General features: G+C 34.4%; 3 protein-coding genes and 1 long non-coding RNA gene across 10 annotated transcripts in view; 2 read left to right on the top strand and 2 right to left on the bottom strand.

The window, feature by feature from the left end:
• Positions 1–2,216: 2,216 nt before the first annotated feature.
• Positions 2,217–2,978, bottom strand: LOC143254921 (C-reactive protein 1.4-like). Its single transcript, XM_076509832.1, has one exon. The coding sequence runs from the start codon at positions 2,976–2,978 to the stop codon at positions 2,217–2,219; it is 762 nt and encodes a 253-aa protein (XP_076365947.1).
• A 10,868-nt stretch (positions 2,979–13,846) lies between these two features.
• On the top strand, positions 13,847–52,382 carry LOC143255015 (uncharacterized). Of its 2 annotated transcripts, XM_076510011.1 has the most exons (11): positions 13,849–13,872; positions 14,141–14,261; positions 34,959–35,164; positions 38,384–38,491; positions 41,622–41,710; positions 45,508–45,578; positions 46,020–46,097; positions 47,613–47,726; positions 48,236–48,274; positions 49,082–49,186; positions 51,506–52,382. In XM_076510011.1, exons 2-11 carry the CDS (start codon positions 14,154–14,156, stop codon positions 51,551–51,553), a joined length of 966 nt encoding a protein of 321 aa, XP_076366126.1. In that variant the 5' UTR covers positions 13,849–13,872; positions 14,141–14,153; the 3' UTR covers positions 51,554–52,382. The 2 variants fall into 2 exon arrangements, with proteins under 2 accessions (XP_076366125.1, XP_076366126.1); XM_076510010.1 differs by having other exon boundaries at positions 13,847–14,261.
• Positions 52,383–59,068: 6,686 nt separating this feature from the next.
• Positions 59,069–103,801, top strand: LOC143255014 (small G protein signaling modulator 3 homolog). 4 transcript variants are annotated; one of them, XM_076510006.1, is made up of 20 exons: positions 59,069–59,264; positions 60,299–60,343; positions 61,681–61,865; positions 64,273–64,339; positions 65,286–65,416; positions 66,589–66,783; positions 67,920–68,054; positions 69,292–69,487; positions 71,367–71,512; positions 73,849–74,076; positions 75,743–75,928; positions 76,996–77,151; positions 80,696–80,800; positions 86,922–86,980; positions 88,320–88,413; positions 89,849–89,919; positions 91,461–91,509; positions 92,224–92,309; positions 93,290–93,412; positions 94,604–103,801. In XM_076510006.1, the coding sequence occupies exons 1-20, from the start codon at positions 59,201–59,203 to the stop codon at positions 94,734–94,736; spliced, it is 2,454 nt and encodes an 817-aa protein (XP_076366121.1). In that variant the 5' UTR covers positions 59,069–59,200; the 3' UTR covers positions 94,737–103,801. The 4 variants fall into 4 exon arrangements, with proteins under 4 accessions (XP_076366121.1, XP_076366122.1, XP_076366123.1 ...); XM_076510008.1 differs by lacking the exon at positions 60,299–60,343 and adding an exon at positions 60,445–60,590 and having other exon boundaries at positions 59,084–59,264; XM_076510007.1 differs by lacking the exon at positions 60,299–60,343.
• A 13,326-nt stretch (positions 103,802–117,127) lies between these two features.
• LOC143255013 (uncharacterized) overlaps positions 117,128–133,585 on the bottom strand; it is a 22,947-nt gene continuing 6,489 nt past the window's right edge. For 2 of the 3 annotated variants that reach the window (XR_013030411.1, XR_013030413.1), the window contains 2 exons: positions 131,454–131,640; positions 127,405–131,142 (listed from right to left, as the gene is read on the bottom strand). This is a non-coding gene — a long non-coding RNA (uncharacterized LOC143255013). Of the gene's footprint in view, positions 117,425–127,404; positions 131,143–131,453; positions 131,641–133,585 lie in introns of those variants that run through there. The other variant, XR_013030412.1, reaches the window with a different exon arrangement.

The raw sequence follows: 133,585 nt of genomic DNA, 5'->3' as shown, positions 1-133,585 counted from the left end.
CCAGAAGTTACTAATCTGATTTTTGCAAATAATTATTCTCTGAATACGCCACGAACACATTTCATGAATGATCTTAATTTTGATTGGCCCACTAAAGACATTGCTGTGTGACTGGCTGGACTGCACTTTTCTGCCTCTTTGTAAATCAAGCTCGATTTCAAATAACTTATTTATTTCAGTTGGCTGTGAAATGTGTTGTTAGGGTATACTATGGGGAGGTAATAATTTCTGAGTAATTTTTGTAGGGCTGTCTGTACGCTAGTCCACGTCATAAAGGAGTTATTATTTAGACAGATAAGAAAAACCAAACTGGTTAACTTCAGGTCAAAAATTCGTTGTATGTCACGTTTTTAATCTTGCTTGTTACTCTTATATCTGAAATATTTAAATATGTGCGAAGGTAGTCTTCGTGGTTATTCATGGAATTCTTGCGATATACTTTTAATTATATATACATGTCCTAGCAATCTGTGGGTTGCGAGTTCGAATCCCTGTCACACCAAACATGCTTTCTCTTTCAGCCTTGGAAACGTTATGATGTGACGGTCAGTCCTATTTTTCGATAGTAAAAGAGTTGGCAGTAGTTGTGTCGTCTGACTGCCCTTCCTCTAGTTTATCAATCAAAGCTACACGAGGGCTATCTGCGCTAGCCGTCCCTAATTTAGCAGTATAAGACTTGAGGGAAAGCAGCTAGTCATCACCACCCACCGCCAACTCTTGGGCTACTCTTTTAACAACGAATAGTGGGATTGACCGTCACATTATAACGCCCCCACGGCTGAAAGAGCGAACATGTTTGGCGCGACGGGGATGCGAACCCGCGATCCTCGGATTACGAGTCGAGTGCCTTAACCGCTAGGCCATGTCGTGCTGTTTTCTTCTGTCCTTATTAACAGTTTTGTAAGTACGATTCTAAGAAAGAGTTAAACTATTAAAGATTCATTATAAACAAATACATTTTTATGATAATAGAATTAGTGTTAATAACGTGAACTTAATGACGCAGAATTGTTGTGTTTTTATTTTTGTAGAGGTACTACATAATCATATCTTACCATTATAATGAACTTAATAGTTTCAAGAGTGGATTGCGAACTTTTTGCAGCAACAGGATGCAAACCATGCATCTTCTGATTGACAGTCCGGTACGCTTATTACTAGGCCATCACTATTATTAAGATGAAGGAGTTGAATTAAGTATGTGCAAGAAGTTCATGATGCAGAATCGAATTGAGTTTTACGAAAAAAAATTGACATTTGTATCCACGGTGAGGCAGCGGTAAGTTTATAGACTTACAATACTAAAATCCGGAGTTCGATTTCCGTCGTAGACAGAGTTCAAATAGCCCATTGTATCGTTTTGCCAGTTTTACAAACTTGTTCTTTTTTTTCTCTCTCTCTAAAGTGTCTCTTGTGCTGTTTGGAAATGTATTCGTGACATTAATTATATTTCCAAAAGAAAAAAATTCTTACGTCTGCTGACTATGTTATCGAGTAGTGTTCAAAATAAAATATATCTGTTATACAAAACAGGAGTCGAGCCAGGCAACAAGTTTAAGAATTATAGCCCGATATTTGTCTTGCATGAAATACACACACATTTTCGTTAAGACGTTATATGAAATCTAATCTTTGTAATAATACAGATGTCCTACAAATTTAAGATTTTCATAACTTAGCTTGCGCAACAAGAGGTAATGAATATCAGGTGGTTAAAGCACTCGACTCGTAATTTGAGAGTCGCGGGTTCGAATCCCCGTCATACCAAACATGCTCGCCCTCTCAGCTGTGGATGCGTTTTATAGTGTATCGGTCAATCCCAATGTTTGTTAGTAAAAGAGTAGTCCAAGAGTTGACGGTGGATGGTGATGACTAACTGCCTTCCCTCTAGTCTTACACTACTAAATTAGAGACAGCTAGCGCAGATAGCCCTCGTGTAGTTTTGCGCGAAATTTAAAAACAAACAATCAACGTGTTTGTGCATATGGTAAACAACAACATTCTTTATTGATCATTCCAAACGAGAACAAACGTAAAGGTAGAATAAATTTTAGATTATACGTGAATATAAAACATTTACAATAAACTGCTTTTATAAGACCCATCTTTTATAAAATTAAAGATTCAAACATATTTTAAATTTTGGCGAATGTTTGTTGGTAACATGTTTACAGAAAATCTGTAAAACGTCTTAGAGAAACTTCATAACTTTCACATCACACAAAGGGGTTGGTGAGTTTACATACGTTTGTCTCAGAGAAAACGACACCATGTGCCACCATGGGGCTCTTCATCCAGCTGAATACTGATCCTTCGGCTTGGTGGCTTTTACACCTTATGATCTGAATCTGAGCTTGACTTAGGGGCTCATCCCAGAGCTGCAGATCAGCTATTTCTCCATTCCAAGCCTGTTCCCCTGAGAATCCTCCGCCAACTGAATCTTGTTCCTGTCCAATGATTGCAGTACCACCGGTGCGGATCTCGAGGCCTGGTGCTACTTCTCCCTTAATGTCGGAACACTTTTGTCCATCCACAAACATTTCGCTTCGTCCATCTACTCCAGTCCAGACGTAGCACAAATGGTGCCAATGTCCAACGGTGAATTTTGGACATACAGCACGAGCATTCTTTCCTCTAACATGAATGGACAGTTCAGGAGTTATTTCAGATTTTTTGTAAAGTCCTACCAGAAATTCGTTGTCCCCTCCCTTTTCTGGATAACAGTAAGAGAAGATGAATCTGCCAGTTGAATTAAGGTTCCAGGTTTTAGCCCATGTACACAGTGTGGCATGACGCAACGGTGGTAAAGAGCCCTCCAACTGTAGGTAAGGAAATGAGGAACCAGATGATGATGGAAAGAAGGCCTGAACATTGTGCTTCTGTCCACAATTTTCAGAAGGTGCTACGAGTTCTACTACATAAGCGTCTAATGCTATTAGAGCAAACATGTAAAGTAGTTTGGTTAACAAGGAAGCCATATCTTCGAAAACAGCACTGACTTGTCTTCCACAACGATACCAGGACCAGAATACACATATATATATACTTAGAAAATAATATATTTATACAACCTAGAGACGAGCTGTGCCATAGGGAAAATTCTGTTGTCCAATAAGAAATCTCGAAGAACATTACGGAGGTTATCACTCCCTGGATGTCCTTGAAGAGTTGCACAAATAGTGCAGGTAACAAAAAGATGATTTGCAACAAATATAAACTGCGAGACTGCTACGTCTTTGGTATGCAGACATGTTTTATTTTTAGGTGCTCATGACATTGAACAGCGAAAGGAGGCATATCCTAAATTGGATAAAGCATTTTGTGTCTATTTATTAAAACGCTCGTTGCAACTACAAGAACAATAACCAGAAAAAAAAAATAAATTAGAAAACTGGTATTTATAACGATCGCCCACTGGCGGCATAACAGTAATGCTTCCGAACTCACACCGCCCGTCGAGTAGTGTTGTGCTTAATTCCAAAACTACAAACAAAGAAATTATAAGCGTCAATTACTTCTAGTTCGTTTAAATTTTAAACGAAGTATTAGAAAATCAGTAATGTTAAAATAGAACAGTTTGTGTATAGTCTCTGTTTTTTGACAGAGAAAATTTCAGTTGCTGCACTATTTTATGTAAGAAACAAAAACAAAATAATTTCCAGAAAACTCGACTTAGCATTCAGGTTTCTTTATTTATAGACTTTTTGCTTACAAAACAGTTTCTGTAATCGAATTAGATACAACTTTTGTTTAAAGTCAGTTGACTAATTGTAGAGTGTAATGGTTACTTTGTAAGTGACGATTTCCCCTTACGTAAAATCAATATAATATTTTTTTTATTTTAATAAGTAACTTACTGGGATTTTTAATATCAATGGTTTTAACTATTTTCTTCTGTTGTTCTAGTCGATAAAGTTTGGTTTGAGCTTTAGAGAAACATTTAATGAACATACTTATGTATCCAGTGAATATGGGCCCTCCAGTGGCACGGTGGTACGTCTGCGGACACACACCGCTAAAAACTTGGTTTCGATATCCGTGGTGGGCAAAGTACAGATAACTCATGATATAGCTTTGTGCTTAATTCTAAACTAAAATAAAGCCAATTGATATGAAATGTTCGTTTGTTTAGTGTTTTTTTACCATAAGTTACAAAAGGGAAGGTGATTAGTAAAACGGTACCAACCACCTACATTTGTATCTGACCAAGTAATATGATTTGATTTTAACGCCCCCCCCACGCTAGTTCAGCGGTAAGTCTACGGATTTACAACGCTAAAATCAGGGGTTCAATTCCCCTCGGTGAGCTCATAATAAGGGCCCGGCATGGCCAAGCGTGTTAAGGCGTGCGACTCGTAATCTGAGGGTCGCGGGTTCGCATCTCCGTCGCGCCAAACATGCTCGCCCTTTCAACCGTGGGGGCGTTATAATGTGACAGTCAATCCCACTATTCGTTGATAAAAGAGTAGCCCAAGAGTTGGCGGTGGGTGGTGATGAGTAGCTGCCTTCCCTGTAGTATTACACTGCTTATTTAGGGACGGCTAGTGAAGATAGCCCTTGAGTAGTTTTGTGCGAAATTCAAAAACAAAGACAGAAAACAAATTGATTTTAACTGCATCGTGCACCGATGGCCTCAAAGAGTGGAGTATGTTTCAGTGTAAACGGGACGCAAACGGAAACCATCAGACTTGTTATCTGAATACACTAAATACAGAGATAATTGTGAAATACGTTGATTCGTAATAACATTGTATTGACATTATAATTATTAATACATAGGAACTTATTATTATTTGTTATTACCACATATTTTTCATTTATTAACTTTTTAAAAATTAAATCAAAGCTGCCACCCGATGGCTAAAAATCGGATTTTGTTACCCGCACTGGGCATAGCACAGATCGCCCATTGTGAAGCTTTCAGCTTGACAACAAATAAAATACCAAGCTGCTTTTTCATTTTTGAAACGTGACTGAATATTTCATCGCAGACTCTGACTCAAGCTGTAGAAAACGTTTTACTTACCTACAGCTGAGCCACCGGAGGGCGCTGAGAGAGAGAGACGCTCACGATACACGTTTTTCTGAGGTGCAGTATTTACTTACCGCTAACAAATCAAGTCAGTTTTATTTAAATATCCATTGTAATGACCTGATAAATATAGTCAATATTCTTTAAAAGATTGTTTAGGCAGAGTATCCATGATGAAATTTTGTAGAATGGAGTTCTACCTGCCTGAGTTACATCATAGTCAATATTATTTATCAAATATCCAGTGTAATGACCTAATACATTGGGTCAGTTTCATTTACTAAATATCCACTGTCATGATCTGATAAACAAAGTCAATCTTATTTATCGAATATCCACTGTAATGACCTGATAACCCGAGTCAGAATTTTTTATCAAATATTCAGTGTATTGACCTGAAGAACAAAGTCAGTCTTATTTATCAAATATACACTGTAATGACCTGATAACCCGAGTCAGTATTTTTTATCAAATATTCAGTGTATTGACCTGATAAACAAAGTAAAAATTGTTTTCAGCATTCACCCATGAGAAATTAATTTCAGCGTCACCTGCATTTTATACGTGTTTTATATGTCCTTGATAGCAGCTAGATAAAGATATAAATAAACACTGATAATCTATTATTTATTGGTTAGGTTTGTTTGTTGTTTTTTCGTATAGTAAAGCTACATTAGGACATCTGCTGTGTCCACCGCTGGAGAGGTCATTTAACTACTATACTGTGTTGTGTGTTAGTCAATCAGTAATACTAAAATGACGTCACATAAGGGATGCTTAACGTTGCAATTTGTACTCTCTTGAAGTCAATAAGACGTGTTCATACCATGAATCACGAGAAGAATTAAGCATTCTGGAGGCTCAACACAGCAAGATATATGAACTTCAAAAACAAGAAATAAAACTATTTGTTACTGCAGCAATATCTGCTAGGTAAAAAAGTGGACACCAATAATTATCTAGATCTAGGTTCTAACTATGATATAATCTTAGAAAGCGAGGGTTTTGTGTCAAATAAAGTAATTCATCATAGCAATGGATACCCAAGACGTGAGTCTAGTACGTTAGGACGAACGCTTCCATTGCTGAAGTCTACACAGCTTTACTCGAGCGCTCTGAATTGATAGGCCCGGCATGGCCAGGTGGTTAAGGTACTCGGCTCGTAATCCGAGGGTCGCGGGTTCGAATCCCCGTCGTACCAAACACACTCGACCTTTCAGCCGTGAGGGCGTTATAATGTGACGATCAATCCCACTATTGGGTGGTGATGAGTAGCTGCCTTCCTTCTAGTCTTACACTGCTAAATTAGAGACGCCTAGCGCAGATAGCCCTCGTGCAGTTTTGCGCGAAATTCCAAAACCAAACTGAACTGACAACGAGGACGGTAAGTTGTATAATTTACCTTTGCACTGTTTTCAAACCAAATGTGACCTACTGTTATCAAAGGTCGTACCTGAAACAGTGCGATTTTTAAAATATGCCTTTCAGGGGATATGAGATAAAATCTTATGTTGATAATCTTGAAAGGCCTTTATTTCAAGAGTATATATAATGTTAGAAATAGTAACTTTGAATATGCGAAAAAGCCTTAGCCAGTAATCCAGCCAAAAAGAAAAAACAGGGTTGCCACTCTAGCTAGATAGAAGAAAAACTATAGAATATATTCAACAAAAGCCAAGAAACGTTGAGAGATAGCTCTAACAGAAGCTATGCCCTCCACTAGTACAGCGGTAAGTCTAAGGATTTACAACACTAAAATCAGGGGGTTAGATTCCCCTCGGTGGGCTCAGTAGATAGATAGCCCGATGTGACTTTGCTATAAGAAAAAACACACAATACACACAACAGAAGCTATGAGAAGGATAGGCTTAGAACTCATTTTCTCTCGAGACTTATTACCACGTGTGTGTGTGTGTGTGTGTTTTTCGTATAGCAAAGCCACAAAGGGCTATCTGCTCAGCCCACCGAGGGGAATCGAACCCCTGATTTTAGCGTTGTAAATCCGGAGACATACTGCTGTACTAGCGGGGGGCCTCTTATTACCACATATGAAACACATGTAAACAAAAATTTATGAACTAAAAATGAGAGCACCAAAAAGTAAGGAAACAAGGAAGGAATGGATGGGTTAACAATACAATACTTCGTGATTTTTGACACGGTGAAATCTCAAAGTGGGTGTGGTCAATGTACTGCTTATTCGTACTCTTTGTTTTATTTTGAACTAATTAAAGAGTTGACTTCAGAGGTTCTTAAATTTTTTTAGTTCACAGACCTCTTCAACAGGATAAAAGACCCGCAAACCACCTAGCAGTTCTACCCCACCTACTTTCGCTTACCGTCACTGCTTAAGTATTTGTTCACTGACCTCTTCTGAGAAGAGCTATTTTTTCGAGTTCGTCCACACTTTTTCTCTTTTAAGTTACAAAAGAACGTTCAAAAATATAAAGAGATGCTGACGATAGATATTATATATATTTTAAGATATTGACTTATGACAGGAACAAAAAAAAAATCGCCAAGATGTTTTTCAAAAGCACAGAAAGAGTGCCAAAGAAAATTCCTTCCGCATTATACAGAACTTTCGTTCTTAGAAGAGGTCGTTCACTCGCAAAATGACAACTTGTACGTGCGATTATTAGAATGTAGTCTTGTAAAGAAGGAAAGATCAACAGTGGAGTAAGTACATCTTTATGTGCCAGGGACTTCCGCTTCGGTATAAAGGGTATCCAGTAAATATATTTTTTTCTAAAGGCATCCCAACTATCCAGTCAGTCCATTGGTTTAACACTACAAAATATATTCTTTCTTCGTAACGGAAATCATACATCATAAACTTTTTACTAAAGTATTTGACGCAGTTAGTTTATTGTACATTTTTTAAACAAGCAGAAACTATGAAAGAAATTACCCTGATGTTTTTCAAAGGAGAGCATATCAGTATAGCTGATTATATAGTGAAGAGAAATCACGGTTTTATTACAACTCACTATAAAGTTTAATTTAAAATAACCTTATCTCTAAATTAAAACTTGTCTCTAAAGTAAAACCTATAATTATGCTCCTAACTCTAAAATGACATTTGTCACGGTGCTACTACGTATAGAGTAAAAAATTTGATGGTGTTATTATCTCTCAAGTAAAATTTGTCATGTTGTTCTTATGTTTAAAGTAAAACTTATAATGGTACTTTTATCTCTAAGGTAAAACCTATAATTATGGTCTTGTGTCTAAAGTGACACCTGTCATGGTACTATTATGTATACAGTAAAATTTTTCATGGTTCTTTTATCTCTAAAATAAAACTAGGTAACAAGTAATGATTGTGAACAAATTAATACTTATGTATTTCAATAATAATTCCAAAGTATTAGGCAAATAGTAAAACTTCTTAATTTAAAAATGTTGAGCTTTCGGTTTATTTTATCTTTTTTTATTTCTAGGTAAGTTTTTTTTTCTACTGGAAGACAGTAGAGAAATTTATTTTGTTCCTTATAAAATATCTAAACTTAATAACACTGATAAAAAACATATCCCAACATATAAAAAAACGTTCATGTCTCTAATTTGTTTTGTTTTGGAATTTCGCACAAAGCTACTCGAGGGCTATCTGTGCTAGCCGTCCCTAATTTAGCAGTGTAAAACCAGAGGAAAGGCAGCTAGTCATCACCACCACCGCCAACTCTTGGGCTACTGTTTTACCAACGAAAAGTGGGATTGACCGTATTATTATAACGCCCCCACGGCTGGGAGAGCGAGCATGTTTGGCACGACGCGGGCGCGAACCCGCGAATTACGATTCGCGCGCCTTACGCGCTTGGCCATGCCGGGCCTCATGTCTCTAAATCAGTTTCTTTTATTTAGCCACCTTAATATTATCCCAGAATTTTAAGAAACTACTTTTCAGCTATTCTTGTCGTATGGAAGAGTAGAATTTCATTTCCATTTCTATAGTGCACCAACTAACATAAAATACACAGTTTTTGTTTTGGCAGTAACGGGACGCGAGCCATATAATCTGCACTCCATATCAAAACGCTAATCCCTAGGCTTTGATTGGCTATGATTGTTTTATTAGGAGCCCTTTAACTAACGAAGTCTTCAACTGAATATTCCCCAGAATTAATGTTTAGATGTTTATTGCATTTTTGAAGTTTGTTGGGTTTTTTTTTCTAACTGCTACATGCGACATTAGGCTCTTTTATTACTATTTTAAGAAGCTTGTTTGCTTGTTTTTGAATTTCGCGCAGAGTTAAACGAGGGCTGCCCGCGCTAATCGTCCCTAATTTAGCAGCGTAAGACTAGAGGGAAGGCATCTAGTCATCGCCACCCACCACCATTCTCTTACCAACGAATAGTGGGATTGACCGTCATGTTGTAACGTTCCCACGGCTGAAAATGCGACCATGTTTGGTGAGACGGAGATTCTAAACCGCGACCCTCAGGTTACGAGTCAAGGGCCATATTTTAAGAAACAAGAAAAACTAAATAAAGGTAAATTAGTAAGTCAAACGTTGCTTGGTTATTTCCGACTGAATAAATACCAAACGCGCCTTACTAGTATTAATTCAATACGAATATTAAATACTACAACATATTAAAAATTTATATTTCTGTACAGTTTAAATGAGTGGCAAAAAAACAACAAAAGGGTAACCACAAACCAAGATCGCTGTTCAATAGATCTTCGTTCAATAACAATAACGTTTGATAAGCTACCTACTTAGAGAAAAAAACAATAAAAATCAACCTTCCCATCAGCATAATCAGTTAAATATACTTTTCTTATGTTTCTACTTATAAACATGATAATATGAATGTATTGTTTCCTAAGAGGAGTGCTCTCGATGTTAACGATATTTTCGGCCATAATCCCAATAATATTTCATAAAGTTCGGCTATCTTAAGAGATTTAGGCTAGTCCTAACTACGTATTTAAAGTGAACAGTACAAAATACAGTTTACGCAAAGAAGATAATAATAAACTAAAATAAAAAACAATACCTTTAATGAGAGTAATGTTAGTTTGATTCGTGATTTATCAAAACAACGAATATAAGTCCCTAATTAGTTTTGATTTTATATTTCTACATTAATTTTCATACGGAGATCGAAACAACTTTAAAAGTATTACTTAAGTTATCGTTGCTAAGAATTTCTTTAAATGATAAATTTCTTTGTGCAGGTGATTTTTTTCTACACAGAAAGTACCTTTATATTTATAAATTAAAGTGAAAAACAATGTCTAGAATTAGGATTATTAGAAAAATTTTAACATAAAATGTTTTTCAAAACATAACATTTCCATAGACCTTATTATAATATTGAGAACCAAAAATATGTCTGTTTGAAGCTAAGCACAAAGCAACACGGCTATTGAAACACGGTTTCTATCAGTGTAAGTCCGCAGACATATCGCTGTGCCATTGAGAGGGCCTGAAAATATGAACATAAAAGGAAAATCTTTAAAAATACGGAAACAAAATACAACACTGCTTTCAAATCATAGAAACTATTGAACTAGAAGCTTTTGAAGAAGATAAAAGTCGTTATGTAGCAGCAGAAAGATTCAATTACGTCGCTAACATTGTGTTTCTGTATGATGTAACAACGTCATTATGTAGCAACAGACAGGCTCCACTATGTAGCTAACATTATTTCTGTCTGATGTAACAACGTCATTATGTAGCAACAGACAGACTCCACTATGTAGCTAACATTATTTCTGTCTGATGTAACAACGTCGTCATGTAGCAACAATTTACTAGTAGAATAATAAAAACGCAATGTAGCAAAGTATTTCGGTAAGACACATAGTATTTATTTTTGTTGTTACTGTGATGGAAGAAGAAAAGAGAGGAACTTATATAAGAAGCCTATTATTTATAGTAGACTCAAGGAATACATTTCTCCTCATATTATTTAGCTGTGAATATCAGAGGATGTTTTCCACAAATAATTTCTGAGAGCTCAGAGTCATATCCTGTAATAAAGACATAGTTTTGTATGTTTTTACTATGAACGTAAGTAAGTCTTACCATAATGACATTTTCAACTTTTTCATACAAAACACTATTACAGAACTAACGTGCAATGTTCTAGGTCGCAAATATGGTTCACATATAAAAGGATTTTAATGGCTGCTCTCTAACTGCAATTCTTTAACGTCAGTTTCTTCGCTCTAATATGTTCACAGTTGAGTAACATATGACTCGGCATGGTCAGGTGAGTTAAGGCGTTCGACTCGTAATCCGAGAGTTGCGGGTTTGAATCCCCATCACACCAAACATGCTCACCCTTTCAGCCGTGGGGGCGTTATTATGTATGGTCAATCCCACTATTCGTTGGTAAAACAGTAGCCCAAGAATTATCGGTGGGTGGTGGTGACTAGCTTCTTCATCTCTAGTCTTACACTACTAAATTACGGACGGCTAGTGCAGATAGTCCTCGTGTAGCTTTGTGCGAAATTCAAAACAAACAAACGGGACATATAATAATATATCCCAACACTTGACGCTACAAACAAATTATTACAATTCAATAAAATTGCCTTCAAAAACTTCAGACAAGCAAAACTATAAACAGAAGAAAAAATAAATCCTGAACACGTTAAAATGAACGAATTTCTAATCATTTAAACTTAATCAAAGGTAACTGTTAACAATATAAAACTAATACAAAATAATAACATCGTTTAATAAAATAATAGAAGACTTCGGCCTTAATGTCATCGATGTAAACTTTCTAAACTTCGGACTTTAGAGTTGGATTGTTTGGTTTGAATTTCGCGCAAAGCTGCACGAGGGCTATCTGTACTAGTCGTCCTTAATTTATTAGTGTAAGGGTAGAGGGAAGGTAGCTAGTCTTCATCATCCGCCGTCAAATCTTGGTTTATTCCTTTGCCAACAAATAGTGAGATTGACTATAACATTATAAGGCCACCACGGCTGAAAGGTCAAGTATATTTGGTGTGACGGGAATTCGAACTCGCGACCCTCACGTCCTAACCACCGGGCCATATCGGGCCTAGTATTATGGATGAAAACTTTGTAATAGCATAAAAACGTTTTAAATTCAACATTACGAACGTATGTTATAACCATAAATAAATTGTTTGTTTGTTTGTTTGGGAATTTCGCACAAAGCTACTCGAGGGCTATCTGTGCTAGCCGTCCCTAATTTAGTAGTGTAAGAGAAGGCAGCTAGTCATCACCACCCACCGCCAACTCTTGGGCTACTTTACCAACGAATAGTGGATTGACCGTCACATTATACACCCCACGGCTGGGAGGGCGAGCATGTTTAGCGCGACGCGGGCGCGAACCCGCGACCCTCGGATTACGAGTAGCACGCCTTACGCGATAGGCCATGCCGGGCCCCATAAATAAATCAACCCAACGAAAACCAGTGACCTTTGTTTTAGTTTACATGATAAAATGGCCCGGCATGGCCGGGTGGGTTAAGGCGTGCGACTCGTAATCTGAGGGTCGCAGGTCCGCATACCCGTCGCACCAAACATGCTCGCCTTTTCAGCCGTGGGAGTGTTATAATGTGACGTTCAATCCCACTATTCGTTGGTAAAAGAGTAGCCCAAGAGTTTGCGGTGGGTGGTGACGACTAGCTGCCTTCTCTCTAGTCTTATACTGCTAAATTAGGGACGGCTAGCGCAGATAGCCCTCGTGCAGCTTTGCGCGAAATTCAAAAACAAACATAATAAAATTAATTTTGAATAGTTCAGAGACGTCTTTGAAATTTATTTAAGAGGAATAATAAAACTATAGTTTAGTGTTAGTTAAATAAAATGGGGGAAAACACTACAATATATCGTAAATATTTCTTTATTGTTATTCCACGACATGAACAATCGTGTCACACAGAAGTCTCAAAAATATTCAATTTTTATCTATAGAGGGAGCTATAAATTGTGTTGTGAACACGAACCGGGCAACGAAATGCTATTGTTGAAACATGTGGCATTTGCCAGAGGTTTTAACCGAGATATTACTGACAGAGTAGTTAAGAAACTGAAATAGATGTGTGATAACAATCTGAGGAATCTTTGAGTGTCTATTGATCTCATTTTAATGTTAGTAAAACTTGTAAATGTGATGGGTTGATGATAGTGTCCTTTGGATTAGCGGGCTAAATTGTGGATCCGAGGGCGTCCAATTCCTGCATGAATGATAATCGTGCTCTGCGTGCGTTATATACAATATTACAGTAATCCCAGTGTTGGCATTTGGTGCTCCTGACTAGTTGCTTTGCTATTACTGGTTTGGCAGTTCTAAATTAAATGCACTTATGGCAAATGACCCTTGCGTAGCTTTTGCAAATGTCTGAAAATAAACAAAATGAAATATATAGAGAATTTATTGTTTTGGAATTAAGCACAAAGCTACACAGTGGGCTACCTGTGCTCTGCTCGCCACGGGTATCGAAACCCAGTTTCTAGCGGCGTGAGTCCACAGACATACCACTCTGTCACTGGGGGTTATATATGGAGAAGAGAATTGCAATATACTTCAGAGGCACAAACGTTTCATTTATTTTTTATTGAAAACAAAAACAGGAAATATACTGTAAGTTACAAGTTTTAATTATTCGCCCCAATAAAGCTCATACTTCAAAATATCATCCATTTATCATATATGAAACGCCCCAAATCCGCTTCCCAACTGTTTAGATTTTAGAGCCAACCACTAAACGTGGTCAATCGTTCCTTCCAAGAGGTAACCGTTGCCAGGCAACCTCCACGTGACAGAGGAATATAAGGTTCGTCAGCGAGTTGTTTTCTTCAACCATCCTAGCCAGCGAGTCTTTCTCTCTACTTCGAGAATAAGGTTTTTCTACTTGAATATTAGTTCTACAGAAATAACGACAATTATGATGTGAAGTTTTAGTAGTTTGTTAGAGTTAATGTGATTTTAAGGCATATCTTGAAATATATTCTATTTCTTACTTGAAAAAAAAAATGTTTTTGATATAACGGATCATATTGCATGTCTCCCAAATTAAATCATTAAGAGAAGACGATTAGTACGTTGTTGTTTTTCAAACAACGAAGGATTTAACCAAAACAGTTTTAAATTATCGGTTTTTCGAATTTAGAACTTTTACCCGTATGCCTCGCTCGGTGCTGATGTCGAGTGGAATGAATTTTCGCAACGACCTGAACGTCGATAAAATTGTTGAGCAGCTACTGTTGGTGAAGAAATCTCCAGGGAAACAGGTGGGTGTCCGATGTTGTTAAAAAATGTCTACAAAAAATATAACAAAACGAGAGAAAGTCAAACCTTTGTCAATACTTCGATTTCGTTTGTGTAACAAATCAACAAAACTATGTGATTTTAAAATTAAAAAAGATATATATATATATATCCCAAACGTCAAAAGTTTTGATGCATAACAAAGGAAAAGGTTCTATCGAAAACTTTGGTTTTTTTTTAGTACTTTTATGTTATTTATTACTATCATCTTTTCATTACTAATAAGGAAATTAAGCTCGGCATAACCAGGTAGTGAAGGCATTCGAGTCGTAATCTGAGGATCGCAGGTTTGAATCCCCGTCGCACCAAAGCTCGTCCTTTCAGCCATGCAGGTGTTGTAATGTCACAGTCAGTCCCATTATTTGTTGGTAAAGTAGTAAACCAAGAGTTGGCGGTTGGTAGTGATGACTAGCTGCCTTCCCTCTACCCTCTAGTCTTACACTGCTAAATTAGGGACGGCTAACGCAGATAGCCCTAGTGTAGCTTTGCGCGAAATTCAAAAATAAACAAACAAAAACAATAAGGAAATTATTTCTACAGGTAACGTGTTTTAATAAAATTATTTAAAAATACTTATTGAAGCTGGTTATGTACCATATGTTTGTAATGTTTCTGTGTAGTTCTATTGCTGGTTAGACTTAGTCGAAGCGCACTCTACTTAACATTTTAAAGTAAAATATACAGGAAACATCTTACAAGAGAGTTAAACATCTTTCTACTATTTCATTCGAATGAAAGCTCGTGCTTTTTCTTAGATGGGGAACATTGCAGAACACAACAATATATTTTTAACCATTTCAAAAATGGAATTATTATTTCCTATTCTATTTATTAAGACTATTTTTAAAGTTTATCTGTGTAAGACTTAAAAGAAAGCAGTTAGTCATCACCACCCATCTCCAACTTTTGAACTACTCTTTTACCAACGAATAGTGAAATTGACTGTAACGTTTAACGTCCCCGCGGCTGAAAGGGAGAGCATGTTTGGTGTGACGAGGATTCGAACCCGCGATCATCAGATTGCGATTCCAGCGCCCTTACCACCTGGCCTTGCTGAGCCTTTAAGAGAATGAGTAGGCTTTTCTTTGTTAACGTCAAGACATCAAAGTAAAACTGAAAATTCATGGGTTTATGAAATCATGGCCATTACCCCTGATTCAATAAAACATTAATATTTTAACATTCTATTTTCGTGAATTAATATGTGATTTCAACATCTAAACAACCAATAAAAAACGGAAAGGTTTGTTTGTAATTAAGCACAAAGCTACACAATAGGCTATCTGTGTTATACTCACCACAGGTATCGAAACTAGGTTTCTAGCGTTGTAAGCCCGAAGACATAACGCTGTATCACTGGGGGAAAAAAACAGAAAGAAATCATTGAATTGGTTTCGTTTCAGACGTTAAAATTTATCATTTAAATCGCTCAAGAATGCCTTTTCTTTAAACTTTAACCTTTGTTTTCGGTTATGCACGAAGTTTGTTTTTTCAGATTTTAATTCTAAATGACTCGGTGGTTGGAATGTTAGGCTGCAGTCGAGACGTGGTGTCATCGAACACGTTACAAACTTTCTATGCGTTTATTGTAGAACTAACTGCGGCCATCATTAAAATTCATTTTGTTGCGTGTCATGGTGGTTGGATGACTTCTTCACTAACAAGTAGTTCAAAATTACAGACAACTATAGCTAAAACCTGGGATTTCTAGAGCCTAACTATTAAACACGCATGCCCATATGGTGCTGTTTACCTAGAAAATTCTACCCTAGATATTGTGACAATAAAATGTAAGTGTAAGACATTTTCCCGTATTTAATACATACAACATTCCGGACATTGATTTTAAAAACTAAATAAACATTTGTTATTTGTGAGTGGTAAAAACAGAACTAATTCAGAACGCAAATGGAAATTAAACAACGTTTGGTTATCAAAAGAGCATTATTACACGAGACGGTGAAAGGTTACAACAGACTAAATACGAGTTGCTATGTCGAAACGGTTCAGTCATGTGTAAATTAAACTGATTTGGGTAGAACGCTTATTTTTAGGGTTACCTTGTTTTCTTTGCCTTATTAAAAATTTATATAAGTTAATCTACACTAATATAAAAATATACAAATTAAAATTCTGATATGCTAATTTTTTTATGGAAGTTTAATCCAGTTTTCTAAACGAAAGTATTAATTGTTCGGATAAGAATAACAAATCGCTCTAAGTAGATTGATTACATGGGATTAAAGGATTTCTGTTACTGAAATTTTATCCATTATGGATTTGAACAAAAACATTTAAGTAGAAGTTGTTGTTGTTTTTGGAATTTCGCACAAAGCTACTCGAGGGCTATCTGTGCTAGCCGTCCCTAATTTAGCAGTGTAAGACTAGAGGGTAGAGGGAAGGCAGCTAGTCATCACCACCCACCGCCAACTCTTGGGCTACTCTTTTTACCAACGAATAGTGGGATTGACCGTCACATTATACGACCCCACGGCTGGGAGGGCGAGCATGTTTAGCGCGACGCGGGCGCGAACCCGCGACCCTCGGATTACGAGTCGCACGTCTTACGCGCTTGGCCATGCCAGGCCTTAAGTAGAAGAGAGAGTCACTTGAAAAAAGTAATAGACAATGAAAGTTTTATTATAGGTCTGTTCAAAGAAATTTCATATTCGTCGAATACTTTAACCTCACAAGATTATATAAAAATAATTACGTTAGAAAGCTAGCAGTGAAACGTAAGAATCAATGCAAAGAAAACGTCACGTTCGAGTGAGTAAAATTCTTTGTACTTCGAATCACTTCACGTTATGGAGATATTAGGAATCTATCTGTCTGTTTCAGAATTTTGTGCAGAGTCACACAAGGGCCACACGTCTTTAATTTTGAGATGCTAGCCTAGCCGGAAGGCAGCCAGTTAACAGCACACATCGATAAATCTTGGGCTACTCTCCTCTGACAAAATAATTGGGTTTGACTGTCACACTTTTTGTGTTGCAGCGGCAACTTGTCGAGAGCCAAGAAACCTCACCTTCATAATTGGGGCATTCCAACCATTAGGCCACACCTGACCCCAAGTTTCTAGTGAGAATAGCAGCACGAGATGCCGTATTTTGGACAGAATGACTATTAAGTTAAGTTTGGTTTGTTTTGAAATTTGCGCAAAGCTACACGAAGACTATCTACGCTTGCCGTCCCTAATTTAGCAGTGTAAGACTAGAAGGAAGGCAGCTAGTCATCACCATCCACCGCCAACCATTGAGCTCTTATTTTACCAACGAATAGCGGGATTGATCGTCACATTATAACGCTTCCAAGGCTGAAAGGACGAGCATGTTTGGTGTGACTAAGATTCGAACCTGCAAACCTCAGATTATGCGTCGAGCGCCCTAACCACTTGGCCATGCCGAGCCCATCTGGGTTCAGACTTACCTCAATGATTACTTATGAATTATGTAAAATTAAAGCCCTAAATGCAAATTACTACGGAGTAAATAGTCTCAGAAAACGTCCTATTTAACAACAACAATGTAATGTAGTTGACAGGGTTTAATTCTTGTTTTTGGCAGCACAACTGAATTGACAAATACCATGCACAACACTTCTGTTTAGTATGTTGGCTTAGTTTATATGCTTTTCTAAGTCAACTAAGCTGGATCACTAGAGCCGTGTAAAAGTTCCAACTAAACAATAATTAAGAACATTTGTGGTACGTATTAACTTTTAAAATTTGAACTCCTGGCCACAAGCGAGTTCAACACTGCAATTTACTATTTAAAATACAACAACAATAACAAAAAGTACACTTGTACCCGTGCGTAGTATATACACCAACATAAAATTTAGGGTTAAAAGAGATAACCGTTAAAACTCTGAATTTAAAATATATATCAAATAATAGTATCCATATTTTCAAAGAAAGATCCAAATTTAGGCTAACGAGTACATTGTCTTTGTTATTAAGCACAAAACTAAACAATGGGCTATTTGTGCTCTGCTCGCCACATGTATCGAAACCCGTATTTCAGCTTTGGAAGTCCGCAGACATACCGCTGTGCCACTGGAGGCCGAGTGCATTAAAAAAAAAAGTGTTAGAACTTACCATATTATTATTTTTTCAGTTAACACTTAATAAAATAATAAAAGCTTATTCAGTTGGGACAAATCAAACACGAAATATTAATATTTTATTAAACAATAAGGTCTTAGTAAAAGTTATAAAAATACGAAGTGTGGACGATAATACCTATTATGTGGTTTCTAAAATTAGTTTTTAATGTCATAGGAAAGCTTAAGTTAGGATACAATGTGATTATAATACCGCTTTTAAGTTCATAACTACAGACACAATATAACTTAAAAGACAAAAACAAACAAACAACAAAGTAACAATGAAAATCTAGGGATTTCAACAAATGGACCTGTCTTCAAAACGAGACAATATTTTTATTTCACTTATCCAATCAATTCGTATTATCAGGTATGTTTCCGTTTATGTTATTGTCTTCCGTATCGGGAATCATCCTGTGATCTCAGTATCAAATGTTCCATATTAGGAGCCATTCTGTTACGTCACTATCACGTATCCCATATTAGGAAGTATTCTTTACCCTGTTACTACAAGATATGTAATCTGACATCAGGTTTCTTGGAAGCTGTTTGCAGACGTGTTGTTAAAACACTTTCGATCACTTTCAGTACAAAGGTTAAAAAAACCAACAAATTCTAAAAGGTCACCAAACTAATACATTTGAAGTTTCACAGTCTAATGACGCATATAATACGTTTTAATTATTAATATATATTATTATCACCGACTGCAATAAGTAGTTTAACTTGACCATAGATGTACAAAAGCACAAATGTACGGGTAGAGCCTATAACAACTAAATACGATAGGCAGTAGCTTTGATGTCACATCACTTGAGAGAGATTGTAAATTCTACCACGTTGTCTGTTATTGGAGCAATAAAAATGATGTAATTAATTTTCATATCAATTTTACTAACCTTCGAGGTGTCGTACGTCGTCAGATCAGGCTTACGTATGGTTGTGTTTGAGTATAGGAAGATAGCAAGAAAATATCTCACTATCAGATGACGTATACCAGTTTGGATCATTGCTGCTAGTTGGTTATTTTGCAATAACGACTACAGTTGAATTTTATCTTTCAATACATTGTCAAAGAGTATATATGATTTTTGTTTCTGCAGCCAGCTTTGTTTAAAGGCTGGAAACAATGCAGGAAAAGCTCTAACAATGAATATAACACTTTCAGTTTTATTGTACAGTGTATTTTGATATTGTCTATGTAATATTTTTGATATTATTAAGTTGTCGGTTTCGGATTCATTCAGTCCCTTGGTGACGCTATGAAGACAATAATAAGCTATATTGTGTGAAAAAATCGATTTGAATAAACGTTTTATCACAAAAAAGTCATTCCGATTGATTGAAAACGATAGGTTACACGAACCTTTGAGGTTACGAACCAATAAAAAAAAACGTCGTTTAAAGTTATTAAGTTGCTCATCAGTTAACGGAATTAGAAATTTCAGGGAAGTAGTGATATAGAAATACTAAATAGGAAGCATCAACCACATAGAATAATCTAGTGACGTACTAGATCACATAGCATGGCTCATGATTGTTTTTCAAAATAATACAAAAACGTGTCCTTACGTCTGTTGTTATCAAAGAAAATGAAACATTTTTGGAAGTACAACGAGGAATAATATGTTATATATGTTTACCACATTTCATAAAAATCCGATACTTTTTTATTGATTTACATAGCAAAAATAAGTGTGAAAAACTGGTACCCATATTAACAAACACATTTTTTATGTGTTTCGAAGTTTAATTTTTGGTGAGTATAGGTCAAAGGTTTAAGTCACGGCATTTCAAGTATCGTCAGAAATCATTTCGCCATTTTCGAAAGACCTTGCTAACAAACAGTTGAACAAATACACACGAATACAGATGTTAAAAGCATAGCCTCTGTCTATTTGTGGTGATGGTGGGATAATAAAAACAAAAAAACACGTATTTAACTCACATGTGTTTATTTATTTCAGTTTGTTCCTCTTTTCCTAACTAGTAACTTCTAATTGGAATTTTAAAAAATATTCGGTTTATTCCTTCCGAAAAGTTCCAGAATAATCCGTGGTCATTTAAAAAGAGTATTTTAACATGTTCATTCCGTTCTATAAACCAAAACTGTGTTTTACGTAAGGCATGTAAAACTGTCGAAGCGTGTTTAAAGATCTAAAAGTTTATTAAGAAATATAAAGTGGTAAAAATATTTTGTGGTTATTCCAACACTGTTTGTTGGTAAAATAGTAGCCCAAGAATTGTCGATGGGTGGAGTTGACTGTCCACCTTCTCTCTCGTCCATCACTGCTAAATTAGGAACGGAGAAGAGATGGAGCCACTGATTAATTCTGTCCCAGAATCGTCAGAATTGCATCTCTAAAAACTGGGTTTCGACACCCATTGTCAATACCACTAGTGGCATAGTGGTATGTCTGGGGACTTATACTTCTGGAAACCAGGTTTCAGTACCCATGGTGGGCAGACTACAGATAGTCCTTTGTGCAGTTTTGTACTGAATAATAAACAACAATAGCGCCAGAATCCAAGGCGATTCAACGATCGTAACAGCCTTAGGACTAAAACAACAAAAACTGCATTTTTACTTTGCATGAATGAGTAAAAGCAACCCTCCGTTTATTCTGTAGTATACTTACTGGGTTAAACTAGTCAAAGCAAGTTGACAGAAAAGTTGCCTTTGATGAAAGACTCGAGAAGGCCCGGCATGACCAAGTGGTTAAGGCATTCGATTCGTAATCTGAGGGTCGTGAGTTCGAATCCCCGTCGCACAAAAAATTCTCGCCCTTTCCACCGTGGGAGCGTTATAATGTTACGGTAAATCTCACTATTCATTGGTAAAAGAGTAGCCCAAGAGTTGGCGGTGGGTGGTGATGACTAGCTGCTTTCTCTCAAATCTTACACTGCTAAATTAGAGACGGTTAGTGCAGGTAGCTCTCGTGTAGCTTTGCGCGAAATTCAAAAACAAACACACGAAAGACTCAACAAATCATTTATAGGAAACGAGTGAAATTTTGCGCATTTATTTAAACACTGGAAAATCGAATTCATTTACCAATTCAGTGATCTGTGAAAATTCATCTCAGACCAGACAAAACCTATAAGAACATGGTCTGTTTATTGACAGACTCAGTATGTAATTCGAAACAACGTCGAAGATCAAAGTCAGGAGCCTATAGAAACTATATATGACCTAATGAAGGGTACGGACTTACAACGCTAAAATCAGAAGTTCGATTCTCCTTGGTGGACTTAGCAGATAGCTCGATGTGGCTTTACTATAAGAAAGCACACACACATACACTTAACGAAGGATTCAGCATTGGCTTCGACACGTCGTTCCAGTCCAAACAAAGTCCATATAAACATAACTAATCTATTGATTGGGTTCCAAATTGACTTCAAAAACAAATTAACAAATTTCTTAAAAGATACGTGATTTACAAATGAAATCGACGCAGATCTTAAATTGGCATTCAAGAATAAAATAACGCCCATTTAGAGATGTGACCTAAAGAAGGAGTGTGCCAAAAAACACACAAAAAACTGGACAATTCAACCCGCCAGCATGCCAAATAAACTGCGTAAACAACTTTCGAAGATAAAAAGCATTTACAATTAATATTAATAAACTAAAACACTTCGTGATCGCATTTTAGTTTATCAAATCTTCCATATTAGGAAGCATCCTATTACGTCAGTGTCAAGTCTTTCATATTAGGAATCATTCTGTTACGTCAATATCACAAATTCCTTATTAGGAAGCATTCTATTACCTTAGTTTTATGATTTTCATACTATAAAGCATCCCTTATTTCATTGAATTACTACAAAACATGTTATCTAGTCGATTGGAATTAGTTCACAGATGTGTTATTAAAACATTTCTGGTCAGAAATTACCGTTAATAAGCCTTCGGCACAAAAGTTCAAAGAACAAAGTTTATTTTAATAATATATTTTCAGTTTCACAGTTTAATGATGCATCACTATTCTGGGCACAGCCCAGATAGCCCATTGTGTAGCTATGCGCTAAACAACAAACACAACACATAAAATGATAATCCTGCTATTTATCGTAATGTCTTTATACGTAAGCACTTTTAACAATCTCAGGAGTTTAGGTATCTCCAACAATATATAAGGAAATAGAATATAAAGAAATAATGTTATTTATATATTCTGTAAAAGTGCAATACGGGCTGACTTCCATACCTTTCATTTCTCTTCACACGTTTACTGATCCGCTGTTATTACCAACAAAAAATGTCATCATATTATTACTTCACTTTGATATACCCAACCCACTTTAAATATGAATTGTGTATATGTAAGAACAACTTTACGTGCCTGAAACTGTTAGAACCTAGCGACCTAATTCGTTTATGTACCATTTCAGCACAACATTAGCATACACATTAAACAGATGGGAATATTTTTATGTAAAGTGTCTAGTTTCATAATCTTAGATGACGTATGAGAGCGTGTGTGTGTATTCAACTGTTCAACTTGAAATGATGTATGTGAGCTGAGAAACTAGGTCAGTGGGATTAAGTTGACGTTTCTTAAGATTCATCACCGTAAGGAAAAAACTGCTATACTTACACGAACGTTACGAAATTATGGTGGTTAGTTTTAACTTATTATTAATATTTTGTTTTCCAGCCACCATAAGTTTATCGTGATGAAATCGAAGCGTACGAAGCTTGCGCATAAATTAGTGCTTCATTAATGTTACAATGTAACCTATTATTCAGTCTTGTAAAGTACGTTTCATTCCTGGGGTTGGAGTACGGAATGACGTCACTGGATATTATAGAACTGTGGCAATACCTTGAAGTATGGAATGACGTAACTGGATATTCTACAAATGAGACAATACCTTGAAATATAGAATTACATCACTGGATATTATAGAACTGTGGTAATACCTTGAAGTACGGAATTATGTCAGTGTATATTATAGAACTGTGGCAATATCTTGAAATATGTAATTTCGTCGATGTATATTCTAGAACTGTGGCATCATCTTGATGTACGGAATAACATCACTGGATATTCCCCACTACGTATTTAGTTTGTAATTTGTTTTCTTAGAACAAAAACCACACAATTGTAAAACTATATTCTGATCACCGAGGGGAATCAAATCCTGGATTTTAGTATTAAGTCCGTTAATTTATCGCTGGTCCACCAGGGGACGTTAATCTGTAGGTTGTTGTTTTGAATTAAGCACAAAGCTGCACAATGGGCTATCTGTGCTCTGCCCACCACGTTTATTGAAACCCGGTTTTTAGCGTTGTAAGACCGCAGACATACCGCTGAGCTACTGGGGGCTAATCTGTAGGATATTTAACAATTGGTACTTTTATTCAGGCTCAAAAGGGTGGTTTATTCTAAATATAACTACAGTTGAACCCCTCTAAGCGGCCACCCCTCAGATTTGGTCACCCCTTGAAAGCGGTCATTCAATCACAGTCCCTTTTTTGTTTACATAATTCCTAATTATGTACATTGGACCTCTCAAATCAGGCGACATCTCTAATCAGGCCAGTTTGTCTCAGTACCGAAAGTGACTGCTTTAGAGGGGTTCCACTGTATATATGTGTTTTCCCTAGCTTTAAACATGTTTCTACGTTTAATTTTCATTGTTCATTTTTCTGCCAAAATTACAAGGTTTAATAGAAAATACAGTTTATAAATGGTCACACAATTTTCTCAGGGAAGCGTATTTTGTTACATGAAAAACTTCGCGAATCGCACGCGATACACTGATCAACTTGCATAAAATACATCAAACTGTTTGTTTGTTTGGTTTTTTAATTTCGCGCAAAGCTACTCAAGGGCTATCTGCACTAGTAGTCCCTAATTTAGCAGTGTAAGACTAGAGGGAAGGCAGCTAGTCATCACCACCCACCGCAAACTCTTGGGCTACTCTTTTACCAACGAATAGTGGGATTGACCGTCACATTATAACGCCCCCATGGTTGAAAAGGCGAGCATGTTTGGTGCGACGGGGATGCGGACCCGCGACTTTCAGATTACGAGGCGAATTCATTAACCCACCTGGCCATGCCGGGCCCTACATCAAACTGTCAACCAGAGAGTACGCATATAACACAGCGTAAAATACATGGTTAGTTATTCTTGTCATATGGGTTAAATAACTTTGAGACTACTCGTAAATGAAAACTAAAATCGACATTAATTCCTATAATATTACGTAAGCTGGATTAATTAATCGACAGAAACATATGTTGGACTTATCTTCGTACCCTAGAATACTAGAAGCAATAGATCTAGTTTTCAGCGAATCATTAAGTCTTTATTCATTTCGTTATAAGTTAGAAACAGTATGTCTATTATCATATGTTTCATAATTATGTTATCAATTTTAGGAATGTTTCTTAGATGCAATGTAACACCAGTCGAATATTTGTTTTATTTACTTATATAAATCCCTAAAAGTATCAGAGTCAACTTTCGACGTTTATGTTATTGCAACAGAATAAGACAAAGAAAATAAAAAGTTTTCTTTTCGCTTTTGACACCAAAGTTATTTCAGTAAATAGTAATACTTCTGTTCCTTTGTTTGACTGAACGGATTCGTAAACTGAAACGATAGTTAGTATTACTAACAAATAGTTCTCTTTGAGAAATGGCTTATTTTGATAGGATCTGACAAGACCTATTGAAAAATCCTTCTAGCGTGTCTTATTGGAAATATTTTCTTTCTTTCTGTTCCCGAAAGAATTTACGATCTACACTAAAATTATCCGGTTTCGGTCGACTATTCTACCTACATTAGTCCCTAGTAGGTTAGCGGAAAGACCCATACCATTAGTTCCATTTCCCCTGGTCGTTTAAAACAAGAACAAATAAAACCCTCCATGGATGTAGGATTTTCCTGTACTAAAGCTATGGCGACATTGTTTTTTGAGATGATTGCGAGTTAAAATAGGTTTGTTTGTTTGTGTGTTTTGAATTTCGCGCAAAGCTACTTTCGCGCAAAAAAAAAGGTTTTATTAAGTTGATATGTCGAAGGTAAATTTTCAGGCTGGTTGAACTTGGTTTGATTTCTTTTGAATTTCGCGCGAAGCTACACGAGAGCTATTTGCGCTAGCCGTCCCTAATTTTGCAGTGTAAGACTAGAGGGAAGGCAGCTAGTCACCACCACCCACCGCCGACCCTTGGACTACTTTTTTACCAAGGAATAGTAGGATCGATCGTCACATTTTAACACCCCCACGGCTGAAAGGGCCAGCATATTTGGTGCGACGGGGATTCGAACCCGCGGCCCTTGGATTACGAGTCGAACGCCTTTACCCACCTGGCCATGTCGGGCGTAAAAATAAGACAATAACAATTAGAACATTAAGAAACAACATTTAATAAAGACTTAAAAAGTAAGGTTATAACTACTGGAAGAACAGAGTGATTACAATAAGTTGGTTGTAATGGCCCAAAGAAGAATATCCTTCAGTGAACAGTGCACTGTCTACACAGATGATAGTACTGGACCTTCTAGTATTTATTTGTAACTTTGATGACTAACAAGTCTTTGTTTCGTAACCATTATTTCTTCGAATTTAACAAAGTATTTGTATACTTTATTATATATCTGCCTAACAGTTTATTGGGTAATGTACTTAGCCTATTTTGTCCAATTTTATAAAAGTGTTACTAACTTTATTTAATTTTTGATGGCGATAACTGTGACAGAGATACAGAAGACAAACCAATAGTACAGGCAATGTTCACTTGAAACATGGGAAATGTGGAACACCCAATACGGTGGGTGTCCAGGGCTCGCTTTAAGGCTCTGGAAGTTCTTGGGTTGTGGATTACACTTTATGTATTTTCTTGCTTTTCTTGAGAGTAATTTTTACTGGGGCAAATTAAAAGATGGGCAGATTGAAACTTTCTACGTTACAGTAGGATAGGCCCGGCTTGGCGAGGTGGTTAGGGCGGTCGACTCGTAATCTGAAGGTCGCCGATTCGAATCCTCGTCACACCAAACATGCTTGCCCTTTCAGCCGTGAAGGCGTTATAGAGTGACAGTTAATCCCACAATTTATTAGTAAAAGAGAAGTTCAAGAGTTGACGGTGGGTGGTGGTGACCAGCTGCTTTCCCTCTGGTATTACAATACTAAATTAGGGACGGCTAGCACAGGTGATTCTCGAGTAGCTTTGTGCGAAATTCAAAATCAAACAATAAGTGTGGTAAGTCACACTATCTCGATTATTGAGATTCACGTAACATTTAGTTTCTTTATGCCTCTGCTTCTTGCATAGTACAAACATTATGGAAATAGTAAAAAACGTTTACAGTAATTATAAATTGTAGAAATAACACAAAGAGTAACACTTCTGGATTCTATATTGTGCAGGAATAAATTATTCACACACACATACACTTTTAAGGTTTTGAATTATGACTAAACCGCATTTCATCCACGTGAGTCAACAAGTTAAACCTAACAGTAAACTTTATCAAAATGGTAATATTAAATTGTATATAACATATCTTGTCATAATGGCAGTCTATGTCGTATACCACGTACTTTTTAACGCATTGCCAGTTTATATTTTACGTATATTGCTGGTTTTCTAATAGATTTCCAAAGTTGTGGTTAATTACTTTGGTGCACGAAAAAAAAAGAAGTTAAAATCTATCAATATTATAGGGCAAGTTATTTTTAAACCTACTTCATTGTTGTACTGATTTCCATTGTTGAGCGAGTTATTTTTAGACCTACTTCATTGTTGTACTGATTTCTACTGTTAACTGAGTTATTTTTAGACTTACGTTATTGTTGTAATGGTTTCTACTGTTGAGTGACTTATTTTTAGACTTACGTTACCGTTGTAGTGGTTTCTACTGTTGAGTGAGTTATTTTGAGACTTGCGTTATTGTTGTAATTGTTTCTATTGTTGTGCGAATTATTTGAAACCAGTAAGTAAAATGGAAAGGTAAAGAGCTTTATCCTCTAAATGATAACGAAAACTTTTTAATTTTTCTTTAACTACAAGTTCTTCGTGTTCCACGGTTATACGAAACTAACGTTAACCGATAGGCCTAACTCCGTACATAAACTACATATAAAATGGGAATTTTATTTACTTGTTAATTTACTGGTACATTTAGTACTTCTCGTATCTCCATTTCTTCATCAAACACAAACTCGATATTCGTAGCACTAATGCCTCCCAGTTGCACTGTAGTATGTCTGCAAACTTACAACGCTAGAAACCAGGTTTCGATATTTGTGATGGGCAGAGCACAGATAGCCCATTGTATAACTTTGTGCTTAATTGCAAAGAAGCAAACACAGCACTAAAATAAATAAATGGATAACTTGTTGACAAACTGATTAAATTATGCATTGATTACTCACTAACTATGAAACAGATTAAAAAAATTAATCTAGCCTAACTCGGTATATGTACATATATATATATATATAACTCAGTGTTCTTTAAACTTGAAAGAACATTCTAGTAATTAAGACCATACCTATCACATACCGTTAAACTTCCTTCAGTACAAACAACACATTTCTAAAAACCTCTAGATTACATGATAACTTTGTTGATCGTGTTAATAAGGTCTTCAATTATCATGTAAAACCTGTAGTGAACTTTCATAATAATGCTAATAAGGCCTACATTATGATGTAAAGCCTGTAGTGAACTTTCATAATAATGCTAACAAGGCCTTCATTATAATATAAAACGTGTAGTGAACTTTCTTGATATCATAATAAAATCCTATATTATAATATAAAACGTATAGTGAACTTTCTTGATATGCTAATAAAACCTATATTATAATGTAAAACTTGTAGTAAACTTTCGCAGTAATGCTATTGAGTCCTACAATACAATGTAAAATCTGTAGTAAAACGTAGCCATAAAATAAGAAAGATATCGAGAAATTTCCCATTTATTTCAGAACACCAATAATCTTAGAGTTCCTCTCGTCAAGAAAACAGTGAAGTTAGGATAGTTTTATCCGATTATCTTGCATCACCATCTTCTGGCTCTCATCATCTCTCGAGATTACTCTCAAGAGTATTCAATTCACATGCGTCTGGAAACTAACCAATCAACACTCACTCGGAATTCAGGCACTCATCTGTTATGGCTGTTTAATTAATTGGAAAAAGTCGCTTTTAGTAGCCTCACAGAACGCATCAATTTTGTCGGAACTTTTTGTGGTGACTCTAACAAACTTCGTAATCCTGATACGGTGTAGAAAATAAATGAAAAACGAACTAAAACTGTTTACATGTACGTTTGGTTGATGAAGTGTGCATCACGTGTGCCAGACTGTAAACTATGGATGATTTTTGGAGAGCAAAATCGAAAATTTCTATTTTTGCAAAAGATTTGTGCTATGTCAAGCAATACTGCACATTGAATCAAAATGTAACTAAAGCCATCAACCAATACTACACACTGAATCAACACGTGACAGACAGAAGAAAATTTATTAACTGGTGGGGAACATTAGTATGGATTTATTGACCGACATGATGTCTATTGACGAAAGTTGGAGATGTGTCTATTGAACACATGATGTGTTTATTGTGTTGGCGATAGTGGATTTATTGACCAACATGATACGTGTTTATTGTGTCGGTGAAAAAATTGAAATGTATATCTATTAAGACACGTGACCCAAAACTCTTCTCTATTTGATAAATGACGTATCTAATTATAAGAACCAAAAAACGAAGACACCATGAAGAAATTGGAGACACGCTGTTACCAAATACACTGTAAAACGGACTGTGATTGGACATGCAAAAATATTTGGACATGAAAGTAACCAGTCGTTTACCATTAATCATTCTGAAAAAAAGATCTTACGTTAAAGTTCTTTATGTTAAGATTGTTTTGTAGTATTTTCCAAGAGATTCCAGATGTTATGTCTCGACATATATGTAAATAGCTATTTATTTATCTTGTGATATTTTATTTACTATTCATTGCTTCTGTTCCGTTCAAGCGTAAAGTTCACACCACAGTGGGCTCTTTGTGCTGTGCTCACTGCAGGTACCGAACCCCATATTTTAACCTCATAAGCCCTCTATTCATGTTGAGCCACTGGGTGTAGGGGGGACAACGGTGTAGATAATTAGATTTCTGTGTTGACAGGTGTGTATATGAATGTGTACATATTTACTTTACAGTTAATGAAAGGTAAAACCATCATATCAAGTAGTCTCTTCCTGGTCCAGCACGGTCAGGGAGTTAGGGTGCTCGACTTGTAATTTGATGGTCCTGGGTTCGAATCCTTGTTACACTAAACACGCTCGCCTTTTCAGGATTGGGGCATTATTATGTGACTGTCAATCCCACCATTCGTTGGTAAAACAGTAGCCCAGGAATTGGCGAGGAGTGGTGATGACTATCTGCCTTACCTCTAGTTTGTCACCGCTGACCCGGCATGGCCAGGTGGTTAAGGCACTCGATTCATAATCTGAGGGTTGCGTCACACCAAACATGCTTGTCCTTTCTGCCGTGGGGGCGTTATAATGTGACGGTCAATCCCACTATTCGTTGGTAAAGGAGTAACCCAAGAGCTGGCGGTGGCTGGTGATGACTAGTTGCCTTCCTCTCTAGTCTAACACTGCTAAATTAGGGACGGCTAGTGCAGATATCCCTCATGTAGCTTTGCGCGAAATTCAAAAACAAACATCTATTCATAATACTGTCTTATGAAGTTTTGGGTTCTTAATGTTACCAAATCGATACCTAACATGCTATACTGTAAACAGTGACGTCACCACCCATACATTTTACTTGACCGAATTGTATAATGAACTTTGCCTTACAGACGAGTGATATATTTAAATTATGGTGACAGTGCAAAGTTTCTCCAACGGAATTTGACAGAATTTTATTTTTTTCTCTTAAGTTTAGCGTTTGTTTAACAATTTTTGCTGTAAGTTCGACCAATCTCCGAATTATACAATTAAGTCATTGTCAACCGAAAACGTAAGAATGAATATTAATTTAAAAGTCTTTTCATAGGCTTTAATAAAAATAATTTAACATTTATCTCGCTATTGTGAAGGGAACTATGAAATAATTTAACCTAATAAAGTTCGTCTTTCATTTTACCATTGTATAATAGATTGATCAAATGTTTCTCTGCGAACTGTTGTTAAATGTTTAAAACAGTGGTTTCAAACTGTGTTCCGTTGAACTTCGGGGGTTCTCCACGAAGATAATACATAATGGCATTAGTTGTTTTTCAGTTATTAAGTGCTAATGCGTCAGTGACCAAATATGTAATAAAAAGTAGTACGTAGTAAACCCGCCTCTGTGATATGAAAGGAAAGAAACACTTCTAACAAGCCTTTAAAGGTGGGTTAGGGGTTAAAGTCCCGCGACCAAAGTAATGAAATAAAAGGACTCCATGCTTCATAAAGTTTGAAAATCGCTGGTCTAAATCAATTTAAGAGTAACTTAGAGTAACTACAGTACATTATCAGAGTAACTATAGTACGTTTTTATTAATTATGTCAGAATGTCACATTAGAGTAACTATAATTTTTATTCACTTTCAGCAAATTCTGTAGATTAAAACAAGCTTCTCTCCCCGGTAAACTGGAGAGAATAAAATACTACAATGCGAGACTTGAGCCATTATCGACAAAAAAACAAGTTTTAAACCAAAGAATGTTAATCGATTAGCTTAAAAATGAAAACACTGTGTGAATTTACTTTTTTCAACATTCACCGATTTTGTTTCAGAGTATATGACATATCTTGCGACATTAATGCTATAACAATAATAATAAATCACTTAATACTATTTCGAAGAAAACTCTAAAATTCTATTGCTGACTTAGGAGTTTATTTTATTCTGAATTTTTCTGCAAAACAATGCAAAGGGTTTGCTGCACACACCTGTTACTAACTTTCAAGTACAATCCAGAAGAAACGAGTGTGCGTGTTTTCTTATAGTAAAGCCATATCGGGCTATTTGCCGAGTCCACCGAGGGGAATTGAACCCCTGATTTTAGCATTGTAAATCCATAGACTAACTGCTGTACCAGCGGGGGACTCCAAACGAAAGGAAGCTAGTTAACAAGATCAATTAATCAATCAAGATCTCTGTGACAACTCTTGTTTAGCTGAATAGTACGATTTCACTATCGCCCCAAGACCACATTCGGCTCCTATCACTTTTTTTTTATGTCTTTATCACAGATACCTTACCACAGATAGATTCTGGTACCTCAACAAGGTGTTGCTTATGTGGAGGGAAACCGAAATGTCAGATCAGTAACAAAACGCTAAAATTTTCAATTCGAATATTTTTTTCTTTTGCTGTCACACAATCTCCAATAACGTTTTAAATCATTTTAAAGGTTTTAGGTTCTAGAGACGTTTATTTAAATAAACAAAAATATAACAGTCACATCTTAGTGCATTAATCGAAGAGTTTCTTTGACTATTATCCCTCTATCTCCCCTCCCCCCAAATTGCAATAAAAATCAGCAAGTGTCTTGATTTGGTTATAAATCAGATATTTGAATTTATTTTTGATCATAGTATTTTTAGTGTTTCACTACATAGTGTAATCTTTAGTGTGAACATTGCGTTAATAGATCATACTGTAATGGAACTCTTGCTTATATGATACTAGAAAAACTTTTTTAACACGCGATGTGCAACCACTAACTTCGCGAATTTTTTATCCTATGTGCAATAAGGGGTCACGATTTTCCTGTTCTTCCGTTTCCCGTCACAGAGAACTTTATTTTTCTCATTTTTCATGTTTTCATTTATTTCCACAATTTACTCGAATAAATTGTTTCTAATAAAAAATTAGCAAGCCCATTTTTTCAAACACTCAGTAATAAGTGATAATTCTTCTCTTACAACAAATTTCAGCAAGATGACTTTCTTGTGTGTCCCAACAAAGGGCGTCGTAGTTGAAGGTCAAGTGACTTTTATAATCAGACAGGAAATAGTAACTGCAAGTCACGCCACTAGTGAGTCGCAGTATGAAATGGTAGTTAAATGGGGTGGAGCAAGTATGAATGAATATACATTTAATATTGCTCACCAGTTTTTTAGCAGTTCTATACACAGTGTTCTAGGTGTCAAAAATATCAAATATTTCTACATGATTCAGTTAAGTCAACAAAATAAACTGATCTGGTGATTAGCGTGTGTGAACCATGGTTTAAATTTAGTATTTTAGAGTCAAGAGCTCACAGTTAGAGGTATTATTCCATCTCCTTCTCTATTCGGTCAAAGAAACGGAACATATGGGTTGGCAGTGGGTTGTGTTGACAAGCTTCCTTCTTTATAGTCTTATCTATTATCGGCTCAAAATTAGGCTTTGCTATGTTTAGGTAGACTGCTACTTGGGTACAACACGTTTATAGCTTTGCACGAACATTTCCAACACAAACGAACATGTATTTGTTTGTTTTCTGTTAAGCACGAAGCTACATAATGAGCTATTTCCACTGTGCCCTCCATGGGTTTCGAAACCAGGTTTTTAGCGTTATAAGCCTACAGCAGTGGTTCTTAAATTTTTTGTTCCCGTACCACTTCGGAGAAGTAAAATACCCCATGGATAATCTACCAGTCCTACCCGACCCACTTCTTGTCACCGGGAAACAACAACAAAACAAGCTCAACAGAATTAATAGGAAAAATAGAACTGTGGTCCACCAATGTGTCGCGAAACAGTTTTACAAACTTAAAGCCGTGTCACAGCGGGATGGGGTGGTGGTAAGCAAATAAAACACAAATTAGTAACTCTGAGGTCAACATTAATTGAAATCCAGGTTAATAAAATATTCAGTTAATGAATGTGGGTTTGTGAAGCGTGATAGAAATATGTTTTTTATCTTAATGGAGCAGTTCTTTGGAACTAACAACTTTGGACTGGATCTTCCCGTGCAATATTTTTTGCGCAAAATGGCAAACAAAACCCTCTTTAAGAGTTATCTTACAACATTATAGCAACAAATCAAGGTACGACCTGCAACAAAACCTTCTTTAAGAATTCTCTTCAGTATCATTGTAGCAGCACGTTTAAAATGTTGTAAATTCTCATTAAGAGCTTACTTCAATAACACTATAGCAACACATGTTCGATAAAGTGTAACGTATAACACTCAAGTTATACGAAACTTACTATAGTGTCACGTTATGAATATGTACATATTCTATTGATGATGGCAATAAATTAATGAAAAATAAATCGCTTTTCTTCAATAACTGCACGCAAACCACTTACTCAACATACGATGTTGCTTTCGATTCTTTCTTTTTTTACATTATTACTAATTAGAAAACCAATTAAACTAACTTGCAAGTGTTTACAGCATAATGAACGATTATTATAGAGGGGAGGGGAATCCGCACACGCCGCTGTCATTGCGAGAAACCAGATTCTTGTGTAAACATTTGATATTTTATCACAGTAACCAGATGAGGACACAGGTGGTCATTACTACTCAATTCTGATATGAAGACATGTAACCACGCCCATGACCGTACCTGGTCTCCGCCTGCGTTACGTCGCTATTTAGGGTTACGCAAGTAAAGGTCACAGCGCAAGATGGTCGATATCGAGAATCGATCGCTTTGTGTTTGAGATTATTAGACGTCGCCTATGTTATTAAATAGATTAGAATGAGAATAGTTCTGAAATACCACAAAAGTTACATAGTAGAGCATAGTTGTTGTTTACCTCTATTCTGTAATAAAATGTACTTCAACTGAGGACATCACCTCTGTTGAGCTAATAGTTTATTATTATATTTTTTCATTAAGTTTGATGGAATATGCTATTTAACGGTTTGTACATCGCTGTTTTTGTTTGTTTGGTCTTCCTTACGACATCTTTACACTAAGTAACTTAGTGATGAGTTGCCCGGATCGGGCGTAGCCCAGCGGTTGTAACCATGCTGTTTACTGGAACGTTCAAGGTTCGGACCGCCATATACCGCAGAACATACTCCGCAATTGCAGCTGTGATAGTCAGTTAAGTAAAGAATAGCCACAAACGCTGTGGTCCTGATTGGCTGCTGCCCACATGGGCTGCAGAACTAAATTAAAGGTCCTGAAATTTAGGGGTCTTTGACCAGACCATTTAGACCATAGTTCACATATCGTGCCTTACCGGTTGACAATATCAGAATCATTATTGATATGCTAGGAATACACTCAACAGTTTAGTTTCTTATAATAATATCCACTTAACGTTTTCTTGTTTCTTATAATAAAAAACAAATTGGTGATATACTATTTGATAATACGTGCAACACCATTTGGTTTGTTAAAATACTATCTCTACAATAAGTTGGTGATATGTTAGATAACATTATGTGTACGCTTTCTGGCTCCTTACCTTGGTAAATACATGTGGTCATAAACATACTACTATGAAGCAAAGTTATGTTTACAAGGTCAATACGAACAAAAATATGTACGAGTATATTATTTACAGTTCCTGTACGCATTACTATTGTTCAAATGATGTAAGTTGTTAACTGGATTTCTCATCGTTAGGCTCAACTGCCAGAAAACCAAATTCGACAACTGTGTCAGGCATCTCGAGAAATTTTTCTAAATCAGCCCATGTTGGTAGAGCTAGAAGCCCCAGTGAACATCGTGGGAGACATACACGGACAGTACGAGGACCTCTTGCGGCACTTTGATAAACTCGGCTACCCTCCCCTAACAAACTACTTGTTTCTCGGAGATTATGTGGACAGGTAGGACTAGTCCATTATTTATTTGTTAATGTACTCATGAAGTAGCTGTCAATTTGTTCAGAACAAGACGATAATCAAGTTACTAACAATAGGGCGCCAGAAAAGATATAGTTATTACGTAACAATATTTTATAGGAAATCGGATAGGACATAAACATACTGGGTATTAATGAGCACAATACGATTTTTGTTTTCCACTTTTAGGTATTGTATCAGATAACTGTCAAGAACTAGTCCATAGCCGCGTGAACGTTATCTTGTTACACTAGTAACATTACTAAAGTATTAGGGTTATAAACGAATATTTTAGTCCACTTCAGAAACAGAATACTTTTTTAAAAAAAATAAGGGTGCTTGTATTTCCAGGAAAGTCTGCGGTTCATATCATAATTTATAAAAACAAAACAAAGAAAAACAATCCTGGATAGTTGGAACAGTAAAGCTGATCCAACGTTTCCTAGACAAGCGACACTGTGTTGGACGACTGAATGGAATTTAACGTAATGCATTCTCGCTTTTTTGTCCATCATATTTTCTACACTTAATTATAATAGTTCAGCGTTTTGTTTTTTTATTTTTTACTTGCTCACTGAACAACATCTAAAGTCAGCTTGATATCATGTTTAATAGTTGAGGTTAGATTTAAAGGATATAAACCTGTAGGTAATCATAGTCTTCAGCGACCTCACAAGACGAAATTAGGCAATAAGTGATAAGATACCAGGAAGTTGATATGTTACGAAACAATTAAATGACGTGTAACCAACACGTTCTTTCAAACAGCAATTAACCAAAAATTTCTTATCTTAGACAACAGTTAACCGATAATTAACCAATAAGTTCTTTTCTTATACAACAATAAAGCGACAATTAACCAATAAGTTCTTTTCTTATCCAACAATTAAGCGACAATTAACCAATGAGTTCTTCTCTTACACGACATTGTTATCAACTCTAGCGTTTCCAGCGGAAAGCTTGATATGGGCTTGTTATTACTTTAATTCATTGATTGTTATTCGTATTTACTGGAATTATTATAGTTATTACCTATTTACTGGAATTATTATTCATTATAAGTAACTTAAGTGTTTTCTTAATACTTTTATCTTATCTTCCTTTTAGTGTTATTTCCAGTGAGTGTTTACAGTACAATGGGAGAGCTAACTAAGAAAATGTTCTAGCCTTTCAGTACTGTTGGAATCCACAAATTCCATAAACTTATATCTTTTATATAGAACTCCTTTGAGTGAATCCTAATCCACTTACATGAACTTGCATCTCTTCTCTTCTAAGAGTGCAAAAGTCGTACTAAAACGGTTAAAGTTACACATACCTAAACTTTCGTCTGTCAGGGCCTGATAGTTAGGATTACTGAAACGGTTAAAGTTACACATACCTAAACTTTAGTCTGTCAAGGCCTGATAGTTAGGATTACTGAAACGGTTAAAGTTACATATACCTAAACTTTAGCCTGTCAAGGCCTGATAATTAGGATTACTGAAACGGTTAAAGTTACATATACCTAAACTTTCGTCTGTCAGGGCCTGATAGTTAGGATTACTGAAACGGTTAAAATTACATATACCTAAACTTTAGCCTGTCAAGGCCTGGTTGTTAGGATTACTGAAACGGTTAAAGTCACATATACCTAAACTTTAGTCTGTCAAGGCCTGATAGTTAGGATTACTGAAACGGTTAAAGTTACATATACCTAAACTTTAGCCTGTCAAGGCCTGATAATTAGGATTACTGAAACGGTTAAAGTTACATATACCTAAACTTTGGCCTGTCATAGCCTGGTTGTTAGGATTACTGAAACGGTTAAAGTTACATATACCTAAACTTTGGCCTGTCATGGCCTCGTTGTTGGGATTACTGAAACGGTTAAAGTTACATATACCTGAACTTTCACCTGCCATGGCCTGGTTGTTAGAGTACTCGACTCGAAATATACAAGTTGCGAGTTCTAATCCCTTTACCGAACGTGCTCGCCCTTTCAGAGATGGAAGCGTTATAAATACCATCATTAATTGGGAAGAGGTAAGCCAATGAATTAGCGGTGGCTGGCGTGTTGACTAGCTGCTTTTCCTCTAGTCTCTCTATTCAGAATTAGAGGCAGCTAAAACAGATAGTTCTCGAGCAGCTTAGTATGAAATTAAAACAAAACAACAACTTTGGAATATTTGTTAATGTTTCTATGTAGAAAAAAACTAATTTTCAGATAGAATCTTGGCCTTAAAAAAAGACCCATTTTCTCCAATAAATGTTAAGACATGTTCTTCAATAAATCAAAATTTAAAAATTCGGACTTATTTTTCAGCACATCTTGACGTGTGCGTGTGTCTGCTAAGACTTCAAATCTCAACATTATGAAGAACATAAATAGTATTCCGTGTTGTAAGACTCGATGTTCCAGAAGACGGAAGGATGATTAGACAATATCGCTCATCCGTTTATTAGGCCAAATTCGTGTTGACTATCCACTGCAACCAGTACTTCATTTCTTCCGGATTTCTCTTCACTTGGGTTCCTGAACCTGTTCCAGGTTATCGTTGTTGATATAAAAGCGGAACCATAACCGTAAACCTGCTTCAACTGAAGTGTAAACTGATATGTCATTGGCTACACTGCTACACTCTAGCTCCTGATTAAAATAGAAATTTTTATATTCCAAAACTGGAAGTATCTCCACCTCACCCGCCAACAAGCACACATTAATGGCAAATATGGAGACTTGTAACTCCAAAAACCGGGATTTTACATTTTTGGCAGGCATTGCATAGATAGCCCATTGTGTGGATCTATGTTTAACAAAATATCAGACAAACAAACAAGTCCTTTTATCCAGACATTAAGCACTGATTGGCATATGCTACTTCTAAAATGTATGTACGAAACTGTCACACAATTGTATGTCAAAATAATCGTAGATCTAAAGGAAAACAAATTGCAAGGCTCCAGGGGTGAATACCCTCTGGTGTGATGTTGTATGTCAATGACGATAGTTAAGAATTTCTTCTTTGATAAACTAAACTTAAAACCCACAGAAAAACTCTCGAACATGGTTAAGATGTTTTCATTTTATAGAGAACGCTTTAAACGTTTCAATACTATTTAAATTCACAGCAGTTATCTGGTTAAGCTATATCCTAAAATTATTATATTTTCCGTGCATAATTAAAATTAATTTATTATTTTCATTTTTACTTATTTTTCTAGGGGTCACCAGTCACTGGAGACAATTTGTCTCGTGCTAGCCTACAAGATCAAATTCCCCAATAATTTTTTTCTGTTGCGGGGAAACCATGAATGCGCTGGTATAAACAGGTGAGTGAATGAAACAACCTAATAACGTTCATAAACAGGGCCAGAAATTTGAAACGTGCCCATTTTTAAAAGTGCTTCAATTAATATTTTGAATTTTTGGAGCATGTGTTTTTTTTCTTACCGGTAAAAAGTTAAACAATTTTTGTTCTTCTAGGAAATGGAAACATTTTTTTGTAATAAAACGTATCACTCACTGTCTTGTACTGCCTAACAAGTCGGTGTAAATTTGTAGAAAACTATGCTTCAAAACATTTAGGGACGTTGGGTAAGAAGACGAAAACAACAACAATAACAAAAAACAAAACGATTTTGCATCCCTGTATTGTTCACATGAGTAAGTTAAGTAAATCAGAGCAGACATTTCTCTTTATATAGGCAGCGGAAGGAGATATTGTAAAGTTTTTGTTATTATGTGTCGGACAGTGAGTGTTACAACTAGTAGAGAGGATATAACTCTTCTGTTACAACTACAGTGTAGAGAGAGATAAGAAACCTTTCTGTTGCAACTACAGCGTAGAGAGAGATAAGTAACCCTTCTGTTACAACTACAGTGTAGAGAGAGATAAGTAACACTTCTGTTACAACTACAGTGTAGAGAGAGATAAGTAACACTTCTGTTACAACTACAGTGTAGAGAGAGATAAGTAACCCTTCTGTTACAACTACAGTGTAGAGAGAGATAAGTAACCCTTCTGTTACAACTACAGTGTAGAGAGAGATAAGTAACCCTTCTGTTACAACTACAGTGTAGAGAGAGATAAGTAACCCTTCTGTTACAACTACAGTGTAGAGAGAGATAAGTAACCCTTCTGTTACAACTACAGTGTAGAGAGAGATAAGTAACCCTTCTGTTACAACTACAGTGTAGAGAGAGATAAGTAACTCTTCTGCTACAACTACAATGTAGAGATAAATATACACGTTATACCTTTATATTTCATGCTCAATAAATTAAAGATCTTAAACGATAAGTTTTGTAATGAAAATAGGACCGGGAGTGACCTAGGTGTCACGACGTCGGTTTCAGGATCAATGGGTTAATGGCTTGGGTCACACTGCCAGAAAAAAAATCAAAAAGAAAATTGTGCCAGGAACTTTCAGAGCCGTGAGTGTAAGAGTTCTGCTCAAACCAACACTGTTGGATTAGAATAACCCATGGGTCGTCGGCGGGTGCTGTTGACTAGCTTTCTTCTCTTTAATCTACCAGTTCGAAACTAGTGACTGAATACACTGCACAACAATTTTTTTGAAAAGTTTTGCTTCCTGAAAAGCTTTTGCTGATTGTGACAGGTACCTGGTAGGTATGCATAAATATAGTTTTGGTTCTGCTTCATTACGTATGAACTCTGAGAAATAGACAGTTAACTCTTTACCGGCAATGACGTATTTAATAGCGTTTTTGTTTCTAATACGCTATTAAGTTCAACATAATTAAAAGTGTTTTGCTTTTGATTTTCGTTTGCATTCAATGTCCGGTGCATCACGTTGCAGTGTCCAGTGGTCAGCAAGCATTGACAGATTCCAGTTGCCCTGAAATCGTTTTTCCATTTTAGCAAAACTGAAGATTTCGATGAAACGGTACGTGATAAGCAAATTTGGATGTGATTTTCGTGATCAGCAGCCAAAAATCTATAAGGAACACCCAACAGTATTCAAGAAGCAAAACCTTTGTTGTGCAGTGATATCCGTAATAAATCATAACGAAAATGTATCTTTAATATCAAATTATCCTAGGTTGGAATCTCGTAGCCTTTTGAAAAAAACAACTGGTTCTCGAAAGAAAAAGGAAAATATTATTAATACCAGAGAACTCGGACATACAGAGACATAAATTGGTTTCGTTTCTCAGTATTTGTAGTTCAGATTGTAAATTTGCTTGTTAATTTAAATATTTTATTATTGTGTTAACTAAATACAACATCCCTGGTGGTGAAACAGTAATTTTGAGAGTTTATAGTTCTAACATTCCGGGATAGATCTCTGCGGCAGCCACATGACAGAGAGCCCATTGTGCTTAACCAAAAACCTAAATATATACACTAACAATACAAACGTTCATGCCTTGGTGATGAAGAGACTCTTGACTCGTAATCGCGGGTTCGAGTCCCCATCACATCAAACATGCTCGTTCTTTCAGCCGTGTGGGTGTTATATGTGACAGCCAATCTCACTATTGGTTGGTAAAAGAGTAGCCTAAGAGGTGGCGGTGTGTTGTGATGCCTAGCTGCTTTCCCTCTAGTCTTTCACTGCTAAATTATGGACGGCTAGGACAGATAGTCCTAATTTTGCGCGAAATTCGAAACAGTCCACAAAGCTAAAGCATTATTGGCATGTTATTTTCAAAGTTACTTCTTTATCACAACGTGAAACTTTTGTTATTTGGCCTGGCATGGCCTAGTGGTTAGGTTGCTCTTCTCGTAAGTCAGGCGCTGCGAGATCGAAACCCTTTGCTGAACATGCATGCGTCTTTAGCGTGAGGGTGTTATAACGTGAAGGTTAATCCCATTTTTACGTTGATGAAAAGTAGACCGAGCGTTGGCGGTGGGTGTTCTTGACTAGCTGCTTTTCCTCTAGTGTACCTCTTCTAAATGAGGAACAACTATAACTGATAGCCTTCGAGTAGCTTTGTGAGGAATTTAAGAAACAAAACAATCCATAACTATTCATTTTACGTAGTGTGAATGATTTTCAGCAATTGATTAACCCGACAGGGCCAGCGTTAAATTTACAAACTTACATCGCTCAAATTCGGGATTCGATTCTCTTTAGCAGACCGAACGCAGATGGCTTCCTATTGTGTTCACTTTCATTAAAACAATCAATCAATGATTACTTCAGAAAATCACCGCCAGAGGTTATTAAAAATCTAATGTGATTTCTAAGTTGTAGTTATATTAAATATTTTAATAGACTCTTTCATACATTCAGATCAACTTAACTCTGAGTTTTAATTCAAGTTTGCCAAGTTAATAGACAACAAACCCAAAGTTAAGCAGAACGATCCGTTTTATTGTAGTCTTAAATATCGATTTAGTCTTTTTTGAAACCACTCTATTATAGTATATCATTAGAAAGGTGTTTTATGTTTTGAAAACTGGCTGTGTGATTTACTTCTTGTTCAAACCTGCAGAATCTACGGATTTTATGACGAGTGTAAAAGAAGGTATAGCATCAAACTGTGGAAAACATTTACGGATTGTTTCAACTGCCTACCTGTAGGTATGTGGCGCTGATTTACATAAATGATTTCAATCCTGTTTTACATATAAATGCTCACAAATTATATATCAAAAAATCTTAAATCATCTGTTTCCTCTATTGAAGAGACAACTGTTTGTTGACAAGTACATATGAGTTTGCAAGGTGTAAAAGAATGGTGTAAAAAACAAACAAACGTGAATCCAGCTACTAAAGTATAAAACCACCACGTTATCGTGTATAGAACCATCACAATATCGCGTATATAACTACAAAATTAACATGTACAGAACTAGTACATTTAGTACAATATGGACTCCTTAAGCAAGTTATTTCGTTATCACGGTGTTAAACACCGTAAGGTAGCGATACAACGAAACTGATAAACCTAATATTCTAGTAAAACAGCACCGAAGTACAAATTGTTTGCTGTTGTTTTTATGTTCTTCTTAATCAGCACGTAACGGTCTGGCAACTTGTGATGGACTTACTAAGAGTAGTGTGAAAATAAAATTAGGCTTATATAGTCAAGCATAGGTAAACGAGTCGTACAGGATGACTGAAGAGAAAACCTTCAATGCCTTCTGCAGGATATTCTCTTGGTAGTGTTAATAGAATTTTAAGAACCTATGCACTTAACACTGGATGCAACGCTGGGGCTGAAACAGAATTAGTTGTATCCTTAGGGAGTAAAAACATGGATCTCAGGGCAGCAAGCAAATGGATCTAAGGGCGGTAAGCACGATTCTTGTCATCAACTGTACATGGCCCCAGGTTAATAATCACACAGCACCCATGGCAGTAAGCGCATGTCCTCCAGTGTAATAAAAACCACGGATTCCTAGGCGATAAGCACATTGTCTCCCCGGGCGGTAAGTACGTATACCCCAGGGCAGTAAGTAGATAGTCCTCAGAGAGAAAGCACTGTCCCCCTCAAGGGCAGTAAAACACGGTATCACTTTGTAGATTTTTTTAGAAACAAAACGATACCCCCTTCTGTAAAATGATTAAGACACAAACATAGCGAACACTGGATATTGAGACGCAATAGTTGGTTTTGAACCTAATCACTTTTGTATACTACTTCTGAATAACAAAATGTATATATGCTTAGTAAAGCTGGAAGTTCAGCTTACTGCGTTCTTTGTCCGTACTTTTGACAATCGTAAGTTGTATAAAATAAACTAATTTATGATTTTGTTGTAAGTTCTTTGTCGTTGATACAGGGTAGTCCAACGACTGATACCCCTGATTGGTTATGAGAGCAATATAATAATACATTAACAATATAAATGTTCTACACTGAAACTAAACACTTCACTTGTTACAATGTCGGTTAGAACACTTGGTTTGTAACAACGTCAGATATGATAATGTAATATGTTCTTCTTATAAGAAATCAAAATAATAACTCACCGGATCACCCTGTATAATATTCATAATATCAAAGCAAGATATATTTTAAATTATAAATACATGTACAGGCGTGTGTTTATATGTATATTAATGTGAATAAAAGAGAACCTATATATTTCTTTCAAAGGCAGGGATGGGGGGGGGTCTCACCGGGGTTAAAGGTGTGACAAGTTGCTTAATAAACTCTGCGCAGAGTTATGGTTAAGCTAAACTGATGGATCCATATTTTATCCGATATGTTTATTTCTCTGTTGCCTATCCAGTTTAAAATAGCCTAGTATTATTACTTGTATTGGTTTTTAAAAACTCGAAATATTTTACAGTAAAACGCACTACATAATAAAATGTCACATGAGTAACTAACATACAGGATAAAACTTTTAAATAACGATGTCAAACGTTGCTACGCCGACAAGGGTATATCATCTTGTACAGGTTATGTTAGCCACTCTTCTATGAAGACGATAATATGTGATTGGTCTTACGAATCATTATACAATAGTCTGATTGGATTACCGTGAGTGAAAACTGTTTTTAAAATTGCACACGTTAATCAAGTAACTCGTGAAGGAGAAACTAAAACAGTTTGTGGCTGTTAAGGCATACACATTCAATTATCAAGATAGAACGAAATTCAGGCACTGATGAAAAAACAAAACAATTTACTTTTTAATTAACTGTTAACTTTAATTTTTAAGTACTTACTATATTATATGTACTGATACTTGTAAAGTTATTAGAATGTTTTTCTTTTTCTTTTGTCACATTTGGTTTCCATAATTTTGTTTCGCACTTTTTGTTATAAAAGAGTTTTCGAATTCACACGTGAAATAAGACAAGCTCTTTTTTGTTTTGTTTTGTTTTCTCGGAAAAAGTATTTTCACGTTTGACAGTTAGCTGTGAAACTATGCGTAGGTTAATAATAGAAACTAGGAGGTTCTGTTTATGAGTGATTCTTTCGAAAACACAAAAATCAAATTAATTTAAAAATAGTTATGTAATGAGTTGAGAACGGATAGGCGCTTTGCGCATGCTCCTTGCGACTTATTGTAGGTGTGTTTTATAATAATTAATGTGGAGTTCCTGCGCTTTGCTGCGGAGATAAAAGGCTCCGTTGTTATTCACAGAGGCTCCAATGTAACGACTGAGGTCCTCTACCAGTCTCAGTTACTACAGCAGCATCAAAAGAGAATCGAAGAAAAAAACACAACAAACATCCTTAGAGTACCCACTCCTGATATTTTAGTGCGTGTACTATATTTAGTTCAGCTAGCTGAAGAGAGGAGAGAAGAACATTGTTTCAAACCTGTCGCCTCCGCTTCTGAGTAGAGAGAACATTGTTTCAAACAATGTCACGCCTCGTGACCTCAAGAGGATTAGGAATACAAAATCTGATACCAGATTAAGGTTCAACAAACCGTGAAAACATACCCATAGTTGGGAGGGGGGTTTAGACAAGGACTCATCTCGGATTCGCGTGCCAGGTTTGTTTTTGCTTGCTCCAAAACTGTGAGCGGAGTTCGCGTACAAACAAACAACGTGCATTAATATAAGCACCACCTAGTGTGCGTGTGGGATGGGCGGTAAGAGAGAGGCCCTCTAAGATTTAGATGTAGGTACCCTCTGATGTTGAACCGATGATTAGAGAGGAGTGAAGCAGCCAGCAACAGTCGTCGACATAAGGTCTCTAGTCTAGCTCTTTGAACGAAATATTAGGATTGATTTTCACATTTATAATTCACCCATAGCTGAAACAGCGGATATATATATATCGTATCAAACCTTGGACCCTTTGACACACGAACCAGTACCTTTCTAAAATTTATATCTTGTGTTTTACTTTGCTCTATATGACAGACTATCTTAGCTTTTAATCTTTTTCTCTCAAATGAAAGAAAACTTCAGAACTATTGACAACTACATAGTAAGTGTGTGTGTGTGTGTGCTTCTATACTGAATATGTACACAAACATTACGATATTATACGTCATGTCACGTGTTTTCAGTTTACCAGCCTCTTTTTCCACTGAAAACAAAAACTAACTATTTTGCTATTGTAACTCAAAAAATCATTTTGACCGTACACTGATTGTATACGCATGCTCATGAAATTATCAACATATTATTCCAACAAAGGAAAACATCAGTTGTTAATATAAATTTTCAATCGTTATTTTCATTCGTTAGTAAGAGAAAAATTAGTTAAGAGACCTACATTTAAACGTTTGTTCTCACTTGAGCGTTTTCTATTTTCTTTTTGAAAGGCTATTTTCGTTTTTCTCTATCGTAAAAATAATTTTAACAAGACCAGTCTAGAATTAACGTTGTCCAATTACAGAGTGAGGTTGTAATATTAAAATTAGTCGATTTAACACTGCATATATTTTTCTTTAATTCTATAGCTGCTCTAGTAGAGGGAACGATATTCTGTATGCATGGTGGCCTCTCACCGGATTTATTTAATCTAAAACAGGTTTGTGCTGCTATCTTTCAGTGACATTGAAAATTACATTTTCGTTTTCTTTTGCGTGTTTTTTTAAGGTAATAAAGAATAAGAGAGATTTGTTATTTCATACTGTAAACTGTAGCAGCAATATTACAATAAGGCTGACTTCTATTACGTAATTACTATAGGAAAGATCAGACAACTCTTACCAGCCATTGTTATGAGAGTTTCAGCACGGAAAGGCTAACGTTTGTTCCAACTATGTTTATGGAGACGTGGATGCTTTTCTTTAGTGTTGTTGAAATTACAATAAAGTCGTTCGTTGAAACTGTTTTAAGATAGTACGTGAACTTTAGTTTGTGGTATTTGTTTCATTACTATTAAGTTGATTTAATTAATTAATTTTTATTTATAGTTATACGAGTTAGTTTCATCAGATAATTATGGTCTATTATCATTATTTTGTAGCTTCAACAAATACCCCGTCCTATTGATGTCCTTGACCACGGCCTTGTCTGCGATCTATTGTGGTCAGACCCGGACGAGGTAGGTCACCACAAGGTTGAACACGTTATATTAAAAAGATTTAAAATATGTAAATCAGCAAATCATGCCATAGTCACTACTAATATAAAGTTGTGGTGTAACGGAATGTATCAGAACTACATCTTAATAGCGTGATGACAGTGAAAATTGATAACTTTCAGGAAGAGTATTTAATAGCTCTATTCGACGCAAAATATTCTACACTTAGATCATAAAAAAGTGTTTAGATCAAGGGTTTAGAATTTTCAAGACGGGAATATCCCTTGTACTTATTGGCATTGACGAACGAAAGAATATGGATGAGCTTTGGATGCCAGGATCATCCAGAAAGAGACATGTATAAAGTTAGCCTTGACAAAAAGAGTACGGCATCTTGTGAAATGTAAGAATCTGGGGCATAAAGGTCAGGGACAAACGTTGTTCACTTGTTATCCCGGTTAAGATTACACGATATAACCTAGGATGATCTCTATCTATTAAAAAAGAAAAAAACAGAAGTCGCACGCACACATGTTGTTTCCATGTTATAGGAAGACATACCGTCCAAGATGGATTTCTGTTCATTCAAGGTGTTGAAACAACTGCTAAAATTCCCTCGTTCCCGTACATTAGATAGATTATAGAAAGTATCAAACGAGTAGTGATGTAAAGCATTTGCAATAGTAACTGCAGGGCTACTGTCAGTGTGCACAGTCATCAGATAGAATACGACTGAACGCGACAATATAGAATAACAGCGCGGTGTGTCTTTAAAATCGTTTAAATATAATGTTCTCCTCCTCTGTATAAAGGAAGGAAATTTTAAAAAAATTGTGTGTGTGAGGGTGAGGAAAATCAGTTAACCCTAAAAGGAGGACAAATGTTGAAAATTTAGAAATATATTTTTAGAAAATGTCACAAACTATAAATATTCCATAAATGCTTAAAACAGTTTAAATTTCTACCTCTTCCTTTCAACGAGAGCCCTGACATGGCCTGGTAGTTAAGGCACTCGACTCGTAATCCGAGGGTCGCGGGTTCGAATCCCTGTCACACCAAACAGGCTAGCCCTTTCAGCCATGGGGGCGTTACAATGTTACGATCAATCCCACTATTCGTTGGTAATAAAGCATCCCAAGAGTTGGCGGTGGGTGGTGATGACTAGCTGCCTTCTTTCTAGTCTTACACTGCTAAAACAGGGATGGCTAGCGCAGATAGCTCTCGTGTAGTTTTGTGCGAAATTCAAAACAAACCAACTTTTCAAAGAGTAAATATCAACTAATGTTTTACCAATTACTACAGAGAGAGAGATAAATAGAATGTTGAGAATTTGATAACAAACTATAATCAGTGTAAGTTTGTAAGCTAATGAAACAAGCTACACATAACAAGGACAAGCTACAAACACAATATTTCTGGTTTTAGAATATAATGAGAAGGGAAGAATAAAACCTAATTACAAATATTATATTTCTGGTTCTAAGATAGAATGAACAGAAATAAACGTAACTATAAACTTTATACTTCTGGTTCTAGGATATAACAGGCTGGGGAGAAAACGACAGAGGGGTATCCTACACTTTTGGTGGGGATGTAGTTCGAACCTTTCTACAGAAACATGATCTTAGTTTGATAGTCAGGGGACATCAGGTATGGTTTAATTCATTTCTTTGCTTTAATTATCCATGTAAAAAAAACAAACGGATTTTGTAATTAGTCTCATGCTAAATTCATGTTTTAACATTTGATACAAGTTGTTCTATTGGAAGATGTCTCTTATTTCTTACATTTAATCTACTGAAGGCTGAGAAATGTTTTGTTTTATTTGAGGTGTCATTGGAAATGTTTTGAGATCATCAGAAGTTTCGTGCAAACTTTTCAAGTCATCGATCGTTACAGTGATAAGTTTCAGATGTTGGATAGTGGAAGATGTTAGAGAGATTGGTAATCGTCCAAGAACAGTAGCTTTCCCCAATAATCTTTAATTGTTTAAGAGACAGTGTTGGATTTACTTGATTGAGATTACAACATGAATTATTTTTGTCTTATTTTAAGAATTTCTTAAGTGTTAAGTATGACATACGAGAAAAAAAAAGCAAACTAAATATTTGTTCGCAATATTTTTTTATCTTTTAAACTGATAGTCTATATTATTCTAGGTTGTAGAAGACGGCTACCAGTTCTTTCAGAAAAGACAGGTGAGATAACCAATAACGCAGTATAATTTCTATGTTAATGTTTCAACATTGGTTAACCTGAAACAGTCAAATTGCTCAGTGTCGCCCCCCAGTGGCACAGCAGTATGTCTACGAACTCGCACTGCTAGAAACCGGTTTCGATACCCGTGGTAGGCAAGGTACAAATAGTACATTGTGTAGCTTTGTGCTTGATTCCAAACAAACGAAGTGTTTTCTGAATAATCTAACAGCGCACAAAAGTAAAAACTTTACGTGCTTTTGCTTCTGATGCTGACAAAAATCTTTTGAGCACTTTTATATCAATTATCAAAAGCAGTTCGAATATCGCGTATTTAAATTAACACTAATCAGAATGAATTATTAGAATAAATAATATGTTGAAGTTTAGAAAAGAGGACAGTAAATAATAATAAATATCTTGTATTTTCGCGCCCTTTCGTTTAAATGTCAGTTTTTTACACCTGAAACCAAACAACTGTTTGAATTTTGATTAGTTCAGACGTTGATATGACTTGTTGGATGCAGTCACACCTAAAAAACGATATTGTTGTACATTTGTTTGTTTGCAGTTAAGCACAAAGCAACACAATGGATTGTGTTCTGTCCACCACGGGTATCGAACCAAGATCCTATTGTTGTAATTTTGCAGACATATCGCTGTGCCACTGAGAGGGCATTGTTATAAAACATTGATTCTAGCTCAAAAGTTTGATCTACGCTATGAGCGCAGCACAGATATTCAACTATGCAGCTTTGCACTTAACAACAAATAAACAACTTCTAAAACAATAATAATTTTATTTTCAGCTGGTAACGGTATTCAGTGCCCCGAATTACTGTGGAGAGTTTGATAATGCAGGGGCTGTCATGACAGTGTCAGAAGATCTTACTTGCTGGTTCACTATTCTGCCGGTAGGTTGAATTGGAAAAATAGATCTAATTATGGCTGTTTCTCATGGCTGAATACATGTAACAAACAGCGAGGGTACTTGATTGAATCAATGCATTGTAATCATTGTTGGTTTTAGTATTCTTGTATATTGATTTATAGCATGAAATACTTGTCTTGTTACGCAGAATTAGTTTCAATAATCCATCGGTTATATTTAATTTCTGACCTATAGATTTAACTGTCTTTTAATCAAAATCAACATACGATTAAGCGTAAAAAGTCACGTATGGTATATGCAAATCTTTTGTTGTCGAGTTGTCCATCATTATAGTGTTGTTTTTCTGTTGTTGCAGATATTCTGTCCAAAGTAACAATGCGAATATATTTAAAAGTTGTAATGTTAGAATCTTTATTATAACCTGTTATTAGTTAGTTATCACCATTAGATTCCATCTAGGAACATAGGGCCGCAATCGCTTGCCGATTCTTCAACAAGTATTTAAGTGAGTAGGTTGTTAACCCACTGCACCGAGCCGTCCCTAATTTAGCAGTCTAAGACTAGAGGGAAGGCAGCTAGTCATCACCACCCACCGCCAACCCTTGGGGTACTCTTTTACCAACGAATAGTGGGGATTGACTGTAACATTTTAACGCCCCCACTGGGAGGCTGGGAGAGCGAAGTTTGGCGCGACGCGGGCGCAAACCCGCGACCCTCGGATTACGAGTCGCACGCCTTACGCGCTTGGCCATGCCAAGCCAACCTGTTGTTAGCATACTAATTTATTTTAGAACATTTAGTTGAAAAGACATTCTGTTACATTTTATAGAGACTTTTGATGGTTCAGAAAATGATCCGTGGAATGAATTCTTGAAACTTTTAATACCTATGTTTGGGTTTCTCGTACTGTGATACTAACTATTTGGGTTTCTAATATTATGATTATAACTAAATGTTTGCTCTTGCAGAATAAATTTATTTTGAAATGTTATAAGATTTTCACGTTACTACTGTAATAAGATAGCTGTACCATTTTTATCATACAATAGCGTCCCCACCGAAACTGTTCTAACGTATCAGTGAATATAGAATGCTCAGTTTCATTATGTCGACAAGTGCACCAATGTTTGTTGTAGGTCAGAATATTTTATAGCTGATTATTATTATTATTATTGATCTCTTACTGTGGCACCTACTAGCAACGGGAAAGGGTGCAAAATAGTTGTTGAATTCTGGCTACCAGGCCTATAAATTATAACATTTGAAAATTAACTAGTAAGACAGTCAATCTAAGATAATAGTTGTTCTCTTTATAGCAAAAAAGTGGAGGAAATGGAGTTTTAATTGATAAAAGGTTCAGATGGAAAGTTTTCATTTTGTTATAGTTACATATAAAACAATACACGCTGTGTCTAAAAATATAATCTAACACAGGTCTACAGAGTTTACGATTTCACGGTGCAGATCGTTGATTAGGCCTTATTTGGAGTACTGTGTTTAATCTTGGGCTCCTTACCTGAGGGAGGACATTGAATTATTGGAAATGGTTCAGAGAAGGGCTACTAGGATAGTTCCTGAAATAAAAGGGTTGTCATACGAGGGCAGGTTAAGATCTCTGAAACTGTTTTACCTTGAAAAGAAAGGAGAATCAAACGTAACGTGATTAAAAGTGTTTAAGGTTGCTGAGGGGAACTGATAGTGTTGGCACATCATATTCTTCAGTTGCTGAGGGGAACTGATAGTGTCGGCACATTATATTCTTTAGTTGATGAGGGGAACTGATAGTGTTAGCACATCACATTCTTTAGTATTAACTACAAGAACTGCAGTACTAGGAAACTCAAGCGTCAACTTTAACAGGGAATAAATAATTTTCAGCTGAGACAGCTTCACTTTTCTAACAGGGAGGTTTGTGTTTTGAATGGGTTGTCTTCAGATATAGAACACGTAATTAATTTAAAGGTAGGCTTGATAAATATTTGAATGATAGGTGCGGACTATGAGTGATTTTTACTTGACAATTTAGCATGAGGTTGTGACGACACAGATGGACGAACTGGTCCTTTGTTGTTCTTAAATTATATGTGTATATTTAGGTATTTGCTGGCCGTATAGATACACTTTCTGATATTTTTCTATTTATAAAACTGAAGATAAGTTTATTAGAAATAATTACAAAAGAAAATGAAGCTGGGATTCACCTCGCAAGCTCAACACTTGTAGCATTTGAGAGAAAAAATAAAACATTACACCATCAGACGTTCAGCAGTCGTTAAGAAAAATGTATTTTAAAACAATGAACGACATTTATTTTACATGAATAATTATGTTTTTCTTTTAGCCTGACAGAACAAAGCTCTACATCAAGACAACAGGGGGTACGAGCTAACACAAGCCAACTTAAAAATTATTTAAAGAGATTGATAAAGCTCTCTTCCAGAACAACCAAAGGCGGTTCTTCTAAATAATTTATGTAGTTCGTTATTGAAGGCCTGAGAAGGTTGGAGACCTAACACTGTGCAACAAGGTCATCGAATTTAAATGTAAAGTGTGTGTGTATTTTAAAACAGTGAAAATGATGTATTTGACATTTTAAAAGAAAAAAAACATAAATATTCAATGGCTTTAATTCAAATTTATAAGAAACTAAACACTGAAAATAAACTGTATACTGCCATCTAACGTTGTTAAATTCATTATAATTTTAGTTTTCTATTACCAATCAAGATTTAGAATCATGGAATAGAAAATGACTGATAAAATCTCGTCAAGTACTTTAAATTTGTTTTTCAGTGTTTTTTAAGTGAATATTTATATCTCGATTTAAATTATAATGTTGCGAATTTTCTGTTATCTTCAGATAAGAAAAAAAATAAAATAAAAGTTTTGTTTTTTACGACAATGATTCTTTTGAAACGTTTTGAAAATACAGTAAGGCCTATCGAATAAAATTAATAAGCCCACCTTTTTGTTATGCAAAACGTGAATTTAACTAAAAATAAGAAAAATCCACTATTTTCAGTAAATGCAACATATTAATTCCGTTTACAAACGGAAAACTGAGAAATGAGCTAAAGAAAGAACTTACTTTATGTACTTCTATGAAAAGGTTGAATGTTTCGTATTGTTGCTTCTGCCAGAAGTAAAAATATTTTAGCTACATATTGTATTTTACACATTGTATATGTATCCAACCAATAAAGATAAAACACAAGAAACCTTTTGAAGAATGAGTCTTGAATTGTGAAAACAATAAGTTTCAAGTAATCCCCTCCCCCCCCAAAGAAGTGTTATTTAAAGGTCTGGGGGATGGTGCAAATAAGACTGTTCTCACATGGGCCAGTCCAGATGAGGGCCTCAGGCTATGACGTAATTTGAGTTATATGTTAATAAACAACAAATGGCTAACAGAAACAACCATTTTCTCTAACCCCTCCCAGTCTCAAAAGACGTGTCTGGTACAAACAATATCACCATATAAAATTTTATATCAAGTAGACAGTTTGGCGAATAAAATTTCAAATATCAATTGTGAATACATAAAATATAAGATAACAAAAATAAACATCATAATGCACGTGGAAACAAGTATCTTATAAGATTAATAACGTAAGGCAAAAATGAAAGATCGGCCGTCTTTTTTTTTTTAAATAAAAACTCAATAACAGTCACTCTGTTTACATTCTAAATATATTACACCCACATTCTTGTAACCTAGTAATGAACTCGTATCGTAGCAGATAAGTTAACACTTCCACATATAGGCAGTACAGGTAAACGAACCCACATTTTGGTAACCTAGCAACGAATCCACACGTTATTTACAAGATATTAATATTCAACACGTTGAACGGTGATATAAAACCCGCATACGCAAATCTATTATTTACCAGATGCAATGTTTAAGAAAATCAAAAAATATTTTATGAACTTATTACCTAAGTTATTTCAACGTGTGCGTTACGGCTCAATAGAGTACACGAGTGCATTCCTTTTAGGGGTTCGACTCTCCTCGGTGAACTCAGCAGATAGCCTAATGTGGCTTTGCTATAACAAAACCCATCCATGCACGCACATTCCTTTTAAAGGTGGCGTTTTACGTGTTGCTTCAGCTAGACAACCAATTACCAAATTTCGTTGCACTAATGAAAACTGGTTTATCACTCTTCGTATAATATCGCAAAACTTATACACCTTTATGTACGTTTGAAAATAAAGAGCAGTTTGGTTTGAATTTCGTGCAAAGCTACACGAGGGCTGTCTGCGCTAGTCGTCCCTTATTGAGCAGTAAAAGACTAGAGAAAAGGCAGCCATACATCACCACCCACCCGCCAACTCTTGGGCTACTCTTTTATCACCGAATAGCGGGATTGATTGTGACATTATAACGCCCCTACGGCTGAAAGGGCAAGCATATTTGGTGGGACGGGGATCCGAACCCTTAAAAATTAAAATAAAACAGTAAATATTGCTATACTTCGAAAATACTAGTGTGCTAACTGGTAACATGTAGTTATCCAAGTGGTTGCACAATGCACAACACATAACCAATGGTTATCATACTAATGTACTGTACATAAGCGTCCAAGCGGGATAAATGGGAAGCTATTGGGGTCGGTGTCCCCACAGGTTAAAAAATACAGTAGAGAAGGTATGCTCATTACACAGAAGAGACTGGACAATGTGTTACTCTTACACTTTTACGAGGAACGAAATGATATACTGTATCTTTTAGCAGTTTCCAATGTATCCGTCAGAGCTGACGACACACGTTTCTATAGCAATTACAGCTAGTTTTGAGTTTTTAGCTTCATTTGAGAACTTCAAGGTAGAATATATTTTCCTCAGCAAGGCCATACGTACATGTAAAGTAATTTACGAAAAATATCACTATAGCATATCATGATATTACACTTCGATATCAGTTCTGTTGGCTAGCACTTTTTAAAACGCTATACCTAAATTTCATCATGTTAAAAAGAGTTTGTAGCTTCAACTGTTCAGAAAGTAATAAAATTAAATTTTATATAGTAAATTATATGAAATGTTTTATATATATATATATATCTGTGTGTTTTCTTATAGCAAAGCTACATCGGGTTATCTGCTGAGTCCACCGAGGGTAATCTAAGCGTTGATTTTATCGTTGTAAATCTGCAGACTTACCGCTGTACCAGCGGGAGACATTATATATGTCTTCATCTATCTATATAGATAAATAAACAGTTCTAAAGCTATAAAATACATTAATTATAAATAGGCAATTTTTAAACAGCACTATGAAACAACGGATATTAATGAATATTATATAAATCAAAAATATTAGAGAGGCTTAAAAATCAGAATTAATTTTCCTATTAGCAGTTATTGTTGTTATCTTTAAAACTCATAACGAATAATGTTTATGATCATGGCACCCAAACATGCTGTGGGAATATTCCATCTGTTGGACAAAATTCAGACATCAATGTCAAACCAACCAGCAACTAAAAAAAAAAAAAAAGGAAAATGGTTTTAAGGGTAGAAAGTTGAGTGCTTGAGCCAATAACTTCTCAACTCCTTCTGCCTTTCGCTGTCTCCAGCGGCCTGTGGAAAGGCAGTTACCATTAATATTTGGTCTGGTGGTGAGGACGCTTGATTTACCATCTTGGGGTCGTGGATTCAAATCCCCGTTCCATCAAACATACTCGCCCTTTCAGCCGTTCACAATGTTACGGTAAATGTCATTATTCATTAGTAAAAGAGCAGCCCAAGAGTTGTTGGTGATAACTAGCTGGCTTCCATGTTATCTTACACTGCTAAATTAGGGACGGCTAGCGCATGTAGCCTGCCCTCGTGTAGTTTTGCGTGAAATTCAAATCAAATCAAACAAAACCTTAAATTATTTAAATACAACCTTAAAGCACAAACAAATCACACTAAATTACTATATATATATATATATATATATATATATACAAGCATCAAAAAATACAAATATTCTGGAAAAGGTTCGCCCCTTCCCACGAGCGTCTGAGCGTACACTTCACCACCACCCCACTCCACTTTGAGGTTCGCTTCTACGTTTATGCTGTAATTAGACTTAACATGAGTACTTTACGTGATACCTACTACAGCAAGTTACTTACAGCAATTTACAAGTGTAAACTTCATGTCTAGTGTAAATAATATACAAGAAGAAACAGTAATGTTGTTCTTTCATGATGGCCCGGCATGGCCTAGCGCGTAAGGCGTGCGATTTGTAATCCGAGGGTCGCGGGTTCGCGCCCGCGTCACGCTAAACATGCTCGCCCTCCCAGCCGTGGGGGTGTATAATGTGACGGTCAATCCCACTATTCGTTGGTAAAGAGTAGCTCAAAAGTTGGCGGTGGGTGGTGATGACTAGATGCCTTCTCTCTAGTCTTACACTGCTAAATTAGGGACGGCTAGCACAGATAGCCCTCGAGTAGCTTTGTGCGAAATTTCCAAACAAATCTTTCATGATAAATATGTAAACTATATATTTTTCTATCCTAATTTTTTAATGAAATTAACATACTATGGAAAATGGCTTTACTATATCTGAATTACCAAATAATTTATAATTTTTTGAAAAACAATACTAGTAAGTTTTCGACATATTAAGTACCTAAATGTTTAGTTTACACAATCTTACCGCATCATGGAAAATATTCTTTAGTTGTCAAAAGCACAACTATGCCCTCAATTGAGATGCATTTTTAAACCAGGATGTCGTCTGCAGTATTTATACTTTCTGTGTTACCACTCATGTTTATTAATATTTTTTGTCTAAACTCGAGATGTGATCATTCATTCTTCGAAGGTAACCAAATAAACTCGCTTTTATGTTTAGCTTGTATAATGTCTTTTGTTAAATACACATGGAAATGAACACGAGAGAAGAATAGTTAAGTTAAACCTAAACGATTCAGTTTAAATGTTTTCATGATAGTATTCGTTACTTTTAAATTAATACAAACTCAAACGAAATCAACCTAGAAAGTTACTTGAAAATGCACTACATGTAATTACAAAATAAAATAATTGATATAAATAAATCTATAAATAACATAATTTGAATAAGAAATACACAATTTTACGCACTCATCTCTTCAATGTGAATATTAAAAAGCATGTTTAATTTTATTATATATATATATATATATAATACATATTAAAATTATCAAAACTTTTACTTTTATGTTTTATATTTATGAATTATTTCTGATTACAAACAATTATGCCATATTAATTGTATCAAGCTAAAACGAAACTGTAAAACAGTTATATCTACAATACAGTATGACACATTACTATTTCCTAAACATAAACATACATATAAAGTAGCTCTGCTTACAACACTGTGTGATATATTAGTGTTGTAAAGTTGATTAAAAATAGAAATAAATGATCTTACAATACCATCTTGTTGTTTTTATTTAATTAAACATCTTCTCAACCATTCGCTTTATACTTTCTTCAGAAACGTTCACTGAAACACAAACCGAAACTGGCGCTTTGTACTGTTTACTTATTAGAGGTTAAGCACAAAGTTGCACAGGATATCGAAATCCGCTTTCCAGCATTGTACGTTCGCAGACATTCCATTGTGCTACTGGGTGGCGATTTGTACTTTCAGTTCCGGTTTGTTTTAAATTTCGCGCAAAGTTACTCGAGGGCTATCTGTAAGACTAAAGAGAAGGCAACTAATCATCACCACCAACCGCCAACTCTTGGATTACTCTTTTATCAACGAACAGTGAAATTGACCGTCAAATTATAACATCCTCATGGCTGAAGGGGCTAGTATATTTGGTGTGATATATTATGTAACATTAGGACCCACAGATAATAATAATTATAATCTCTGCTTAAAGAACAGACAATATTTTAATAAAATATTGTGAAGACTAATATAAAAAATTTGAAATTTCTCCAATTTAAATTTCTTTTTTTAAAGAAGATATGAAATCTTTGCATTCGTTTACTACTTTACCCACGCATGTGTCAACTGCAAGAGCCTTGATTTTTTAATTCAAAACAAACAATTAGAAATGTGCCCCCCAGTGGCTTAGCGGTAAGTCTGCGGCTTTACAACACGGTAAACCGCATTTCGATCTCCTTGGTGGGCAGAGCACAGGTAGCCCATTGAGTAGCTTTGTGCTTAATTCAAAACAACAACAATTAGAAAGTTGGATTTGTTTTATTGTTAAGCACAAAGATATTTGTGCTCTGCCCCTCACGGGTATCAAAACTCGGTTTCAAGCGTTGTAAATCCGTAGACCTCTTGCTGTACCAGTAGGGGGACAAAAGTGTAAAGATATAGTTTTTATGTATTTTAGACTATTCTCTTTCCTATGTTTAATAAGTCTGTCACAAATATACAATTCAAGATACATTACTTAAAGTTTTAAATCATCATAAAGATTTAGTTTACAGACGAAGCTGATTACAAAATAATTATTTTTATTTAGAGTAACATAAATATATTTTTTTCTGAAGGTTTGAATCAAGAATTTTAAGATTTTAAACAGATCACTGAATTTAATGTAGGCGTTATATATTTTTTCAATGTGTAATAGGTTTATATTTACTGCAATATAAAATATAATTTTACACAACTTATGCACAGATACTAATAATATCTAGAGCGGAATAAGGCTTAGTGTTGAGTGACTCTCTCTGTGTGTGTTTTATTATAGCAATCCTCTTGGGACCATCTGCTGAGTCCACCGGAGTGACTCTGACTGTGAACCTAAAAGTTCATGGATTGATCCCGCGCTGATTAAACATAACCCTCACTTTGGAATAGTGAATATAGAGTAATGTTCAAATTCTACTATTTCATTGCATTATCCTAAGAGTTGACGGTAAGTACTTTTTCTTTAATCAATCAATTTAAATTAGGGACGGTTAGTGCAAATATCTCCTTAGTAGCTTTGTGTGAATACATTAAACAAACAAGTACTGTGCATGTTGAAGTTTTTATTTTAAAAAATTATGTTATCCCACAAAGTCTATCTTATCCCTCCGACTTCCAGGTAGTCTACAACAATTTTGTTTTTAGTTTCTGTGATTCTTCTGGCAAGGTTTTTAGGCTAGCTTTTGACAGGAATAAAATAGACAACTTTTCTGGTTTTTCCTGTTGTATTTATATAACATTGCAAGTGTATCTTTTATTAGTGTTATCTGTTTCTTCCGGGCAACCTGCTTTGTTTGTTTGTTTGTTTTTTCCTTTGAGTCTCATGACCTGCCAATCAAATGAGTTGGCCATTTCTGTCAGGATTCATTTTAACTACATAAACGATATGCAAGCAACAAGGGCTGCCAAATCTTTCTACTGTACTGATGATTGGTTATATATTTGAGTTCATAGTGAAAAAATTAGCTTTTCTCTTTGGTTTTATGTATGACGTTTGACAATGTCATTTGTGATGGTAACACTGTCTAACTTAGTTGTATTTTAAAAATTTTACAAACCATTGACCTTTATAATTCTATTTAAGTCTTTTAGCTACCTTTCGGACATTAATTAGTTTTAACTCGATTTATTTTCACATTTTATAGGATCTTACTTTTCTGTTATACTGGTTATTTAGCGTAAATAGCTTAGTTGCTTTGCAGCATAGAACGCCCAGCAACCTTTTCTTACCAGAGTCGTTGCTGTTTAATAAAGTGTACTTACACAGTTTGCAAATATAAAAGAGAGTGAACTAATTTTTACAATAGTTAGCATAAACCGACAACGTGTTAAGCTTTCGTGTACACGGAGATGTGGATTACAAAAAAGGATAAACTAATTTTTGGAATAGTTCTGCTTCTTTTAAATTTTTTTAATTAAAAACATTAATAAATACATGGTCCCTTATACCAGATCTCTCTTAATGCGATCTGGTGGTTAAACTTTGGAATCGGGAAAGGGCAGAGGGAAGTGACATATGGTTTTTGACTGTAATAGTTCTTAAATTTGTAAACCAATTATTAAGTTTTCATACTTTATTTTCTAGTCATATATATAATTTTAGTTATAGCGATAATGGAAATAGCAAGGTCAGTATTGGGTATGACGCCAGAAGGTTATACTGGTAAAAACGTTCCAGGTAAGCAAATTTATTGTTCCTTTTTTCTGATTTCACCGAGTCCTTGTCGTATTAGTTTAATATTATTAGACTATTTCTAATTTAAGAGTACGTTTTATCTCTGTTAGTATGATACGTTTGTTATACAGTAATTAATACTACAGTTTTGCGTATACTGGTACAGTCTATACTTATTAGTTTTGAATAATGCTGTATCACTAATATTTTATTGTATTAATAATGTTGAAGGTTAGTAGTAGTACTGTTAGTATTACTGGTACCCGGCAGTAAGTTTCAGTCAAGATACAGCTAACCGTTAAGTGTTACAGCGTCATTGTAAATTTTCACGTTAACTGTCGTATTTAACTTTTAGCTGTCTTTTGTTGCTTTCTGTAGGCAACCAAGGGTTACAGAAACGTATCAGGCTTCAATACATTATAAACAGTGTTGTAATTCTTACGTTATAATGTTTTTGTACTTTTAGTAGTTTTGAGTACGAAGGAACCCAAGTATTTGCATTTATTACATCTTGTAATGTATGTAGTTGTATTATGATTTCTATATGCAGTCAATGCTTGAAATTTAAATTACAAAATTTTACTGACTTTCTTTGAGAATTTATGAAATAACACTCTCTGAAACAATGGGATTGACAGCTTATAACATATATAAATATTAGAATAATAAAGTTTTATCCAGTGTGTAGTTCACAACGTATTAAACCTCAGTGTTTCCATCATGGAAAATACAAGTTGTGAAATGCCATGAATCCCTAAATTGATAATATAAATTATAACTTTAAAGGTTATAATAAGAATAACTATTGTGAATATAAATTAGTATTATAAAAATAAAATTTACAGTATTATTTGGTATGTAAGTTGTTTTTTTTTTAATTTTACAAGCTGTGTTTTATTCTACATAAAGTGTAAGAGGATATTATAAAGTGTAATAATTTTTGGTACTTGTAAATAAAACTATATAAAACAGACACAGATTTTACTTAGAGGTTTACATGCTCTAATAAAAGTTATACATCAATTTTTGTATTACAGAGATGGACATCGGCAGACTAGCAGCTAGGAAAATACTGCTGTGCTGTAAAATGTTTTGTCTGTAAATATATTTGAGAGTAAAATTATTTGTTAGAATTGTAAAAGACTAACATTTGTTCTATTTCTATTTATGATCATAATTTTAGCCGAATGTGTACTGGGTCAGTTAATTGGAAGGACCCCATATTGAAGAAGAAATGTTGACTACAATTCTGAATTTGCTATGTCTATCTACATGAAACATGATGAGTTTTTAGTGAAATGTACAAGTTTGTTGCATACAAATAGCCAGGTGTGTTATAAAAATATTTGTACTCGAGATGAATTGATAATGACAGTCTGACTGAGATTCTGAGAAGTTGAGAGCTCAAAATGATCTCCATGTAAAACAGACACTTTTCTCCATCAAACTATTTATGTATTACTTAACATCTAGAACTGTAGAAATACATACCTACAATTTTTTTCAGTATCTCTGAATTGCACTCTCTTCTGCCAAGAACTTTAAAATAAAAAATTGGTCCTTCACGTTTGATGGACACTATCACACTAAATCATAAAAGTGCTTGTTAAATTAGTTTATGAGGTCTTGTTAAACTCCACATCAGGTTTTATATGATTTCTAGTGTTTTGTTCTTGTTACTGGTTCTTTTACCAAGAAATAAATACATATCTCCTATGATTGTGATACTTTAATTTTAACTGGTAATGCTGCACATGCAATAATACATTTTTAAATAGAGTTTTAGTAAACTTGGCTGGTACTTACTAGGATGTATCTGAGCTGCTTTGTCCTTTTTTATCTTTATATGTAGATTTAGTTTTATTTTTCAAAAAAACAGGTTAATTTCACCAAGCTGAGCACCTTTGTTTGCTTTTGAGAACTTCACTCATGTCTGAACTGCATTTGGTGAACTGCTTTCTACATGTTGTGAGGCTGCAAAGTCAACATAATTTTGTGGTACACTCTGAAGATTTCTTAGTTTAAACAGCAAAATTTTGTTCTCAGAAGAACAGTACAATTCAGTTAATACAGATTAACTTTATTGTCCAGTTTTGTAATCAAACAATCAAGATAAGCATTAGCCTGCTGACAGTCCCTGTTTATTATTCAAATATGAAAGACTGCAGCAGTATAGGATAAAATGAATAGTTGCTAATTTTGATGTCAAATACATATATAGAATATTGTTCTGTAAAAGGTAATGGCAGGTATCTTGTGACACTCACCTGTGCACTTAGGGTTATATGGGAACTTTACATGCTTTGAATTTTCTAAACTGTGATTTTTTTCATTCATGTTGAGTATTTATGAGTTATTTTAATGTTTATAGATTTGTAAATTTAGACATGTTTTATTACATTCTTTGTTGTCATTGCAGTAGAGACTTTGTCTGAAGATGAAGATGATGTAGGAGAATCAGATGCAGGAGATTCTTTAAGTATTAGAGATAACATCTTGGGTTCTCCTTCAACAAGGCAGGGTTACACTCCAGCTCCAGGTGGTCCATTTTCTGCTCTGACATCCTCGATGTGGCCTCAGGATCTTTTAGCTTCTCTTGCCCTGGTACATTTGTTTAACACTATTCTGTTTTGTTATATAACTAACTTAGCACTATAGTAAATAGAGTTTTTGGTGAGTGTTCATAGAAGGGCTGCTAGGATGATTACAGGGTTGGATGGATAGCCTTATAGAGAAAAGGATTAAAAATAACACTCTTGAAGTGTTCACTATTATTATGGGATCTGATGAAATTGATACTTCAGATTTTTTTATTCTGAGAAAAGTAGGATAGAAAGTAATAAATTTAAGACTTGATCAAGTCAAATGCATTTCCACTTGAAGCAGTTGTATTCCTTCCACAGGTTTGATAGGTGAGGAACAAATTTCTGTCTGCAATAGTAATTTTGTAATTACTACTGAAATTTTATAATAGTTTAAAAAAGGGTTGATGAATATTTGATGGACCAGGGTTAGGACTAAATGATTATCTTTGTGTTTGTTGAGATATTATGCGAGTCATTAAAGAATTCTAGCTTGGCTCAAAATGCATTTTGAAGTCCCACATTTCACAATATTGTAATATCATATTTTAGCATGCATAGTAGATGTATAAACAATGTATTTTTATGTATAATAAATTGTCAGTGATATTATACTTACAGAAATATTATGTTTTGAGAAAGATAATGTATCTGTTAATATGCTCTTTTTAAAAAAAATAACTTTAAATAACTGTCAGGCACTTGTCATGGTCTTTATCCTTGAGTCTACCATTCTAGTCTTCTCCTGTTGCTACTTTGGACATTTATACCAGCCTGTCTTCAGATTTATTACTACTTGTGTTCTCTGTCCAGTAAGAGGTTCCCAATTTCAGATTGTGTTTGTTATCATGGTATATAGAAGTAACGGTACCATCACCACACTGCTCTTTATCAGCTTCATGGCCTGTTGCTTTCGATTTAGTTCAGTATTTTTTTTAGAACTTGTTTAGTTTACCAACTGGACCAAGCATGATTACCAATATTAAATGTTGACTTCTCTTATATCACAGTTTTTCCTAAGCATACTGTCACCCTTCAATTTGTTTAGAAATGGGTGGTCCTTGCTTTACATGTATGACTGTGGTTTAGTGGTTGTTCTTCAGAACACTTATCATTTTATACTGAGATTATTTCATTCATTACAAATTTCTCATCGTAATAGATTTTGTTGTACTAAGTTCTGTTGACTGTGAGTAAACCATTTTTGGATGAGTGAATAGTGACATGTCATACATTTGACTCTGAAATATGGCTTAATAAGCTCAAATCTTTTTAAGATGGGAAGTGTTGATCTGAAAACTGATTTTTGACAGTTTTCATTTATTGCTTTTCTGCTCTCTAACTGAGACATTAGTTGTATCTTCTTTTAAGTGATCAGCATGGAGTGTTTGTGTCTGTTACTTATTTTTCTATTTTTTCATCATTTTCTCTGGCATATTTTGAGTATTTTAGAATAGATGTTGAGAATATACTTAAAAATATTTTAAATAAATTGTTACTTCGTATGTTAAAACCTCTGTTTTCTGACCTACATACAAAAATCATAATAGATTTTTGATGTCCAAAGTATGTTAATTAATTAAATTTTGAGTTACTGTATATTACAATATCATTATAAAACAGTCGTAGGAGAAATAAATGTACTAAAATCATTTTAGTACACATGCATAACATGAGAGAAGGATTCTGGAATATTTTAGGTTTTGATAGGAATTTGTCATTATTTGTATTGCAACTAGAATATTACAAAGGTGAAAACTTGGTGAAATATGTTTTGCTTGAGTAAAAAAAAGGTGTTTTAACAAACAAAGAACAAAAGAGAGTATTTACTGCACCTAATTGTGTTTTTTACTAAAATATTTGTTAGTAAAACATTAATAATATAAAAAGTGTATTTAAATAGATATTGAAAAAAATGATCTAACACTAACTGCAAACACTTATCAGAAATGATAAAATGAAAATGAAACCTGTTTAATATCAGCTTGTCTTGCATGATATTCAGCTGTTAGCTGAATTCTTATAGAAAATAAAAGGAAATAAGCTGATCACAAGTTTACGCAAATCATCAGAATACGGTGAAAAATAATTTTCTCAAAACTCTGAGGAATTTAAAAATGCCTGTATTTAACCTGTGCACATCTTATTTAAGGTACTATATTTGTTGTTCAGTATTTAAAAGCTAAAGAGAGGCATGCACCAGAGACTATTTGTGATATTATACCTTATGTTTCATCTTGTTAAAACTTGGTTTTGTGTCTGGTAAAATCTTCATGTGACATACATTTTCAAGTGCCCCTTTATTAAACATTTAGTCATTTTATATATGATTAACTCTAAGAATAGCGTGCCAGAATTTTCAGAATATCAGTGAATGATTGGACATTATATGTATTTTGTTTAGAATACAGTTATTTTATATTTTGCAGCCTGAAGATGCTGGCTGCCATCCAGACGATAGGTTTGATGAGTTTGGATTCAGAGTAGAAGAAGAAGGTAATACTTTTATAATTATAAATCTTCCTGTTGAATAAATTCAGATTTTATCTTAACTATGACGTGTATGGTCAATAAAATCCAGATTTTTAATTTTTGTTTTCTTCCAAGATTGAGTGACATTTTGTATTTTTCTTTTTTCTGTTATGTAGTTCTACATTTTTTCTGCAGATGTTGATGTATTCTGAAATGGGTTTTTCTTAGTACAGTAGAGAAATGATGGTTACTCTATCAATATGAACTGTATGTAATAAAATAACCTTGCTTAGATATGTGCAGGATGTTTCAAACAACATAAAATCATGGATTAAAAATAAATTTTGAACTTTAAAACTTAAATACCAAGTTCTGTAGGAAACTGTAAGTGGACATAAAGTACACTATGACTAGACAGCAGAGGTAAACAAGATGCACAGAAAGATCTAATTTGTGTATTTTATTATAAAGTAGCCAATCATGCATCTTAAGACAAATATTTGTGGCATTACTGAATGTCCAATAAATATAACAAATCAGGTAAAAACAAATTTCAGTGGGAATGGTTAGAGAGAAAATTGTGAAAGTTCAATGATGAGTGTATACAATTTTCTTTCTGAACATTTGTGAAAATGCATTTTAGGCTATCAACACATACTTAAGATCAGGTTTAGACAGAAGGGCTTCTTCTCTAGGTGTCCGTGAAATACTTACTAAAATGTTTATATTTCTTTTCTAAAGAATTGCATGTCTTAAATATGTGCATTTTTTGTTATAATTCAAAATTGAGTTTGATTTTTTTTTACATGCATCAGTAAACTGTTATATGATGTTGTGTACATGCACCAGTAAACAGTATATGATTTTGTTTATTTGTACCAGTATACTGTTGTGTGATTTTTTACTTTTAATATATTTTAATATGATTTTAATACTTACAACAACATACTGTTTTTTAATGCACAACCAGATGGTCCTGAACAAAGTTCCAGTAAATTACTGAGTTTACCATTTGTAGAAGACCCTCAACATAGACTTCAGTGGATAGCATACCTGGAATTTACACACAACAATGAAGTTGGAGATTTAACATGGGACAGAGTGGGTTTTAGTGTAGTGTTTACATACAGATTTATGACCCTTTATAGTATTTCCTTTTTTAATAAATCACATTTTACTTTCTGTGTTTACACAATTATCTTAATGTGAATTGTTAGTAAGATTAAATGCTGTGATTTAGTTTGAGACAAGTTAGACTCTGTTGAAGTGTTGGAGTTGTATGTTATTCAGAAATACTGTTCAGTGAAATGAAAATAATCTCAGATATTTCTTTCATTCAGAAAAACAATATTAGTCAATGATTTTTAATAATGAACCTCATAGTCACCGATGTGAACAATTGTATGATTGTAGATGACAAAAAGTCACGTTATGTTTCATATGTTTATGAAGATAAATCTTTTAGTTCTGATTAAGTCAAAATTCTACTTCGTTTCTTCATTTGGTTTGTTTTGCGTTGAATCACTGTTTCAAATGTAATCCACTGTAACCATGTAAATTATTTTAGATTATAGATTATTAAGAATTAAAAATACAAGTTATTGTTTGGCTTTAAGTCAAAATCTGAACATTGTATTGTATTTTGTAATTTTTTTTAGCAGTGAACTGCTGAGCCAGTTTTCTTTGTTTTACACCCCTCTAGCTTTATCATTTGAGTGATGATATAAAAGTTCAAAGTAATAAAAAAATTTAGTAAGATTTTATCTTTTTTTTAAAAATAAAATTCACAGGAATCCTAGAAATTAGAATAAAAATTTCTTCCTTAAACTGTATCTTTTAAAATGGCAGTTTTACTTAAATATTTGTTCACAAACCATGGCCATTTTTGAGATGTTGACTGTAATATTTAGTATTGAGTTATGACATAAAGGAAGAGAACTTAATATATGTTTTATTAGTAATCAATTGTTAAAGTGTGTTTGAATAGGTTAGCTGTTTATTTTTTTTTAAATAATTCTGAGACACAGCACATTTTGCTATGTATCTCTTTACATATAGGATAAAATATATCAGAATAAGTATTGTAACTTAACACTATTGGGTTATACACCAATTGGATATGTGATAATAAATCTATTTCAGAAATTAAAATAATTTCTAAAATATATTTATAACTAAGAACTAAATTAAAACTGTTTTTTATTAACTTTTTGTTTTTAGTTTGCTGCTCTCTTTATATGTGAAACTTCAGTTGAATGAAACTATTGTTGTAGGTTAAAGCTCATCTTCCTCGAACTGAAAAATTGAAGAATATGATTCGACAAGGTATACCCCACTCTCTGAGACCTCAGTTGTGGTTAAGACTTTCTGGTGGTTTACAGAAAAGGCTTACTTCAGACTTGACATACAAGGATATTGTGAAAGCTAGTTCTAACGATCATGTAATGACATCGAAACAGATTGAAAAAGTATATATTGATAATTGTGAATTTGTACTTAGTGTTTTCTTATTAACTAAATTCAAGTGTAATCAGAAATGGTTTGCAAATAATTTGCTGTTCTAGCAACTGTTATATCTTGCATATTTAAGAAAAATGTAAGGAGCAATTTTATTTTATTTGTAATTCTGTCACACATTGCTTGTTTGTAAAAGTTTGTATATATTTAAATTTCTAGTTTTTCATACTTGATTATTAAGGATGTCTAAATGATTGCCAATCTCTATTCTTCATTGTTTCTAGCATTTGTTTTACAGGATAATTATGATCAAGCCTGAAAAATAAAATTACATTATTTTGGTCATTTAACTGACCATCCTGTTTGTAGTCTCCAGCCATTTTGAGCCATCTCCATAAAATAAATTTGTTATATAATTTAAGAATAATTTACATAAATATTTTTAGTAAGTTATCCATGCAGCACATTAATCATACAAGTTTTTTTATATTAGAAATTACACTTAAAAACGTTTTGGTTTTTTTTTTTGCATTTAGAATTATCATTCACCTAAGACAAAAGGATAAAAAATTTGCATTAAAAGTAGTTTTTTTACCTCTATAACCAATATTGAAATTTTATGGAACTAATAGAAACATTTTGACCTCATCTCTATAAAGAAATGCAAGCAGATGTGTACACCAGTACCTTAAGAATGTCTAAATAAATGAAGGAATTCATAGAGCAGTGAGCAATAACAAGTTGATATCAATGTTATTTAATTATAAATTTATTTCAGATAAAATTGTATTAGCTGCATTTACTAAATAGGCTTAGTAAAAGAGTGAGGTGAAGGATATCATTGATAATGGGTGGGAAAATTTCTAGCTTATCCTGGCAGGGTCTGGTGCTATGGTTGTGTGTGTGTGAATGATTGTGAATTTTTTATTGAAGCTTATTTGGAGATTATCTTAGAAATCTCACTTCAATGGGACACATAGAACTTTTAAACTATTAGTGAGGATTTAATTCACAGTCAGAACATTGTTTACACAGTATGATTTGTTTCAAAGAGTTTGATTGTCATGGCAAAAGGTTTGTTAAGAAATTATTTACATAATTGATGTTTTCAGTTTTGTGTGAATTGAAAACTCTCCAACTTTTGCAGGACCTTTTACGCACTATGCCAAGCAATGTCTGCTTCTCACATCTACACAGCACAGGTATTCCTAGGTTGAGGAGGATATTGCGTGGTATGGCATGGTTGTATCCAGATATTGGTTACTGTCAAGGTACTGGTGTAGTAAGTATAATTATTAACAAGATAGTATAGAGTAAAATCTATGGTTTGACTTGTATGGTTGTTGATAGTGTACTAGATTTGTAAGTCCACTGTTTAACTCATAGATTATTGACAAGATACTAGTTTAGTGACTCCACAGTTTAACTCATAGATTATCGACAAAATACTAGTTTAGTTAGTCCATGGTTTAACTTGAAGATTATTTAAAAGATTGTTCTGTAAAAAGTTCATAATATTTATTTCAAAACAAAGATAAAGCCAGAATGCATCAGTTCAAGAATTAAAAGCTTCTCCTTTATTGGATCATCAGTGTGACTTTTCTGGAGACATGATGAAGGTAGGAGTCTTACTGGCCCATAATTCCATGACATAATCTTTTTTATATAATGCGTGGCAAAGAAATTGACCATGTTTAAGTTAGAAGAGAAAGCTTATCTAAAATGTCTTTGAAAATATTTAATAACTAATTGTACTATAAGTTAATGTAAAGTGGAGAAACTATTACAAGCTTGAACACTATCTTAAATCAGGTAAAAGGTTTTGAAGATTTGGTTTGACAACAAATTTATCAAGAAGTCTGGAATGTCCAGTAATGACCATCTCAAATAACAACTGATGATTTTAGTGGGTGATATTGATGTATCAGATAACACAATGATGTGTGGATTTTTAAAGAAACTATATTTTAATGTAAGCATTTAAGTATATTTTTGTTGTTAAATGTTTCTGTGTAAAAAAAACAAATAACGAACAACAACAAAATCTAGATAACAGTAAAAGTAATTTATGGTATAAGAAGGGTTAATATTAATATGAAATTGAAAGAACTTATGGATTAAATTGTTGTACATTTAAGTTAAATAAATCATGCAGCAAGGTAATTAGTTAAAAATTAAATTTTATAAGATATACAAGTGTCTTAGATCTAGAAGTTATGAAAACATATAGTTTCAAGAAATCCATTTAATAAAAAGATACAATACCCTATAACCTGAGTGCTTTCAAAAGGTTAACATTTTTTCTATAAGGGCAAACCCTCAGTTTGTCTCTGGAAAAGAAAGCTCCACCTTTTAAAAGGGTTTGGGTTATATGGTATTGTCTTTGTGGTGGATCTAGAACTGGTAGTGAAAACAAGTATGACTGTGATAACATAACCTGCACTTACCAAAACTTAAAATTAATTTTGAGAAGAATTGGTGGTACCAGATTTTCTGAATTTAGTGTTTTTTTATCACAGATAGCTGCTTCTCTGTTGCTTTTCTTGGAAGAAGAGGACACATTTTGGTTAATGTGTACAATTGTAGAAGACCTGTTGCCTGCCAGCTATTACTCCAGTACTCTGATAGGTGTCCAAGCTGACCAGCGAGTGTTAAGGGCACTTCTTTGCAGTTACTTACCTGATCTAGATTTTGTCTTGAAAGAACACGATATAGGTCAGCCCAACTCCTTGGTCTCAAGAAAGAAAACTAATTAAAATTGAACAGTTCAAATTAATATCTTTTATTTTGGTTCTTTATGAACTTGTTAATTATTCTAATTACCTGAAAGTATTAATTAGTTTACAGACATTTATCAGTTGAAAATGTGTACATGGGATATTTGAAATGATGGTACACTAGAAGAAAATAGTGGTTGATAAGATACTAATATTTACATATTTTTAGATTAATGGTAAAAGTGTGAAAGAAAAGACTGTTTTGTGTAAAAAAAAATTGAGCCTTATGAACAAAAACCTTATTACCACAAGGAATGGTGTACCATAACACAAGTGTTATTAATGATGAATGTATACTTTTCAAAACAAGAAACGCAAAAGGCAAAATTTGAGACAAATTGTTAACAAGTTTATTCCGGGTAGTTCTGTATGACATGTGTGAAACTTTGCACATTCACTGCTGAACATCCAAAGTCTGCAAAGGCGAAGTCCATGCTCACTAGTTGAAGTTTAACGTCACTCAACATCAATAAAGAGTATGCCCCCCATGAGCATCAATAACTGCTTGGCATCTCCTGCCCATGGAAGCGATGAGATGACGAATCACATCCTGTGGAATGGCTGTCCACTCAGCCTGCAAAGCTGCTGCAAGCTGAGGTAGAGTCTGTGGTTGAGGTTGTCGCCGTTGCAGATGTCGGTCCAACTCGTCCCAAAGATGTTTGATAGGGTTTAAATCTGGTGATCTGGAGGGCCAGGGAAGAACGTTGATGTTGTGGTGTCTCAAGAAGACAGTGGTGAGTCGGGCTGTGTGAGGACGGGCGTTGTCATGTTGAAAAACGTCGTTAACGTTCACTATGATGGGTTGCACATGGGGCCTAAGAATCTTGTCGACGGTTGCGTATGGTCTGATTGGAAATCCTACGCAGCCCTGGTATGTTTGAAGCAGTAGACGTCACAGTGGTGGTCCTATCACGAAGGTGACGTAACCGGATGTAGAGATCTTGTGCGGGCATGAACTCATGAGGTCTGCCAGATCGTGGACGGTTATGAGTTGATCCATGTTGTTGGTGAGGAATTCCATAGCCTTGTGATGATTCTTGGGTGGACATTCACAGCTCTGGCAACATCTGATCGAGATTCGCCTGCTTCCAAGCGACCAATGGCGTTGTTTTGTTGTGCTTCAGTCAGTCTTGGCGTAACTGTATTGCATGTCTGTGGCTTAACACTGAGCTATGGAAACCGAGAACCCGTCACTGTTATAGGGATTTTGCACATGTTGCACTTGCAGAACGTGCAGATCTCTCAAACAAATGTATTGGACACGCATGTGTTTTGGCAAAAAATCCGATGTTTTCCTCCGTTTTCAAAGTGCACAACTTTTATTGTCATTTTGGTCTGACAATCAGTGCCTCAACACGTGTAACATCACATACTCTGAGCTTGTAACGTTATTACATATATTTCTTTCTAAAATAACAAAAATATTCCTTTTGCATTTCTTTTTTTGAAGAGTATATAATAATTTCACATAAATTAATGCATTCAGCCATAATTTTTTTATAGAAAAGGGCAAGGATGTTCCAACTGCTTGTTTTTGCTAAACATTTTATTCTTTTTAAATGCTAGCTAGTTGTATTTTTAAATGTTTTTATTTTACAGTGAAAAATGTTCATATTCTTCGACATTGTGCATAGAGATCTTACTTAATAATAAATACTAGCAAAATTTAAGGTGATTTTTGATTTTATAACTTTAGGTAAAATAATATTCAGGAGAACTTTTTTTATGAACTGTATGAACACTGGATTTTATTAACTTGGGTTCACTGTTGCTAGCCCAGTCTTGACTTGACTTTTCTAACTTCTCCTGTTTAACAGAGCTGTCACTGATCACTCTTCACTGGTTTCTAACCATATTTGCCAGTGTCGTACACACAAAGATACTTCTGAGGATCTGGGATCTATTTTTTCTTGAAGGGTCGATTGTGCTCTTCCAGATCACATTGGGTATGCTCAAACTAAAGGTGAGGCCATCTTTTTTTCTTATATAACATTTTTTAGCATATTAAAGCATCCAAACTAGTCTTGAAATATATGGAAAGCCCTGGAAATAGGCATGATTATGGAAAGTGTATAAACTGTGAAACTGAGTGGGAAAGAAAAAATCACTGAATTTTTTTGTTTTATTTATGTTCACTTTTTCTTCTGACTTAATCATTTTTTTATACCTTGGTTTTTAAATGATTTACAGAAGGGTTAAATTCTGAACAGATTTTTGTTTTAATTTGTTTGTCCTAATGTACATAATACTTTAAATAATAATCAAATAACATTTGCTGTTTTTTAAAAACAAAATTATAGAAATATTTTGATACAGTGTCATATCACATATTAATAGATAAAATGGAAATGTAATGACAAGGATTAAAATTATTTATTGAAAAAACATAAAATTTACAATTTTCATAACTAAGTGTTAATTAAGCTAGGATTACCTCAAGGGTCAGAACTTCACCTTATTATAATTTATATACAGTGGAACTTCTCTAAGCAGCCACCCCTCAGATTCAGTCACCCCTTGAAAGTGGTCATTCATCACAGTCCCTTTTTTGTTTGCATAATCCCTAATTATGTACAGTGGAACCCCTCTAATCAGGCCAGTTTATCTCAGCCCCGAAGGTGGCTGCTTTAGGGGATTCCACTGTAGATGATTTATGCGACTTAAAATTTCCTAATGATTCAGTCCTGGCTTTTATTTCTAGTTTGTTTTGTTTTTTATAAGAAATGCAAAATAATCTGATTTATTAGCAATTAATTTGTTCAATGAAAATAATTATCATTTAAAAAAACAAGTTGTATATTATTTTAATTCATGTAAACCATTGATTAGTGTGCTGGATTATGGCAAAAAGAAACCTAAAAAATGGCAGTCAAAGTTCACTATTGAATTTTACGGTTGTACCCCAAGGGTTCACAGTGAATGTTGTTGACTAGTTGCCCTTAAATTTAGTGATGGCTATTACAGATTATATCTCACTCTGATCAGCTTTGGAACTGATATGAATTATCAGAAACCAAATTACCCTTGCTCAGAAGTTTAAATTTTCAGATAGTTATTTTAGCTATTCCTTTTCAGTGTTCAGGACAGTTGCTATAAAGAAAATTACACTTATACTCAGTTTGATTAGAAAGAATATTAGCTGACTTACCTTATATACAAGTTTATGGAATAATCATGTTTGATCTATGTAGAAATCTCCATATTCTTGTTTTCTTGTTCATAGAGATCTGTAATGTTTTTCTTCAAAGGTATCACATTTATCAGTTGAATGAATTAACTTTATTTTTAGTTAAGCTGATTCTCAGTTATCTTTGTGAAAGCTACAACCATTGAACTTGCTTGTTTATAAAATATGATCTGTAGTTGGTTTTGAGAACAATTTCTGAGTTAAACTTGTATGTTGTTGCATATAGGCCTTGCTATAGCTATTGTGAAAGAAATGTGTAATACTTTGCCATGTTACTGAATGCTCTACATTATTAAACAGATGTACACAGTATGAAATTTTTATTTTATTAAGTTTGTTATGAACCTTTAATCAGGAATAGTTGAGAATTGTAGAGATTACATAGCACAGCATTTTATAAAATGAAGTATCACATTCTAGTGTACTTATTACAAAACTAATTTCACACTAGAACTATAACCACTGGTCAAAATAGTTTTATATATAATAAATAACCTGTGTGATGATGCACAAACATGAGTGTTGTTGAGACAATCATGTGAAGTAATAAATTTTGCTGTTACTTCCTGAACAAATATTTGATGGTTGTGTTGATTAAGAGATGTATATTATGGTTTGATATACAAGCAAAGAATGTTTTTGTTTACACATTATTTACAATAACAAAGTAAGTATACTAAAAGTAGTTTTACATTGAGAGTCTGGTGAATTCAAAGTTTTAAACAAACACCTGTGATAAATATACATTAATATACTTTTCTTTTGTGACTATGTGAATTTAACATTTATTTGTTTTACTTTAATCTTGCAACATTTTTTAAACTTATAATTCCGTAGAGTATACTGATTATTATTATTATTACTTTTATTATGACTAGTGTGTTGAAGTTTTATTAGGGTCACTTGTGTCCTGCAACTTGTGCATCAGAATAAAAGCTGCAATAAGATTTTTTTAACATGCTTTCATGCCTTGAATGTGGCTGTTAAAGCTACATAACTGTATGTCCAGATTCTACATAGTATGTCAAAACATAGTGAGAACAATTTGTTTTAATATATTTATTATTGTTCAGGCAAGCTTTATTTCTAAGATTGTTTTTTGAACGTTACAGGAATCGGAACTCAAGCAGCTTGAAAATTCTGCCCAGATCTTCAATGCGTTGTCTGACATTCCTGGAGAGATTGAAGATGTTGACGAGTTGTTTGATACAGCATTTCGCTTGTCATCTATGCTTTCCGAGGTTGTCATAGAAACTCACCGGAGAAAACATCTAGCTTACCTGATGGCAGACCAGGGAACTCTTGTGAACCCAGAAAATGCTAAGAATTTGCCAAAACAGGTAGTAACAGAAGAGTTATAAGGTTTCTTTGGTATCAATTTATAATTATCTGATGTGGTAAAGGAAATTTGTTCTCCTTATAATTGTGGGAAATGTATGATATTTTCTGTTAGTTTTCTAAATGGTCATTTATTAATCTTACAATTAAAAATTTACTTCACTGAATTACCTACAGGAAATACTGTAGGGAGGTGACTTTAGTTTTACTTTGGTAAATACTTCTTTAATATTTCAGTGCATCCTGACTAAACAAAGTTAATTTTGTCAGGAAATCTTCCAATAAAAAATGTAACTGTGTGTGCATCAAATTTCTAAAGTTTCTCTGTTTTAAATATAGACTTAGGTGTTGTAGCACGTAAATATAACTGCATAAAATTGAAGTAATATATTTCAAAGATCTATTAAAGATAAAACTGCTTTGTGTGTAAGCTTCTTGTATTCTAAAGATATACTTGGTTGATAGGAGAATTTATCATTCTAGAGTATTGGTTATAATTTAACTTAATGTTTTCACAATTTCCTCAGCATTTGTCAAATAGGAATTTTTCAGATGAAATCTAGGATAAAATGGGAAAAAAAGAATATTTTATTACTGTAATAAAAATTACTATCAGTATTTGTGTTCATTGTAATTAATATTTGTTTGCAATAGTGGATTTTTAAATTGAAAATAAAATAGGAAAATAAACACTTGCTAAAAATTTACTTTTTGTTTTTAGGCCTGGTATGACCAGGTAATTAGAGTGCTCAACCTGTTATCTGACAGTCGTGGGTTCATACTTCTGTCACACTAAACATGTTCATCTTTGCAGCTGTTGGATTGCTAAAATACGATTGTCAATCTCACTATTTGTTGATAAAAGAGTAGCCCAAGTGTTAGCAGTGGGTGGTGATGAATAGCTGCATTCTTCTGGTCATTCACTGATAAGTTAGGGATGGCTTGTGCAAATAGCGCTCGTGAATCATTGAGTGAAATTAAAGAAAAAACAACAACAAAAAAACAAATTATACTTTCAGTGTTTAATCCTTACACAGCAGCCATCATCAACTGATCTGCTACCTAGAACATTCACACCATTTAAAGGTTAATAAACAACTGCTCTCATGTCTCTTTCTTTTATTAAAGTCTCAATCAGTTGTAACAAGTAATATACGAGTGTATTCTTTTTTATAATACAAAGAGCAAACTTTAAAAAATACTAATGGGTTTAAGAAACATTGTAAAAAGAAACCCAGTATTATATAAAGATAAGTTTAAGTCTATATCTTGAAATTAGGATATAGATTTGTTTTTAATAGAAAGTAATAATTGAAATTGACTGAAAACTAAAACCCAGAAAACCCAAATTGAGGATAAAAATTAAAAACCATACCCATAAGGAAGAGGACATAGCATTAAAATGGCAAAACTAACCTAAAACAGGTATATAAAATAAACACAGAAAATATAGAAAAACAAAACTGAAAATGTTGTGTTAGTTGGTAACATCTATAAACTGGAATGAAGACAAGTGGTAAAGGGAGAGAAAGAACAGCAGCTTTGTGTATTAGGTTATTATGAATAGAACCATCAGCAAAGTATTTTTTAAGTATATTTAAGTTAAAAATGTATCTTCCAAATTGACAAGCTTTTATTAATTATCTTACAACACACGTCTACTGACAGCACCTGAACCGTCGTCAGCTACGCAGGTCCAGATCGATGGTCCAGTTGATTTTGTTTGGTGATGATGACAATAGAGATGATGTTCGAAGTAAGAATATTCGTCAGACAGAAATTCTGGTGGATCTAAGAGAAGCTATTCTTCAGGTTGCACGGCACTTTCAGTCAGTTGATCCCAAGATTAAAGTGGTAGGTTTTCATGTGAATTACAAAAAAGGAAATGCTCAACTGAGCATCTTATTGGTGTTTGAAATTACACCATCACAGTTGTTTCAAGACAAATGACTAAAGAAAAATTTTTTTGTAAATAGTGGAACAAAACAACCAATCTTATGATTTGGCCCTAAACTCCTGTAATAATACCCAGTTTTCTTTAATGAATAGCTCTGGATGACCAGGTGGTTAAGGTATTTGACTTCCAATCTGAGGTTTGAATCATTGTTCCACCAAAAATGTTCACCCTTTCAACCATAAGAGCATTATAAAGTGATGGTTAATCCCACTATTTGTTAATAAAAGAGTTGATGGTTGGTGGTGGTGATTAGATGCCTTCCATTCAGTCTTTCACTGTTAAATTAGGAATGGCTAGTAGAGATAGCCTTTGTGTAGCTTTGAGTGAAATACAAACCTAACTTTAATAAACTTATTAAAAAAAAGAGAGTAAAAAAACATAATTTGTGCTTGACCCACAGCATATAGAAAGCTTTCTCACTCTCGGGATTGGCTGGGAATAAGCAGTGACTGCTTGGTCTTGCATCATGGTCACATTTGTCATCCTTTATCAGTGTTATTCAAGATAGCTTTATTTTTTAGACTATGGTTCATGCCACTGAATACAACTCTTTGCAAATATGTTTTATTTTTGAAATATTTTAAACATTGGTAGTTTTAGATTATACAAACACTACTGTTTGTGTCAGGCAGTTGATACATCAGATTTGTATGGTATCTGTGGTAGTTTTAGTATGATGCATCCAAAATTGAAAGGTCTGATGGTTAGGGCACTTGACTTGCTATCTTCATTTTGCATGTCTATAAATAAGCTTTGGGAAATTTTATCATTATAATTTGAATTTTAAAAGCTGATTTTTGAAAAATGGATTTTTTGCTATGTAGTAATTTGAAGTGTTTTACAAAGAAAATTAATTGCACGTGTCTACACAGGACTTGTGACATAAAAAGAAATACCTGTATTCAATTAATTTGGTCACTTGTGATACCTATGGTTGATTTATCTTTATCATATGGGCTTTTAGGTTCTTATAGCAGACTATTCTATGGAAAGCCACAGCAGGGATCATGAGAATTTTGCTAATGTGTCTCGCAGTCGAAGGCGACGAGCCAAAGCTTTACTGGATTTTGAAAGACACGATGATGACGAACTTGGTTTCAGGAAAAATGATATTATAACAGTAAGTATATAATGAACAGTTAGCATTTGAGAGAAATGTAATGATGTTTACTTAAATTCCTCACTAAAAGTGTTGACCCACATGATTTAACTAGTTGTTTAGATCATGAACTAATTCCAGTCTATTGTAACTGTGCCATGTGTTAAGGGTACCAACCACAAAAGGGAAAGTATTTTAGTATTTGTTTGTGATTAAACAGTTAATCATTGAGAAATATCAAATGGACAGTTTGTGTGCATCTAATACTGCTTTATTTATGTCCAGTGATGTTGAAGTATTAGTAGAGATATTACAAAATGTGTAAGAAACTTATGCTATTAACCCTTTTACTATGAAGTTGGTATAATATTCATGAGTTCCTCTATACATTTGTAAATGTTAAATATTTGTATTGTAACTTTTAATACAGCAAGTGTATCTTCACAAAATTTGGAAGACCTTCAGTAAAGATTACAAGTATTTTGTATATAAAAAAATTAGATTTTTTAATGAAATATTTTACCAAAGATTTGTTTGTGAAAATAGTCTTTTTGTTACTAGTCTGAGTGCAAAGTGATTAAAAACTATTTTTTGTAACAAAAATCTTGGATTATTTGCATTATTTCTAGAACCTCTTAAATACAATTCAAATGTTTGTTTTTCAGTAACACTTTGTTTTATTTTCTATACTGCAACTGCAGGGTTTGTTGCTTTACCAATCTTGCAATAATCATTGAAAACTTAGGAAATAAGTATAAATTATGCTTTTTTTCATGCTAGAATGACTACATATTATAACATGAAAATACAAATGTTTAGTCTAAGTAACTTAAGTCTCATAATGCTGTATATTTACATGTATATCTATTGTTTTTTGTTGTATTGACCTTCCAATCATATCTAGCTAACATTACATAACCTGTATTGACATGGTACACGTGCACTCGTATTATGTATCCAGTGACATAAAACTGACCTTTAGCATTCCCTGTCTTGGCTGTGTTTTAGTGGACTAGTATTTTGTAATATACAATCACATTTCAGTTATTATGCATTTTATACATAAAATTTATTATTATTATTTAGAAATAAATTAAGCTTATTTTTTTCAAACTATAGAACAATAAATTGAGAAGTAAAGCAAACAATTATCTTTTCTCACTACCACCTTTGTACTTGGTTGTTGCTGGACATAGGTTACTAAGCCTTTAAAATTGTTCATGTGGAGAGTATGAAACAAAATATTTTTTAGGTTTTTATATATACTGTTGAATAACCAAAAAATCTAAATAACTATACTGATACCATAGAATTTCACTATAATTTATTAAGCTTAGTAACAAAGATGTATTTAGATTTAAAAAAAAATGAAACTTTGAGCACACCAAAGTCACACCCTACTTTACTGAAATCTTGGATCAAACGAAAATGGTAGCCTTTTCAAAGATTAAAATGGCTGAGAAAAACCACTCTGGGGACATTTTAAGCTGTTGATTGGTTATTCACATGTCATATACTATTGGAAGAGTATATAACGGACCGTTTCAAAAAATGGAAAGAATTGAATGGGGCCACCATGTTTGATTTAGTACATAAGCCATATTTCAGTAAAATAAAAAGATTTGGAGTTCTTATTTTATAATCTAGCTTGTCAATATTAGTAATTTGAGTTCCTAATTTGTACCAAACAATAGGCTGAGTGCTACATTCAACATACCATGTGACTCATTAAAATGTACGTTTAGATGAATACTTTTAATATTTACTTTTAAATTAAGAAGTTAACTCAATAATAATATTAAAGTTTTAATTATAATCAACAACTTGATTTCAAACTTATTGACATAAATTTTAGTAGTTTAAAAAAATTTGAGTGCAAGGTCACAAACACAGTGACATGGCCTTTGACCCATGACACATAGTGAAAGGGTTAATAGATTCATAGGGATATTAATATTACAATATAAGTGTTAGTAATGGTTATTACTAGATTTATAAAACAAAATAAAATATGTACATTTTCAATAATTTATTGAAAATTTAGTTAAAGATTACATTTATAGAGTGTACAAGTTCACTGTGAAGCTAGAAACCATTATCTCATCACTGTGTTAATTGTTGATAATGTAAAGTTTCTTATTTGCAAATTAGTGCAACAAGAATATTTTTTTCAGTACAACAACTTTCAAAATATTTTCAACTTTAGCTATAGCTATGGGCTCAGCATGGTCAGGGGGTCAAACACTTGACTCGTAATCTGAGGATTGTGGGTTTGATTCCCTGTCACACCAAACATGCTGGCCCTTTCAGCCATGGGGGGCATTATAATGTGATGGTCAATCCCACTATTCATTGGTAAGAGTAGCCCAAGAGGTGACAGTGGGTGGTGATGACTAGCTGCCTTCCCTCTAGTCTTACACTACTAAATAGCTTTGCTTGAAATTCAAAACAAACAAAGAATACAACTATTGAATAATTCTGATAGAATGATGTTGTTAAATTTTCTTTTCTTACCATACCTTTCTTTTCAAAGTTATCTAGTATAGTATGTGGTGTGTTTTACTTCCTGTTTGAATAAATGAAAGATCTTTGTCACAGTATTATTTGTGACAAAATATACAAGATATAAAATTTCTAAATGATGCATAAAGGATCTTATCATAGCACAAATTTAAGACTTGGTTTGAAGTCTTGCCTATTATTGTAGCTGTTGTGAAATATAATAATATTATAAATCATGTTACTATAAGTGCTGTTCAGTATGAATCATATATTTTGTTGAAGTCTCAGTTGTAACTGTTGTGTTTAATAAATGAATTTATTTTAATATTCCCTGACATTTTGTAGAAATAATTTTTAAAGGAGTAGTAATATAACTAATTTGTTGCCACACTTCTACAGTTGGACATAATATAATTTTATTTGATGGAAAACATAAATCAGGGTGTAGTAATGTAAGTTTTTAAAAGTATGTATGCTCAAAAGTTAAACAGTTGGTAAAAAATATGTCTTAGGTCCCTTTACATTGGTTACTCATTATTCTGGGTTATTCCTCTATGCCATGTGCATTTTTTCTTTACAGACATTGGTAAAAAGTAGAAAACAATTTGAAGGTTGGTAACAATACTTTCAATTGCAAGGTCAAGTGATATATATATACCTATACCTTTATTTTTCTGGTGTATTGACCAACAATAATGTGCACTGTATAGCTGTATTTATAATAATGTTGCTTTCTGAGTCTGAAAAAAAGAATTCTATATAAACAAAGAGCTCACAACAGATATATTTTTTGAAAGTGCTGTCTTATTTTAGTGCTCTTGATGTGTAAATTAAGCTTATGTTTTTTACTTGATGCACATCAGGATTGATTTCTTGAAACATGACTTAAGTTTGAGAATTTGTTTTAACTCTATGATACATTTTCCTTTTTGGACTTCTTGTTATTAATCATTCAGTCATGAAAGTCTGTTTACCAGTAGAAGGTATATTATGAAATGTTTTGAAATAAATGTGAAAGATAGAAAAGCATTTTAAATTACAACACAAGTTTGTTAACATGTAGATCATTAATCAGAAGGATGAACACTGCTGGATAGGAGAACTTAATGGACTTAGAGGCTGGTTTCCTGCCAAATTTGTTGAACTCTTGGATGAGAGGAGTAAACAGGTAAATATATGTTGTTATAGGTCTGTGCTTTTTAATGTGAGAGAAGAATGTAAATAATTATACAGCAGAACTTATCGCTTTCAGTTTATCATGCATAAAAATAATAAACTACAAATTTAATTATGCTTTTAAAGGATGTACAACAAATGAACTTTGAACTCCTTACAATCAATGAATAGTTTTCATGAAATATTCTGGTGTCCATCTGTACTAGTACTTGAAAACATAGAATAATCCTTGCCAGATTAATTAGTGTTTCTACCTCCATAAAAAAAATCTGAAATGAATGTATTGTTTTAATCCATCATTGAACCAATGGAATACAGGTTGACCAGAATATGGGATTACAAGTTCTATAAGACAAGGACAGCATTTCTCTGTATGATGTCCTAGATATCTCCCAATAAGTACCCCCAGTGTGGTTTCATGTATGTGGTGAGGGGACCTTCCAGGGAGGTTCTGTTCTTTCAGTTTACCACCTCTGGGATCTAAACATTCACCCACGTGTTTGCCGTGTGTGGCAACCCGTGAAGGGGAGGAGAGGATCCTGGTAGTTGAGGGGTCCAATCCTAACACACCACTTTGGCCTTGAATTCCTGTAGACAGGTGACCTTGGGATGGTCCTCCTTGGGTCAATTGGCTGGTCCACTTGGACTAGGGTCAACCAAGTACCAGTGTTGGATGTTTTCAGCAGGTGTTGTAGACATTATATCTGATGCTGGTGTTTGGGTATAGTGCTCATGAAACCCTGGTGTTGCTGCAGTCCTTGTTTGACATTGAAAGGCTTCATGGTGGGTGGGGTCAGTTGGCACCGAAATTTCCCTTTCTTTATTATGGATACTCCAATTAAAAATCTTAATAAAATAGTGAAAAAACAGTCTGTAGGTAAACGGCCACATCTTGAAGATTCTGAGCAGCAATACTCACCATTCGGACCATCTGTTGTACCTCATTTTCATATATTGCACTCACTTTCAGACAAATCTTTAGGGCAGATGTCTCCATTTTTCATTCAGAACGGACTAGAGGGGCTTGCTGGCTCTCCAAAGTCAATAAAGAAGCTTTGATCTGGTGACATATTGGTAGAAACATCCACATCTCAACACAGTGAATTTTGTTGTATTCAAATGCAATTGGGGATATACCTATTGAAGTTACACCTTATGTTACTTTGAATTTATCATGAGGAGTTATTGTTGAGAGGGAATTTGAAGAACATCCAAGAGTCAGAAATTCTCACTGGTTTCTCCACGCAAGGAGTTTCTGCAGTGAGGCATATCTCCACTCGCAAAGATGGAATTATGGTGCCGACCAATGTCCTCATTCTCACATTTACGTCACCATGTTTGCCTGCCGCCTTCAAGGCAGGTTATCTTAATTGCAGAGTACGGCAATACGACACAAACCCTCTGATGTTTCCAGTGTCAATGGTTCGGTCACTCGAAGAAGACGTGTGCTCATTGCAGTGGCAAGGACCATGATGCTTAACGGATCCTCATTGCATCATTTGCAATGGCTGTCAGCTGTCCTACTTTCGTTCTTGTCCTAAATGGTTGGAAGAAAAAGAGGTCCAGTGTTTGAAAATGATTCATAACATTACCTATCCTGAGGCTCGAAAATTGCTGTCCACCACCTCATCTCGGACGTATGCTGATGCACTTTGTTCCACAACTACTGTGGGAGTGCTGATAGATCTCTCTGTGCTTCCTAAAGAATCATTCTCCAAACAAATGAAGAGTCTTTTGGCCTCATGGTTAAAAAAGTTGATGAATCAACTTCAACACCTATCTCTGTCCCTTACATACCTTCCACCAAACCCCAAGATCCACATCCTTTGGTTCCAGGTACAGGCATTTCCTCGGATCCATCTTCTTCTTTCACCCCAAGATGCAAAACAATCATTATTTCACTTCCTTAGTCTCTGGAATCCCCTACCAACAGCAAAGACCTGTTCAGTCAACCCAGGGCAGAATCCATGGAGGTTGATAGACCTCCCTTGAATAAGGAAAGTAAGGAAAAAAGACGTAGTCGTAAACAGAAGGGTTCTCCACCCAATTTGCCTACACGTAAATAAAAATGGATACCTGATACAATGGAACTGTCGAGGTTTATGTTATAATCTGGATGACATCAAAACGCTGATTGCTTCCTCCCATCCTGTTTGTCTTTCCTTACAGGAAACATTTCTGAAACCTGCTGATACAGTCACCTTTCTGCAGTTTTCTTTATACAGAAATGACAGGCTGTGTGATGGATGTGTGCATGGAGGGATGGCACTGTTGGTTGATCAGCATGTGCCTGCCCTGTCTTTGCCACTCGACACACCCTTGGAGGCCGTAGCCATGTGTTTCCTTGGGTCACACCATCACAGTTTGTTTTCTCGACCTGTCACCTGAAGAGACATATGATCAATCAGACCTTGGTGCTTTCATTGAACATTTGCCATATCCCTTTTTCATCCTGGGTGACTTTAATGGACATCATCCCCTCTGGGAAAGTGCTGATATTGATAGAAGGGGTCGATCTGTAGAATGTATGCTCTCTGATCACAACCTTTTTCTTTTCAATACTGGTTTTTCTACTTATTTCCATGCACTTAGTCAGTCCTTTACTGGTATTGATCTCTCAATTTGCTCCCCTTCATAATTTTCCCATTTTTCATGGAGGGTTGACAATAATCCACAAGGCAGTGATCATTTTCTTATATTCTTGAGATAGACTGGCTGTGGTCAATCCCACCTGACCCACGTGCCCAGGTGAAGCTGGATCAGGCAAACTGGCCCTCTTTCACTGCTCTCGCAGAACTTGATCCTGCCATTGTCTGTAAGCCATCAATAGATGACTGTGTGGCAGCAGTAACTGACTGTATTATACAAGCAGCTGCACAATGTATTCCTAAAACCTCGACACGTTTTCCACTATATCCTTGTCCATGGTGGAATCCTGCCTGCCACATGGCACAGAAGACTCAAAAATGAGCCTGGGATACTTTCCGTAGATATCCCACACTCTCAAACCACATCAAGCAGCTACAGGTCAAATGTACAAGAGCACTGAACATCCTTTGTGTCCTCTCTTCCACCACTTTGAGAGCAGATTGACATTCTATGGTAAAGATGTATTGTGCTCTTATTTGATCGAAACTCGACTATGGATCACTGGTCTATGGCTCTGCCAGACCATCGGCCTTAAAGATGCTGGATCCCATTCATCATCAAGGACTTAGCTCTGCACTGGGACTTTCTGCACTTCCTCAGTTCAGAGCTTATGCATAGTCTCATGAAACTTCTTTGCATCTCCTACGTTTGAAACTGTCTTTACTGTATGCTTTGAAACTTCATTCCTTACCAAAGCATCCCACCTGGGGTTGTATTTTCCTTCCTCGATGGAACATGCTTTTTCAGACCAGATGGTATGCCATTGCTCCTTTTGACCATCATATCCAGGTGCAGTTGGATGAATTGGGTCTGTCCTTGGATAATATTGCTGTATCCACTGGTCAGCCCATCCCACCGTCGTACAGTCCCCATTTGTGACCTATCTTTAAGTCATCTGAGAAAAGTAGACACTCCTGATTGGAAATACTGTCTGTTATTTGCTGAACATCTTTCGAACCATCCTTCTCTATTGGCCCTGGAATTGCTTCATGTTAGTTCACACTCTGTTCTCACTGATATTTAAAACTGACTGGCCCATTTCTCTTTAACATCTACTTGTATCCAGTTTTTTTGGATACTGGGCCATGTTGGTATTCGTGGGAATGTACTTGCCAACACTGCAGCTAAGTCTATCTGCTCTGGCATTATCACAGCTGTGCCTCTTCCATACATGGACTGTGGTCCTGTATTCATGGCTTGGCTCTGTGCCAGTTGGCAGTCAACTTGAAGTGAGCAATGCAAAAATAAGCTTTTCGAAATAAAACCCTGTATTGGATTTAAGTCATCTTGCTTCCATAAGGATCGGAAAGAGGAAGTTGTTCTTACTAGACTATACATTGGTTATAGTTTTTTAACTCATCGTTTTCTTTTATCTGGAACTGATGCACCAGTGTGTAGTTTGTATAACACTCTGATCACAATAAGCCACAATTTACTTTCTTGTCATCGTTACGATTCACAATGATGGCACCATTTAAACATGTTCTGTCCCAAGGATTGTCCATAACATTAGACAATGTTATTGGTGATGGTAATGTTTTTAGTTTTATAAAGACTATTAATCTTTTTAATGCTATTTAAGTTTTTGTAATTTTTAATGTGGCTCCCTGTTAAAAATCACAGTTCATCTAGTTTGATGTGAAATTAGAAACTGGCCATAACATTAAATAACTTGAAACCAAGACTGGAAAGGCCAACTTCAGGTGACTGATGGTGGTTTTTGTACTTACCTATTAGTCTTCCTGGCAAGTAATGATTATTATAGTTACGTTATAGAAAGTTCTTTACAACTTGAATTAATGTAGTTTTTCTCTTAACGTTGTAGACTAGATGTAAACATTGGTTTTATGCTATTTATGTTTTTTAAACTTTGTTTTGTTTTACCTTAATTTCCTTTTATGAATGTTACTAAATTTACTTTTAACTTTTTAACGGACGTTTAGTGCAGATAGCCTAGCTGCTTTGTGCCATTAAACACTAAATCAACCAACCAACCCAATAAGTAACAACAAAGCCAAGTAATATATGATGTGACTTTAACTTGATTCCCTCCCCCCACTCATCATTAATATTTTAAAAACCACCATGTAAAGATTCAGCTTTAATACCTATTTATATACTTGAGTAAGGAAGCACATTATTCTAATATAATAATTGGTAGGCAAGCACCAATTTAAAAACATAAGTGATAGTTTTATTGATTGTGGAACATACTACAGACCTGTAGAATATGTACTATAGGTTTCAACAAAACATTGATCTGTTCCACCATTAATAAACCTTTTCCTTGTGCTTATAAATCATTGTTTGCTTATTTATTATTAACCTTTTGAGATATTTTCAAATATGGTATTAGTTTGACATCATTATTACCACTGATATCACATGCAAGAAACTCAAGTGTTTATGAAAGCAATTGAGCTCAGTGATTGATCTTTCATAAGAAATGTGCTCATTAGATTACCTGCATCATTTGTAGGGCTGTATGTGTGAGTGAAACAGGTAGACACAGAGAAATGGTAGTCAGAGATGTACATGTTCTCAAGAACAAAAGCGATATAGTAGCGAAGCAACTTGAATAAATTAAACTTTTCTAGTTCAAAGTATCCTATCATCATTTCTTGATAAGAAACATAATCTGTGTTTTGTTTTTTGCAGAGAAAAGAAACCACTAACGATATCTGTAATGATATTTAAATTCTTATCTTACTCATTAGTTTATCATTGAGATGATTACTTTTTCAAACTGTGTTAAAATATATTTCTTATAACTGGACTTCAAATTTCCACACACACTGTGTGATTGTGTTTGGATTAGTTTAAGTTCATAAACAACATTTGCATCTTTCTTTCTATTCATATTTTTACACATGTTGCTCTAACTACACTGAAATGTACCTTAATGCATTGTGTGCCTACATTTCAATATTGATGTCTCTGTACTTTGTTGAGCAAACTCAGTAAAAATAATTATTTCTTAAATGTGATTTTATATTCTTATACTATACTAAGAACTATTAAAATTCTCAAATTTGAAATGGGGCAGTGATTAGTGTATCAGGTTCTAGGTAGAAGTTTTCATTAGTTCTAATATGGGACACTGCTGTATGTGCCCCATATTTTTAGTTGTGGGAGCATTAAAAGAGATGAGAGTGAATTTCATAACTCAGCTTAAAAAAGCTTTTCCACTGGTGATGTTCCACACACCTGCATTTCCTGTGAATGTTGGTTTAAAATTAAGGACTGCTATACCTAAATTGTGGGGATAGGGGCTTTTTTTCTTTTATATGTCTATTAGGGGCTGTTGAAGGTGTAATCTTTATTTGTATAACAGCTACACAAATTTTAATTTGAAAGAAATAACTGGAAAACTGTAAATAATCAGTGAAACTAGTTTTAAGAACAACTTCCACTTGAATTGTTTGTTTCATCTAACTGTGCTGATGGTATTATATTTTTTTCAGTATTCTTGTGCAGGTGATGACTCTGTAACGGAGGCCATTACTGATCTTGTTCGTGGAACGTAAGTAATTAAACATGTTTGGTCGGGACAAGTGTAAAAAATGCTGAATTATATCTTTGATGTTTAAACATTTGTACCTAGCTAACACATTACAAGTGATGATCAGACAACATGGCTGACTACAACAAAAAATATAATACATATAATATCATACATATCTTCTGTGAACTGAAAAGCCTGACTTATTATTACATTATTCTTTGTTTTATCCTATTTTGAATTCCATAAAACATTTTATGATTTTTGTTTAAAACTGAATTTCAGAATCCTACTCTCTTTATGTAAGCATATGATACTGTTTTACCAGTGTAATGAAATAGGTATGAGATGTTTTTCTTTATATTTTATGGTAAGTTTGTTATCTTTTTCTTCCCTCATATGCATGTGGGAGAAGTTGAACACAGGAACATTTAACATTGTTGTCTCTAGTTAGTGGTGAGCCATATTCTGAATGTGAGGTTTTGTGATTAGCATTCGTTTACCATCAAAAGCAAATTTTTGTTCTACCCGTTGAGGCTCTTTGTGCATTATAAGTGTGATTTTTCAAATCCCACTATTCAATCTGATAGGAGTAATCCAGTGGATGGTATTAATTAGCAATCAATTCAGATTTGGGGTTGGCTATGTACAGATAGCCTTCTTGTAGTTTTGTGTGACATCTAACAAAACACATGCACACACAGGTTTGAGTAAAAGACTGTTGAAATAGAATAATAGTTAACTTTTAAATTAAATTTTGAAAGTTGAAATGCAGGTATGCACTTGGAGAGAAGTGAATCCCTTTTACTTTGGAGAGAATTAATTAAATACAGTTAAATTATGAAATTAACATTTCTTTAGTGTTCAACGAATAACTAATAAGTTTGGAGAGTGTAATTGTACTCTAGTAGTGCAGTGATATTTATATCAAGAAGAAAAATTTAGCACTATCTCAGGCTATAGTTTATAAATATTTCATTTTCTTAAATTTTGACCTATTTATACTTAATATGGCTAGACCATATGTATTGATCAAAATTTGTTGGAAAACGATAAAAATGAAGTTTTGGTTACACCTTAGCCTTGCTATATATAATGTGTGTAAAAAGGTTCTATTTGGGAGTTCAAACCTAACTATTGTGTGTTTGACATTTGTTGTGAATGTTACTTCTTGGCTCTTTTATGTTTTATTTAATAAAATTAGCTTCTGAAGCATCATCTTACTTTTCCAGAAGGTCATGAACTTTCTTTAGAATAGAGAAATGTATAAGAAGTTGACTGATAAAATATTAGTTAGTTTAAAAAAACTGAAAAAGAGGATATTGATCTAGTTGAACCTTGTTTGTGACTTTTTGCACAGATTGTGTCCAGCCATCAAGTCTGTTCTGGAACATGGAATGAAGAGATCTTACCTTCTTGGTGGTCCTGTTCATCCGTGGAACTTCATTGAGGAAGTAATAAGTTTTAAGCTAACAAGTACAAGTAATTTTATTGGCTAATGTTACTTCTTGTCTTATAGTTTAAACTCGCAACTTTTCAGGACGATAATATTGTTTTATTTTGGTATTTAAAATTCATTGTTTTTTCTTCTGTACTGTTAGAAGCTATAAATTAACCTATGTATGTCATACATATACGATTCTTGTTTGACCCCAGTTACTTATAATGTAACAGAACTGTTTAATGTTAAAAGTTTTCAAAATCAGGGACAATACACCTGTGGAAGACCATGTGCACCGACATGCCTTAAACATAATTGTTTTATTTGTATATAATGTTACTTTTTGTTTTATCATACTACAAATAATGCAGTCAAAACAGTTATTTTGACCAGTACAATTGTATAAGAGGATAAATTCATTTTAAAATATTTGAAGTTTTTATGCTCTAAGTTTTGTGTTGGTGGCTTCCTGTGGACAGCTTGCAGTGTTTAAAAAAATGTATCATGTTGTTTCCTTTCTTGAAGTTAAGTGTTGGAACACAAGTAGCTGTTTATTAGCTTTATTCTTTAAATGTTCTAGTTCATTTAAGCATTACTAAATCGATACATGGTAATCTTAGAGGATTGGAATTATTCACACTTTGAAGTGTTTTACATGTAAATAGAAAATCTTTTGATATGATAAATATCAAAAACAGTTACTTTTTCAACTTAATTTTGCTTCTAAAACAATTTATCTAACACTTCATTGAAAAGCAGTTGGATAATATAAAACATTTTATTCAGTATATAGTATTCGTTAGGTCAATAAGTCGATTGTGTAGGTATATATATATATTTCAAAATAAAAATTCCATATTGAGAATAGTGACTGCAGCTTGATATTAAGATAACATTTGAGTTTATGAATAACTAGAGTCCTTTGGATGAAGTATATTTGTACTGTAGTTGTTTTGCTGAAGTTTTTGTACTATATGATGTATTCGTTTCACTTGTTTATTGTTTTTGTAAAGGGTAGGGAGCAGTGTAAAACATGTTGTAATTTGTTAAGGTATGTAATGAATAAAATCTATCCACATGTTTAAGCTGCATTTTGAAGGCTAACAGTAAAAATATATAATTCATTCAAAGAGACAAAATCATGAAGACTGCTGTGTGTGTAGTTTTTGTTACCATCCTCTACATCACACATAGGACCTGGCTTCAGGTAGTTGTTACAAAAATAATTCTCATAGTCAGTTCCTAGGATGAAAATGAATGTTACTGATGATCGTCAATAGCTTTTAAGATAAACTTGAGCTTTTATGCAAAATACTTTTTCTACAGAATGTCAGAACAGCAGAATGAAATAAACCTCTGGATATTCTGAGTTTGAAACATTGTTATAAAAATGAGTCAAAAGTCTGGGTGTTAAAATTATTTAAGTTTTGGTTTCATTTGATACTTAGGTGGCTAATACAGAAGTTGAGAAAGATTTCAATTCTGTTTACTCAAGGCTGGTGCTTTGTAAGACTTTCAGGTAGGATACTAGTCATTAAACCTTTACTTAGTTTACATGGTTAAAACGTTTACAAGTGTTTTAGAATTGGAATGCATTCATGCACAAAAAAGCATTTAATACTAATAACACATTAATTTGATACCTTGTAGGAGTCATTAGAACTTTTTAATGTTTTTTTTATAAATTAACACATTTCAGTTTTTAAAACTTGCCGTTATAATATAGGTTTTTTTTAATTGATTGTTTTCAGAGTAAAATGCAACTCATTTTAAAAAAATAACTTGAATTTTTAAGTTATATATTTTATCTGTTTATTTGCAATAACTTCTCTCTCTTTCACATAAATTCAATGATTTTTTTTCCCTTCTGATTTAATCTCATTTTATTGAATATAGATAAATATACTCATTGGGAAGTTTGTTTATATTGTAAAGATTGGGTTTGTGATAGGTGTTTTTAAAGGATAAGTTTTTATGATTAAGATATACTATAAGAACTTACATCAGTGCTACCTTTATATCATTTACTTGATAGACCATTATTACAGTATCATTGAGTGATATTTAATACAAATACCACAATTTGTGCAAATTTTAATTTTGCTACCAAACTTGAAGTTTTTACTTAAGTCTAAGAAAACTCTTAGAATAAACTCATTTTTTTTATCAGTGTGTAGAAAATAGTTGTCTTTGAGAAACTTTTTATTTTAATTGTTTTTATGACTGAATTTCATCTGTCAGTTTTATCCTAAATATATATACTATTGTTTTATGTAGTTTTCCTTGTGTTTACAACCATAGTAGTAGCTGTCAAACTTTAACCTTCTGTCACAATAATGTAACAGCTAGTGGCATGACAACACACTTTTTATGCTGAATCTTATTCAAAAAAAATCTGTATTGAGAGACAGTCACTCTTTATGATACCAGGACTGTTGGCCAACAAGTCCATTAATGTTGGATACAAAATTTGTAAATGTGACCAGGAATATTTACCTGTGTTGGTAAAAAGATTCATTAGTTTTAGATACAGAATATTCTTTATAAATGTCCTGTTCTAGCATGTATTTTTCCTTGTAAAGTTGCATTTGATGTAGTATATATTCTTTACTACACCTGTTATATATGATAGTTAAAATTCAATATTTATTTCATCTTTCTGTAAGCTCATTTTATACATTATTTAAGTTGTATCAAACAAGTTAGTGTGACTTTACATACACTGTTTGAAATATCATTTTAAACATAGTGCAAAGGTTAGTAATAATATAGAAACTTTGTGGATTTATTGTGCTGGGGAAAGTAGGAAAAGATAAACCCATAAACTTACTAATACTTATATTTTATTAAGTGTGTTTAAGTTGGAAAAATTTGTTGGATTGTGGACTGGACTGGACTCAGCTTAGTACCTGCATTTAAAGAGAATTGAGTTTAAACCACTGTAGCCCTTTTTCATAAAATCACAACTGTTTTGGAATTAAAATATTATTCATTATTTACTTTGTTTTAACACATCCCTACAACATTTAACTAATATTTCTTTGTAATTTCCAATCCTAGGCTTGACGAAGATGGCAAAGTTCTAACACCAGAGGAAATTTTGTACCGTGTAAGTCTGTACTCATGGTAGTTTCTTTCATAGAATCTTACATTTAAAAGAATTGAAAAGTTAGTGAATTCTATTTCTAATGTGAGAGAATTTAGTAGCAATGAATGTACTTTAACAAGAGGGAATTCTCAGTATCCACACCACTTGAAATTCTCTGAGGCAGGATTAGAGCAACTTGATCTACAAGACCTTACATTTTTTGTCATAGCTATATCTCCATGTATCAGCAATATCAAACATGCAGTGTACATATGCCATTTCAGTTTTATTTTTTATTAGGATCTCTAGTAACCTATCCTGAAGTTGAAAAATATTTTAGAAAGAATTAGAGTAAATTAACCTGTGAGGCCTTGAGCATTGTCAAATACATCAGTTAAAAGGGTTTGAATCCTGAGTTCAAATCTGTAATTAGATCTCAAATAAATCAGGAGATCATGGAGCTATGAGTTAAACATTTGTACTTGAAAAACAAAAATATTCAGCCATTCTATAAGCTGCTATGTTACTGCTACAAAAAAAGTGTTTACTCAAGCTATGTGTTTTTAGATATAGATAGTCATTTGTTTGTACAGTTCTTTGTATTGAAGATTTTTTTCTTTGAGCTAGAAACTGTCTAAAGAGAGAGTTTTAAGAATATAACTCAGAGTAATGCTCTAAGTAGAATTACATGTATTATTATTGAACCTTGGTTTTATCAACTGAAATTTCTTTCAGGCTGTACAGGCTGTTAATCTATCCCACGATGCAGCACATGCACAGATGGATGTTAAGTTGCGATCCCTTATATGTATTGGCTTGAAGTAAGTATTTTTATGGATGTGATATTATAATTAAAATCATAAAGGTAGCATTAATCTGTAGATCTGATGCTATTCTATGTCAGAATGTTGTGGAACAGTGATATTCATATCTATATATACTTCATTGCCGTATACATACTGTAATTTTATTGGAATAATCAAAAAATGTTTCAAGTAGGCATCAGTGTTTTTGGTTACTTACTCAGTAGCTTATCACAAGCTGGAATCAGGCTTAGTTCATTTAGTCATGATGACTTTGTAGCTAGAGACAGTAAAAACCTTTACAGTGAGCTTGTATTGAAATATATTTGTACTACATAGTGTTCAAGTATTCATTTTCACTTACAAGACATGGTTAGTCCTACAATATTCTAAAGCACAAAGGATCAGTAGAAAATGTTTAGCATCGGAAATGAAAATCAATAATCTGAGTATTTATAATTTGACTTTCCTTAAATCTTTTCTAATTACAGAAGTTTTTACAAAAGTAAAACTGGATGTATAATAGAATTCTTACTTAAAGAGCACACATTGTCTTGATCATGTAAGTATGTCAGTAGGATGGTTTCAGTCTACTGTACATCATAAAAACAAGTCCAGTTTACCAAGTAAGATCTCTATCAACTAAAAATGCAAACAACTATGTCTGTTTAGTACACAGCCATAAAATGGACTTTCTGCACCTTGTTCACTTTGAAGAATCAAACTCCAGATTTTCGTATCGTAAATCTGTCAAATTTTCAGGAGAGGGGGATACAAAAAAACTGTTTATAATCTGTTGTCATAGACGAGTATAGTATGCTTTCCCTTAAACAGTTTATTTACTTCAGTATTTCAAAGTTTGAAGAGTTATTTGAAAGAAATAATTTCATCATACTGTTTGTGACATGATTATTACTTCTCTGCTAGTTTAATTAATTCTTAGAGAGTATTGTGTTTATGATTTTTGTATCTCTTTTATGGCTTATGATTTTTTACAGTGAACAAGTGCTTCATCTGTGGTTTGAAGTTCTCTGTTCCTGCATGCATGTCGTACAGAAAATGTACCACACTTGGTCTTTCATTAATAGTCCAGGCTGGGTTCAAATCAAATGTGAGTTAAGGTAAGTGTCACATCTGTGAGTACATAAAAGGAGGAGGTACAGATCTTCACGAATATCAAGTTATTTTTAAAATTTGTTTCATCTAATGCTTTAAACTGCTATGTAGGACTTGTTCAAGTGCATTAAGAAATTTCAGTGTTGTTGTTTGTTTGATTGTTCACACTTTAGATAACCAAAGTGGTATTGAAGATTTCTCTTGTCTTTGACCTTAAACATTCTCATCCAATTGCTGAAACTTTCTCTCTGTTATATCTTCTGTTTTCCACCTGATTGCTTCTCTGAATATAAAATAATCATTCCTCTTGTTGCTTTGAAATATGACAAGTGTATTTTATCTATTTGTGTTCCAGTGAATTAAAAAAATATATTGGATGGTTTGGTGCTCCATTGTCATTCCTATTATTTATTGTTTGTATTTCACACTTGTACATCCAAACAGGGCATATGGAACAATCAGTGTCTAACAGTCATAGTTAAAAAGTAGAATACATTAGCCTCCATTTAAGTTCTAACTCACTTTGGTCATAAGTAAAATTTATTTATTTATTTCTTAAGTCTTAATTCTTGTACAAAATTCAACAGTGTTGTTTCTAGTTTATATTAGATTTTGTTACGTGAGTGTGATTCATTAGCCTCATTTTAAGCTTAAACTATTCTTGATCATGTATACGACTTAGAGATCTCATTTGTAGTTATTTGTGTCTTTTCATGTGGAATATTCAAGTAGTTGCTTCCAAGATTCCATTTCCCCATTTTCTAAGTTAAATTAATCTTATTTATTTATTAGATTTAGTTAAGATCAGTCTTGCAATCTCAGTTCTTGTTTAGTCATTTAGAAATTTTGCCAATTTGTAATTATTAATACATCTGTTTCTAGACTGTCACAGTGTTAGTCATCTGTTTAAAATGTTAAATGTCAAAGGTGAAATACCAGTTCCTCCAGTCATAACTTAGATTGGTGTGTACATGGCTATATATTAAAGTAAGCAGCCATGTTTATCTGTGTTCTAATCATGTGAGAGATGGAATTGTTATGATGTTTTTAGGCCCAACCACAGTGCTATGATTTATTCAGTATTGTAGATATTTTTTTGATAACACTGATATATCATTTGTAGAATTGTCTTAGATGTTTGCTAACTAGTTTGACCTTTATCATTTTTGATAATTTTGTTTTTTTTTCTTGAGCAGGTTGCTTTCTCAATTTGCTTTCAACCTCAATCCAGACTGGGAGATTCCTGTGAAAAGAGAGTTGTCGCAACCACTTAAAGAAGGAGTTAGAGACATGTTAGTCAAACATCACCTGTTCTCCTGGGACTTGTGACAGTTAAGAAAAAGGTCTGGTTCTGAAGATGGAGCCAGTAGACTAGTCACTGGTCAGTTGCCAAGTGATTTCTTTCAAGAAACAGTAAAATATATTGTTGTCAAACATCACCTGTTCTCCTGGGACTTGTGACAGTTAAGAAAGGAAGGGGGGTTCTACAGATGGGACCAGTAGACTAGTCATTGGTCAGCCACCCACTGATCCCTTTCAAGAAACATTAAAAAACTATTGTTGTCAAACACCACATATTCTCTTGGGATTTGTGAAAAACATTTTATAATACTGGGGTTGGTATAATTCATTAACTAGTCACTTTTGGATATGTTTTCAGGTATTTGAGTTTTGTTGCAATTGTAATATACATGTCAGACAAGACTTTAAGCTGACCACTTGTCACTAGTCATATAATTTCTTTTATGAGGTGCTGCACTAGATATTGTTAAGCATTTGTTTATGTGAATTTCTTTGTACACAAAGAAGTAAAAAATGAACCAGCATGAGGTAATGTTGAAGAGAATCCAGTTGTGTTTTTTTTCTTCAGAAGTATTGTGAAGACTATGAAGATGATATGATGGTGTAATTTGTGTCTTTGCTTTCTCCTGTTTGTTGTAAAAAATATGGATATCAATAATAATAATAATAATAATAGACTACTGTACCCCTCCATCCTTTTTTATTTCCTGTCAATTTCTTTACCATTTAGATTTTTAGCCATCAGTCTGGACCCGCATAATGATTTAATAGCCATTACATTAATTCCCTTTTAGCTTATTTATCTTTAGCCTTATTTTGTCTAACCAGTTGCATCCATCATGCAGATCTTTATTTAGTTTATCAATCCTTAGCTTGGCTCTGTCTTATCTGGTTTTGTAACCATAAAACTAGTGTTCCATCCTTATTTATTTTATTGATACTTAGTCTGTTTACATCTGGACAGTTAACCATAAATCTGGTTTCTCATTATACAACTTCTTATCTGTCTAATAATTAGTTTAGGCCAATCTGGATACTTAAACCTAAATCTAGTCCCATGTTTGGGCTGTTAACTGTCAGTGACCTTTGGAATAGCCTATTAACCATCAGCTTTATTTTTCGTCTGATCTTGTGCTTTCTGGGGACTTTATACTAAGTTCACGTGTGTCACAATGTGCTGGAAATAAAAGATATATATCTTATACCTAGTGCTTACACCAGTTAAATTTCTGTGGAAATTTAGAGGAATGAACTGATTATAGCTTTAAGGCTTAACAAACCCAAAGCTTCCTATCACTTGTAAGTTTATTTTCCTTGTATATTCTCCACGTGTACAAGAACACCAAAACTATTTTGAATATAAGAAATACTAACTTCAGATAGTCTAGTGATTTTAGGTTCTGCTACAACTTTTTAGCTTATATTTTCATTAGAAACAACTGTGCTGCAAGTCCAGTTGACAGTGGTTGTTTCTAAGAGCCTAAACTTTCACAATTTCAGATTAATAACTTGTACACAGATTCCAAGTAAAGATAAACAGCATTGTTGAGACAATGGTTTATTTTCTGTATCCTGAACCACAGTTACTTGGATGTCCAACATTTAAAGTATGATACATCAAGGAGTTAAAAGATTGCAATTTTAGTCAAAACTACTAGAATGGATACTTTGATATGCACGTGCAGTTACTTGAACAATTTTGTTTGTTTTCATGTTTGAATATGTGAAGCTTTGTGGAAAGTAGATGTATGTCATGAGCTGTAAGAGAATCATCACAGGTTAAACAGTGATTGCTGAGGTCTGCATGTAGATTACAAATAACATGGTGAAACATGCAAGTATGTTTCTGAATATGATAGTGTGTTTGTGTATGTAAACTTAAGCTTTGTGACCAATGAAACAGTTACCAAATGGAACATATAATCAGTAACTGCTAGTTTCTTTTCAGTTGTCCACTGACTTTCGTTTTGCATATTGAACAGTCTAATAGAGTTTGATGTGAAATGTGTTTGTCATGTGCATTTATGGTAAATTATATGATATGTAATGTTCTCAAAGTTTATGTGCAAAGAAAGGACATGTCCAAGTTGAATGTCAATATAACAATTGATGATTTATTTTAATTCTATTATTTTTATAAAAACAGTGGTAAAAATTCCAATCTGTGAGTATATATCTAGTCATTTTAGTAAGACTGCTGTGTTTAGTAGAAGATAGTAATGACACTTCCGAGGGTGTGGCCAAGTATTAATTATGTGTATTTTTTTCCTGTAATTAACTTTATAGTAATTTTAATTCTTGCATACCAGTACTTTTGTATCATATTATCTGAATGAAGACTGAAAAGTTTATCAGCACTGAAATGCACATTATTTATCTGGTGTTAGCCATGTAATTATTTGAAGAATCATACATTTATTTATCTGGTGTTAGCCATGTAATCATTTGAAGAATCATACATTTCAGAATCATTGCTTCCAAGTTTTGAAACATATGTCTTTCTTTTTCTGTTGTTTTATTTATGCTTAGTCAGTTTAATATTCTGTAAGACGAGGGGCCAAACTGTTAAATAAACTGTCTGATCATTACAATATAAACAGTGGCACTAATGGCTCCTTCAGAAGATAAAATCTATAGTTATTCATTGTAAAGTTTAAAAGTTTGCTTTTTAAAGATTCTTTTCATTAGACACTTGTTTTCTGTGTAGAATATTGTTCTTTCTACATTGTTGTCATGTTGATTGCAAAAAAATTCATATATACTTTAAAAAATTGCTTTATGGGTATATGGTTCAGTTAACTCTGAAACTAAACTGTACTGTATATGAGTATTGAAGAATACTGGTGAATTTTGCTTCAAAATTCTATCAAACTTGTAATTTTTATCAATTTGAACTCTTTTATAACTCCTTTTAATTTTACTAAAGATTATTTTTGATATACTACATGAAAATAATCACTAGTGACAAATTATACAGTTTGTGTAATTTTCAAGAAGGATAATAGTTTATCAGTTCATATTATTTTAAAATTGACTCAACAATTCCTGTTTCTGAAATGTCACAAAGTGGACACTTTTTGGTTTGGTTACTTCATTTTAAACTAGAACAACCATGAAATGCAATATTAATATATATATATATTTTTAAATTGATGGAGGGAACCACTTATCTAGTCAATACTATTATAATCTTTGTCGGAAAAGATCATACGAACAGTGAACATTATATAAAAGTGTTTTTTGCTTGACAGTTACGTAATGGTTCCTAGTGCTAGAATCGCATGCTTAAAACTGTCTTATAGACAAACTTAGGTTAAACTTAATGTCATGAGTCATAGACACAAATTGTTCATCAGAGAAAGTCACTTTTCGAAGCGTTATTTGTTCATACTTACGTGTAATTGGTGGTATCCCATGCAAGTTAACAGTTTTCAAAACACTTTGTTTTCAGGGACTAACAAAGGCTTTGTCATCTTTACTACCCTCCTGAAGTAAAAACTTAGTGTTGGAACAATCACATGCAAATCCACGGGGCTTATCACAAAGCACAGCATCAATATCAATTTTAACCCTGCTTATATAAACAAAATAAATATTCTTCCCATATATATGTGTGTTTATTTCAATTTTAAAGGTTTTATAGTAAAGAGACAAAATATTAAATACTTTATATCTGATTATCTTAGCAGGGTTTATAAGATGTAAACCTTCTAATTCTAATAATTTTATCAGAAACTGGGAAGACTGTGTTCACTGATAGCATCCAGGATATCCATTGGTTGTAAACACCTTCACTGATAACTCATATCTGTATAAATTGTTGCATGATTTTTTGAGTAATCATATGGTTACTGCCACAGATCTCAAAAACCAATATTTATACCAAATTAAATATCCTTGGTATGTTTTTCTCTCTTTTTTTTTTAATATTGACTTGAAGCAAGTTTTGTATAGTTTTTCATAAAGAGGAAGGACATGTGTAATTTTTCATGAATGATGTTATAATGTAAAATAATCTGTTGGTACTAACAGGAACAGTAAGGAGATTATCTCTGTATTGTGTCAAGTGGTATTAAGAGGAACAGTAAAGAGATCATATCTGTATTGTGTCAAGTGGTATTAACAGGAACAGTAAGGAGATTATCTCTGTATTGTGCGAAATGATACTTATGAGAGCAGTAAAGAGATTATCTCTGTATTGAGCCAAGTGATAGTAACAGGAACAGTAAGGAGATCATCTCTGTATTGTGTGAAGTGATACTTATGAGATCAGTAAGGAGATTATCTCTGTATTGTGTCAAGTGGTACTAACAGGAGCAGTAAAGAGATCATATCTGTATTGTGTCAAGTGGTATTAACAGGAACAGTAAGGAGATTATCTCTGTATTGTGCGAAATGATACTTATGAGAGCAGTAAAGAGATTATCTCTGTATTGAGCCAAGTGATAGTAACAGGAACAGTAAGGAGATTATCTCTGTATTGTGTGAAGTGATACTTATGAGATCAGTAAGGAGATTATCTCTGTATTGTGTCAAGTGGTACTAACAGGAGCAGTAAAGAGATTAACTCTGTATTGAGCCAAGTGATATTAACAGGAACAGTAAGATTATCTCTGTATTGTGTGAAGTGGTACTTATGAGAACAGTAAGGAGATTATCTCTGTATTGTGTCAAGTGATACTTATGAGAACAGTAAGGAGATTATCTCTGTATTGTGTCAAGTGATATTAACAGGAATAGTAAGGATATTATCTCTGTATTATTTCAAGTGGTACTAACAGGAACAGTTAGAAGATTATCTCTGTATTGTGTCAAGTGGTACTAACAGGAACAGTAAAGAGATTATATCTGAATTATTTCAAGTGGTACTAACAGGAACAATAAGGAGATTATCTGTATTGTGTCAAGTGGTACTAACAGGAACAGTTAGAAGATTATCTCTTTATTGTGTCAAGTGATACTAATGGGAACAGTAAGGAGGTTATCTCTGTATTGTTTCAAGTGGTACTAACAGGAACAGTAAATAGAATATCTGTATTGTGTCAAGTGGTACCAACAGGAACAATAAAGAGATTATCTGTATTGTGGCAAGTGGTACTAACAGGAACAGTTAGAAGATTATCTCTGTATTGTGTCAAGTGGTACCAACAGGAACAGTAAGGAGATTATCTGTATTGCGTCAAGTGATACCAACAGGAACAGTTAGAAGATTATCTCTGTATTGTGTCAAGTGGTACTAACAGGAACAGTAAGGAGATTATATGTATTGTGTCAAGTGGTACTAACAGGAACAGTAAGGAGATTATATGTATTGTGTCAAGTGGTACTAACAGGAACAGTAAGGAGATTATCTCTATTGTGTCAAGTGGTACTAACAGGAACAGTAAGGAGATTATCTCTATTGTGTCAAGTGGTACTAACAGGAACAGTAGATTATCTCTGTATTGTGCCAATCAGTACTAACATTATTTGTAAGGGCTGAGTGTTACTTTGTATTATATTAGAACATTAGTGGATTGATCAGTGTCAATCTGTATTTAACATGTTTAGTTGAAAAAGTGAATAAACAAAGTGCTTATCTTGGAACAATTATATGTGAAAAAATAATATAGATAACATTTTTTTCTGTATACTTTATTGTAGAGCTCATTAAACTAACATATAAAACAAGTTGTGATCGTTTCTCTAGAAGGAAAACTTGCATATTAAGCTTCTATGCTTCTGCTGCAGTATAGATTTTACTTCATAAGTATTCCTAAGTATTTTTAACCTGTGCATTGTTTCCACCTAATGAGAATTAGCTCTACAGCCATAGTTGTAAATGCTGTGTTAAGAAGTTGTGGGAATAATTATAGGAATGAATATGAAACTGATTCTGTTCAAACATTTCTACTGTTTAAAACTGTGATTATTTATGAGTTATCTTGAAGCTTAGTGTTTTCTGCTTGGAGATTTACATGTGTGTATTCATGGTAATGTTATGAAACACTTTGTTGCTTTGTGTGAATAATTAAAAGACTAGCTTGAGTGTAGAATATTGTGTTAAGAATATTGTTTGATAAATTAAATTGGACAGATTTTAATAGCATAAAAGAAACCACTGCATTGTTTCTAGTTTGAAAACAACATGAAAAAAGAAAATTGCAATACATAATAATCTCTTATTGGCTTATAATTTAGGATAAATCCCTGTTTAGTGTACAGGATGTGGTGACTTCTTTTATCAGTATTGCATTCTGCCTAATGTATTCTACATTATTGAAGTAATTCTTGATGACAAGAAACCCACTTCAAATAAAAAAATGTATCTCAGAATGGCTGGTATGGGTATTATTACTTTCATTGATAAGCAGAGAACAACATTTCGACCTTCCCGAAGATGTTCTCTGCTTGTAAATGAAAGTAATAATACCCGTACCAGCCATCCTGTGATACATTCTTGAAGTGCTTTCATAGTTGATTTCAGGAAGCTTATGTATTCTTATTTTAGTCACCAAAATCAAGCCATTTGCAAATGTAACATATGGGTTTTGATTTTTTTATTTAGTCTTTAATCAAATTTGATAAGGACTGTAAATATGAGATGAGTAGATTTTTCACTTAAACATTTTTTGAGTTGCAGTTGGGTAATTTTAGTAATGTTTGTTAGTTAATTGTGAATCTAAGTTTAAAACCAGCTCAACATATTTGAAAAGTAAATATTTGTTGTTTTAGTTTTTTATATTCTGCATTTAAGAAAGAAGAAATTGGGAAGAAACTGCATTTTAAATTAATTTTTAGTATGTTTGAAGAATGTTACATTTATGTAATTTATTGTTTTACTTATGAATTTCATGTGAAAGATATTCTTCAATGAAACTTTTGCTTTGGACCACTTCTTAACAGTAAAGGTTTGGTATAGCATTGTTTGTGGGGGTCTCTTATAAAGTTATTTTTTTACCTTTCATAAAAGTTTAAACTTTTACCAGTTAAACATATTTAAAGGATGTAGAGAAATTCAAACTAAGAAGAACAAGAAGGAATTTTATTAGAATTGTTGATGTGTAAGATAAAAGTGATATCATTGAAGTTGGTACTGAATCTGGTGTTATGTAAGCTCATTTTACTGTGTTTGTATAAGTTTTAAAATGTCATGTTTTAAGTAAAATGTTCCAGTTGGCAGTGGTCATGTTTCTACTTGTTATCTTTTCTGTCAAGATTTTTTAATATTATAGTCCTGAAAAAGTATATAACACTGACTGATTTTTTAAACACAGTTTTTTTAATTTAACCTTCATTTCAAAAATATAAGCTTTATTTATAGAATATGTTTCACATATGTGTAAAAATGATCAACTGCAGGATTTTTTGTATAAAAGAATGTTCTTTGCCTTAAAGTTTCTGTACTTATCTCAGTGCTAGTTGGTGACTTTCAAACTAATAGTTGGGAATTGTTCCACATGAGTTTGCTGACTAAGATTGGAACTTGCACCAACTTGTTCATGTTTAATATTTGTCAAAAAATATTAGTGATAAAACATTTATCTGTTTCATTTGTAAGCAGGCATTTATTTGTTACAAAATTCCAACATTTAGAAAAAGGGTTGCGATATTCTGTTTCTAGTCTTTTTTTAGGATTTTTTTTAATCCTGAACGTTAGATGTCACTGCTAAGTGACTGTGTGATAAATATTCTACATAATATGGTACTAAGAAAACTGAAGCCATATATATTTTTATATAAAGTCAAAATATGGGAACAGTAAGTGAATAACAATTAATAAAAAATATTATGAAAGTTATGATAACATTTTGTCAGAAGCTGTTATAAATGTACAAACAAGTCTAAAATACACATGTAAAGTATCCAACCTTTCCTAAGATATGACCATTTTATTGGAGTTGGTGTGGGTGTACATGGGTCATGAATGTTAGGACAATGTATACCTACTCTAGGTAGCATTGACATAGTATTATTACATTTGTATACCTACTACAGAGTTGACTTGGTGTCATTACAGTTGCATACCTACTACAGACACAGTTGACTTGATGTCATTACAGTTGCATACCTACTGAAGGCAGAGTTGACTTGGTGTCATTACAGTTGCATACCTACTACAGGCAGAATTGACTTGGTGTTATTACACTTACGTTAATTTACAAATTAGTGTTTATAGGTTATTAAAAGTATTTAACGAGCTCCTGTGTCCACACAACTGTCATCCATTATTTTATCAGTAAATGTCGTGTGTCATGTCAAAATAGGAGTCAGCATATAGCATGTAATATTTTATTATTTCTGGTGTATTATCCATTGGGATTCGGCCCATATTTTTGGACCAGGGAGGTTCAGGTTTGGAGTTCATCTCGTCTTGAAAAAACTGTTAGTCGCTTGATAAGAAAGAAAGAGGGAGGAGGGGAGTCGTGTACCCACGTACACCCACATTGAAACTGTTTACTAAACTTTGTTTTTTTTTCGTCTCGCATGACAACTAACATAAATCGTCAGTTTTATGAGTAACTGACATTGACAGGAAATATGTCACAAAGGAACAAGCTGTCTTAACTCTCTAGACGTTATCACGTTATTCGGTGGCTACATCTAACTACTTTTATTACGCAGTAGCATAATATATACATATATGTATTTTTTTTTGCTGTAATCCTAAGTCTTTCCTTGGTAAACAAGTAGCAAGAGGAAATTTTTAGGAATTTAGTTACGTATTTTTATAAACCTGTTTATTAACATGTTTAACAGCAAAAACTATATATTACATTTTTATCTGCTATTGCAAGCATTTTCAGTGTAATTCTTACCTGGTAGGTAATTATAGAAATGTATCTCTTCCTCATTCCACTCCATTCTGTCCAAGCATTTTGTTAGCACATGGTTACACACACGCCACTTGTTCTATTGTGAGCGATTTATTATTTAGTGTATTGAGGTCTCAATTGTCAAAGTTCAAGGAACATATATCTATTTTTGTGTTAACATGACATATAGGTGTCAGTATATCAATCGAATAAAACCTATTGAATATGTAATAAAAGTTAAGAAAACAATATCAGGGTATACCAGTGTATTACTGTAATAAAGTGTGTTATTCAACAGTCAAGTGTTTACTCTATATCTTTCTGATTTGTTAATACGTTACAAGTTTTTATTTGTGTTAAATTTGTACGTCGCATTTGATGTACAAATGTAGAGGGGGAGGTAACAGGTACTCTTAATTTCACATAACTTGGTTTTTATCTATAGTTACAGCAGCAGGTGCAAGTCTAGAATATGAAAACTCGTGAAATACGTTCTTTATACACACACACACACACACAATTTGTGTAAGACTCTGTTTCCCGCCCGACTAAAGAACATAACTACATTTTATGGAGGAAGAACCCGACATCGTAGAAGAACAAAGTTTATACTAACAAAACAATACCAAACTTATTTGGAAACTTAGTTTCAACATTTTACATATCCTCTGCGGTCCAAAGTTGATATTGCCCCAGTAGTTTGGGTTTAACCTTTAAGTTAGTTAACACGGTATTGTCTGTTCACCCATTATTATGCTGATTTCACCTTTAAAAGTCAAAAATTACTTCGGGAGCTAAAGCGATTGTTGGTCTTTTTTAAATATACCGTTGTACTTAACAAAATGTTGTTACTTATTATTAGCCTTCAGTTTCTAGTGTCTTTTCATACATGTATTTAGGGCTCGGCATGGCCAGGTGGTTAAGGTTCTCAACTCGTAATCTGAGAATCACGGGTTCGAATCCCCGTCGCACCAAACATGCTCGCTCTTTCAGCCGTGGGGGCGTTATAATGTGACGGTCAATACCACTATTTGTTGGTAAAAGAGTAGCCCAACAGTTGGCGGTGGGTGGTGATGACTAGCTGCCTTCCATCTAGTCTTCCACTGCTAAATTAGGGACGGCTAGCGCAGATTGCCTTGCTGTTGTTTTCATTTCAGTGAGTAGTGTTACCCAGTAAAATGGCAACCATCAAGAAAAGCCTTAATGCGTCGTTTGGTTTTCAGAGTTTGTTTGTTTTTGAATTTTTCGAAAACCTGCATGAGGACTATTTGTGCTAGCCGACCCTAATTTAACAGTGTAAGACTAGAGGTAAGGCAGTTAGTCATAAACACCCACCACCAACTCTTGAGTTAATCTTTTACCAACAAAAGTGGAATTTACCGTAACATAATAACATATTTACGGCTAAAAGGACGAGCGTGTTTGATGTGACGGGGATTTGAATGCGCTACCCTCAGGTTACGAGTCGAGTTCCCTAACCATCTGGCCATGCCAGGCCTAGCTTGCAGAGATCAATTAATTGTGGTTCAGCATTGTTATAGATACCAGTACACGCTTTAATTATGGAGGTATGTTAGGGATATCGCGTATCGTACACCTTTAACAAACACCATGGACCTAAAGACCAAGATAACGGACGCTATAGCCACTGTAACTGTGGGCTTATTGCAACGAATGTGGACTGAAATCTAATATAAGTTAAAGGTAATGAGAGCCACTAATGATGCACACGCAGAAGTCTACTGACACATTAATAAAACTATTTGAATTGGACTACAAGATGTCGTAAACTATACAGTTGTATTTTCTTAGTTAATTATTAAATTTTAAAATAGGAAAGATAAATGTGTACCACACTGTATTACGTAAAACAAAATTAGGTGAAATTTATTAAATTATAATTCAGAAAAAAACCGTAAGCCGTAAAAATATTGGGAAAAGTTGTTTTTTTTCGAAACATGGTTGGCTGCGTTTTCAAGTGAAACATGGTTTTGTGTCTCAGAACTGCTGGTATGGGTATTAACACTTTTTAACCTGAATATGATCCAGGAAGGTCGAAACGTTGTTCTCTCCTTGTCAATAAAAGTGTTAATACCCATACCAGCTGTTCTGAAATACATTTTTATTTCAAGTGGGTTTCTCGTCATCAAAAAATACGAGTTTTTTATTCACATGTAAATTGTTATCAACATTTCTTTTAATTATAAGGTCAGATGTGTCATATTAATATTATTTACTCCTTTTGTATTTCTGGAATTGAATATTCAGTTTTAAGTTCTAAAAGGTTTTACTACTCGAGCCATTAAATAAAAATTTCAGTTGTAACATAAAATACAAATAGTAATGGCGAACGTGAATTCCCTTTAGTGCGTTGTGTTTAGCTCCTGATAGAACACAAACACGTTGTAAGGCGCTGTTAAACGATGTGACTTCACAGATTCTACACCTGATCAGCCAAGATAAGAAAGCTTGAACCTCGTAAGCCAGTTCTTTCTTCATTCTATGTTATCGTTCAACCTCCTAAATTAAAAGATGAGTAAAACGGCTTCTATAAAGATGATAACTAGTGGCTCAGCAGTGTACTCTGGTGATGAATCAGGGATTAGAAGACAGCAGAACGAGCCAACACGTGTGCAGTAATTCCCTTTGATTTAGCTTGTCTGCCTAAAACGCAATTTTATCTTCATGGCGGAAGAACAACATTTATATAGGATTATGAACAAAGAATTACGGAAAGTCGGAGACACCCACAGCGGCATGTTTAGTTAAGCCTAAACTCATGTACGTGTGTGTTCTTATAGCAAAGCTCCATCACGCTATCTGCTGAGTCCACCGAGGGGAATCGAACCCCTGATTGTAGCGTTGTAAATCCGCAGACTTACCGCTGTATTAGCGGGGACCTTAGTTTATATACACGAATTCGGATTAACTACCGTAAGATATTTGTAACGTTTAGTCTGACGTCACCTCGGAAGTTTCCTTTAATAATTAATGGACGAAAGTAAGAATTGTTTGACCAGTGTTGATCTACTTATAACTGTTAATGGAAACAATAGTATTTGTTATTCAAAAACATACATCATTCACGTGTTGTAAGTTTTACATTAAATTATTAAAATGACACTATAGTTTCACCCTTCAAGAAGCCCGGTAGAAAAAAACAAAACAAAGTTGGTTTGATTATTGTATATATATTTATATATATATAAAATTCATTTTATTCATTTCCTTATTGAATTTGGGCTAAGCTACGTCAGAGCACTAAACATCCCTAAGTATGAAGTAATAAACTAAAGAGTAGATAGCTACTGAACACCACCTGCCGCCATCTTATGGGTTGATCTTGTGGAAATTGGCCATCCTTCTTATAACGCACTTACTTCTTCAAAACACAGAATACGATTTTTGTTTTTCCTAACGGGACGTTAACCACTAAACGTTACGCTTATTGGGCTCAGTACTAGTAATTGTAATGTGTTCAAAAAGTAGTTAAGTTACGTGTTATTACAGTGTTTCCTTAAAGTTTCTGTGAGAATTTCACAAAAATTTGAAGAAAACTATTTATGATGCAGATATGTGTACTATGAACTAAGACATTTTAACAACTTTTCCAACTATGAACTAAGACGTTATAATAACTATTTCGATAGATCCGGCATGACCAATTGGTTAGAGGTGCTTGACTCATAATCTGAGGGTCGAGGGTTCAAATCCCCATCACACCAAATATGCTCGCCCTTTTTAGCCGTGGTGGCGTGATAATGTGACTGTTAACCCACTATTCGTTGGTAAAAGAGTAGCCCAAGAGTTGGCGGTGAGTGGTGATGGCTAGTTGCCTTCTCTCTAGTGTCACACTGCAAGCGCTAATAGTCCTCGTCTTCTCGAGAAATTTTAAAATATGCAAAAACTATTCTGACTATGAGGGAAGACATTTTGATAATTAAGGGGTAGGCCACGCACTGTTTACAAGTTTATGAAAAAGAAACCTGTGTTCATATTTCCGCTCATGAATACAAGTGTGGATGTTTTCTTATAGCAAAGCCACATGGGGCTATCTGCTGAGTTCACCGAGGAGAATCGAACAGCTGATTTTAGTGTTGTAAATCCGCAGACTTACCGCTGCACCAGCAGGCGACCAACGAATACCCCTAAAATGAAACATTCGAGAATATTTAGTGTAATTATTTCACGCTAGGCCCGGTATGGCCAGGTGGTTAAGGCACTCGGCTCGTAATCCGAGAGTTGCGGGTTCCAATTCTCATGCTCGCCCTTTCAGGCGTGGGGACCTTATAATGTGACGGTCAATCCCACTATTTGTCGGTAAAAGAGTAGCCCAAGAGTTGGCGGTGGGTGGTGATGATTAGCTGCCTTCCCTCTAGTCTTACACTGCTAAATTAGTGAGGGCTAGCGCAGATAGCCCTCGAGTAGCTTTGCGCGAAATTCGAAAAACAAACAAAACATTTCGCGCTAACCTGTAGGCCATGCTCTGTTTACAAATATACGAAGAATACAAAATAACTATGTATACATTTTTTTAGCTAATGAATGCGAGTAAAATAGAACATTTAAAACATTAAACAATTATTATATAACTTTTTTGTACAGATGCTTAAAAAATTCTTAAATCTGTTAGTACAAGTTGTAGATATATACTTTTTGGGGTTTGTTTTTGCCAAAAGAAAGAACATATAAAGTTTGTAAATAAAATAGTGTGGTTTGAATTTCTCGCCAAGCTCACTGAGGGCTATCTGCGCTAGCTATTCCTAATTTAGCAGTGTAAGACTAGAGAGAAGACGTTTAGTCATTATCCCCACTACCAACTCTTGGGCTACCCTTTTGCCAGCGAATAGTTGGATTGACCGTAACTTTATGACGCCCCCACGGCTAAAAGGGAGAATATGTTTGGTGCAACGAGGATTCGAACCCGCCACCGTCAGCTTTGAATTGACTGCCTCAACCACCTGGCCATGCCAGCTCGAAATAATGTGAAATTTGATTTGAGAATAAACATATCAAACATATTGAAGACGTTCTTTTGTATAAAAATAATTGTTTTCCTCATGAAAACAACCGAACTTTTATTCCACAAATCGAAGGTGATTAAAATACGCTGAATGTAAAGAGCGAAACGTAAAGAATTCCAAAAGAAACTAAAGTTTTAATATCTTTAGAACGTTTAAACAATTTGAGCAAAATAAGCAGAGAAGCGATATATATAATACTAAGATATTAAACGGAGATTTTTATTTGTATATCTTAACATATTTTCTATTCTTATGAGGCATAAAATATTGTAAGAAAACCAAAACAAGAAAGACGAGTATAACTGTTTCTAATATATGTATATGTATGTGTTTCAGCTTGACGGATGGGTTGTCATATGATCTACCGTGAAAATAACAGTTCTAGATAAATGAAAATATCTCTTTGCCTCTCACATGCGTCTATTTCTTTTTACATATACAAATATTTCAGTATTCAGTGTCTTTTCCCATAGGGCCTAAATGTTCTAGATTGCGCTTCGAATCTGCTGAATGCTTGAGTTCAGAACCGGCCCTGAACAATGTTTATGTTAATCGCATACTTAAAAAGGAGTTCAAGGAAATTATCTTGCTTCCAAACGATCGCCATTTGAATACTTAATATCCATTATTTTATTTTATTTACTTCAAGCTCACGTTATTGCTACGGCAAACTTTTATTTTTTGTTATGGTTGACGGAAAGCAACTAGAAACACGGGAGTGAGAGGAACAGATTCCACGCTCGAGACACAGACTCAATTATTCGAGTGGACGGACCGTACACAATAAATAATGGTAAATGAATAAGGGCGTAACCGAACGAATTTATACTTTGCGTAATATTTTTCTCTGATGTGAATTACCTGTATTACTTCGAAGGTTTGACTGTTGTTTCCGGCTGTTTTTGCGCGTTTTCAATGTCACGGATTCTTTAGTGGCCTAACGAGACATATATTTGTGTTGTTCCGATTGTGATGTCTAATCCTTTCCTCTGTCTCATTAATCAACACTAAGTGAACGAGTCATATCAAACATATTAAACTTTCGATGAGAATTCTAAGAGCCAGGGGAGAATATGCAACAATGCATTAGCTTTGTTACATCTGCCATAGCCAAAAGTCACCAGACAGGCTTAGATACGAGAGAGGTGGCTGTAGTCTGGGCTATACATGTATCACAAGTTTTCACGATTAACGAGTGTTATAATCTCAACGATAATAAGCAAGTGACCTGTAATTGTTATAAATTTTATTTAAGCCATTAGCCATTTTTACTACAACACTACAATAGTATTTATTTCATTTATGGTTATTCATTGACTAATTGTCATTATTACTACAATATGAAACAGTAAAAGTCTACAACTTTCAACATTAGTTTTCCGTCACACTGAGTAATTTCTAGTAACCTGACCCAAAATTGTCATGCAAGTGTGCCCAATTAAAGACTAAGCGCCATATCGCTGACCACTGGACGAAATCGTGTTCCTCTTGTATCCTTTTATCCAATGGGACTGCTGGATCAATAATTCTGAAAAGTATTTCTTGAGTCGAGTTATACATGAATTATTTGAATGCTGTTTTTCCCTTTTCGTACTTTCCTTGATATGATCTCCAATCTTTCAGACATACACACAGGATAAATCTTTTTACATGACAAGAATTTTATCTCTTAATTAGTTTAAATAATGTCACGCTTTTTTACAACACGTTGTCATGCAGTCATGTTTTATATTTTTAATTTCCACAGGATTCCTTTCCATCTGTATTAATAACTTAAATTCCCATCTTCCCCAGTGGCACAGCAGTATGTCTGTAGACTTACAACAACACTAATAACCGGGTTTCGATACTCATGGTGGGCAGAGCACAGATAGCCCATTGTTTACTTTGTGCTTAACTCCAAACAGCAACAACCATAACTCATACTTTGCTATGAATCTGTTAAACAACGATGTTCAGGTATTACTTCATTACAGAGATTCGGAATTTGTTCAGCGGTATCGAGCATTAACCTCGGGCTTTTGGATACACAGACCCACACACTAGGCGATAGGCACGTCCGGCCAGGAAAACCGAAGTTCGAAATTCTCTTTATTGTTTGCTTTAAAGTAATATATATATGGCATTAAAAATTATGGTAAGAAAACATTGACAAAACGATGATAAAAATATAGATTGTGATTAATGATTTGCAGTAAATAATAATAATAAGTAATAATGATAATAATAAAAAGACTATGGAACCTTCACAAGTGACAAATATATTTTATGTACAGTAGCTAACTGGCCTGGTATGTTCAGGTGATTAAGGCACGCAACTCGTAATCTGAGGGTCGCGGGTTCGAATCTCCGTAATACCACACATACTCGTACTTTCAGCCATGGGGGGGTTATAATGTAATGGTCAATCCCACTATTCGTTGGTAAAAGAGTAGCCAAAGAGTTGGCGGTGGGTGGTGATGACTAGCTGTCTTTCTTCTAATCTTATACTGCTAAATTAGGGACGGCTAGCGCAGATAGCCCTCGTGTAGCTGTGTGCGAAATTGACACACTAGCTAAAATAATCCCGTACACTGAGCTATAAACATTTAGAGCCAATGGCAGTGATTTTATACAATACTAGAAGGATAGCAATACTGTGTGGTAATATGTTTGTTGTGGTTAAGAAAGAAAGTTAAGCCTTTAATGTCAATTTTGATGATGGTAATAAGGCACTGGAGAGAGAGAAAGTTAAGCCTTTTATGTCTATTTTGATGATGGTAATAGGGCATTGGAGAGAGAGAAAGTTAAGCCTTTTATGTCTGTTGTGATGATGGTAATAAGGCACTGGAAAGAGAGCTAAGCCTTTTGTGATGCTCGGGATTAAAGAATATAGAGGGAAAGATTTTTTGAAATTGACAAAATCTGATTGTTTCCAGTGTCCTTAGAGCGTGGATATTTACACGAGCGTCAGATGAGTAAAACTGTTATTACAATTCTGAGAACCAAAATGTAATAAACATCTGTAAAACGATAATGCATACTTTTCGCTGAAGGCCAGTTGCACTAAGCCTATTCATTTTATTCCCTCAATAATGGCTTTGGTCATGCACTCAGGTCTAGAAAATAAGCAGCTATTTTGTATCACTGTGTGTGGGGGTCTCAAGTTAGGTGCGTAAAAAATTAAAATCTCGAACTCTGAGATTTCCATTCACGTGTCTGTCAGAGAAGATAATTTACCATTAAGAATTTTAAAATATGCACTAGTCATTAGCTACTACACTTGTAATTTTATTTTATCACTTTTTAGAGTTTTTAGTAGTATTCTAGATATTAAAAAATAAGTTGGAAAGTAAAAATAAAAATTAACGATCAGTTCACTAATATTAATCGCAAGAGACCAGACACGCGGGTGATGATTTTAGTGTCGTAGAATGGAGTGCTTAAATTACAGCTTGGTCACAGTTTCACAGTAGAAAGTTAATACCACATTTTCACGATAAGGTTACCGTAATAGTCCTTTATGCTGGAGAATTACCAGCTTTTAATATTATCGCAAAATTAATGTTCCTACCCTTGCTTGACTAATGCCACTAATGCACATTTCGACGACACTCACGTGCGTAAATGACGTTTCTATTCTAGAAGCATTTAATAAAGCACCCTTCATGTAAGTTAAATTATAATTTTTTACTTCTATGCCCAATTATTTTAATACTTATTTTAAGGTGGCTTTTGGAAGATAGCGCCTGAGATTTAAGCATAGCCCTCTAAAATTTACAAAATATATTTGTTGTTGATTTATAGGTTTTCGCGAAAAGTTACATGAGTGCTATTTGAACTGGCTGTCCATAATTTTGTAGCCACTGACCAGTTGGAAAGCAGTTAGTCAATGCCCCACCTCCACTCCGCCAACTCTTGGACCACTTTTATTAAACAGAATTATGGGTCTTAACAATATTCTTATTAAACATATAACGGCCAAGAAGTGCGGGAGTGATTTCTTAAATTAACGGGACATGAACCACGGAACCTCAGAATTACAATCTGGCATGCGAATCAACTAGGCTACGATCCTCCTCATTGGACAGACTAAGGGCAAACAGTCAACAATACTCATTGCCCTCATAAATTTTCTTAACCGAAAAGCGGGATTGACTGTCACAATTATCATCAGAACCAAGTAGAGAGTCATATCGCGGTTCTAATCTTGGACTTTACAGTCGGTATAATGGCACCATAACTGCTGATGCAAAATATGTTTGTTTGAAGTTAAGTACAAAGCTACATAATGAGCTGTCTCTGCTCTGCCCATCACGGGTACCGAAACCCGTTTTCTAGAGTTGTAAGTCCACAAATACTGTTGTGCAATTTGGAACAAAGAAAGGTTTATTTAACAGACTCGTATTACGGAAACATCAAACATCGTAAGGCGCACTATTAAATGTTGATTTATGAAATTTCTTTAAAATAGCTTTTTTGAACTTTCAGAGATAAATTTATTAAAATATTGGTTTTATATTATACTAAAAAGAAAGGAAACTGTGAAATGTTTTTTTTTATTTAAAAGTATAGCTTCACAATGCCGTCCAGTCGTACTCTATCTGGCGGTCGTACATTTTGACAATGGCCATACAGAGTAGTTGCCACTGCAAAAGGCTTTGTCGTAAAGTTTCATGCCCAACGTATACCATTCCTCCCTGCTTGCGTAAACCCACCTCGAGTTCCAAAACGACAGTTCTTCAGCGCCATTTCAACAGTCTTATCGCACAGTAATCCATATATATTCGATGCATCTGGCAAATTCAGTCGGTACGCCTTGAAATAGCAACTTCACTCTTCAACTGCTTGAGGTGTGCAATGGTTGAAGTAGATATTGTTTGAAACCCTATTTTAGTGAATTCATACCTTATATGCCTCGTTTTCAGTCAGAGATTCTTCTTTACTATTTTATTTACTGTTGTCTGACCTTTGTGTTCATGAATTCTCAGCTGTTACAAGATATCGCACTTTGATTACTACCGTTGGGTTATGTATTGTTGCAGGTCTGTTTTTGGACGGTACTGGCGCATCAGGCTGATTCACATTCCTTTTTTCTTAGGATACCAAATAGTGCGATCGACTTTTCCGTCTTGAAAATTCTAAATCCCTGATCTGAACACTTTTTTATGAGTGTGTGTGAATGTTTTGCGTCAGAAAAAACTGTTACATATCTTTCCCAATAGCGATCGATTTTCGGTGGCATTACACAACTCACGTAATGCTAAACAACATCAAAATGATATATTCTGTTTTACCTCGACTTTACTGATTTATATATTTAAAATCATTTTACTTTAACTTTCTGTGCATGAAGCGTTAACAGTTTTGCTAAAAGTATAATTCGTAAAAGACATAACTTATAAGATATAAAATAATTTATAGTTAATTAACGGGGTTGGTTTCTTTTGAATTTCACACAAAGCTATACGAGGGCTATTTGCACAAGTCGTTCCTAATTTAGCAATGAAAGACTAGAGGGAAGGCAGTTAGCCATCACCACCCTCCGATAACTCTTGGGCTATTCTTTTGTTAACGAATAGTGGGATTGCTTGTTACGTAAGCAGCTTCAACGAACTACAACACCCAAACATTGAATAGCCCCAAGGGTTTAGCGGGAAGCCTGACGTTTTATAGTGCTGACAACCGGTTTTTGATACCTATTTTTGACACATTAGAAATATTAACTTAAAAAATTACTCTAGGTTTTGGGAACAGTGACAATTCTAGAACGAACTGTTCATTTATTAGCTTTGTTGAACAAACTGGTTTGTTTTTCGCTTCAAATTTCGAGTGAAGGTACACGAGGGCTATCTGCGCTAGTCGTCTCTAATTTAACAGTGTAAGATTAAAGGGAAGGCAGTTAGTCATCATCAACCCCGCCAACTCTTGAGCTACTCATTTATCAACGAATAATGGGATTAACCGTGACGTTATAACTCCTGCTCACGGCTAAAAGAGCAGGCATGTTTGGTATATCGGAGATTCGAGCTCGCGATCATCAGATTACGCACCAAATTCCCTAACCACCTGACCATACCGGGGCCCCATGAAACTGATAAAGTTATAAGCCTGAGAAAAAGTAAAACGTGCTGTGGTTTATTGAACATAAAGTAAAGAAATGTCATGAACTTCTTGTTGTGCATCTTTAGAGAAAATTTCGAATTCCAATATTAATATACATTTAATTAAACTGAAAATTATTATGACAGTTAAATTTCAAATTTGTTTGCCCTGCGAGAAAGAAGGAAAGTTGGTTGAAACGTTCAATATCACAGAAAAACAACAAATTTCCTGATCGAAACTTGTATGTAAAAGCTAAACAAGAAACACTCTGAAAAATTGCTTCTATAAATCTTATAACTTATTCCATCAAATATATTTGTGGTGTAAGCAACATGTTGTACAGGATCCGGTCTTTTATCAAAATTGAAATAGTGTAAAACATAATTTTAAGCCTCCTAGTGGCACATCGGTATGCCTGCAGGCTCTCAATGCTAAGTCCCCAGCTGGTACTGATTTACAATGCTAAAATCAGGGGTTCGATTCCACACACTCAATGCTAGAAACAGGGTTTCAATACTCATGGTGGGCAGAACACAGATAACCCATTCTGTAGCCTTGTGCTTAATTTAAAAAAAAGCAAAGAATATTTTAAATTTTAAAATAATTGTTTCCTGGACAGGGAATAAAGAAGTAATGGTGTGATGGACTAGTCCAACATAGAGATAAGAGATTTCTTGTAAGTGAAAAAGAAATTATTTCGTTATTTGCAAACACTAAAAAAGAAAGGAAAAAACAAACTTTACAAAATTCATTCTACAAATCTTGTAACTTATCTTGTCAAACGCATTTATGTTCTGAGTAATTCTATGCAGAAATTTATTTTACCGAATACGACTTTCACAGAAATTGAAATAATGTAATTTAGAAATGTATAGCTCATTTTATAAAGGATTCTGAAAATTGATGACTTTGCTTTACTTGGATCAAAAAAGAATTTCATAGGAAATGTTTGGAATGAAGCCAAGTTACCGTAAGCTTTAGAAGTAGTACATTTTCATTGGTTGAAAATAAGCGTTCAATAAAATAAGACAGTATTTCTTGATGGTAAAGAGGAACAATAAGTGGTAGCAGTAAAAATCCAATCCAAAATGTTTAGTTCGAATCTTTGGTTCACCTAAGAAACTTAGGGTATTGTAATAAGTTTAAGATTACTCTGGAGCTTGTGAAGTAACTTTGATTAGAAATAATCATAAAAATATGTCAAATATACTAAAAGTACATTTGAATGAAATTTTACATTAAAAGAAAAAACGACAGACAAACAACAACCTCAAGGAAATCATTTTACATATATAGGAATAGATTCACACGACGAAACGCTTTTTATAATAAATACAACGGCAAGAGAAACAAATATTTTAATAGATATTATTACTTCTTCAGTAAGATTCCCGTCACACCAAACATACTCGTCCTTTCAGCCGTAGGGGCGTTATAATGTGACGATCAATCCCACTTTTGTTGGTAAAAGAGTAACCCAAGAGTTGGCGGTGCATGGTGATAACTAGCTGATTTCCCTCTAGTCTTACACTGCAAAATTATGGAGAACTAGCGCAGATACTCCTCGTGTAGCTTTGCGCGAAAGTCAGAAACAATCTTGAATAAATTATGTTAAATAGAGTCCATTATAAATGAGCCTCCAGCTCTAAGTAACAATACAACTTCAGTGAAGTCTACTATAAATAAACGTATATAATTCTGCTGAAAATCGCAATATTGAAACAAATATACTTTACACCGAGACTACATCTACGTACTTACAACATTAGAAACCATTGTGTAGCATTGTTCTTAATTACAGAGAACAACAATACATCCACAATAGTTTTTTTAAGTTAATTGTTTTTTTTAACTGTATATCGTAATCCTTTCTTATAAAATGTTAAAACTTAATAAGCGTAGAAGTTTTAAGATGATAATGTTATTTGTTCTAAGCAAAGTAAGCTCATTCCGAAACGTTCAGTTATCAAATTTCTGCTACCATTTCGCAAATGTCAAAAGCTTGTTGGAGTCGCCGTTGCCCTTTAGTTCATTGTCTGTCTTGATTGCTATTATTTCATTTTTATAAAACAAAATAGGACGAACGTCATCTGTGACATCTCATAGTTCTGCGTTGAATAGGCCAAATACTGAAGATTTTTGCCGAAGTAATGCTTGTCAGTGTAGAAATATTGTTTGTAGCAAGAAAGACTTTTATTTCACAATTCCGACCTACGAATAAATTAGTCGTTTATCGACTCACATTTAAATACGACAAATAAAAGAGTCCACAGCAAAGAAACGAAAATCGAATAGACTATTCAGTAACATAAGGTAAAAGGTAGCACAGACTACACAATGGGCTAATTGTGCTCTGCCCACCACGGTTATTGAAACTTAGTTCCTACTGTTGTAAGTCCGCAGACTGTGGTAATAGAAATAATATCTAAAAGATACGAGAAGAAAGCTCACAAGTTCTCCCCCATGTTTCAGCAGTAAATTCATGATCTTACATCGCTAAAATCCGAGGTTTGAGTCTCCGTGGTAGACGGAGTGCGGATACTATTTGTGTAGCTTTGTGCTAAAAGCAAAAGAATATCCATACCTTTGGAATATCCGTGAATAATTTACTTTAAAAGAACAATATTTCTTAGTTACGAAATTTTATGGATTGAAAAACATTTACCCTTACCTTATATGTTCTAGAAAATTTGCTTGAAAAACATTGCATTCGCAGAATGTGAAATAGAAGAAATGGAGGACAGGTTTAATTCGCCAGTTGCTAGTAGATGGCGCGGCTGAGTTAAGCTTGTCAATTTCGGTATCCCAGGCACTGTACAATAGATTTAAACGTACGAACCTTTTATTATGATAAAATCACAGAAACACACACACACACACACATACATTTGTTTTTCTGCTTCACGACAAATAACGGTTTCACTTTCCAATTTTTATTAAAATTTACTTTCGCTGTTTAATCCATAAATGAATCTTTGAGGGCACGAGTGTTAAGTGTGTTAATAAGAACGCTATGTGCTCTTAAAATAATTTCACGAAATAGTTTATCTTTTTAAAACCAGTACAATATATATTAAGCGTACAACATTTATTTTCAAATAATGTAGTTCCAAAAATACGAACCAGGCGTCAGTGGGCAAACGTCGTATAAAATGTCCGAGTATAACGCGCTTGTCGACTTGAGTAATATGGTTAAAATTTTTATATGAATATAAAATAAATTCATTACAGTATCAGGATGAAATAATATTTTTCTACGAGATACGAGCACAAAAGCGCCAACTGGCACGTAACCTGTATTTAAAGTCTGAAACCGGCAACACTTAATAACGGTTAAACTATCTTCCGATTCTAATGAAAAGAAAGGTTTTATTAGAAAATTAATTTAATTTACATAATGCATTAAGGGAAGGAATGAGCAATAGAAATACTTTCACCTATCTTGAAATGAAATCAGTTTATGTGAAATTTAAATTATTTCTTTGTATTTTATCTATGGGTTTTTTTTTTTTCTCGTCGTGGAGAAACAATTTCTCTTCTGAAATGACAGACTTTATCTACGACTCTCGCTAACGTACTTAAAATGCACAAAACGTGAGTTTAATGCTCCGGAAAGCGTTTGCTAGAAAAGAAATCGTCCTTAGGCGTAACGGAGGAGAAAATAAAACCGAAGAGGCACAGACAGCCCTGATGTTTTACGCCATAAAACCCCAGACAACCAATCCGAACCTAACCCTAAGAATAACAATAAACCTCAAGTTCGTATATCGTGTACGTTAATTTTCTTAGATAATTCAATCACGTACACCTTAAATTGCCATTTGAAATATAAATGTTTAGATAAATCGATTTTATGTTTGCAAATTCGATATACGAGAAGTATTTGAAAGTTCAATGTACTGAGGTATTTATATGAAGGGTCGGTCCCCGCAGTATTAAGATGAGGTAAGGCTAAAAAATGAACGTTAGTACGTATCATGTTAAACCTACCACAACTGTAATAGTTTTAAATTATCAAACTAGAATCAAGAAACAAGTCATTAACTTTTGTCTCGAAAAGTAGTGTGTTTTTATAAGCGAAGATAGCCCTCGTGTAGCTTTGCGCGAAATTCAAAACAAACATACAGGGGATTCCAGCATCTTTGGGACTCCGATAAATTTGGATAAGCTTTCATATTCCTAAACCTGAGTTGATTTTTTTGATCCCAAATAAAATGTTAGATCATTAAAGGTGTTAGTTTCACCTTTGTCTAAGTTTTTTTTTCTGTTTTTCATCATAGCTTGTTCTCACTGCATCAAAATAGTTCCGAACTGCTACTTCAAATATAAAGAACTCTCTCTCGACAAACATCCGACAAGCTTGATTCACTTCAAAATTTGCCCCCAACTCATACATGTTGCTTCGTTCGCCTACATGATATTGCTACTTAACGCACCAGATGTTTACCGAGCAAGACGAACCAGTAGGCGATAAAATATATTGTGTTAGATTTTTCAAACAGCTATACAGGAATGTGTTATTGACACTGAGAGTGTTTAGTGTAACAGATTGAAGCTCTAGGACAAATGAAAAAGCAGAATAAACAATATGAATGAGTTTGTTACTTTTAAATCTTTATGGATAAATTCTCGGAGATTAAATTTGAAATCATTCGTGTATATATATATATATATATATATATATATATACAATATTTATGGATATAACATACAAAATTAGCACAGTTCTAGTTAATACGTAGTTTTTGGTTGAATTTCGTGCAAAGCTACACGAGGGTTACCTGTGCTAGCCGTCCCTAATTTGGGGGTGTAGGACTAGAGGGAAGGCAGCTAGTCATCACCACCCACCGCCAACTCTTGGGCTACCATTTCACCAACGAATAGTGGGATTGACCATCACTTTACAACGGCCCCACGGCTAAAAGGGCGAGCTTGTTTGGTGTGACGAGGATTCGAATCCGCGACCCTCAGATTACGAGTCAAGTGCCTTATCCACCCGGTCATGCCGGGCGCATGCGTAGAGATACTTGATTCAAAAAACAAACAGTTGTATCGTAAGTTTTCGGCCAAATGAGAGTGGAACGAGATATTTATTTACTTCACTTTAAATAATTTCGCGTCCTTAGATAGGTGTGAAATAAATAAAAATTCCATGTAAATATGAATAGAAAGCTAAAACAAACACTAACAGAAGAAAGGGAAAAAGGAAACATTGACAAAATTGAAAGTCTAAGTTTCACATTTAGAAAAACTTTGTCTTCAAGGAAGAGAAGTATGATTAGCAAACGTTTTCTACAACAATGCTAAATGGGTTTCAGTTTCTTTATACCAGTTCTTATTTAATATATTTAAAGACGTGTTTTTGTGAATTTTGAAGTTACCACGTTTTTTGCCAGTTGAAAATTTTAGTGCAATCGTGCTTAGGATTATGACGTCATTTGCAGTTACGTACTGAGCTAGACACATGAAATCAGATAAAAAAAAAAAGGTAAACTGCTTTGTGTCATTGTTAGGTGAAAATAGTACTAACAAAAAACACCTTAGATAATGTGTGAAATTAGCGCGAATAAGGAACACTTTGGGTAATATGTGAAATTAACACTAACAAGGAGTACTTTGGATAATGTGTGAAATTAGCACTAACAAGGAAAACTTTGGATAATGTGTGAAATTAACATTAAAAAGGAATATTTTGGATAATGTGTGAAATTATTAATAATAAATAAAATTTTGGTAGTGTGTGAAATTATCACTAACAAGGAATACTTTCGGTAACTATTCTTACTTAAAAACAAATACATAACCGTGCTAGCAGGATGTGCTCTTGTGATGTACGGTACACTGAGAGGTTAATGAAACTCAAGAAATCATTTATTTAGTTGAAATAGTAGGAATGGTATCTAATTACTATACTGATATGTATAAAGAGGAAACACTTCCATTTACAATGATGACATTAAGTGATATATTTGATTTTCTGATTTAGCTGTTAAACGGAAAGCGATAATTAACACGTGACTTAAAAATATTTCACTTAGTATAAGTGTTTGTCTTGAAAGTTTGTGTAAACGATGTCTGAAAAAGGAATTTCTCAAATGATTGATATGATTGGAAAACTAAATACAACTGTAGAATTAATATTTCACGAGTTATAAATATATATAGTGTTTCTGTTTGTGTCTTAAATATGTTAGTAATGATTGATTTTCTGTTTGTGTCTTAAATATGTCAGTAATGATTGAAAGAGGAAATCCCATCAGTATCCCAGTGGTCATCCCCACTGTCTGACCTATATTATACCATCACTGGAGCTATGTAATCTACGAATTTTACAAGACAAATAACTTCTTGACACATTCCGAATTACTCTAGTTAATTAAATCATATTTGACAGGTCTAAATACAAAATCCTAGGAGGAGTTAGGTGGCAAACAAACAGACTTTTCTCACATTATATTACGATAGTGTCGGAGTTGCATGTTACACATTCTTGAACCGCATGTCGTCTCCTAATCGACAACGATTTTAATTATTTCGATAAAAGTTACAAGACACGCATGAGTAAAACTACTACTACAGTCTTAATAAGAGACTGATAAGTTAAGGCTTATCATGTGTAGAGATAACGTCTCTGATAGATACAAGCTCTCGTTGGATATATACGTAACCATATACCCGAGTATGTATACATATAAATCAATGCTTCTAGTGGGCGTTGGGAGTCTAAATAATGTAGAAATGGCTTGGTTTATTTCTACTACAAGCCTGTTTTTATATGCGTATGGTGACTGTATACCACTAGCTGGCGAAAGGCAGTAGGAATTGAGCCTAACTATTTTCCATGGTTGCTAACTAGTTTAATAACTGCGTTTGTATCATGTCTGATAGATAGAATATTCCCAACGCTTTTGGAAGCTATGACAACAGAATTTTTTATGGCTTAACAGTAAAAATAAAGACTGGTAATGGACAATTTTTAAAATTCAATAACACTTTGTAACACAATTTTTACTTTTTCTTGTTCCTGTGCAGAAAGTGTTATTTCCCAATTGCTTATGCCTAAAGTAAATGGAAAAGATCTGGTATTCTCTTCAAACTTTGCTTTTGTGATCTGGGAGTGTATAACGAAAATATGATGGGAGACTATATTTGGGGGCTGATACGTGAAAGTGATTTACATTACAGTCCCAAATCTCGAAAAATTACTCACTTCTAAACATTTTTGTATAACTTTAGTACAAATACATGTAAATCTTGATTCATACGTCGTTTTATTCAGACCTTATGTAAATGAAAATGTGCAAGTTTGTCCGTTTTTACCTAGAAAATAGGTTAATTTCTAAATTTTATTATCCAGGTCACGAAAGCAAAGTTTGAAGGGAATAATGGTCATTTTCTGTACTTTTACAACATAAGCAATTAATAAATAACACATACTATCCAGGAACAAAATTTGTGTTACATAGTGTAATTACTGTGAACGTTCTGGCTATGGTTTGTATATGTATATTGTGTATTTGTATATGCATTGACTTCATTTCAGTAAAATAAATTAACCAGTTCTAAATTAAGCTACGAACTAAACGTATATTTTGCCTGGATGACCTTGAGCTTAGGGTCCACTATGGGTCATAGGTTCGAAACTCGTCATTGGACATACTCGCCCTTTCAGCCGCGTGACGATCTATTCAACTTTTCAACTAAAGTAGACTAATTGACGGTGCGCTGTATTGACTAATTACCTTCTCTCCAGGCTTACACTGCTAAATTAGGGACGCCCAACTCTGATAGCCTTCCAGTAGTTTTGCGCGAAAGTTAACGAAACAGATAAACAACTTATATTTATATCATGTGCATAAAATAATCTCTTGATAACTTGCGAACTAGAAGGCATTTAATATGGCTTTTATCTTTTGCCGTTTGGCTTCTTGGAAAGATAGAAATGGTTTGTCGTATTTGACTTGTTGATGCATTCTGTTGTTTGTATACTGGACGATACTTTGCTGCAAGGTAACCCACTAACTTTCTCTCCGTTGGATTCATAAATATATGTAATATAGTTTGGTATTCCACAACTAAGTTTTAAAACAAAGACAAAGATAGATGGCTGTTGGCAGTTGGACCTAATTCTTGGCTTACCTAGCTGTGTTTGAAGTGAATCGTCATTCTATGTCTTTAAGCACTTTTCTATCAACAGTAAAACTGTAATGTGATGAAACCTAAGCTGTCATCTAATGTCATTTTGAGAATGTTCAATACTTCTGTTAAGTTGCCCTGTAGAAATGTCAGATGTGTCAGGTATTATATAGGTTGGTGCCATCAACACAAAAGATAACTGAATTGGATTACATCACATTATTTGCTGACATTTCGGATAACACGAGAGAGTTGATTTTGAAGATGCTGTTACCATCTGGATTATTACATTCGTTTATCAGGTTTGTTTTCAAAAGCTGAAAATATTAGGAAGCTGGCTTCCAAGAAACGAAAATTAATATAATAGATCATACAGAAATGCGTTTCTTAAATATAATAGTATATTGAGAGTCCTAAGTAATTTCATATTTTCTGGGAATCAATGTCTTATATTACTTCTCATCAAAAATAGCAATTTTAAATATTTTCGATACTCAAACTTGCTTCTTAACAGAAATCGTGGCAGGTATAGCTAAACCTTATGAGTTTCTGACCCAACTATTTAACTCATACGATCTTAAGGTCCCGTTCAGATTAAATATTCCAGTTCTAAAAACAAAATAGATGTCAGGTCCCTCACTAACATATCAGTAGTGCTAGTTGTAAAAAACTTTTATAAAGATGTTAGAGCTTAATATGAAATCTCAATTGGCAGTGTGCTGTCATGCTCCATCCTGCCCGTTATGTGCCCGTATGTAATTATAAACGAGACGTATTTTGTTTCGGATATTCGCTAAATACACAAATTCTATCGGTTATAGTTATCCCTAATTTGGAGCTGAAAAATTAGAAGAAAGACGGTTAGTCAAAAGCACCCACTACCATCTTGAGCTACTCTAATTTGAATACCGAGTTTTTCTTCCTCACTTACACCGCATACATACGATTCAAAATTACGATTTTGTTATAGTGGAACGTGAAACACGAACTATCAGATTCACACTCCGGAACGCCGACTACATGCTGATCTGAAGCAGTAATTTGACTCTAAAAAAGGATGCCATATGGATAGGTAATAGGATTTTACACATATTGGTGTCTAGTAGAATAGACTTTGGATGGAGGATAGGAGCTGGAATATAATGATGACAAGTATGATAAAACGTTGATGGAGAATACGATATGACACATAGTGATGGCCAGTATGATAGAACTTGGATAGAGGATACGATATGACACATGGTGATGCCCAGTAGGATACAATTTGGTACATAATGGCACGAAGTTGGATATGTATCAATAACTTAATTAACCACATAAGTGTTTTCCATACATATTAGTTTCTAAGTTTACAATTTACACTGTTTGTATACGAATTATTTAAATAAATACATCAAAAAATATTAATTGGGAAAACTCGCAATGAAACTAACGATAATCAGTTCAGCTCATGGTTTTCGCTTGGACTATGGCGTGCAGAAACTGATACGTTTACACGTGTTTATTTAAATTCGTGGTCTTCTGTGATACATTGACTTCTTGCGAGTATTTGGTTTGGTTTGTTTTGAATTTCGCGCCAAGCTACGCGGGGGCTATCTGCGCTAGCCGTCCCTAATTTAGCAGTGGAAGACTAGAGGGAAGGCAGCTAGTCATAACCACCCACCGCCAACTCTTGGGCTACTCTTTTATAAACGAATAGTGGGATTGACTGTCATATTGTAATACTCCCACGGCTGAAAGGGCGTGCATGTTAGATGTGACATGGATCCGAACCCGCAATCCTTAGATTACGAGTCGAGTGCCTTAATCACCTGGCTGTGCCGGGACTTCTCACGAGTAAACTGGTAGGACCCGCAACAACAAAAGATTCGTCAACTATGATATTATAGAATACGGGTTTGTCTTTCCCCGACGATTATTGAGTCCGACGCAAGGAAGGAAACCAACTGTGCAATAATACATAAATCAACAATCAAACTTAGAACAAACAATTAAATACAGCCAAATGTTCTAAACACATGTGTGTGAAACATTAGAGTGAAAGAGAGAGTTTTCTCTCACAAGGTTAGTGTCAGCCCATATTGTATTTAAAAGATAAGCTAAAACTTAAAATTATACAAAATGAAACCACATCAAATTTGGAAAGCAAACCTAGGGATGATGCTAAAAGCAAAAGCTGAACAATTTCTAATAATAATGTTAAATATTTATAAGTCTCATTAAATATGGGAGAATGTGGCATCTAAGTACGAACAATATGAAACAAAGCCCAGAGTTCACGCATCACTCATCTGATTCCTGATCTCTCTAGCTTCAGCTTAATAGCAGCTACGCCCCAAAGCATTAACCTATTTGCCGACAGAAGAGAAAGCTATATATTTTGAAACATCATGAGTGCAGTTACAACTATATTTCTTGTATGAAAACACGTTTAATGACCAATCATAATTATCTTAATTCCGTACAAAACTAGAAGGAAGAGAACTGAAGTTTCTCAATGTTGTGAATTAAAACTAACGAGTCTTCAACTGAGTTAAAACTAATAAATTTTCAATTAATTAAAACTAATCAGTCTTCAACTAAGTTAAAAACGAATGAGGATTCAATTAAATTAAAACTAATGAGTCTTTAATACAATTAAATTAATTAGTCTTCAATTAAGTTACAACGTTAAAATCAGGAGTTCGATTCCTCTCGGTGGACTTAGCAGATATCCCGATGTGGCTTTGCTATAAGAAAGCAAACACACACACACACACACACAATTAAGTTAGAAACTAAAGATTAAGATTTTTTCAGATCCAAATAGAACTGTTCGATATGAGCCAAGCGTGGCGGACTGTGGTTCTGTTGGTCTATTATTCGTAAAACATAAATACAAAATCGTACTCTGGACTTTGGAGCCGTGGATGCATCATCAACGTAACCGTTAAATGTCATTATTCACCCAAATAGAATAGCCTAAGTGTTATTAGTAGGTGCTGTTGATTAGCTCTTTTCTCTCTATTATATCGGTTGAAAATTACAAACGGTTTGCACTAATGTCAGAAACCAAACTGTGTGACAATAAAGTTGTATTTTGTTTTCTTTCTGTACATAATGGACAGTAATAATGTGTACTGGGTATTTATGATGAATATGTAAAAAATATTTTACAAAGAATGATTTTAGTACCATGTTTTGGACACAGAAATATTCGATATAAGGATATCCATATTGATTGTTTGTTTGTTTTGGAGTTTAGCGCAAATCTACATGAGGGTTATCTGCGCTATCCGTCCCTAATTTTAGTAGTTAAGACTAGAGGGAGGACAGCTAGTAATCAACACCCATCGTCAACTCATGGGTTACTCTTTTACCAACAAATAGTGGGATTGACAGTTACATTATAACGCCCCACGGCCTGAAAGGGTGAGCATGTTTGGTGTGACAGGGATTTGAACCCGCGACCCTCGGATTATAACTCTTAGTGCCTTAACCGCCTGGCCATGCAGGGCCCTTTGTGAACTGTTTGTGGTTAAAAGTTTTAACTGTGTAGGTCTTTATTTACTATCCCAAGATAAGTTGTGATTTACATGGAAGAAATTTTTTTTTATAAACTATGTAAAAAAACTCATGAGACAGACGATTGTATTTTATGATTATATAATTAGATTGGTTTGAGAGTCTTCGTACAATTACATTTTGAACCTTAGTCACTGAGTTGATATTTAACAATTATGTAATGAGAAGCTACATGACAGGCCGCATATGGTCTGTCACCGCATGGAATTTAATCTCGAATTTTAGCGTTTATAAACTTACTGCTGACCCACCAGGCGGTAAAGTCTTAAAAGTAGCGAATTTCAACTGCTTGTTAAAGTTTAAAAAAAATCAAAATTGAACGTAAATGTAGTAGAACCTGCTATTATATATATTTACATGTCTGTAATAATTTTCAGAGTGGGCACTAGTGACAATGTGTTATTAAATATCTCAGTATGTAATCATATTAGCCACTGGATCTTTCATGTCATTGGTTAAAACAATGAATAAGAACAAAACACGAAACTGAAAGATGAACTAGCCTTTGTGGGTCAATTTGTTTTTCTTGTGACTCATTATTATCAAGGTTAGGTCCCTTAAGTTTGTTTTAAAAATAGAACTAATAGTTTCCACTCTGAATGTATTCTTAAGCTTAGACTAAAGGAACATACTTTTTTTACTACTCATTGAACTGAAGACTGGCTGTGTTTATGTGATATTTCACCATTTTATATATGCTACAGGGATTCGAACCCGCGATCCTTAGATTACGAATCGAGCGCCCTAACCACCTGGCCATGTCGGGCCATTCATGTTGATAATGTACGTATTCCGGGTACGAAAAGTCCAATAAAACAAAAATGATTTATTTTATTTTAAAAAAATTGGATTTTTGGATCAAAGGGTACACGACAATAGATAAGAAATACAATATATTAAAGATAAGACAAGTTAGAACCCTTAAGGTTTCCCTGTCACGTTTTGATATCGTTTACAGTGTCATTATTGTCGAACAAACACACTTTTGTGTTTACTTAGAAAGTTTTGTGAAATCTCTGTCATGAAGAACAGTTTTAATTATGAACTTCAAGAATATTCTGTAGGAGTCTTTGTTGTATCCTAAGCCTCGGAGCGTTATGGTTGTTCTAATGTCAGCTTCACATACAACATTATGTATTTTACCTCTGGTATTTAGAAAACGTGTGTTTACAGTTAAAAAAGTAAATAATGTATCAGGGAGAGTAACAGAATCTAGAAAGGAATCAACATGTTAAACTGTTATATTTTTTGTGTTAACCCTACTTGCAGCACATAATATTGGAAAACGAGAACAGGTGGTCAAGCAAAACTCGCAAATAACATACTCTATAAGAAATGTGACTGACCAATGTCAGATCAGAACTCGCTACTTACAGCAACTTCATTATCTTCCGGTTTAAAACTATCCACAATCTTGATTAAATACGGTTCCATACAAATAAAGAATGTATACAATATCCAGTGTCGCTTGAGCTTATGTGATTTATTTAATCCAGCATTACCCAATGTACAACATCATAAGGGTTCATTATCCTTAGTTAATCCAAAACGGCACAATATACAATACCAGTTGGGTCTGTTAGGGCTAGCCAATTCAGCATGACACAATATGCGGTATCGTTTGGGTTTATTAGTGTTAGTTATCGCTGCAGTACACAACGTACCATACCATTTGGGTTCATTATGACTTGTTATTTCAGCATTACATAACATATAACATAATTGGAGTTCATTAGGGTTAATTGACTAAGCATCACATAATATACAGCACAATATCGGTCCATTAGAATTAGTTCAGTATACAAACATAAACCGTATGTGGAGAAAACAAAATTTGTATAGAAACCAAAATCTATTTAATGTCCAATTTGATGGATCCAAAAAGCACATTATAGGTCTTCAATAACTCCGTGAGTCAGGTAGACTAAATCATATTGTAATGTAACTAATTTATCTACGTTCGGCCGGCAGAAACTGTACAAAACAATGGTGCTTGTAAGATTTACTGCCCAGATGCTAGATACATATGTATAGCTTCAGGTATCTCAGTTATGGAGTATTTATTTGATTTAAATTAAGTAATGATCATTTGTCTCCTAATCCTAACTGTAGCGTGGCAACGTTAGAAACAGAGACGTCAACCTATGGTGTCTCAATAATTTGTGTTTAACGACCATTAGGAAAACGTTTCTTCTGAAGACATTCGACCCATTTTACAACGCTTTTAATCTGACTTTACTTACATCGCTACACTTTGTGTGAAGGGATACGAAAAGATGGATATCTTTCTGCGAAATAGTAAACAGCATCAAACCTTTTTGGTTATTTGTTGTATGGTTTTGTTTTGTTTTAATTTCGCGCAAAGCTATACGAGGGCTATCTGCGCTGGCGGTCCCAAATTTAGTGGTGTAAGACTAGAGGATAGAGGGATGGCAGCTAATTTTCACCACCCACCGTCAACTCTTGGGCTATTCTCTCACCAATGAATAGTGGGATTGACCATCACATAATAACGCTCCCATGGCTGAAAAGACGAGCATTTGGTGTGACGGGATTCAAACTCACGACCCTCCGGTTACGACTCGAGTGCCATAACCACCTGGCCATGCCAGGTAAACACTTCTGATGCAACCACAAAGATAGTGTGGCATGCAATATTTATTTTAGTGTCAAAATTATATCTCATTACTAAACCATGGCCAAGTATTACATCCGAACCATTAATCCTATAATGCATCCATACCTCCTGTACATAAATATAATTGCATTGAGCATACAGACTCACAACGGTAAAAACTGGGGTTCGATTTTCCGCGGTGAACACAGCACATAGCCAGGTGGCTTTACTCTAAAACAAACAAATAATTTACCGAGTTTTCTGAGAGCTTAGCAGAAATCTTTACGGCTTATAACGCTAAAATTGGTGGTTTAATTCCTTGTATTGGACACAGTGTGGGTATGCTGTTACATAGCTTTACATTTAAACAACCAAAAATGTTTTTCCCGAAAATCTCCTGGGCTGAAATTACTTGTTTTATATTTAACTAAGGAAAGAAATGTTTTTTTAACCAATATTAGACAGTATTTTGTCATTCGAATGTCTTATATTTTAAGGTAACTTAACTTCTCTACATTATTCTATTGAGAGAGATGTTAGTGTTTAAGTAGTGCAGCCATTGTTTTAATCACCATTGCTTGTGTACAGTGGACAAAATTTATTTGTGTTGTTTTTCAATTTCGCGCAAAGCTACACGAGGGCCATCTGCGCTAGCCATCCCTAATTTAGCAGTGTAAGACTAGAGGGAAGGCAATTAGTCATCACCACCCACCGCCTACTCTTGGGCTTCTCTTTTATCAACAAAAGTGAGATTGAGTGCCACATTATAATGCCCTCATGGCTGAAAGAGAGAGCATGTTTGATGCGACAGGGATTCGAATCAAAATTTATTATTAGTATTCTCTTTTCATTATATTAATCTACGATTATTCTTCATAACATTCTAGGCCAATATAACCTAGTTGTTAAGGTATAAGGCATCGTGCCGAAAGGTCCTAGGTTGGAATCCCGAAAATTACTACTGAATGCGTTCCATATTTTAAGCTACGAGAGCTTTGTAAAAGTGACAGTTAATTTCATATTTGGTCAATAGTAACCGCGTAGGCGGTGGATGTTGCTAACCGCTATCCATTCTTTTTCAGCGTTTCAAACTTAGGGATGGCTACACTTGAACAATGGGATCTGTATCTTAGACGTTTATCCCATGTGTTGCATAAGATATCATTCAGGCTGGAAATATCACGCCCACGTTATATTGGTAGGCTTGGCGTTTTATGGAGCAAAGCAACTAGGCTATCTGCGCCCATTGTATTGGTAGCGTAAGTTAACTTTAATGTTATGTTTAAGGTATTATATAGAAATGTTTGGAGAATGTGCTTGAAAGAACAACAGCAGAAAAAAAAATTATAGATACTTCTAAAACACAGAAGAAATAAATGATAACGACCTCTATGTATATACACACAATTACTCTTGAAAGGAGTACAACATGGCTGGTGTTGTATTACCTTTTAACATATTCTATAAGAAACATGTTTAATAAAATACATCTCTTCTTTTATGTCTTGGACATACTTCAAAAATATTTCAATAAAGTTTTGATAAAATAAATAGATTTAAAACCATTCTTATTGAAAAAACAACAACAACATATTTCTAAAGTCTCGTATGCACGCTTTTCACAAACGGGAGCTGTCACGTGTTGACATAATCAAAGAGGTTTCTTTTGTACGTTCGATTGAAAGACGTCTTGGAAATCAATAGGTTTGTCAGTCAGTCCAATGGGAATGAAACCTTTTGGTAGATCGTACTCTACGCGCCGTTGCCGTCAATGTTTTTAGATACCTCACTTTCCAACGGAGTTAATACAAGTTTATATGGGTGTACAAAAACAAAGTTAAAATACTTGTCAATTCCTATAGAAAACAAGTACTGTTATTGAACCTGATAGTACAATGAATCAATTGTTGCCAAAATTCTTTCATGAGTGTAGGGTAAAGGTAAAAGAAGGGCTACAAAACATGCAAAATTAAATGAATAATAGCAAATGTACTTTTATGGCAAAACAATACTTACACATATATGAAAGAGAATATGGTGGCACCCATTAAAACACAGACATTGTTGTAACGGGTAATAAGATATATGAATATAAAATTAATTTATATTTTAACCTTTAGCTTCTTAAAGGCCATCCAGTTGGACCGTGGTGTGTCTACGGTCATTACACCACCAGAAACCGGGTTTTGCTACCCTTGTAGCTTTGCTTTTAACTAGAAAACAAACAAACAAATATATTTTTACAAATATTATAAAAATTCTGAATACCTTATACACTTATTCATTCTCGTAAGAAGCATTTTTGGAGTGGTTAGGCCACTGTCAAGTTGGCATTTCTAAGAGGATCTGGGGTCATATCTCCCAGAACGTTTTTAAAATTGAATGGTATGATATCGAATCTTGAGATATGTTAAGTACAAATATTATATACACACGATACAATGCACAGAATTAAAAGAAGCAACTTTTAATACATAAGTTATATCCATGAAAACTGGTCAGCCCGTAGCCTGACAAGCCTTACCGTTTCTTAAGTCCTTGTTCTTATGTTTTATTATATCTTCCTGTTTTAACCGCGGCTAAGCGGTTAATAGAATAGCTCTGAGTTTGTTTTTCTTCAAATACAAACTTTTAGCTCATAACACCATCTCTTGACAGATTTGATATCTAATTACACACGCGGCTATTGAGGATTCCCTCTTGTTTTCTTTCTGTTAGTTTACAAAACTGTTATTAGCCGCAACAGATTAATTGAATGAGCACTTTTACTGACTCTACAATCTATTTCTTGCTTTAAAAGTTTGTTAACCGTCCTAGTAAAGGCTGCTGGTTAAAGTGTTCGACTAGCAATCTGCATTTCCCAGTTTCGAATAAAGTCAACGAATATTTAGGGCGTTATAATGTGATAGCAATTCCCAACTTTTGTTGGTAAAGGGTGTCTCAAGAGGTGGCAATTGGTAATGTTGACTCGCTGCCTTCCCTCTAGTCTATCATTTCTAAATTAGGTACGGCTAGCTAGCCATTTAGTAGCTTTGCTCGAAGTTCAACAAATAATTATCTGTTGATATACGCATTCCCGTCACACCACACATGCTCGCCCTTTCAGCCGTGGGGGGCGTTACAATGTCACTGTCAATCGCACTATTCGTTGGTAAAATAGTAGCTTAAGGGTTGGCGGTGGATGGTGATAACTAGATAGTTTCCCTCTTGTCTTACACTGCAAAATTAGGGACGGCTAGCGCAGATAGCTCTCGTGTAGCTTCGCGCGAAATTCAAAACAAATCAAACCAAGTCCAACCAGCCTGAAAATTTACCTTCGACATTTCAACTTAATAAAACCTTTTTTCACGATTGCTCCTACTCGTCATGGAGTACGTATGATCTCATTTATAAGGAAAGACTAAAACAATAAATTGGGTAGGAAACAACCAAAACAACACATGTTATATGCATGTAGATGATATCTCTGATGTAATCCAAATATTACTGAGATGAGAAGGGAACGAACAAATTTAAAATGAACTCGTGTAGCAGTAACAGTTTGATCTTATGCAGTCAACTCTGCTTCATAAGTATATATTTTTCTTGTGTTATGCCTCTTTCTATGATAATGATCCATTAAAACCGTGCCGGACAAATAACGGATAATGTATTGTATAGCTTGTGAAGAATCAACCAATCAACTGAGAGGTCTTTACGTGGTTATTGTCTCGTGAGTCAATGAGGGAGATTTCTTTACATATCTAGTAATTATTAGCTGTTACACACATACATCTATCTCCAAATTAGTTCCTTAGATTTAAAATATATTTGTTTTTTTAGAGAAGACACTGGACTTTTATGCATACCTGTCGTATTAGTGATTTTTGTTAACAAAAACGAAATGCGTTCAAATGATTTGGGAAATTCCGAGAGCACCAGTAGAAAGCAGCAAAACAGGAGAAATATTGCGTATTTAAGTACGTTTAAAACACAAAAAGAAACAATGTATTGAAGCCACTGATTTATCAAGTTAAGCTTTGAACTACCATGAGGTTAAATACGTTATATACAAACGATTTTGGTGCCTCACTAAGTCGTTATAGTCCATGTCGCAATATTTCACAAGCTATCTGACGAACGTTCTTTTTCAATGATTTTCGTTGTTAAAGGTTCTTATGTAAGGCTTGTCTTGTCAAAACACACACATCCTTTCCCTGCTGCTTTCTATAAGGCATCTAATGTTCGAAAACAATGGTTTCTCAGCACTCGTTTCGACTGTGTGGTCACACAGAAACTCACAGATGTTGCATCCGGCGACTTAACGGATACGTCTTTTGACGGAATAGCATGAATACTCAACACATTTTCCAGCTGCTCGAGATATTCGACGGTTGAATTAATATACTGTGTAGGCAACTTGTTTCACTTTTCTAGATGAAGATGTTGTTGTTTTTATTATGGACATATACTGTTGTCTGGGTTACGTAGGCGACCTCTGTCACTAATCTTTGTGTTCATGGATTTGCATCTATTACTATACGTGACACTTTGCTTACCGCGACTGAGGTACAACATTTTTTGAGATTTCGTTCTGAGTAGTCCTAGTACCCCAACTCAATCCATCCACTATTATCTCACTTTCCAGTAATTCCACCCCCTTACACTGCGACTGGA

This window comes from Tachypleus tridentatus, chromosome 7, assembly GCF_004210375.1.
Source record: "Tachypleus tridentatus isolate NWPU-2018 chromosome 7, ASM421037v1, whole genome shotgun sequence".
In the NCBI taxonomy this organism is placed as follows: Eukaryota; Metazoa; Arthropoda; class Merostomata; order Xiphosura; family Limulidae; genus Tachypleus; species Tachypleus tridentatus.
Note: the sequence above shows the minus strand (reverse complement) of the source record. Positions and strands in the feature narration are given on the sequence as shown.

Bases quoted from the DNA above. Each gene is read 5' to 3' on its own strand.
- LOC143254921 (XM_076509832.1), bottom strand. From the start codon at position 2,978: ATGGCTTCCTTGTTAACCAAACTACTTTACATGTTTGCTCTAATAGCA.
- LOC143255015 (XM_076510010.1), top strand. From the start codon at position 14,154: ATGCCTCGCTCGGTGCTGATGTCGAGTGGAATGAATTTTCGCAACGAC. The intron at 38,492-41,621 runs GTGAGTGAATGA...TCAAACCTGCAG, and splicing joins GAATGCGCTGGTATAAACAG to AATCTACGGATTTTATGACG. The intron at 49,187-51,505 runs GTAGGTTGAATT...TTTTTCTTTTAG, and splicing joins GCTGGTTCACTATTCTGCCG to CCTGACAGAACAAAGCTCTA.
- LOC143255014 (XM_076510006.1), top strand. From the start codon at position 59,201: ATGGAAATAGCAAGGTCAGTATTGGGTATGACGCCAGAAGGTTATACT. The intron at 61,866-64,272 runs GTACATTTGTTT...TATATTTTGCAG, and splicing joins TTTTAGCTTCTCTTGCCCTG to CCTGAAGATGCTGGCTGCCA. The intron at 93,413-94,603 runs GTAAGTGTCACA...TTTCTTGAGCAG, and splicing joins CAAATCAAATGTGAGTTAAG to GTTGCTTTCTCAATTTGCTT.